Source organism: Pinus tabuliformis, chromosome 2_2 (assembly GCF_031772625.1).
Source record: "Pinus tabuliformis cultivar Carrire ecotype Pingquan chromosome 2_2, CPIR1, whole genome shotgun sequence".
In the NCBI taxonomy this organism is placed as follows: domain Eukaryota; kingdom Viridiplantae; phylum Streptophyta; class Pinopsida; order Pinales; family Pinaceae; genus Pinus; species Pinus tabuliformis.
Window position 1 is genome coordinate 556,704,841 of NC_142300.1, and position 144,179 is coordinate 556,849,019.

Below are 144,179 nucleotides of genomic sequence, written 5' to 3' on the forward strand. Positions count from 1 at the left end.
TCGTGGTATTGATACGGTTCTGAGAAGGTGCCTCACCCATGAGGAGGACGAAAAAGTCCTGAATGAGTGTCATTGAGGCGTGTGTGGGGGGCATCAATCTGGATATGCTACAGCACAAAAAATCTTACGAGCAGGATACTTCTGGCCAACAATGTTCAAAGATTGCATAACCGCAGTCAGAAGTTGCCATGCTTGTCAAATTTTTGATAGCAAAACCAGAAGACCACCCGCACCTATATAGCCAATAGTTGTTGTTGGGCCATTCACCAAATGGGGCATCGATTTCATGACATGTAACCCCACCTCGACCGGGGGGCATGGGTATATCATAGTCGCAGTTGACTATTTTACCAAATGGGCCGAGGCGATGCCTACATTAGATAATACTGGTGAAACAGCTGCCCTTTTCTTTTTCAATCATGTAGTCGCCAGATTCGGCGTACCAAAGGCTATAGTCACAGATCATGGATCGCATTTTCAAAATCACATGATGGTTGAATTAGCTGCCAAACTAGGGTTGTCTCACGACAGCTCTACTCCATATTATCCGCAGGCCAACGGACAAGTTGAAGCGATCAACAAGGTCCTGAAACGCATGCTGCAAAGGATGATCGGAGTTCACAAAAGAAGATGGCATCTAATCCTGTACTCAGCTTTGTGGGCTTACCGAACATCGGTAAGGAATGCAATCGGGTTCACGCCCTTCCAACTGGTATATGGCCTGGAAGCAGTCTTACCAGTCCAGTGTGAAATCTCGTCTCTCAAACTCGCAATTGATCTCCTCCCCGGAACTTCCGAAGAAGAGGCTCGTTTCTTGGAATTAATCCAATTGGATGAAACCCGTCGTGACGCCGCTTTGGCTAACGAAGCCCATAAGAAACGAGTCAAGGCGCAGTTCGACAAAAATGTCAAACCCCGTGTATTCTGAGAAGGTGACTTGGTCTTGCTTTACGACCAAGAATCCGATAAATTGGGAGCAGGTAAATTTAAGTCTTTATGGATAGGCCCCTATATTGCTAAGCGGGTGTTAGCAAAGGGAGCCTACGAGTTAATGGATTATGACGGAGTTCCACCAGCGCAACCTCGCAATGGGTTGTACCTAAAGCGTTACTACGCATAATAGTAACTAGTATGCTTTTGTTATATTTTTGTTTTCGCTAAAGTGTTTGTTTTGGTCGAGTAATCCACCTTTTTACATTTATTGCAGATGTCAAACCCATTGGGGCCATGTGTTGGATATGCCGACGGAGCAAGTCGTAGTTCGCGGAACCTGTCCTCCGCAGCCTGGGCCATTTTTGATCCAAGCGGCGAGTTAGTAAGTTTCAGAGGTGTATGTATTGGTCGATAAACGAATAATATCGCTGAGTATAGCGCGTTGATAGAACTTCTCTCTGATGCCATCACTCATGGTATACGCCGACTAATTGTCAGGCTAGACTCACAGCTCGTAATACTACAACTCAATGGTATATATTCCGTCCGAAACCCAGCTATTTATCGCATGTTCCTAAGGGTTAAGATTATTGGAAAGACAATTTGATCTTATTCAATACCAACATATTTCCAGAAACTTAAACACATTAACCGACTCATTAGCAAACTATGTGTTAGATAGACATTTTCAACAATTATAAAAGGAAACACATCATCAATGTTTTACATGTGGATCATATAACTCAACCAGAATAAAACTCCGAAAATCAAAAATATATATAACTGTTTATGGTTTACATATAATGTTCTGTAACCAAGACAAAATCGGTCACGCGACCCAAAAAATCAAAATGCTAGGGGGCACCCTAGTCTAATGATGCTTGTGATAGCAAGTCACAACCTGTGCGATCATGCGTAGGAGACGAGTCCATCATCTGGGCACACCAATAGTATGCCGCTGTAACTGCAAAGGTAGCTCGTCAGTCCTCACATTTGGTATACCAAGAGTGAGGCCCTCAACATGCTCCTGCAAAGCTGTGAGAGTCTCGGCCACATCGATGATGCGTAGAATAGCCCTTTTGGCGGCCTCTCCTGCTGGGGCAACAACTGGTACTCTCAGGCGAAATACTGGACGAACAGGACCAACATCTGCATGTACACATGAGTTTGATCAGAGTCTTGATAGAATAAAGCACAAAGACATTATAAACAAAAACAGTAAATAGTAATATGGTCAGAGATTTTACCAATAGCACCCCACTGCTCGCCATCCGGTAGCACTAAATCTGGATCACCCCGGAAGTCCATGCCAGCATATGGATACTCGGCATAAACCATCTCCTGACGATCAAACCACCTGAAGAAGGTATCAGAAAATGAAATCTGAGATTGGCCAGCATGCCTAGACATATGGTCAACCCATCTCTGCATAAGTGGTTCAGTAGGAGAAGGTAAGTCGAGTGCAATGTACTGCGGCTACATCAGTGGTATCTTCTCCAAGGCAAAGGCGGTCAAAATAGAACCGTACCCAAAGTTCTTCAACCTCCCGTTCTTTATCTTGGTCAACTGTTCCTTCATCACAAGAAGTACTGCGTCGCACCAGTTGAACACCTTCGGTTGGAGGCTTTCCAAGGCATGCTGCATATAGGATCTGTTGGCCACATGAAGAGACGCACTACCAGCCATCCTACCAAAAGTAAACAGGATAGTCCTAAGAGACCTGTCAGTAACATCACGGATGATGATCTTGCCGTCTTTACTCGGCTGAGATCCTTCTCTGCAATACCGGCAGACATAATCTCTCACAGAATCGCCTCCTCGGGCCGAACCTGACAAAGAGATGGGGGCACCCCGCCTCGACAAGCCAGTCAAGAAATAGATGTCTACTGCAGTCAAGGGGATAGATTTGCCCCTAATCTGGAAAACCTGATTGATAGGATCCCAAGCATCGAGCAAATACTGCAGTAAGTTGATCTGTTGTCTCATGCTAGAAATGCGGAAGAACTTTAGTAAGCCACAATTCCGCAGCACGTTCACTGTAACTAGATCATGTAGGGCAATCATGTCCTCTTCTTCATGCTCACGTTCTCGTCATGTAAGGGTCATCCTGCTCCAAGATCTCTGAAAAACAAACAAGAGAGGAGTTAGATACTAATTTTGATGAGAAACAGGCAAAAATTCCATCAAAAATTGTGCAACAAATTCCCTTTCTGCGCCCCAACGCACCTGCAGCAGTGTTCCAGGTGCATTGAATGTCAAACTGCCTTCATACAAGCCAGCATTCAATGCAGGTTTCGATGCACTGAGGGTGCGTTGATGGCAGAACGAATCCCTCAAACCCCAGGGGCTCAGAAAAGCAGGGAATAAGGCTCAAAATGCAAAATGGAAACCATGAAATGAAAGAGCTCGGGTTTAGCTCCTACCTGGTCCAAACGGCGCCGAGAATCGTCCACAGAATCTCCCGAAATCAACTGACGAAAATCGAGGGGGAAAGCACCTCCAAAGCTCCAACAAACCAAGTTCAAATGAAATGGTAAAATGAGAGGTAAAAAACACTTTTTGTTTACTTTTACGTAGTTCAAAGTAAAATATTAGCATTTTAATCTCTTTTTCAAGAAAATATTGTTCATTTCTAACTAGTTTGATGAAGCAGTTGAAAATACAGTACGATCTTTGGAAGGACAAAGCTATTTATGGTAAAAATCAAAACAAGACCATCTGATCGAGAAGTTTTAGCACATAGTTCAAGCTCGTTAAAAAATAAACATAAGACATGAGCAAATGTTTCCACCCGCGTTTAAGCTCGTTAAAAAATGAACTATTCCCGGTAAATAACCACCGTGAATGAAGCATTTCAGCCATTAAAGCCTTGGTCGTGTTTGCACCGTCACCTCCACTTTTCCATTGGCCGATCATTCACCTCCATTTGATTGTTTACCCATTTTGAGGAACAGCTGCGAAGAGTGATTTCACTAGCCATCCTTGTGACACTGCCGTGATTGGAAAATTCCAAACCTTACCTGGAATCAGCTGCTACCCATTTTATCACTCGTTCCTCAAAAGACGAGTCTTCTTTAAGCTCTTTTCAACTGACTCGTGAAATATGAAAAGATTACCGAGTTTTGGCCTTCCAGCTCGTTAAAGAAACCGGAAGTGCCATCCCTCATCTAGATTTTAATCTTTTTGGACCTGAGGGATTATTGCACAAAAAGATCGAGCACTTGTTTTGTTCGGCTCGTTAAAGCTAATCGAAAATTCATCCCTTCTGTATTGTTTTATACTTTTTCGGACTTAAGGGATTAGATGACGAAAAAGGAATTTTGGAGTTACTTTACGTACCTTTTCAGACTCTCTAAAAATGAAAAGGACCGAGTTATCTTTGTCGTTAGACTCGTTAAAAAGATTAATAGCGACAAACTTGTCTTTAGACGAGAACGAGTTTCACTATCGCTAGGCTCGTTAAAACATAGCGATGGGTTTGCCCGAAGGGAAAATTATAGAACAAGCATATGTTATCCTCCTCAAGCTTGACGAAAATAAAGAGGTATTGGTCAGCAATGACTGGGGAAAAATTGGGAAGAAAACTCAAAGAATCTTTATTGGTAGCAAGTCACTCTTGAACATGACACTTCCACTCCATGCCCGAGTCGGGTTGGGTTGTTTCATTCACCAGTCACATCGCCATGGTCTCGCCATACCATCCACATTTGGGGCTAATTCTATCAATCCATCACATAAGTGTCACCGACATGTTCAAGAGAAGTCATCCAAAAAGGCCACCTGTGTCCCACCCACTACCATACATTATACTCCATTCTTTCATGACCGCCACCCTGAACCATATATCATCAGATCGTTTTCACCTCCATCAAAATCATTTGCTCCGTTCCGTGTCATTGATGTGGGATTCATTAAGGCCCTCCTATGACGGATCACTTCTTGTCGACATCAGCTCATTATCCAAGAATTTGATCTAGGAACACCCCATTCAGTACTTTGAAGCTTGTATGCCTCAATGGCAAGTTTCTCACTTCCGGCGACAGGTATACATCAATGACCTTTGACCAAAAGATTTTGCATGGTGTTCGACGCCAAGTCCTTTATTCACACCACGTGAATTGTACTGCAGTACCTTGAGGGCCATTATCATTATCGATGATTCCTCTCGTGCTTGTTAACAGTTTACATCATTGACTGGTAATCAAGCGATGTCTTTCCATGTTCGACTTCAAAACATTTATCACAAGGAATGACCTGTACTTCGAGTGAATATCGGACGAGATTGAAGACCCCAGATCTAGTTTCATCCATCCGGGTTGCGATATATATTCAGGAAAATAAAGACATTGAAATGTATAGCATTGTAGCATAGATAATCATCCTACCAAAAGGATGATGGCTCTATCAGAATCATCAGTCTACCATTAGACGGTTTTCTATCCTATGTACATGAAAATGAATTTATAAAGCTTAGTATGGGAATGCCTGCCTCAGCTAGATCATGAAAACAGTATGAAGATAATGTATTGTATTGTATCTTATTACAGGTCTCCTCCTAGCATTGAAAGAACTTCGGATCCTCCTAATAAAGCATTTCACCCGATAAACAGCCTCATACTTTAGGGGGCAACTGTTATAGACATTTTTGTGCCTTACAGCTCTAAGCATGAAATGTCCATAAAACAAGGGCTCCTAAGTCCCTAAAAGTGTTTTTCTAAATCCTAAAGGAACAAGGTCAACAAAATACAGCTTCTCCCAGAAGTTCTCCACCAGAAACTGCTCAGAATAAGTCAAATCAGGATCATTTCAGCTGCTCCACTAGCCAAGTGCGTTGCATAGCACCTAAGTCCACTAGCTAGGTGCATTGCAACGCACCTAAATGCACTACCAGGGTGCGTTGAGCGGGAAATGACAAGTGGCAGAGTCATTCCACGAGGTGGAGAGACAATGGAAGCTTCCAGAATCTTCTCCAATGACACTTGCCTCACTGAATTTGACCAAGGATGAGTAAGAGGCTCTCAGTCTCCAAGTGGAAGCAAGAACTGACAGAGAGAAGCCACTAATCAATTCATGAGCTGACTCATCCTCCTTGCATACATCTATATATGGATCCCTCATCGCAGAGATCTAGAGGCTGGAATATTGCACATTGTAAGGAATTGTTGTTGGTTTTGAGATACATATCAGAGAATTGGGTGATCTATGCTTTGTTGGGGTTGAAGAAGGGACTTCTTTGCTGGGGGGTTGATGCTGGGTCAGGAATCATCGGTTGTAACTCCTCCTGGATCTTCTTGTATATTAATAAAACTATTTGAGTTTCTTCTCCATGCTTGTGTTTCATTGATGCTTGTTACATTTGTATGGTTAACTTAAATCTGATCCTAAGTTATTTATGAGTATAAACCCATGTCTTTGTATAGTTTCTTTCTTCTGTGATCTTACAGGAACTTGGTGATGCTGGGCAAGTGAGAGAGCAGGTAGCTGGAAGCTGTCAAGGAGGAGAGAGAGTGGATCAAAGGACTAGCGCAAGACACAGGTTAGTTCATCCTATTTCTCTTTGTTTATAGTTCATAAAGAAGAATACAAAAGTAGTTTTCTCTGTTTGTTTCTAAGGTCGCTGTCACACCTTAGTGGGATAGAGCAGATCTAGATAGACACTTTTCCCGATAACAAACCTCCTCTTCTGCAACACCTTTGGTCCTTCTAGGCTTCTGCAATCTTTCACTATCTCTTGAGAACACTTCAATTGTCCTCTCTATCCAATCTCTTATTGGATTCTTTAGGTTCACTGCCACTTCTCCTTTAGAGTGTTTTCCTTACCCTGCCTTCAAGAACACATCTGGTTCTCCTCTCATAGCTTCTCTTGCTATCCTTTGCTGAGATGTTTCATCTGCAACCACAATCTTCAATTTCAATTTGAAACAAAACACACTATCTATGAATGATCTTATTCTCCCAAGATCTATGTATGATCTTATTTTTACCTCAAGATCTATGTATGATCTTATTCTCCCATTCTTCTGCACTTAAATGGATTGTCCTCTGTTTGGTCTACAAGTCCTCTTCCCTTCAGAACTTGTACTAAGCAATCTTTCTCTCACTTTTCTTCAAGGAATCCTATGTTCCTGTCTACTCCAAGCCTCTACTGGAACTACTACAATCTCCCAAGAACTTCAAAATTTCCCCTATAATCTTATTTTTTAGTCTCTATCATTCATTCACATTTGAGTGAATCTCCATTCTCCTAAAGAAAACAAACATCATTGTGTTTTTTATGCTTATGCAGTCTCTTCTTCTTCTGCAATCACTCTTGTATTATGCACAATTCTGCTTTAATCAAAAGATTTTAAACTCACTCTTATTACAATTCTTCTTTGATACCACAAATGAAGCCAGGGTTATCCCCGCTTACACCCATAGTATGCATGTAAAATGTATAAGCACATTTGTCCCAGGAATTTCAAAACTCTCTAAGAACACATATTTCATTAAATTTGGAAGTTTTTTATTACAAGGCCTTCAACTACATTCATTCTTTTGTAAATTTCCATATTAACTTGATTCAACATTAAAATAATTTTAGTAATCTCAAACCAATTAGAAATCGTGAATGGGTCAAACATGGGGTTGTTATGTGCAATAGTATCAATACACAATAAGAGTGTGAAATCAAAAATAAATTACATTTATAAACTTATATGAATACAAATAACTAAATGAAATTCAATAAATAACTTCCCATTCATGTCCAGTATCAGCAGTGATTTTGTCTTCAAGTCATATTGGATTCTAATAATGAAATTATTTAAACCACAAATAAACTATTTAAGAATTGAAAATGACAAAACGCTAATATGGATTGGAAAATCAATGTCCTATGGTGCAAAAAGTTTAAATACAACCATTTTTTACCCATCTCTTTAATGAGTCTAGATGGTCCACTTAACACATAATTTGTTAATTAATTATTCCATGTTTTATTAAGAAGAGAATTTTGTTTTGCATAGAGTTTTGTTTCAAAACAATATAATATGAGATTAATACAGTCTTAATAAATTATGTGATAGACAAATAAAAGTCAATAAATGGATTCCTTATTAAATTAAATGAGATGAGATGATTGCATATACAAATAGTTGATTTAAGAATATATGAAAAAACAATTATGCGTTAAAAATTGAATACCCTACAACTTAACGAGTAGTATCACTTATGAGCCATCACCCATTAGCCTAAATAGTCAACTTAATACTTATTATCAAGAAATTAAAAGACTTATTTTTCGAAAAAAATGCATCATAATATATGGATATTATAAATCACATTTATATACTCATATTAATGGACATAACTAAGTACAAGTCAATAATATAATTCTAGCTCAAGTGATGATTTCAGTTTATTTAAAATACGAATTTACAAAAAAATGACTTTAAATAATGAAATTAGATGACTTACAATTCAACAAGTTCAATGACATAATTCATCCATGATTGTGTCTAATCAAACCTTGATAATCCACTTATCAATTATTATCATCATATATATGTTTTTTTAAGAAATGCAAAATTATTTAGAATACATTTTTATCTCAAAAATTACATATCACATTTATGCACTCATATTAGTGCATTTTATATGTAAACAATGAATAACTCACTTTGTACATTGTTGATTTTCAATATGATATGATTGCAGTTACAACCATTAATTGATTCAAGCATATAAATTTATGAAAACTATCGATTGAGAAATCACATATCTTATGCTTCAAAAATATCAAATCATTTACCTATGACACATTTCTCATTAGCCTTACTAGTGAATTATGCATTGTGAATAGTGAATATTGCACATAACATTTATCAAGTAAATTATTATAATTTCTTTAGTAAGAATAGCACCTTTGTTTGCAAATATTTTATTACAAGGCCTTCAACAACATTCATTCTTTTGTAGATCATCATATTAACTTGATTCAATATTAAAATAATTTTAGTAATTTCAAACCAATTAGAGATCATGAATAGGTCAAACATGTGGTTGTTATGTACAATAGTATCAATACACAAAAGGAGTGTGAAATCAAATTGTTAGAAGAAATTGATTTAATCTAGATCATATTAATATGGCAACTCTAACCCCCTTTCCCCCAACCTATGGGGTATTTGTTGATTGAATGATGGTGATGTGAAGATCTTATTATAAATGACAATGATAAGTGTCCCTTGCATTTCTTTGAAACTAGTCTACTAAAACCTTAGTAAAATGTTCTTGTGCTCAATTTCCTACGGTCCTTATGTGCCTTTATGAACCACTAATGAGGGGGTCATCATTCATCTTCATAGCATGCAGACATCCACTATAAAAGTTATACATTGTTGATCTAGGTATTTCAAGAAAGTTAGGCACCATTGATCTATCTCCACTCAAATCCAAGTACATCAAATGAGAGTTCTTAAATGGGTATTCAAGTCATTCCATTATGATGGACAATGTCACAAATTGAAGTAAACAATAAACTTTAGTGGTGACTTCTTGTAAGTAGTGGAGGCAAGGGTTTTCAAATATTAGCACAGTTGATGGCAGTGTGGATATTGATCTCTCCTTGTCAACAGTGTCAAAACCAGTAATACTCTCAATGTAATTTTAGTGTCAACCAACTGTATGGAAAACCATGATTGATCATTACTTTCACTAAGAAGAGAAAATGAGAAGCATTTTTAATGGGGAAGAAATATGTGTGAAACATAACTCATGTATTTTAGTTGAAATTTATATAAGTCCCCGTGTTCTTTAATTATTAAATACGTAATGTAAATACAAATAAATTATCATTAAGATATTGATTTTGAATATTAAATATGTATTAAAAGGCATTCATCTATGACACTTGATTTTTCATGTACTCTGAATAAACCACTTAAAGTTTATTATCAATTAATTCTAATTAGTTTTGTATAAGATATATCTTTACTTACATTAATAGCTTTATTTCAAAAATAAATTACAATTATAAACTTATATGAATACATATAACTAAATGAAATTCAATAAATAACTTTTGAGTCTTGTTGGATTCTATGAGATTATTTTAAGTACAAATAGTTTATTTAAGAATTGAAATCTAAAAAATGTTAATATTGATGGGAAAAGCATGTCATATGGTGAAAAAAGTTTAAAGGCATCCATTTATGGCCCATCTCTTGAATGAGCTTAAATAGTCTACTTAATGCTCATGGTGAAGTCATTAATCCATGTTTTATTAGAAAATTCATTTTCTTTACGTGGTTTTTTTATTCTAGAAATAACAATTTCACATTTATACATTCATATTAAACCACATGATAGTTAAATAAAAATCAATTAATGGTTTCTTGACTTATTGACTTATATGACATGATTGCATATAGGAATAATTGATTTAATAATGCATAGTTAGAAAAAATTGTCAATTCAAAATAGAATAAACCAGTTAGAACTCATAAATAATTGATTTTAAATTATTATTATTTTCTAAATATATATATATATATATATATATATATATATATATATATATATATTCACTTACATTGAGATCTTTATTTCAAAAATAAATTCCATTTACACATACATACATACTAAATATAATTTAATACATACTCATCTTGTTGGTTTCTATGAGATTATTTCAATTACAAATAATTTATTTAAGAATTGAAATTTACGAAATGTTAATAAAGGTGGGAAAATCAAATACCATATGTTGCATAAAGTTTAAATACATTTATTTATGACTGTACCTTTAAATAACTTTAACAATCTACTTAATATTCATTACCAATTAATTATTCCATGTGTTGTTGGGAAAAACATTTCATATTACATGGAGTTTTATTTTAAGAAAAAAGTGTCACATTTACACACTTAGACCACTTAAAACTCATTATCAATTAATTATAATTTGTTTTGTAATATATATATATATATATATATATATATATATATATATATATATATATATATATATATATATATATATATATACACATTAAGAGTTACATTTAGAAAATGCATCACATTTATGAAATTCTATTAATGCATATAGCCAAATAGAATTCTTCAACTCATATTCAATTCTATGAAATTATTTAAACCACAAATAAAATATTTAAGAAATGAAAATGAAAAAATGCTAATATGGATTAGAAAATCAATGTCTTATGGTGAAAAAAAGTTTAAATACAACCATATTTTACCCATCTCTTTAATGGGTCTAGATGGTCCACTTAACACATTGTTAATTAATTATTCCATGTTTTATTAAAAAGTGAATTTTGTTTTTCATGGAGTTTTGTTTCAAAACAATATAATATGAGATTAATCAAATCTTAATAAATTCCATGATAGACAAATAAAAGTCAATATATGGATTCCTTATAAAATTAAATGAGATGAGATGATTGCATATAAAAATAGGTGATTTAAGAATATATGAAAAAATATATGGGTTAAAAATTGAATGCCCTACAATTTAACGAGTAGTATTCACTTATGAACCATCACCCATTAAGCCTAAGTAGTCCACTTAATACTTATTATCAAGAAATTAAAAGACGTATTTTTCGAAAAATTGCATCATAGTATACTCATATTGATGGACATAACTAAGTACAAGTCAATAATATAATTCTAACTCAAGTGATATGATTTCAATTTATTTAAAATACTAATTACAAAAAAATGACTTTAAATAATGAAATTAGATGCCTTACAGTTCAAAAAGTTCAATGACATAATTCATTTGTGATAGTGTCTAATCAAACCTTGATAATCCACTTATATATCATTATCATCATGTATATGTTTTTTTAAGAAATGCAAAATTATTTAAAATATATTTTTTATCTCAAAAATTACATGTTACATTTATGCACTTATATTAGTGCATTTTATATGTAAACAATGAATAACTGACTTTGTGCCTTGTTGATTTTCAATATGATATGATTGTAGTTACAACCATTAGTTGATTTAAGCATATACATTTATGAAAACTATCGATTGAAAAATCACATATCTTATGCTTCAAAAAGATCAAATCATTTACCTATGACACATTTATCATTAGCCTTAATAGTGAATAATGCATTGTGAATAGTGAATAATGCACATAACATTTATCAAGTAAATTATTATAATTTCTTTAGTAAGAATAACACCTTTGTTTGCAAGGAGTTCTATTTAAAAACTTATATTTCACATTTATATATTATTATTGATACATATAAGTAAACATAAGTCATTAACAATAACATGCCTTGATGGTTCATGTAAGATAATTTGAATGGCAAACAATTCATTTAAGAACACACGCACGCGTGCACACACATCTTAGAAAAAAATCGATACAAAAAAGTCATTGCAAAAACAATTATAAATAATAAGAAATATACATATTAATATAATTGGCATCCCATATATTTCAAAAAATATAAAATCATACAAATTGATTCAACAAAAACTATGTCCAAAATGTATTGAAAAATTGGAATGTACTTTTCAAAAAAATTATAAAGGAAAATATCTCCATCAACTACAATGAAGTACATGTTCTATTGAACATTCGAATGTACTCATGTTTTTGTTTGATACGATGAAGTGTCTTAAGAAAGGGGAATAAAACTTGTGGAAGCCACATATCTTGCTCTTTTCCTGTATATGATTTTATCAAGATGTGGTTTGATCGATATCCGATGAATTGAGAAGTATGCTTTTTTGTATCTATTAGCAATACAATTGATTCTTCATAACTATCTCCATATTGGGACCACACATCAATCAACTTTTTCTCATAAAATTGTCTTGTTCTCCCTGCTTCCAATTTTGTTTGCAAATGACAATGAGACCTGTCCCATGCAAATTTAAATTCCTCTATATCAATATTTGATTTTTCAAGTACTTTTCGGATGTACTTGTCAGTGGCATTTATTTTCCATATTGCGACATCATAATTTCTTAAGCAATATTTTAATACTTCTGACTAAAAAGGCCTTAAAAAAGGACCTATCACCAAACTGCCAATCTAGTTCTCTTTGGATATGAAAATTTTGTTCATCTTTGGTGTATGATTGGAAGAATACTCCTTCCATTTCAAATATCAACAACATCTTCTGACTTGTAGTAATGCCCATCTGCATCTGCACTGTAACCACATGTATGATATTAACATATCTTCACTTCAACACTTCATTGCTTAAGGACAAAACCTATCATTTTAAAAATGATGTTAATATTTATTATGAATTATTTCCATTTGTATGCTAAGGTAATTTTACAATGAGTTCATAGTATCACAAAATACAAAAACAATTGCCCCATTAAAATGAACAAACAAATAATATGTTTTCTTTATACATACAACCTAATACCTTTATTTAATTTGTATGGAATACAAGTCTTATAAGAATGCATTGAACCACCATTTGAATAAATGATTTTAAGACTTATAATGATTTATTTAATTGCAATTGAAAAATATAATTAAAATGGTCTAGTGCAAGTAAACAAACTAATTATATATTATTTTTCACATACAATATAATACAATTTCTAAATTTCAAACCTAATTATTATATGTTAATTTATAGAGTTTCCACCTTAGTTTCTTTTGGTGCTTCTTTTAGTACAAATTGTATGTTTATTGTTGGTGCTACATACAACTTAATATAGTTTTTCAACTTATATGGAATAAAAAAGGTTATAAGAATGCAATGGGTCATCCTTCACATTACTAATTTATAAGAGGTATAACACTAACTTAAACCATATTTATAGTAAATAATTGTAATGATCTAATTAAAACAAATAGACCAGTGATCTATTAATTTTACATACAATGTAATCCATTGTAAAAAAAAAAATATAGCATGGGAAATTTTGATATGAAAACATTAAATGACCATTCATCTCACCAAAAATAAAGAAAATAAAAATATTTTATTTTTGGTAATGACAAACCAAATCAACAATTCTTTTATTAGTGTTGTGAAATAAAAATAATAATTCATGATGTCATACATATAATAGCATGAAATAGACATCAATAATCTTTAGGTACTTCTTAATGTAATTGAACATCCTTCAAAATAGCTCGCACATCCGTAGCCTTGTTGAGTTTATGCAATATTCTCCATAGCCCATTGATCAACCAATTATCCCCTTGATTTGCTCCAATGAATGGAGGGGCAAGAATCACATTTTCTTTTGGACTCTCTTTAACTCTCTCAATTAAACAATCAACTATAATAGTATTGGTTGCGTCATATTGGGTATGCATTTCCCACAATTTTTTCAATGATTTAGTGTGTATAACTTTCATTGGATTATCAATGACCTTATGTCCCTTTTGTGGATTACAGTCTGAAGCAGTCCACTTAAACAAAAGTTTATCTTGTAATGTTTCTGAAACCAACTTTTTTAGAAATCTTGTTGTGCTTTGTTTCAAAGCTGTCGTCCAAATTGCAATTTCAAGAGATTCATTTTTGAAACACATTTCAAAAAATGATTTTGCATGTGGATGAATCCAAAATAATTTTTTCTCTATTGTGTAATCAGCATCAGCTCCCATTTTCTCAATATGCCCTTTGTTTGTTGCTTCATCATCGATGCTATGATAAAAAATGTCCTTTAGTTCAAAAATAACTAGTTTCTTTTAAGTTATTTTGGCTGCAACACAATGGAAAATAATCTAGTCAAACCATTTTATTCAAGTTACAAAAATTACTAAAAAAATTGTTGAAATGATACACTTACCTTGAGAGGTTTTTGCGCTTTTTATAGATGAAACAGTAATTTCTTTTATCATCTTGATAGAACCTGGAGTAAACATATTAAGCCTTCAATCAAATACCAATTGTACTTCCTATTAAACCTTCAATCAAATACCAATACCAAGAAAAGAATTAGTAATGCAACCTTTAAAAAGAAAAACACACAAACACACCTTTAACATTATTTTGATTATTAATTTTATCTTTTTTATTTGTTCCTATAATAATAATATACAACGTTATGGTAGTTACAAGAATTAGAGTTTGAAGAATAATAAGATAAACAATAAGACAAGTTATAAGTATCTGATATGACATTATCTTCATATTTGTAACATTGCACCTCATCATCATCTTTGTTACCTTTAGCTGTCTCCAAATTAAAGATATAAAATATTTTGAATTGTGAAAATGAATAGAATCATTAAATAATAAGGAAAACAAGTGGACAAATTATAAGTACCTGATGTTATATTTTGTTTTTGGTTAAAGTTTTGTTTAACTTTCATTTGATCAATGTCTTGGTTCTCCTTGCTTGTTGCTATAATAAAAATAAAAAATGTTATAAATTGTGACGATGAACAAAATTCATTAAACAACTATACAAAAAAAGAATCATCTATAATCATCCATAATAATATACTGGTCTTGATTGTAGTTTTGTGGGACAGTCCCCTGGTCATTATATTCATTCTCTTTATTTCCAACTACAATCAACATATGAAATGATATGAATCACCATAATAAAAATAATAATTTAACATAATAATAAAATAAATAAAAATGATAGAGTTATGTTGATTAATACCCATTTCTATCTCCATCGTTCCATGGTCATTGTCTTGGTTAATTCCATTCATCTCATAATTCCCTGTAATAGTCATCCAAAAATGTTATGAATAAGGAAATTAAATAAATTGAAAAATTATCAAGAGCAAAAGCCAAAAAAATTATGTACCTGGTATGATAACTTCTTCCTCTCCTCCTTCTCCTCCTATTTCCATCTCTATACTTTTTTCAACATCATGAGCACTATGTTGACTATTTTTTTGCTTCCCACTTTCATCATTTTCTCTTTTAGAATCTCCATCAATAATTATTTTAGTAAACACTTTGGATGTACCAATCAAACCATTTTATTCATGTTACAAAAATTACTAAAAAAATTGTCGAAACGATACACTTACCTTGAAAGGTTTTCGCGCTATTTATAGATGAAACAATAATTTCTTTTATCATCTTGATAGAACCTGGAGTAAACATATTAAACATTCAATCAAATACCAATTGTACTTCCTATTAAACCTTCAATCAAATACCAATACCAAGAAAAACATTAGTAATGCAACATTTAAAAAGAAAGAAACACACACACACACCTTTAACATTATTTTGATTGTTAATTTTATATTTTATATTTGTTCCTATAATAAAAATATACAACGTTAAGGTAGTTACAAGAATTAGAGTTTGAAGAATAATAAGATAAACAATAAGACAAGTTATAAGTCGCTGATATGACATTATCTTCATATTCGTAACATTGCACGTCATCATCATCTTTGTTACCTTTAGCTGTCTCCAAATTAAACATATAAAATATTTTGAATTGTGAAAATAAATAGAATCATTAAATAATAAGGAAAACAAGTGGACAAATTATAAGTACCTGATGTTATATTTTGTTCTTGATTAAAGTTTTGTTTAACTTTCATTTGGTCAATGTCTTGGTTCTCCTTGCTTGTCGCTATAATAAACATAAAAAAATGTTAAATTGTGACGATGAACAAAATTCATTAAACAACTATGCAAAAAAAGAATCATCTATAATTGTCCATAATAATATTTTGGTCTTGATTGTAGTTTTGTGGGACAGTCCCTGGTCATTATATTCATTCTCTTTACTACAATCAACATATGAGATGATATGAATCACCATAATAAAAATAATAATTTAGCATAATAATAAAATAAATAAAAATGATAGAGTTATGTTGATTAATACCCATTTCTATCTCCATCGTGCCATGGTCATTGTCTTGATTAATTCCATTCATCTCATAATTCCCTGTAATAGTCATCCAAAAATGTTATGAATAATGAAATTAAATAAATTGAAAAATTATCAAGAGCAAAATCCAATAAAATTATGTACCTGGTATGATAACTTCTTCCTCTCCTCCTTGTCCTCCTATTTCCATCTCTATACTTTTTTCAACATCCTGAGCACTATGTTGATTATTTCTTTGCTTCCCACTTTCATCATTCTATGTTTTAGAATCTCCATTATTAATTATTTTAGTAAACACTTTGACAATTAAGAAATATGAACAAAATATTATCCAAAGTATTATAAAAAAAAAAGAATGAATTGTAGTACCTGAATTTTCAAAGAAGTTAATGGATCCTAGATTTGATAGTTGAAAAGATTTGTAAGTATTTAACATCCTTTGTGTCTCTGTTTGCACAACACATGAAATTCTTCTTCCATATGTACAACAGGCCTTGATTAAATTTGTCCCCGCATAAAGAGAAATGACCACTTTTGCATCACTACATTGTTGGTGTTTTTCTAATAAATCCATCCATAAATCATAATCTCTCTCATTTTCATCAAATGTGTCTTCAAATGTGTGAGAGTATTTGATAGCCTCCAAAATTTTTAATTATGAAGTATAGAAATGTATAGTAAGAACTATATCATAACTATAATTGTTTTGGGACTTATATTCATAAATGCCACTAGTCATTTTATAGTTGAACTTGGAGTTCTTTATGGAAATTTCCAAAGACTGGCGTACATCATTACAAAACATAAGTTCTACTAAGAGAACTGTAGTAAAGTCATTCAACTCATTTTTTTCGATAAGAAATCGAAAAAAATCAATATAATATCCCTTGTGGAATTGTTCTTTTTTCAAAGCTGGTGTATCCAAAACAACAAGGTCAGTATGTAAAACTAGTTGCAACTGACATGGAAAAGAGTCCAAAAGTGTTGACAAAAGATCAAGGCCCCCAAAATGACAACCAAATTCAAAATTGTTGTCAACCTATTGAACACTTGTCGATCCATTTATTATTCTGTCAAGGACTCCACATGCTTGCTGAGAAAGGGACTCTATCTTTGTATTACATGTTCCTTTGACATAAGTGGACCCCTCCACCGTGTTGCAAAAATTGGTAAATATGATATCATTAATTTCATAATGCTCAAGAATGTTGAATGTGGTAAGAGTCATCTCATTCAAGTTCTGATCATGACTTGGAAATATGTTACCATTCCATCCAATATTGTTCTGTTGGTTTTCAATTTAGAACAATAATCTTTTAATTTTTTGGCATTTGATGGATGATTATGTGGAATAGAAAACCAAATGGTTCCATCCAATAGCTTATCTGCTACTGAAGCAATTTCTTCCATGATTAATCCCTGAAGGGGCCGAAGAGTAGCTTCTGTCAAACTGTGTAGACTATTTCTCTTGTAGTTCTCAAAATCAGGTTGGCTTGGAGAACACTTTAATGTGCCTAGTTGGTAACAGTTAAAAACAGTGACCCATTTATCCCAAATAGGTTCCTCGAGATATAAGAGAATTTTTTTATCAGAAAAATTTGTAATTGGACAGTCGAAGAATGAGCACAACATTTCATCATCAACCTGATAAAATAAGAAATATAAACTAATAAGAATTCAATGTAAAAGTGAAACTAAATAAGGTGTTACAAACTAATGAGAATTCATTATAAATATGAAAAAAATGACTTATATTATCAACTTTAGTCATTTATCTGCAATAAAAATAGATACAATAATAAAATGTTAAATGTAAAAATAATTAAAATTACATACCTTATCTTCAGCCATCTTAGAACATCCAATCCTTCTTTTCTTTAATTTGTCATTGGCAATTAAGAAATGCCTTGCCGAGCACACACAATCAATAAATGGAGTTTTGAAGAACACCTTATTTGCAGAATTTAATTGACAACAAATGCGTATCACCTCAGTGGGTTCAACTGATGGATGCAAGAATCGAGCATTACGTTTTTTATATTTTTTTTCGCTTCTGCAGATACATTATATTTAGGATTTGTTAAAATTTCTTTCACTGCTTGAATGGTGTGTTGACCATCAACTATCCAAAAATTGATATTCTTGGAATTTAGATCTGTCTCATTTATAATTTTGATAGAGTTTACCAATGGATCAGACTCATTGATGTCAAATGGAATCAGAAAAGCATTAGGTAATGAGGTTTGAAATTTTTCTAAGAATGATTTCACTAATACTTGAACATTTAAATCATATCGTGATCTTAATTTGAACACCTTAGGAGCTTCTATGCATCTTTCAACAACCACTTTTCTACTAAAGGAGTTTGAAAATAGATAGCAATTCTTTAAGGCTTCATGAATCTCATCACATTGATTTGCAAGGTTTGTTGTCTCATATTCAACTTTCCTAGTTTTTTGAAATTCTGTAATAGGCTTGAAATCACTTTCTGTTATGTTCTCCTCCAAATCAGATAAATATACTCTTCTTAAAGCAATTAATTGAGAATCAAGTTTATCATCTGGTATTTTATCAAGAAATTTACCTTTTTGTTGTAAATGAAGAAGTACAGATGATGTTTTCTTACTTCTTACATAGCGATATCTCAGAACGGTGGCAATGTGTTTTAAAAGATCCGCGCAACTAGTTAGTCCAGATTTAGATAAGCTCTCATAGTTATCCAACTTGAACATTGAATTCTTTATCGTATTTGTTGAATCAGTACTTGAAGCTTCAATCAAATCTGGTCTAAAATTTGTATACTCCACTTGACATGAAATTAATTTTACCTCATTTTCTTTAATCATTTCCACTTGAAAGTCAATTTCATTTTCATTGCAAGCATAGAAATTAATTATTATTCCTAATATCTCTGGTTCGTTTCCATCTATTGATCCAAATAGATACATATCAGGAAACATATTCAGGGGAGCTTCTATTTGGATGTACCAGTCTTGCACAAACTCATATTTATTAGTTGTATTGTATTTTTTAATCATTTCAAAAGTAGAAGTAGAAGGTGTTATTGATACTGCCATTTGAGTTGAATAACTTTTCTTTTTCTTAAGTGATAGTTGTAACATTTCATTTTCTTTAGGGCCGACCAATTCTGCAAATAACAACAATTTTTTTTTTGCATGAATCAAAATGAAAATATAATTTCAAATATTGTCACATAATGTTCTTTTAAATATTGAAAAATCACATAATCTAACCATTTCTAAGAGAGTGTACATAAAATATAAAACCACATACTAGTTGAAGGAGGCATCGTTTGTATATCACTTATTTTTTGTTTCTTCTTCACTACTTTAATTCAAATTTCAGGCACACCAGATTCCACAGTTTCTAAAAAAAAAAAAATCATGGAATACATAAAATACCAAATATTATTAAACAACCTTATAATACACGATTTCCATTTACATGCACAATAATAAATGAGTACATATTTTAATGCAAGTTTACTATATGACACCAAAAGTTATCACCTGGGTAAAATTGCTAGGAAAAGAAACCACCTAATCCAACCATTTCTAAAAAAGTACAAAAAATATAAAACCACCATACCAGTTGAAGGAGGCATCGTTTGTCTATCACTTGTTTTTCTTTTTCCCTTCACTACTTTACTTCGAATTTCACGCACACCAGTTTCCACAGTTTCTAGAAAAAAAAAGAATATGGAAGACATGAAATACCAAATATTATTAAAAAACCTTATAATGCATGATTTCCATTTACACGTACAATAATAAATAAGTACATATGTTATGCAAGTTTACTATATGATGCCAATAGTTATCACCTAGCTAAAATTGCTAGGAAAAAAAAATTACCCATGTTGGTATGGGTTGTCCTCATTAAAAAACCACTCCTAAGGCTATTTCCATGGGTTTTATTAATCAACAACCACTTATTAACATAATGTCTAACAATTGTAACAAAGTATAAACTAATTTAAAATTCTCATACCATTTAAAGAGTTTGGTGTTGTGTTTCTTGAACTTCCTTTTTCCTTGGATGCTTCCTTTGAATTCTCACTAGCTTCATAGTCCATGGTTTCTGAAAATAAAGTAAACTATTATTATCACATTCTTGATTTATTGAAGAAAATACGAATTTATAAATACTATAACTACTCGCATCATTGTATGTGTAACAAAATGAACAAGAACAATAACAAGTGTGGAACTCACAATAATAGCTATTCAAATGTAGAACATGTGTTAGATTTCCTCTTAGTGCAAACTCAAGCTCCTAGAAACATTGCAGAATGAGAAATCTAGCAAGCGCTAGATTTATGTCTACCATAAATACAAGTATGTTTCTAACAACAACATTGTAGAGTATAAGAATTCTAGATTGTGTTAAATTTTCTTCCAACACAAAAACAAACACATTTTAATTTGAAAGAAATCTAACACATGTTATATTTCCTTCAAGCATAAACACAAGAACATAACAACATTGTAGGACTAAATAAGTCTAATGTGTGATAGATTAACAACATTGCAATGTAAAATAAAATGCAACATGTGTTAGATTTCCTTTTAGCGCAAACTCAAGCACATAGAAACATTGTAGAGTGAGAAATCTAGTAAGTACTAGATTTATGTCTACCACAAATACAAGTACATTGCCAACAACAACATTGTAGAGTATAAGAAATCTAGCTTGTGTTAAATTTTCTTCCAAGACAAACACAAGCACATTTAAATTTCAAAAAAAACTAACACATGTTATATTTCCTTCTAGCACAAACACAAGAACTTAACAACATTGTAGCACTAAATAAGTCTAATGTGTGCTAGATTAACAACATTGCAATGTAAAAAGAAAATCTAACATGTGTTAGATTTCCTTTTAGCACAAAATCAATCACATAGAAACATTGTAGAGTGAGAAATCTATCAAGTGCTAGATTTATGTCTACCACAGATATAACCACATTGCCAACAACAACATTGTAGAGTATAAGAATTCTAGGTTGTGTTAAATTCTCTTCCAACACAAAGACAAGCAGATTTGAATTTGAAAGAAATCTAACACATGTTATATTTCCTTCGAGCACAAACACAAGAACATAACAACATTGTAGGACTAAATAAGTCTAATGTGTGCTAGATTAACAACATTGCAATGTAAAATAAAATATAACATGTGTTAGATTTCCTTTTTAGCGCAAACATGAGCACATAGAAACATTGAAGAGTGAGAAATCTAGCAAGTGCTAGATTTATGTCTACCACAAATACAAGCATGTTGCCAACAACAACATTGTAGAGTATAAGAAATCTATCTTGTGTTAAATTTTCTTCCAACACAAACACAAGCACATTTAAATTTGAAAGAAATCTAACACATGTTATATTTCCTTCTAGCACAAACACAAGAACATAACAACATTTTAGGACTAAATAAGTCTAATGTGTGCTAGATTAACAACATTGCAATGGTAAAGAAAATCTAACATGTGTTAGATTTCCTCTTAACGCAAACTCAAGCACATAGAAACATTGTAGATTGAGATATCTAGTAAGTGCTAGATTTATGTCTACCACAAATATAAACACATTGCCAACACCAACACAAGCACATTTAAATTGAAAAGAAATCTAACATATGCTATATTTCCTTCTAGCACAAACACAAGAACATAACAACATTGTAGGACTAAATAAGTCTAATGTGTGCTAGATTAACAACATTGAAATGTAAAAGAAAATCTAACATGTGTTAGATTTACTTTTAGTACAAATTGAAGCACATAGAAACATTGTAGAGTGACAAATCTAGCAAGTGCTAAATTTATCTCTACCACAAATACAAGCATGTTGCCAACAAAAACATTGTAGAGTATAAGAAATGTGGCTTGTGTTAAATTTTATTCAACACTAACACAAGCAAATTTAAATTTGAAACAAATCTAACACATGTTATATTTCGAGCACAAACCCAAGAACATAACAACATTGTAGTACTTAATAAGTTTAATGTGTGCTAGATTAACAACATTGCAATGTAAAAGAAAATCTAACATGTGTTAGATTTCCTTTTAGTGCAAACTCAAGGACATAGAAACATTGTAGATTGAGAAATATAGCAAGTGCTAGATTTATGTCTACCACAAATACAAGCACATTTCCAACAACAACGTTGTAGAGTATAAGAAATCTGGCTTGTGTAAAATTTTCTTCCAACACAAACACAAGCACATTTAAATTTGAAAGAAATCTAACACATGTCATATTTCCTTCTAGCACAAACACAAGAACATAACAACATTTTAGGACTAAATAGGTCTAATTTGTGCTCGATTAACAACATTGCAATGTAAAAGAAAATCTAACATGTGTTACATTTCCTTTTGGCACAAACTCAAGCACATAGAAACATTGTAGATTGAGAAATCTAGCAAGTGCTAGATTTATGTCTACCACAAATACAAGCACATTGCCAACAACAACATTGTAGAGTATAAGAAATCTAGCTTGTTTAATTTTTCTTCCAACACAAACACAAGCACATTTAAATTTGAAATAAATCTAACACATGCTATATTTCCTTCTAGCCCAAACAGAAATACATAACAACATTGTAGGACTAAATAAGTCTAGTGTGTGCTAGATTAACAATATTGCAATGTAAAAGAAAATCTAACATGTGTTAGATTTCCTTTTAAAGCAAACTCAAACACATAGAAACATTGTAGAGTGAGAAATTTAGCAAGTGCTAAATTTATGTCTACCACAAATACAAGCACGTTGCTAACAACAACATTGTAGAGTATAATAAATCTAGCTTATGTTAAATTTGTTTCCAACACAAACACAAGCACATTTAAATTTGAAAGAAATCTAACACGTGCTATATTTCCTTCTATCACAACCACAAGTACATAACAACTTTGTCGGACTAAACAAGTCTAATGTGTTCTAGATTAACAACATTGCAATGTAAAAGAAAATCTAACATGTGTTAGATTTCATTTTAGCGCAAACTCAAGCAGATAGAAACATTGTAGAATGAGAAATCTAGCAAGTGTTAGATTTATGTATACCACAAATACAAGCAAATTTCCAACAACAACATTGTAGAGTATAAGAATTATAAATTGTATTAAATTTTCTTCCAACACAAATAAGCACATTCTAATTTGAAAAAAATCTAACACATGTTATATTACCCTCAAGCAAAAACAGAAGAAAATAACAACATTGTAGGACTAAATAAGTCTATTGTGTGCTAAATTAACAACATTGCAATGTAAAATGAAATCTAACATGTGTTAGATTTCTTTTTAGCGCAAACTTGAGCACATAGAAACATTGTAAATTGAGAAATCTAGCAAGTGCTAGATTTATGCCTACCACAAGTACAAGCATGTTGCCAACAACAACATTGTAGAGTATAAGAAATCTAGCTTGTGTTAAATTTTCTTCCAACAGAAACACAAACACATCTAAATTTGAAAGAAATCTAACACATGCTATATTTCCTTCTAGCACAAACACAAGAACATAACAAAATTTTAGGACTAAATAAGTCTAATGTGTGCTAGATTAACAACATTTCAATGTAAAAGAAAACCTAACATGTGTTAGATTTCCTTTTAGCGCAAACTCAAGCACATAGAAACATTGTAGAGTGAGAAATCTAGCAAGTTGTGATGGATTTCTCACACAAAACAATCTCATACTCATCTCCATATCCCTCCACTTACTCATCCCTATAAAGGAGATGCATATACATGTTTATAAACCACATCAAGTAAATTGTCTCTCTTACTCGTGTGAAATCTCGGGTCTTTGTAAGATTTCACAAACTCTGCAAATAGAACAAACTCTAACATTATCATCAAGAAATTAAATCCCCCTCTATGCTCACTAAATCTAGAGTTAAGATGGATGTAAACGAAAAGCATGCACCTTAGAAATTTGATCCCTTTGTAGGCTCAAAATAGTTCAGAAGATTTTAATTTGAGGGCTTATATGATTCTTATCAATAATTTTGATAAAGAGTCTTACTTTTTAGTTAACAATTTTTTTTTCCCGGAAATTTGAATCATGGTTAGACAAAAATTGTAGTATAAGAAATTTAATTCATGTTCAAGACTTTTTTTTTTAAACACAGTCGGTTGCTATATTAATGGCTGAAAAAAAAGAGAGTCAGGACTCCTGAGATACATTAGATACCGATGGCGGCTTGGATCAAATGATTTACAAAATAGAGACCTCTGCTTGATCCTTGTCCTGCTTCTAAAATTACTTGACCTACTGTAGCTTCTTACATATTGAAACAACCAAAATTGACATTTGCAGAACATTATTAATCTATTTCTATGTGACTAATTTGCCTTGCGGTGGATTCCTTCGGCTTTTGATCCACTTCTGCTTGCTTGGCACTTGAGGAGCTTGGGGATTCTTTGTTTCACTTGTCCATCATATATTGCAGGATTGAAATCGTTTCTTACGCATGACTGCACCTATTTGACAAGTGGCTAAACTGCTCATGAAGTGAAGCGACTCCATGCAGGAAGAGGTCAATTTCAGCTCGGTATTTATCATTGATGATGCGGTTCTTGTCTTCAATTCTTGTCTCCAAGATCCTCTGTTGATTCTCCAAGATACGCTGCTGAGCCCTAAATTCTTTTAATTCAACTTGCAGGTCCGCACAATGCAGACAGTCTTCATTGCATGCCATACTTACTGCCGGGGGTGGAAGAAATAAGGAGCGGGTGCACACAAAATATGGAATATAACTCACAACACAGGGGGCAAAGAGATTGAGAGCACCACAGTGCGCAGCTGGGCTCTTGATGGCTTGAAACCGCTTGGAGGTGAGGAAGACAGTCAGACGGATAGAGAAAAAGAGAGTTGTCCAGAGGTTCGGATCGCTACACAGAGGGCAGAGACAATCTCTGAAGCAGAAGCGACGGTTCGATAGACAACACATCACACGAGAAATCACCTGAGGACAACTTCGCTTGGAAGCAATAACAGGGAGCAAGCGATGAAGTGAGGAATACTTAGCGTTGATGAATGAAGGAAGGGGGTGAGATATAGGAAGAAGCTGGAGAGTGGTGAGGCGGGAGAGGGACCAACCAGTCAAGGGATGAAGGAGGGAATCCTGAGGGTAGACTAGAGAGATGTCCTAGAGGATCCATGAATCAGATCCAAGGAGACATCTGCCGGCAGATTTGATGAGATTGTCAAGCTTAATGAGTATTTTGTGGATTTCTTGTCCTTGCAATATCTTGCTGCAGTAAGCAATCCTGTTGAAATCTCGAGGAAGATGATTCCAATCGATTATGTCAGTGCTTTTAGGCTTAACGCTGTTGAGTTTATTTGGAGTCATGGAAAAGGTTGGTAAGTCTCCTTGGAGTTGCAACTTAGGGTGCCAACTGGCCTTCCACACGCACCGTTGGCGCAACACCTATACGCTCAAACTAGTTTACAACTACTTGTTACACTGCCTTCGGATCTCCACCACAACTCAGGAACTTGAAATCTCTGCATGCACTAGTTATTTTAGGCTAATTGACCAATTAACTAGATGATCACCGAGTTAGATTGTTGTCCCACAACACAACTAATCTTACACTAGTTATATCAATAGTTGGAATTAGTTTAACTGAATACAGCTAGAAATAACTGAACTAAATTATTAAACTTTAAAAATCACACATGCTTAACTGAAATCCAAACCCTCTAACTTGAATTTAATGAGCTAACTGAGTGAAAAGAACCATGTCACCTCATTTAACTACATCCAAGTTGTTTGTTGATGTGGAAATTTGAATTTTCTCAGTTTGACCAAGGAAACGTCGAATTGACACTATCTTGCTACACTTCTAAACACCAGGTCTTAGCAAGAAAGGAATTTTCAACCACCACTATCTTACACCTATGGAATTCAAACTTCCCTCTTGAGAAGTCCTTTGTTAATATGTCATAATCTTGTTCTTCTGTCATAATGTATTGTAGAAACATTATCTACATCTGCACTTATTCCTGTCAATGATGATACCAGATATCTATATGCTTGGATTGATCGTGAAATATCATATTCTCATAGAGCTTAATGCAACTATTATTATCACAATAGATCATAGTTGGATCCATCTCTTGACCAAACAATCTCACAAGTATCTTTCTCATCCAAATCACCTCATAATGTTCCCTGACTTGATACATAAGTGATGGATGTTGTGTTCGATGCATAGGTTCCTTATTCCAACTAGGAGATCTCATCCTCCGCAATAGATCTAAAACCTGCACACAAGAACCACCAAACAAGGAGCATAAATGGCCTTCCAGAAAGGACCATCAACATAAACAAATGAACATAAACATGAAAAATAAATTATACATTCAGACCTGATAGGAGGGGAGACTAACTTCTATTATTCATAAAAGGAAATTGATACAAAATATATTCTATCAACAAATTAGATCCTCTCCTCAAGCATGTATCATGGTATTCTCCTCCCAATACAACAAATCTGTCACTCTATAATATGGATACTCCCTCCCCCCATTCCTCTTGGTGAGATTATTTATGTTCATTCTATCCATTGGGAGAATGTATCTAGACACCTAGGGGCTTGCGAAGTTATGAAACTTTTGCAATAATAGACCCCTATCCAACAAATACGCAAGTGGGTTAAGTTGATCTCCTTGGGAATGGCAAAATCTAGAAAATGTTTTCATAATTATGATCTTTTTCTCAATTATCTCAATTATGAAATAATTATTAACTCATAATTGTAAAATTGTGATTAAATGATTATGAGAAGTTACTCAATTATGTAATTCCACCCTTTTAACGTGGAAGAAATATCACATAAATAAAAGCCAAGGTGAAAGGGGATGCGTTCTAGCCAACAATTGAGGTAAGTTGAACTTAGGTTTCTCTCACTATAATGGAGTGAAAATAGAGTTATAACACTCTTAGAATTTTGCATTGTAGATTCATGATCCCGTTGTTTACAAGGGCTATCTTCCTTCTCTTTATTCTTATGGTGACAATCCTTTCCTAGGTGATTTTTTTCACAATACCAATAGGAAAATATTCTATTTTCTTTTCCAGCATCACCGGGTTGGAGTGTGTTGTAGCAACCCTTGAATGTAGGACAAGTGTTTCTTCAACATGGTATTCAACGTTGCTTAATCCTTTTGGATCTTAACAAGCCTCCTATTCTCTTCCTTACATTTTTTAACCTTAACCTTCAAGCTCTTGAAATTGTCCTCCAAATTCCCGATGTTTCTTTTACCATAGGGGGATTTCCCCATTTATTGTTCTTGATGGAATTGGTCCATATCATATTGATCCATGCCCCTATCCATGCTTCCTTTCTTTTTCATTGAGCCTTCCTATGTGTTATTACACAAGATCAGTTGTTAGTGCATTAATAATACACACACACACACACACACTAGCTATCGCCTTGTCATGTGAAGCCAAGCACCTTACCATGCAGTTGTTCACACATCCTCAAAATTTTCACTAGTCACATGTCTCAAACATGACACAATTAGAATATACCTCTTCTTGATTTCAAGATTTGGAATTACATACATATTCCTATCAACAGATTCAAAAATTTTATAAATCAATATTTGATAGAGACTATCAACAATAACTAAAGTCAGTCATCATCATTAATTTTAAATTTTATCTTTCTTGCTAAGGCCAACAATATACATTAATCTCATTCTCTTTACCAAGGCCAAATTTCATGACATCTATAGTCTCATAAGGTTAGTTATATGTTATATATATCTCAATCAAGTTTATGAAACACATCATAAATATGCATGCAATATTTCAATAAAGACATAGTTATTCCCATATGGTATGCCCCATTTATTGTACAAGAAAGGTGTTAACCACTATTGAGAAGAACCCATAAGGAAAATATAGTAACCAAAATAAGAGAATAGTAATAGTTAACCTCCATTGAAACTCCTTTATTTATTCCAATCAGACAAATGGATTCTTATATCCCAATTATTCCTAATATACATATATTTACATTCAATATTGAAACAAGCCATGCTTTGTAGGATACAAGCAACATAGATATTTCCCTACATCCCTCATATCACATGGAAATTGACATGAACACTCAACTACAACAATAAGAGCTAGAGTTCCACCCTAGCTCCAAATATCCATTTTATGTCCAATGCTTGGACTTGCTATTCTATTAATTCTGAAAGAGGGTACCAATTTATTCCCAAAGGTTTAGAGTTGAACGTTTGTCTACATTTTTTTTGCGATAGAGCCTATCTAGTCCAAGTGTTGAACATGAAAGCTATGATACCACTATATAACATAACCCCTACTATCCGTTGCCCATACTAATGGTAAAAGGAGGTAGTTACTATGATGACCTAACCTCCAAAGTCTAGTTACAAAAATGGGGTATAATTTTATTTTTATTTTCAACTTCCTCAAAACTTAAAATGGATAACATCATTGTGTTTTTCTCGTTGAGACCTTTCCAATTATTTAAAATTCTCCTCGATCTAAGGCTTGGATCAAAATATATGGTTCTTCAAATATTAGACTATCAGTTCCTGCCACATCATCTATCCTGCCACATGGTACCCATGTGGTTCCCACATGGTTGTCCAGATCATGTGCCACATCACCCCACATAGTAATTTCCAACCCTCTGATAACTGGTGTCACAACCATAAGTGAATACATATTAGAACTTGCATACCTTGTGTCCCCCTCTATTCCACCTCACCACAGGGACATAATCCTGTAAATTCCCATCGCAGTCCCCTATCGAAACTATTGGGGGAAGAATTGTTAGGGATACATGGAACTACCACCTTCCATACCAACATGTAAATCTACTTGGGAAACACTTAACCAATCATATGGGGCCATGACTACTCCATGGACCCCTCCTTTCACTCACATTATATCATATTTTATCACTACCGCGCATGTAGGCTCCATCGCTACCAAATCACCCCGAGATTAAAATATTAGCAACATTGCATGAGGAAGCACAAGAAATCATCGTGGACAAGGTGTTAAGATGATATCAACAATTTTTTTTGGGGGGGTGATGTCACCCTTCCATTTGGCTCCACTCGAGCATGCCATGTGTCACTCGTTTATAAGCCACTTGGCCACATAAAAACTTTGAATCTAAATGACATGTTTCCCACACCCTAGTTTCCACATGGATCTATGGCCACATTGTCTGACGCATTATCTATGGGTCCCACTAGTCTTCCACTCCTTGCTAAACCCTAATTTTCACATTATAATTAGTTTCAGGGTCCTCCGTCATCTTACTCTTAATGCATTGTAGCTAGCCCCACCACGCCACCTCACCCCAGGAATGAAATCCAAAAAGAATTCTATAATTCCTCTCCTCATAACCTTCAACGTCTGGGACACTAGGGTGACGCCATAAAAATAAAATGTTGGGGTGATGTTAAAGACATCATACCATCCATGTCGTAAGCCAAATCATCTTGGGTCCAAAAAAGTTACTGCCTTGTGTAATTTGAAATTTTCATGTTAAAAAGGGATTTCGGATTTTGCACCTTGTCAAAGTAATGCACTTGCTTATCAACCCCCATGGTGCCACATCATCCCTGGTATTAAATATTGGGAGTCCCAAATAGGCCTCCATTTAAAAGATCCATGATAAATCCTTAGGGTTATCTGATGGAAAAAATGCGCCGTAGCCATCAACCACATAGATCATCCCCTCTTAAGTTCCCGGTCATCATGCTTGTTCACATGACTTAACTTGTCTCACCGCCACTCTACTGAGGTTTTAAGGATTTTTCTAACCCCTCCCATGCTTTACAGGTTGACCATAGCATACAGTTCAGAACCTTACCAAGGCCTCCCACATAGAAATTATCTAAATATGTTTATGAGATCTTCGATCTATCGTTTGTAAATTTGGCACTGTCTCGGTACAAGTCAACCTACAATCCATATGTGTGTTATTTGTGGGCGAATACACCTTTATATGTATCCCACTATCTCACCGGAGCTTATCACTGAACTCTGTCCTGTGCCGGCCATAAAAAAATACATACATACTTATAAGGGAACAAGTTATCCCTCCCAAACTTATAGGTTCTAAAACCAGGGCTAAATAGTTAATTGATTTCTAATTTATGCATTCAATTAATTAATAGAGAGGTGCCCTCTCTCCATGAACAATCCCTTAAGCCAAATTTCAAATCCATAATGCACACAAGAATATATAGACCCCTAGAAAGATGACCCAAACACCTATAATACATATCCATGCCAGATTCACAACCCCAGACACTAATTTAAGAAAATTAATAGCTCCATGCCAACATATAATAATCAATACATGAAAACATACAAAAATGTAGATATATAATTTTTTTAGGAATTAATCAATCCTATACCATAACACAGTTAACGTTACACAAAAAATTATAGTCCTCAACATTTCACAAGCATGAAAGTGGTACATTGAACTAGTGTCGACACAAGCATTAAAACCAACACAATAAACATATGCATAGCATTCGAAGTCTAAGAGCTTGAGTAACACTTATCTTATAATAGGAATTTGGCAGGTTAGATCAAATGCAAGCTTAAAAAGAAACAAGAATATATTCTTTCCTAAAGTAGTATTCAGGGAACTGACATCTCACTTTCATACAATAAATAAAAAAACTTATCAACGTTGTGGCTATTGTGGATAATATTCACTTTAGAGGAGTATAAATGAGTATTAATATATCAAATCTATTATCAAGCTCCATTTTCAGTATTAAAAAATCATTGTTGACTAGCAAATAACTAAGTATAAATCCCTCATAGATAATAAGGGAGTATTGATCAAGCTACTTAGCAGTATTCATTTAAGTGATCCAAACCCAAGTTTGGGATCAGGAAAGGAATGAAAAATCAACTCATGCTTCATATATACATACAAAGAAAACAACAAGCCCATTCTTTTACAGGAATTCCAAAATTTAAAACATGCATTAAAATATTATTTAGGAATACTCATGCAAATCAACTGCTTTTGATCACGAGAAAGAGAACACTTATCTAGCAATGAGAATTTGGAAACTGAGATTGGGACTCTAACTCTCCACCCAACCTTACACACACTGTAGCTAAGCCTTACTTGTAGTAGTCACCCATAAGCCACATTCTATAGCTTGAGGAGGAGTGCTTTGCAATATTTTCCCCTACTCTTTGTTTCTTCTAGCATTACAATGCTTCCTCTCATCAATCTCCTATGATTGGATTCCTCCTCCTCCTTTTCTCTAGGGTTTTTGACTCCAACCTTTTTCTTTTATCTGTAGAGGGTCTTGTTTTATCACAAGATGAATCTCTGTGTTTTCTTCTTGCTCCCTCTAACAATGCCAACCCTCGTAGATAATTCCTTCTCTCTCTCTCTCTCTCTCTCTCTCTCTCTCTCTCTCTCTCTCTCTCTCTCTCTCTCTTGCTCTCTCTCTCTCTCTCTCTACACACACACACACACACACACACACACACACACACACACACACACACACTCACACACACACTCTCATACACACACACACACACACACTCACACTCACACAAAGAGTCATATTCCTTCCCTACTCCTCCCACTAATGTCGTTGTCACCACCTCTGAGTTGCATGGAATACACTCTTCATCTTGGCCCTTTCCATTTCAGTCATAGTGGATCTATTTTCATGTCATCATGTGAATAGTGCTATGGAAGTTCCCTTCGTTACTTCTCAACTTACTATGCCATTCTATCGGTTCTTTCATACTTTTCAATTAATTTTTGTTCTCTCTATTGCATATCTTTTTTCTAAAGAGTAGTATTGTTTGCATCAATTCCTTTATTTTTCACATTTAATGTGTAGCTAGTTGATTTAAAGTACAAAGTCGGTTCACCATACTAGAATTAATAGGAACTAGACCTCCTTAAGCAAATATCCTTACCCAAACTCTTGAATATGTATCCCAATAATTGAGCAAGGCTCATCCTAATAGGCTAGTTACACTATTTACAATATGGGGGTATTGACCAGTGGTTGTCACAACCACTCATCACAAAGGTCCCTCTAGGAAGGATAGTCACACCTAGAAAAGGTCAACGATCATGCTAAGGGTGATGTGTTTGCAATGATGAAAATGTGACCAAGGAAAATTAACATGCATAAGAGTCATCACAAGGTAGAAAGTAATGATGGAATCCTTCGAGGGAATAACCAAAAGATGATAAAAATGATGGCATGAGGCTCAAGTTCAAATTCATGGCAAGTTAAAAGGAGGGATTATGGAGCGATAAAAAGATGTAGCATGGGCACCAGCACGACAAAAGGGTGTTAAACTAGGGTATCCATATGAAGGAAGTGTATACCACACAAGTTATGATGTGTAAATATAAAGTGGTAAATGTTGAAACCTGAGGAGATCATACCTAATTCACAATGAATATTGTAATAGTAGTTAATGATGCAACAAAAATGGTAGGCAAAGACCTACCCCTCCATGCGAGGTTCAATAAAAATAAACCTAGGGCCCAATGTGTTAGGTCCCTATAATACTAGTGTAACCCCTTATTTTTATTAGTGAAACACCCTTATTATATTGTTGTGCCCATGTAGTCCCCACATTGTTGTTATTGTGTTCCATAGAAGCCCACTATTGTTATTGTTGTGCCCTTACAATATTATTGTTATGTCAACTCTGATTATATTATGACCCCTTAGACTCCTATATATAGAAAGGACGTCTTGTTGTTTGTATCATCCAAGAATTATTCATTTGCATTATGTAAAGGAGTTTCCCCCCATCGAAGAGGCTGATTTTGAAGTCGTTGATCTATCTTTTCTATCTCTTTTGTGAGCTGGTTAATAACATTTGGTATCAGAGCTTTAGATTTCATGGAAAACAAAGATGTATTTCAATTAGTTGAAACACTTGAACCAACATGTCCTCAACGTAGAAAACAAAATTTAAAAAAGACATGAGAAGACATTGGCCTTGTTCATGCATGCTTAATATAAATATATATTAAGAATTTTTCGAAACACTGGATCATAACTATCTTGAAGATTATTGATATATTTAGAGAACATATATGTGTGTGCACTAGAAGGAACTTATCTGTTTCACTTTTTAGCAATTGGGGAATATGAATTGGTTCAATACTATAGGCATAAATTGTAGATTTGATATATAGAATGGGAACTCTTGATTTTCTCTAGCATCAATTTTTTTCTTATATTACTAGTCCAATAATATTACTTGCATATGTAAACTATTACTATGTTATTTAACCTATAACCTGTAGAATGGGAACTCTTGATTTTCTCTAGCATCAATATTTTTTCTAATATTACTAGTCCAATAATATTACTTGCATATGTAAACTATAACTATGTTATTTAACTTATAACCTATAGACTCAAGATTAGGAAATGTCAAGATTTAAATTTGTTATAAGAGGGCGGGGAAGTCATACATGAAGAGTGGGTGAATCATAAAACAACTTGAAGCATGATACAAAATGCATGAAATAACCAAAACCATCAGAAACGAAACAAATCTATAATGTGAAATATTTAGGGAGGGAACTCATCACACAAAGGAACCTATGTTGAAAAATCAAAAAGGTTTACCTAATGTAATGTACAACAAACTACTTTTTATGGGAAAATGTTGGACAAAGACACCCTACCAAAACCTTAAAAACATATAAATATTGAACTTTTTCTAATACCCTATCATGACTTGTTAAACATTCACTCTCCTTCCCCTTCCATAGTTTTTTTATTAGCACAATTGATGGGATGCTTTTGATATGTCTATGATGGATGCGCATTCAGCCATCACAATAATATATATAAATATCATTAAAAAAATAGAAAGAAGAATTGTGAAATCCCTAGATGTCATCAAATAATATATGTGTTGTACTTTGCATCTAGTGATGTGAGTTTCTTTATTGAAAATCTAAACTATATGTTAAATCAAATAGAAAATCTGGGGTAGTAGTGATGTATATCTTTGATAGTTACTTGGGACATAATACACCCAAAATTTATTATCCATTTTGATATCTAGTTGAGTAACAAAAGCAACACAATGCACTATTGGAGAGTGAGGTAAGCCTCTCATGCTTATCATTTCCACATCAACAACAATTGTAAACAAATAATTAATATAAAAAGTTAGAAATATGTCAATTTCAAGGAGACATCAACTAATATAAAATTGTTAATAGAGATCTGAATTGACATCAAACCTAAATGTGTTTGAATGTGTTAACAATGGACACTTTATGACAATGATTGGATAACATAGGATAGCACTTTCACTTATACATGGAGTTGTGAGGTATAACTTATTATGATTTCTTGTTTGAAGAAATAAAAACAGTCAAATTGCAAATGAAAAATCATTTGCCACTTGGATAAATACACTTGTAATAGTCTAATTAAGAAAATACTTTATGTTAAGGAATTATCCTTGCTCAAAATCAAAATAACAAAATACTACTCCATTTAAATAATATTTTATATTTTCCTTGCATTTTATTGGTCCCATATTAAAATGAGGAATCCATAATCCAATTTGAAAGATTAAAAACATTTATGGAAATTCACAGTTTGCCTGCAAATACGAATTTAATACAATGACTTTTTTGTCATAATAGTCCTTAACATCAAAATTTATTTCTATTCCATTTTTCTTTTATCTAATTACTTTGTATTTTAATTTTTTTCACAATATAAATTGCCACATTTTTTCTACTATCCAAGCCTCTTTAGAAAGCCACATTTTTAAGATCCTCATACTTTGTATATGATCTACATGATCATATAGAAAACATGTGCATATTTTTCTTGCAAAAATTAGTTGTGACCTAAAAAATGCCAACTAAAGTCAATCAAAGAAGAGACTCCTCAAACATGGCCACATTTATGTTGGGAGCTTCCTTAGTTTTGTTGCTAAGAAATTATAGATTTGGTTCCATGGTAGCATTGATTTTTCTTCCATTTAGCTAATAGAGAAAAATGCTTCCAATTTAATTCCTATAACCACCCAAATGTCCCAAGTGTTCAATAAATAAGACTTTTTATTTTTCTATAATGCTAAATTGGCATTTCAGACCCCTTGTCCCTACTCATAGACCCTTGTTTCCTGGTAAATACAACCTCATGATATTATCACATAATCCACACATGGTGTTATCGGGAAATCTAGTGTCTATGCGGAGCTGCTAGTCCCACTAAGGCTGGTAGCTACCTTAGAAACAAACAAACTAAAACCACTTTCGTTTTCCTTTATGAGAAGTAGATAAGAGGGGAACAAAGGAGACCAACCTCTATCTTGCGCTTGGTTCCTTGCTTGATTCCTCTCCCTTCTAATAGATCTTTTCCACTCGCTTCCTTGTCTACCCAGCTTCAAAGAGCACCTGTAGAATCAAAGCAGCATAACACTATCCAAGAACAGAAATCTACTATCGTAAACAATATAGGACCATATATATATTGACCACACAAATGCATATATCATCAATCATACAAGAATGTGGAGGAAAACTTGAATAGGTTTATTAATAATCAAGAATAGCAAAGAGGATTACAACCAATTGTTTTGACCCAGCGTCATCCTCTCAGTAAGAAAGCCCTTCTTCACCTCATGAAAAGCTTAGATCACCCAACACTATGATGTTACACCAAGAAACGAGCAGCACTTCCTTACAAGATATAAAATTCTAGCCTCTGGATCTCTGGGATGAGGGATCCATATATAGATGTTTGCAAGGGGGATGAGTCAGCTTCTGAGATTTGATTAGTGTCCTCTCTCTGATATTTCTTGATTCCATTTGGAGATTGATGATCTCTTACTCATCCCTGGGCGAATGCAGAGAGGCAAGTGTCACAGGAGAAGTTTCTGGAAGATTCCATGATCTTCCACCTCGAAAATTGACTCTGCCATTTGTCCACTCTCACCCATCGCACCCCATAGAAGGGTTTTTCAGTATGCATCGCAATTCCCGTGTGCATTTAGGTGGGATGCAGCACACTTTTACCATGGAGCAGGTGAGATGGTCCAGTTTTGACCAGTGCTGAGTAGTTTTTCATGTAGAATTTCTGGGAGATGATGTAATGAGTTGACCTTGTTCTTTTAGGGGTCAGAACAACACTTTTAGGGACTTAAGAGCCCTTGGTTTATGGACATTTATGATTGGGGTTGCAGTGCCAAAAAATGTCTATAACATATGGGAATTGATCATTCTAGTGAATTATGTGAAAGGTTTAAGAAGGTTTGGTTTAGTAGATCACATATCTCATATGGCATTCAATAATTTCATTTCTAGAGGTCTCCACATACATCAATTTCACAAGCCTACCCAACTTTGAAGGTATCTTGTGGGCCCAATTTATTTTTATGCGAGTCCAAGTAGTTCAACTATGAAATATTCCCGAGGGATGTTGAAATTCCTACATTGAAAATTTTGAGCTCAAATTTAGCATTTGAACTCTCCATGGAGAGCCCTCTCAAAACGACCCATCAATGTTGCTAGAAAGCTTATTTTTTTTCACATACAGGCCAACAATATCTACCATGTTTGACTAAAAGGGTGAAAAGCTATGTGAAATCTCATTGTTATCACATAAAGACTCCATCATTTAAATTTCTAGGAGATATAGGAATTACACCAATAAGTTTATTGCCAATAATTTTTAGCTCCACCTAGGGCTACTAATACCAATAGGTAAGAATTATGCCTATAAATTGATTGAATTCCAAGGAGAAACCTTGAAGCTTGAGAAAATCTCAAAGCCCTATCCGAATCTCAGAGGTAGTCATGGGAGAGGTCTAATGTATGAAAATTTTTAAACCATGACTACCCCACTAAGATTCCTGAGGTTGGGTCATAAAGGCAGTCCTAATAAAAGGTTCTATGGGAAGCCCCACCCCGTAGTCGAACGAGTAAGTGTGGGGACTAAGTGGGGGTTAAGGAGTAACTAGAGGTTGATAGTAAAAGTAAAGATAAGCAGGCAACAGTGGCGTAGCGGGTTAATAGTTAAGGTTCTAAGTGCCAACCCAAGCAAGCATGTCTAATAAGAAAGTAGGGTAAGGCACGGAGTGGTAAAGGAAACATGACAAGTTAGGTCGTTAATTTAAGTAATCAAGTGGGCGGGCTTGAAACCAGGATCAAACCCCCAAATTTGATTCACTATATAGAGAAATTAACAGAGATGATATGCACAATAGTGGTTATATTGAAAAAAACCATTTCAAGTTCAGCCTCTTCGCTTATATCTCTAACCTCCACCAAAGTTACCATGTGCTCCATTGATTTTGAAAGATTAACCACCTCTCATCTTCCACGGTTTTCTCGGACAATAAATTTTTATTGAAGAGAAAATCAGCCTCTAGTTGAAATGACCCAGAGGAGCCCTTTCCATAATAAGATCTGTTTAGAATTAACATAAATGAACAGAAACGTTAACGAAGAGGCGGCCAATATGACCTCAATGATGAGGAATTGATAATACCTCTAATGTGCAGAAAAGGATTTGAGTTTCTCCTTTACGCCACATCAACCCTCTTCAAATTTATCAAATGACTGAGAATAATATCAAATCCAAAAAACCAACACCCAAAACTAAATCATTGAAAACAAAACCATATTTCAATTAGTTGAAACACGTAAGCCGACGTGAGCCGATATGTCCTCAACGGAACTGACATTGGCCTTCTTCATGCATGCTTAATATACATATATATTAAGCATATTTCATGAGCCTCGATAATATATTTCAAGAATCTATAAATTGAAGATATATTTCATAAGACTCGATAATAATCTTCTGTGAGATTCTTGATTTATTTCATCTTGGAGATTCTTTCTGCAACAAAGTTGTGATCACATGGAACCCTTTCATTTCGACAATGTGAAAGATAATGACCACGAATCGGAAGAGATTTTTGATCTGCTGCCTCTGAGATTTAGAGAAATCAGTGGCGGTTCAACAGCCATGGAAAGTTTCAATTTTATGAATGACGATCTTATAAGCCATCGAATTATTCCATCTCTTCACAGTCGTCTACGTTCCTTGATTCCCAACGCCAAGTCCGGGCTTATTGCAAACAGACTTCCACATTTGGTTGATTCAGCGCCGCTGTCGTCAGGACAATGCAGCCTTCTGTTCCGTGTGATAGACTTCAGCTACCACGCAACTGAAATGAAATTTATCGAGTGTGCTATCCGAGACAAGAGGTTGTCACCCTTCCCTCATCATGAATTCACGGTGTCGACTGTTCCGCACATATCGCCCATAGAACCAGAATTCTCCGTCGGACAATCCTTCGTGGAAGCGATCGGAAATAAAGTTATTTTCTGGAATGAATTTGATCTGCAACAACCTTTTTGTTACATAATGAATGCAGAGCATAACTCCGGTCGGATTTTCCGTGCTTTGGATACTTCGTCAATAGCTCGAGAACTCCAAGTAGAGCCTTTTGGTATGAATTTGAACGCAGTTGTTGGGGATCGGCTGAGAGTGTTGTTGTTAGGTATGACTTTAAACTCCCTAAGCTCCCACCACATAATGGTGTACATAATAGAATCAACTGTTGGGAAATAAATGAGCACGATATACTCTTAGTTGTAATACAAACTTTCAAATTGCCAAAGCATAAGGAAGCAAGATGTGCCTGGTGGACATTCAATAAGGATGACGGTGTTAAAAATTATGGTTGGGAGGAGTTTGCTTTAGAAAATGGTGTGGATATTTCAGTTCTCAAAATTGATTGTTAAGTTAGTGGATTTTTATATATTTTAATTCACTAATTAAATTTTTAGATGTCAATTTCTATTACTATTTTGTTGTTTAAGTCATATATTAAATATTAATAACAATAATATATAATAAAATTTAATATATGCATTGACTATAATATGTAATAAATATCTATGTTTATTAGCATTTTAGTGATAGTAAGATAAATAAAGCATTACATTAAAAATAACAATTTCTTTTGAAGTGATGTATATTGCATGATGCTTTAGTTGTGAAGATGACATTATTTTTTAAACAACATCTTACTTGTTAGTAATAACATGTGGAGTGAGGCTAATCATTGTTGCAATTACCATTAAATATAAGTACTCCCTAGCTCATTTAGGATTATTGTAAGAATCTTTAAGTGCATGAATTTTTAATTTTTTCTTTATCCTAGTTATCCCTACCTATATCAAGCATATTTTGAATAATTTGTTTAGGTTAATTAACAAATAAGGTGGACGTACTTTGGTTAACAATTCCTTTATTATTATAGTCTCAAGAGGGGTACATAGGGCTCTTGGAATTGTATTTTCTTGGTCTTATATTTGTTTGTGATCATGATTTTTCTTATATTGTATAAATGAACATTTGGATACCTTGAATCTATATTATGAAAATCCTTGTGATGTTTGGGCTACATGTGGACAAAAGGAGTGATTTTCTACGTCCATTCTATTTAAATTTTAATATTCATGATGTCATGTTATACACTTGTATGTTTGCTTTTAGAGCTTCATACAACCTAATGCCAAAGGTTGCAATGGAGGAGTTGGGTCTATAGATTACTAATACCTTATCATGATTTGTACTTCTTTGGTTCCACGATGGTCAATTCCATTGGGCTAATTAAAGATTTGGTAGTATGTTTATCATAGATCAATGTAAGATGTTTAGTGATGGATATAGTATTGGTTCATGTCCTTGCAATATTTAACATGCTACTATCCAGATCACTGGGTATAAAGTTGGAAGGCACACTCCACTTGGACATGTATTGTGTTACAATGCCTATTTTTGTTGGGGAGCTAAGGAGACTGTAAAGGGAAATGAAGTTCTCTAGTTATTAGTGAGATTAAATCTCCTAGTAATTCACCTTTGTATATTTTAGATTATGATTCTTGTTGTTATATATTAGTTTTAGATAGTAGTGTTGAAGATAATATTTTATTTCATAAATTACCCCCTAAGGTAGTTACTGTAGAGGATTCAAGTTTGATGATGTGTTTTGATGGAGCTTCTTTAAAGGAAGGGTCTAGAGTAGGTATGGTGCATATATCTCATAAAATCAAAAGATTCCATTATCCCTAAAAGTGGAGTTCAATACAAAAGATAATGTAACCGAATGTGAAGCACCAATCATAAGCTTGGAAATGGCAAAAATTATGAAATTTTGAATATCTTTGTATTGGGATATTGAGAGTTTGTTGTAAATTAAAAAATAAGATTGTTTTAGACAAAGAACCCCAAGTTAAGGGCTTATTGTAATGAAGTGTGAGACCTTATTGAAAATATCTTCTTGGCCTTTAATGTTTGATAAGTTACCTTAGAAGCATTTAGTGGATTTATTGGAAACTAAAATAAGTACATTCAACCCCCGTGATAGTAAACATCTCAGATATGAAAGTGAACTTTATTATAGGACATCGATTCCTAACAGAGGCGAGCAAGAAATTTTGAATATCTTTAGTTAGCTGTAAATTAAATGAGAAGCCTGTTTCATGAAAAGAACCTTAGGCTAAAGGTTAATTGTTATGAAGTGTGGGATCTCAATGCAAATTGCTAACAAACATTTAATGTTTGACAAGGTTCCTTAGAACCATTTAGTGGATTTATTGGAAATTGCAATAAGTACAATCAAACCCCCGATAGTAATCATATCATATGAAAGCAAGAAAATAATTAGGGAAAATGGTGCAAGGTAATTAAGTAGAGAAGTAGAGGAAAAGGGGGAAATCCTTAGCTAAGGAATGAAATGGAGAAATTTAGGAAAACCCCACAATTTGGTGAAAACACCAAATTTTGTACCACATGGAGTATCCCAAAAATCCAACATTTTATGATCCAACAATCAATTAATGAACAAACGTTTCTATGGTAGTTGATGGTATCAACAATAAAAGTTCCACTATAGGGTTACACCCATTAGGACGCTAGAAAATTGGGTTTGTCGGCAGTTTATTAATGAAAAATCTCATGGGAATACTCAAAATCTCGATGCTTGGGACTCTAGATTGATAGAAAAGTAATGATGTGGAATTACAGGTGGAGATTAACTATTAGAGTAGGTGATTTGGTAGTATCAAGTGAAGGAAACATGCCAACTAGGTTTGGAGTTTTCATCTTTCCATCCTTGTAAAGGTTAGTGACACATGGCATATGTCATTAGTGCCTTGTGGTAGAGGACACTTCAACATTGGCCACATGTTAGAATATCATTGGGTATCAGTTCTATGTGTTAGGATATCATTAGTAGGATGATGTAGAAATATGGTGATAGAATTTCAATTGCTCAAGAAATTTAATCTAAAATCAAGAGACATAATTCTACTCTAATGATCTATGGAATTTGATTCACAATTTAGAATGACAATCACAAACATCCGATAATAAAAACCACACATGCACAATATTTTTCTAGCGGAACCTAACTGGGAAAAACCCTCAATCCTCTTTGCATTAATTAGATGAATAGAGAATGCATTACAATTGCTTGCTTGCTCTGAGCTCAACCTGCAAGTGAATAACCTTTCTCTCTGCTCAATGAGAAGCTCTGACCCAGACTTAGTCAATTTATGCCTCCACATGAGCTCTTATTTTATTGCATAATTCCTGAAGAATTAACCCCTATTTTTTAGGAATTTTCCTCCAATTGATTGTGCAATTCCCAATGATTGATCATTTGACTACATGCAACACCTATACGCTCAAACTAGTTTATAACTACTTGTTACACTACCTTGGGATCTCCATGATCCAGGTGGATGTTGGTGGCCACCCACCTATCCCATTTGGACCCCTACAACTATCTCTTTCAGCTTTTTCAGTTTCCTAAATTGTAGCACAGTTTACTATTTTTAGCAGTTTTTTGGGTCCTGAACTTCCATAGCCGTTTTGAGGCATTAAATGACGTTTTTTTGCGAATCTGGGGCAACATCGGTCCCTTGCTTCCCAAAGTGGTAGTACTCGGATAGATCTTTCTAACGAGCTATTATACGCGTCAAACGGAGATCGTATTCCAAAGTTACGACCCCGGGAAATTTATGTACCAATTTACCCAAACGGGGCCCACAATTTGGCGTTTCATCTTCTAGGGTTAGATTTCGGAATGTTAAGGGTTTTCCACTGTTTCTCAACAATAAATAGGCCTTCGAGCCTCATTGTAAGATAGTTCAGAGGCATGTAGCCGCACATCTCTTCTCAAAGATAAGCTACCATCGCCTTAGCTGGTTTATTTCCATTTCTGGTTGTAAGCATATTTCAGTCTTTTACAGTAATGAAATGAAGTATTATTTCCGCTGCATCTTTGTGTTTATGGTTATCTCTGTATTTTATTGCATTCCTGTTTAAATCTGGATCAGTGGTATCAGAGCGGTCTGCTTTTTCTCTGTTTTTCTTTGCATGTCCCCAACGAGGTCGGGATATAAGGAGTTAGGGCTTGAATTGGTCGAACCTTTGCAAGACCAGCCTCGAAAATCTCGACGGCCTCCCATGGCAGATGAGAAGAAAGACGAGGGGGCAGGAGATCCTATCAAAATCTTGCTCGAAGAAGCGCTCGAGCAGCAAAGGAATGTGATGATGGATAGCTTTGCGCAGATCCTTCAGCGGCTACCCAGAGGCGACGCATCGGCTTCCAACAGCTACTCTGGAAATGCCACACCATTTAAGGTACAAGTTAATTTTGAAATCCCCTTCTTTGAGGGTCAAATAGACACAGATGCTGTAGATAAATGGTTAAATCTGCTAGATGGGTATTTTTCTATTCATGAATTTTCAAGTTGGGAAAAGATTGTTTTCGCTCTTCTCAAAGCAGCCCCCCACGTCAAGGACTAGTGGGAAACCTACTGCGAGCAGAAGGATGAAAGTACAGGCTCACTATTTTCAGCCACACCCACCTGGAATGACTTTCGGGATGTCATCAAGGAGCAGTACTACCCTGTCGGAAGCTATGAGGAAAAATATATCAAATGGACCACACTGCGGCACGGACGAGACCAAGATGTGCCGGAGTTCACAAACATTTTCCATACCCTTCGCACACAGTTGGGTATCAATGATTCTGAGCTGCATCTGGTACTCAAATACCGTGGTTGCTTGCACAGATACATCCAGGAAGAAATGGTGTTCTTGAACATCTCCTGGCTCGGCACGACGTAGCGATATGCTGTCAAAATCGAGCAAAAGTTCAAACAGAAGAAGTGAGACTTTGGATCTGCAAATCTGAAGCCCAAAGGAAAAAGCGAAGGCGGGGTGACCCAAGACAACCCATCAAAGCCACAAGAAAAGAAAAACACCACGAAGCCGAAGAAGGACACAGGAAAGTGGTGTGAGTTCCACAAGAGTCCCACTCATAACACAAGTGAGTGTTGAAGGCTTCTGAATCAGATGCATGTTCTGACCCTCAGCTAGAACTTGACAAGGGGAATGGAAAAGGGAAGCAGATCATTGATGCGGATCCCAATGCCACTGTTGCCACTGCCAAGATCCAGAAGAATGAACCTACAGATCCAGAAGTGGGGGAGCACCTTTTCCACTCACAGATTTGGGTGAAGGGTTCGCCACTACAATTCATTGTCGACAGTGGCAGCCAAAAGAAGCTCATTTCAACAGAGGTCGTGGAGCGGTTGGGCCTACCGACTACACCGCAACCGCAGCCGTACAGAATCGGGTGGCTTCACGAAGGACGAGATCTGAAAGTTCGCCAACAGTGTCGCCTTCCCTACAGCATCAAACCCTTCACAGACGAGGTATTGTGTGATGCTACACCTCTGGATGTTTGTGATGTATTATTAGGCCAACCATACTTGTGGAGGCGACATGTTGTGTATGAGTCAAGGCCTCGTGCTGTCATTATTTCTTTGAATAATTCATTATACAGGATACCGGAGGTAGCCCCACCTACGGCCACATCTTTGATCACCACTAAGAAAGGCAGCAAGCTCATCTCCCAGACCAGGAAATTCATCTGTCTGGTTCACTCCCAAAGTAAGGGGAAGATTGCCATCACATCCATGACCCCCACGAAGGGTTCCTCCATGCAGCAGCAGCAGCAAATGGATACGGTCATAGAACACAGGAACAACTTCTCCTCACCCACAGGGGTACCACACAAGTTTCAAGTCAGCGACAAAGTTCGGTTACATCTGCAGAGAGAACGCCTTACCTGAACCCATCAGAAATTCAGACCACTTCGACATGGTCCTTACACCAATACTAAGGCTATGGGAAACAATGCTTTGAAGCACAACATTCCACCATTCCTTTACTTGCACCGAGTGTTCAATGTGGACCGTCGTCGACCATGCTTCCCACCATTTCTGGAAACATCAGAGATTGTAGAACAACTCACCAGAGACCCAGATCAGCAGAAGCTTCCTCATCTCAGGGATGAACTCAACGCAATGGGGACCATTGCTTCCTAAGGGGGGAGGAATGATCCAGGTGGATGTTGGTGGCCACCCACCTATCCCAATTGGACCCCTACAACTGTCTCTTTCAGCTTTTTCAGTTTCCTAAATTGTAGCACAGTTTACTATTTTTAGCCGTTTTTCGGGTCCTGAACTTCCGGAGCTCTTTTGAGGCCCTAAATGACATTTTTTTGGGAATATGGGGAAACATCGGTCAATAGACCGATGTTGCCTCCCAAAGTGGTAGTACTCGGATAGATCTTTCTAACGAGCTATTGTATGCATCAAACGGAGATCGTATGCCAAAGTTACGACCCCGGGAAATTGATGTACCAATTTACCCAAACGGGGCCCACAATTTGGCGTTTCATCTTCTAGGGTTAGATTTCGGAATGTTAAGGGTTTTTCACTATTTCTCAACAATAAATAGGCCTTCGAGCCTCATTGTAGGACAGTTTAGAGGCATGTAGCCACACATCTCTTCTCAGAGATAAGCTACCATCGCCTTAGCTGGTTTATCTCCATTTCTGGTTGTAAGCATATTTCAGTCTTTTACAGTAATGAAATGAAGTATTATTTCCGTTGCATCTTTGTGTTTATGGTTATCTCTGTATTTTATTGCATTCGTGTTTAAATCTGGATCAGTGGTATCAGAGCGGTCTGCTTTTTCTCTGTTTTTCTTTGCATGTCCCCAACGAGGTCGGGATATAAGGAGTTAGGGCTTGAACTGGTCGAACCTTTGCAAGACCAGCCTCGCAAATCTCGACGGCCTCCCATGGCGGATGAGAAGAAAGACAAGGGGGCAGGAGATCCTATCAAAATCTTGCTCGAAGAAGCACTCGAGCAGCAAAGGAACGCGATGATGGATAGCTTTGCGCAGATCCTTCAGCGGCTACCCAGAGGCAACACATCGGCTTCCAACAGCTACTCTGGAAACGCCACACCGTTTAAGGTACAAGTTAATTTGAAATCCCCATCTTAGAGGGTCAAATAGACGCAAATGTTGTAGATAAATGGTTAAATCTGCTAGATGGGTATTTTTTTGTTCATGAATTTTCAAGTCGGGAAAAGATTGTTTTCACTCTTCTCAAAGTAGCCCCACACGTCAAGGATTGGTGGGAAACCTACTGCGAGCAGAAGGATGAAAGTACAGGCTCACTATTTTCAGCCGCACCTACTTGGAATGACTTTCAGGATGCCATCAAGGAGCAGTACTACCCTGTCAGAAGCTATGAGGACAAATATATCAAATGGACCACACTGCGGTAGGGACGAGACCAAGATGTGCCGGAGTTCACAAACATTTTTCACACCCTTCACACACAGTTGGGTATCAAAGATTCTAAGCTACATATGGTACTCAAATACCGTGGCTGCCTACACAGATACATCCAGGAAGAGATGGTGTTCTTGAACATCTCCTCGCTCGGCACGGTGTACCGATAAACTGTCAAAATTGAGCAAAATTTCAAACAGAAGAAGCGAGACTTTGGATCTGCAGATCCGAAGCCCAAATGACAAAGCCAAGGCAGGGTGACCCAAGACAACCCGTCGAAGCCGCAAGAAAAGAACAACACCACGAAGCTGAAGAAGGACACAGGAAAGTGGTGTGAGTTCCACAAGAGTCCCACTCATAACACAAGTGAGTGTCGGACCAAGCAGTCGCTAGTGGCCGAGTTGAAGGCTTCTGAATCAGATGCATGTTCTGACCCTCAGCCAGAACTTGACAAGGGGAATGGCAAAGGGAAGCAGATCATTGATGCAGATCCCAGCACCACTGTTGCCACTGCCAAGATCCAGAAGAATGAACCTACAGATCCAGAAGAGGGGGAGCATCTTTTCCACTCATAGATGTGGGTGAAGGGTGCGCGCTACAATTCAATGTCGACAGTGGCAGCCAAAAGAAACTCATTTCAGCAGAGGTCGTGAAGCGGTTGGGCCTACCGACTACACCGCACCCGCAGTCGTACAATATCGGGTGGCTTCACGAAGGACGAGATCTGAAAGTTCGCTAGCAGTGCCGCCTTCCCTACAGCATCAAACCCTTCACAGACGAGGTATTGTATGATGTTACACCTCTAGATGTTTGTGATGTATTATTAGGCCAACCATACTTGTGGAGGCGACATGCTGTGTATGAGTCAAGGCCTCGTGCTGTCATTATTTCTTTGAATAATTCATTATACAGGATACCAGAGGTAGCCCCACCTACCGCGACATCTTTGATCACCGCTAAGAAAGGCAGCAATCACATCTCCCAGACCAGGAAATTCATCTGTCTGGCTCACTCCCAAAGTAAGGGGAAGATTGCCATCACATCCATGACCCCCGCGAAGGGTTCCTCCATGCAGCAGCAGCAGCAAATGGATACGGTCATCGAACACAGGAACAACTTCTCCTCACCCATAGGGGTACCACAAGTTTCAAGTGAGCGACAAAGTTCGGTTACATCTGTAGAGAGAATGCCTTACAAGAACCCATCAGAAATTCAGACCACTCCGACATGGTCCTCACACCAATACCAAGCCTATGGGAAACAATGCTTTGAAGCACAGCATTCCCCCATTCCTTTGCTTGCACCGAGTGTTCAATGTGGACCATCGTCGTCCATGCTTCCCACCATTTCTGGACACATCAGAGATTGCAGAACAACTCACCAGAGACCCAAATCAGTAGAAGCTTCCTCATCTGAGGGATGAACTCAACGCAATGGGGACCATTTCTTCCTAATGGGGGAGGAATGATCGAGGTGGATGTTGGTGGCCACCCACCTATCCCATTTGGACCCCTACAACTGTCTCTTTCAGCTTTTTCAGTTTCCTAAATTGTAGCACAGTTTACTATTTTTAGCAGTTTTTCTGGTCCTGAACTTCCGGAGCCATTTCGAGGCCCTAAACGATGTTTTTCTGGGAATCTGGGGCAACATGGGTACATGGACCGATGTTGCCTCCCAAAGTGGTAGTACTCGAATAGATCTTTCTAACGAGCTACTGTACGCGTCAAACGAAGATCGTATGCCAAAGTTACGACCCTGGGAAATTGGTGTACCAATTTACCCAAACGAGGCCCACAATTTGGCGTTTCATCTTCTAGGGTTAGATTTCGGAATGTTAAGGGTTTTCCACTGTTTCTCAACAATAAATAGGCCTTCGAGCCTCATTGTAAGGCAGTTCAGAGGCATGTAGCCGCACATCTCTTCTAAGAGATAAGCTACCATCGCCCTAGCTGGTTTATTTCTATTTCTGGTTGTAAGCATATTTTAGTATTTTACAGTAATGAAATGAAGTATTATTTCTGCTGCATCTTTGTGTTTATGGTTATCTCTGTATTTTATTGCATTCTTGTTTAAATCCGGATCAGTGGTATCAAAGCGGTATGCTTTTTCTCTGTTTTTCTTTGCATGTCTCCAACGAGGTCGGGATATAAGGAGTTAGGGCTTGAACTGGTAGAACCTTTGCAAGACCAGCCTCGCAAATCTTGACGGCCTCCCATGGTGGATGAGAAGAAAGACGAGGGGGCAGGAGATCCTATCAAAATCTTGCTCGAAGAAGTGCTCGAGCGGCAAAGGAACGCGATGATGGATAGCTCTGCGCAGATCCTTCAGCGGCTACCCAGAGGCAACGCATCCGCTTCCAATAGCTACTCTGGAAACGCCACACCGTTTAAGGTACAAGTTAATTTTGAAATCCCCATCTTCGAGGGTCAAATAGACACAGATGTTGTAGATAAATGGTTAAATCTGCTAGATGGGTATTTTTCTGTTCATGAATTTTCAAGTTGGGAAAAGATTGTTTTCGCTCTTCTCAAAGCAGCCCCCCACGTCAAGGACTGGTGGGAAACCTACTGCGAGTAGAAGGATGAAAGTACAGGCTCACTATTTTCAGCCGCACCCACTTGGAATGACTTTCGGGATGCCATCAAGGAGCAGTACTACCATGTCGGAAGCTATGAGGACAAATACATCAAATGGACCACACTGTGGCAGGGACGAGACCAAGATGTGCCGGAGTTCTCAAACATTTTTCATACCCTTCGCACACAGTTGGGTATCAAAGATTCTGAGCTGCATCTGGTACTCAAATACCGTGGTTGCTTACACAGATACATCCAGGAAGAGATGGTGTTCTTGAACATCTCCTCGCTCGGCACGACGTACCGATACGCTGTCAAAATCGAGCAAAAGTTCAAACAGAAGAAGCGAGACTTTGGATCTGCAAATCCGAAGCCCAAAGGACAAAGCCAATGCGGGGTGACCCAAGACAACCCGTCGAAGCCGCAAGAAAAGAACAACACCACGAAGCCGAAGAAGGACACAGGAAAGTGGTGTGAGTTCCACAAGAGTCCCACTCATAACACAAGTGACTGTTAGACCAAGCAGTCGCTGGTCGCCAAGTTGAAGGCTTCTGAATCAGATGCATGTTCTGACCCTGAGCCAGAACTTGACAAGGGGAATGGCAAAGGGAAGCAGATCATTGATGCGGATCCCAGCGCCACTGTTGCCACTGCCAGGATCCAGAAGAATGAACCTACAGATCCAGAAGAGGGGCAACGTCTTTTCCACTAACATATGTGGGTGAAGGGTTCGCCGCTACAATTCATTGTCGACAGTGGCAGCCAAAAGAACCTCATTTCAGCAGAGGTCGTGAAGCCGTTCGGCCTACCGACTACACCGCACCCGCAGCCATACAGTATTGGGTGGCTTCACGAAGGACGAGATCTGAAAGTTCGCCAGCAGTGTCACCTTCCCTACAGCATCAAACCCTTCACAGACGAGGTATTGTGTGATGTTACACCTCTGGATGTTTCTGATGTATTATTAGGCCAACCATACTTGTGGAGGCGACATGTTGTGTATGAGTCAAGGCCTTGTGCTGTTATTATTTCTTTGAATAATTCATTATACAGGATACCGGAGGTAGCCCCACCTACCACCACATCTTTGATCACCGCTAAGAAAGGCAGCAAGCTCATCTCCCAGACTAGGAAATTCATCTGGCTGGTTCACTCCCAAAGGGGAAGATTGCCATCACATCCATGACCCCCGCGAAGGGTTCCTCCATGCAGCAGCAGCAGCAAATGGATACGGTCATAGAACACAGGAACAACTTCTCCTCACCCACAGGGGTACCACACAAGTTTCAGGTGAGCGACAAAGTTCAGTTACATCTGCAGAGAGAACGCCTTACCAGAACCCATCAGAAATTCAGACCACTCCGACATGGTCCTTACACCAATACCAAGCCTATGGGCAACAATGCTTTGAAGCACAACATTCCCCCATTCCTTTGCTTGCACCGAGTGTTCAATGTGGACCTTCGTCGACCATGCTTCCCACCATTTCTAGACACATCATAGATTGCAGAACAACTCACCAGAGACCCAGATCAGCAAAAGCTTCCTCATCTTAGGGATGAACTCAACGCAATGGGGACCATTGCTTCCTAAGGGGGGAGGAATGATCCAGGTGGATGTTGGTGCCCACCCACCTATCCCATTTGGACCCCTACAACTGTCTCTTTTAGCTTTTTCAGTTTCCTAAATTGTAGCACAGTTTACTATTTTTAGCAGTTTTACGGGTCCTGAACTTCCGGAGCCGTGTTGAGGCCCTAAACGATGTTTTTTTGGGAATCTGGGGCAACATGGGTCCATGGACCGATGTTGCCTCCCAAAGTGGTAGTACTCAGATACAAGCAACATAGATATTTCCCTACATCCCTCATATCACATGGAAATTGACATGAACACTAAACTACAACAATAAGAGCTAGAGTTCCACCCCAGCTCCAAATATCCAATTTATGTCCAATGCTTGGACTTGCTATTATGTTAATTCTGAAAGAGGGTACCAATTTATTCCCAAAGGTTTAGGGTTGAACCTTTGTCTACATTTTTTTTGCGATAGAGCCTATCCAGTCCAAGTGTTGAACATGAAAGCTATGATACCACTCTATAACATAACCCCAACTATCTGTTTCCCATACTAAGGGTAAAAGGAGGTAGTTACTATGATGACCTAAGCTCCAAAGTCCAATTACAGAAATGGGGTATAATTTTGTTTTTATTTTCAACTTCCTCAAAACTTAAAATGGATAACATCATTGTGTTTTTCTCGTTGAGACCTTTCCAAAGATTTAAAATTCTCCTCGATCTAAGTCTTGGATCAAAATATATGGTTCTTCAAAGATTAGACTATCAGTTCCTGCCACATCACCTATCCTGCCACATGGTACCCATGTGGTGCCCACATGGTTGTCCAAATCATGTGCCACATCACCCCACATAGTAATTTCCAACCCTATGATAATTGGTGTCACAACCATAAGTGAATACATATTGGAACTTGCATACCTTGTGTCCCCCCCTATTCCACCTCACCACAAGGACATAATCCTGTAAATTCCCATCGCAGTCCCCTATCGAAACTATCGGGGAAAGAATTGTTAGGGATACATGGAACTTCCACCTTCCATACCAACATGTAAATCTACTTAGGAAACACTTAACCAATCATATGGGGCCATGACTACTCCATGGAACCCTCCTTTCACTCACATTATATCACATTTTATCACTACCGCGCATGTAGGCTCGATTGCTACCACATCACCCCGGGATTAAAATATTAGCAACATTGCACCAGGAAGCATAAGAAATCATCGTGGAAAAGGTGTCAAGATGATATCAACACCTATTTTTTTGGGGTGATGTCACCCTTCCATGTGGCTCCACTCGAGCATGCCATGTGTCACTCGTTTATAAGCCACTTGGCCACATAAAAACTTTGAATCTAAATGACATGTTTTCCACACCCTAGTTTCCACATGGATCTGTGGCCACATTTTCTGACGCATTATCTATGGGTCCCACTAGTCTTCCACTCCTTGCTAAACTTTAATTTTCACATTATAATTAGTTTCAGGGTCCTCCATCATATTACTCTTAATGCATTGTAGCTAGCCCCACCACGCCACCTCACCGCAGGAATGAAATCTCAAAAGAAATCTACAATTCCTCTCCTCATAACCTTCAACGTCCGGGACACTAGGGTGACACCATAAAAATAAAATGTTGGGTTAGAAGACATCATACCATCCATGTCGTAAGCCAAATCATCTTGGGTCCAAAAAGGTTACTGCCTTGTGTAATCTGAAATTTTCATGTTAAAAAGGGATTTCGGATTTTACACCTTGTCAAAGTAATGCACTTGCTTATCAACTCCCATGGTGCTACATCATCCCTAGGATTAAATATTGGGAGTCCCAAATAGGCCTCCATTTAAAAGATCCATGATAAATCCTTAGGGTTATCTGATGGAAAAAATGCACTGTAGCCATCAACCACATAGATCATCCCCTCTTAAGTTCCCGGTCATCATGCTTGTTGACATGACTTAACTTGTCTCACCATCACTCTACTAAGGTTTTAAGGATTTTCTAACCCCTCCCATGCTTTACAAGTTGAACATAGCATACGGTTCAGACCCTTACCAAGGCCTCCCACATAGAACTTATCTAAAGATGTATATGAGCTCTTCGATTTATCGTTTGTAAATTTGGCACTGTCTCGGTTCAAGTCAACCTACGATCCATATGTGTGTTATTTGTGGGTGAATAAGCCTTTATATGTATCCCACTATCTCACCGGAGCTTATCACTGAACTCTGTCCTGTGCCGGCCATAAAAAAATACATACATACTTATAAGGGAACAAGTTATCCCTCCCAAACTTATAGGTTCTAAAACCAGGGCTAAATAGTTAATTCATTTCTAATTTATGCATTCAATTAATTAATAGAAAGGTGCCCTCTCTCCATGAACAATCCCTTAAGCCAAATTTCAAACCCATAATGCACACAAGAATATATAGACCCTTGGAAAGATGACCCAAACACCTATAATACATATCCATGTCAGATTCACAACCCTAGACACTAATTTAAGGAAATTAATAGCTCCATGCCAACATATAATAATGAATACATGAAAACATACACAAATGTAGATATATAATTTTTTTAGGAATTAATCATTCCTATACCATAACATAGTTAACATTACACAAAAAATTATATTCCTCAACATTTCACAAGCATGAAACTGGTACATTGAACTAGTGTCGACACAAGCATTAAAACCAACACACTAAACATATGCATAGCATTCAAAGTCTAAGAGCTTGAGTAACACTTATCTTATAATAGGAATTTGGCATCTTAGATCAAATGCAAAATTAAAAAGAAACAAGAATATATTCTTTCATAAAGTAGTATTCAGGGAATTGACATCTCACTTTCATACAATAAATAAAAAACTTATCAAAGTTGTGGCTATTGTGGATAATATTCACTTTAGAGGGGTATAAATGAGTATTAATATGTCAACTCTATTATCAAGATCCATTTTCAGAATTAACAAATCATTGTTGACTAGCAGATAAATAAGTATAAATCCATCATAGATAATAAGGGAGTATTGATCAAGCTACTTAGTAGTATTCATTTAAGTGATCCAAACCCAAGTTTGGGATCAGGAAAGGAATGAAAAATCAACTAATGCTTCATATTTACATACAGAGAAAACAACAAGCCCATTCTCTTACAGGAAATCCAACATTTAAAACATGCATTAAAATATTATTTAGGAATACTCATCGAAATCAACTGCTTTTGATCACGAGAAAGAGAACACTTATCTAGCAATGAGAATTTGGAAATTGAGATTGGGACTCTAACTCTCCACCCAACCTTAGACACACTGTAGCTAAGCCTTACTTGTAGTAGTCACCCATAAGCCACATTCTATAGCTTGAGGAGGAGTGCTTTGCAATATTTTCCCCTACTCTTTGTTTCTTCTAGCATTACAATGCTTCCTCTCATCAATCTCCTATGATTGGATTCCTCCTCCTCCTTTTGTCTAGGATTTTTGACTCCAACCTTTTTCTTTTATCTGTAGAGGGTCTTGTTTTATCACAAGATGAATCTCTGTGTTTTCTTCTTGCTCCCTCTAACAATGCCAACCCCCATAGATACTTCCTTCTCTCTCTCTCTCTTGCTCTCTCTCTCTCTACACAGACACACACACACACACACACACACACACACACACACACACACACACACACACACTCACTCACACACACACACACACTCACACACACACACAAAGAGTCATCTTCCTTCCCTACTCCTCCCACTAATGTCGTTGTCACCGCCTCTGAGTTGCATGGCATACACTCTTCATCTTTGCCCTTTCCATCTCAGTCATAGTGGATCTATTTTCATTTCATCATGTGAATAGTGCTATGGAAGTTCCCTTCGTTACTTCTCAACCTACTATGCCATTCTATCGGTTCTTTCATACTTTTCAATTAATTTTTGTTCTCTCTATTGCATATTTGTTTTCTAAAGAGTAGTATTGTTTGCATCAATTCCTTTCTTTTTCATATTTAATGTGTAGCTGGTTGATTTAAAGTAAAAAGTCGGTTCACCATACTAGAATTAATAGTAACTGGACTTCCTTAAGAAAATATCCTTACCCAAACTCTTGAATATGTATCCCAATAATTGAGCAAGGCTCATCGTACTAGGCTAGTTACACTATTTACAATAAGGGGTTATTGACCAGTGGTTGTCACAACCACTCATCACAAAGGTCCCTCTAGTAAGGATAAACACACCTAGAAAAGGTCAACGATCATGCTAAGGGTGATGTGTTTGCAATGATGAAAATGTGACCAAGGAAAATTAACATGCATAAGAGTCATCACAAGGTAGAAAGTAATGATGGAATCCTTCGAGGGTATAACCAAATGATGATAAAAATGATGGAATGAGGCTCAGGTTCAAATTCATGGCAAGTTAAAAGGAGGGATTATGGAATGATAAAAAGATGTAGCATGGGCACCAACACGACAAAAGGGTGTTAAACTAGGGTATCCATATGAAGGAAGGGTATACCACACAAGTTATGATGTGTAAATATAAAGTGGTAAATGTTGAAACTTGAGGAGATCATACCTAATTCACAATGAATATTGTAATAACAGTTAATGATGCAACAAAAATGGTAGGGAAAGACCTACCCCTCCATGCGAGGTTCAATAAAAATAAACCTAGGGCCCAATGTGTTAGGTCCCTATAATACTAGTGTATCCTCTTATTTTTATTAGTGAAACACCCTTATTATATTGTTGTGCCCATGTAGTCCCCACATTGTTATTATTGTGTTCCATAGAAGCCCACTATTTTTATTGTTGTGCCCTTACAATATTATCGTTATGTCGACTCTGATTATATTATGACCCGTTAGACTCCTATATATAGAAAGGAGGTCTTGTCATTTGCATCATACAAGAATTATTCATTTGTGTTATGTAAAGGAGTTTCCCCCCATCGAAGAGGCTAATTTTGAAGTCGTTAATCTATATTTTCTATCTCTTTTTTGAGCTGGTTCATAACGTTTAGTATCAGAGCTTTAGATTTCATGGAAAACAAAACTCTATTTCAATTAGTTGAAACACTTGAACCAACATGTCCTCAACGTAGAAAACAAAATTTAAAAAGACGTGAGAAGACATTGGCCTTGTTCATGCATGCTTAATATAAATATATATTAAGAATTTTTCGAAACACTGGATCATAACTATCTTGGAGATTATTGATATATTTAAAGAACATATATGTGTGTGCACTAGAAGGAACTTATCTGTTTCACTTTTTAGCAATTGGGGAATATGAATTGGTTTAATACTATAGGAATAAATTGTAGATTTGATATATAGAATGGGAACTCTTGATTTTCTCTAGCATCAATATTTTTTCTTATATTACTAGTCCAATAATATTACTTGCATATGTAAACTATTACTATGTTATTTAACTTATAACCTGTAGACTCAAGATTAGGAAATGTCAAGATTTAAATTTGTTATAAGAGGGTGGGGAAGTCATACATGAAGAGTGGGTGAATCATAAAACAACTTGAAGCATGATACAAAATGTATGAAATAACCAAAACCATCAGAAACAAAACAAATCTATAATGTGAAATATTTAGGGAGGGAACTCATCACACAAAGAAACCTATGTTGAAAAATAAAAAATGTTTACCTAATGTAATGGACAACAAACTACTTTTTATGGGAAAATGTTGGACAAAGGCACCCTACCAAAACCTTAAAAAACATATAAATATTGAACTTTTTCTAATACCCTATCATGACTTGCTAAACATTCACTCTCCTTCCCCTTCCATAGTTTTTTTATTAGCACAATTGATGGGATGTTTTTGATATGTCTATGATGGATGTGCATTCAACCATCACAATAATATCTATAAATATCATTAAAAAAAATAGAAAGAAGAATTATGAAATCCCTAGATGTCATCAAATAATATATGTGTTGTACTTTACATCTAGTGATGTGAGTTTCTTTATTGAAAATCTAAACTATATGTTCAATCAAATAGAAAATTTGGGGCAGTAGTGATGTATATCTTTGATAGTTACTTGGGACATAATACACCCAAAATTTATTATCCATTTTGATATCTAGTTGAGTAACAAAAGCAACACAACACACTATTGGAGAGCGAGGTAAGCCTCTCATGTTTATCATTTCCACATCAACAACAGTTGTAAACAAATAATTAATATAAAAAGTGAGAAATATGTCAATTTCAAGGAGACATCAACTAACATAAAATTGTCAATAGAGATCTGAATTGATATCTAACCTAAATGTGTTTGAATGTGTTAACAATGGACACTTTATGACAATGATTGGATAACATAGGATATCATTTTCACTTATACATGGAGTTGTGAGGTATAACTTATTATGATTTCTTGTTTGAAAAAATAAAAACAGTCAAATTGCAAATGAAAAATCATTTTCCACTCAAATAAATACAATTGTAATAGTCTAATTAAGAAAATACTTTATGTTAAGGAATTATCCTTGCTCAAAATCAAAATAAAAAAATACTACTCCAGCTAAATAATATTTTATATTTTCCTTGCATTTTATTGGTCCCATATTAAAATGAGGAATCCATAATCCAGTTTGAAAGATTAAATTTTTTTATGGTAATTCATAGTTTGCCTACAAATATGAATTTAATACAGTGACTTTTTTGTCATAATAGTCCTTAACATCAACATTTATTTCTATTCCATTTTCTTTTATCTAATTACTTTGGATTTTAATTTTTTTCACAATATAAATTGCCACATTTTTTCTACTATCCAAGCCTCTTTAGAAAGCCATATTTTTAAGATCCTCATACTTTGTATATGATCTACATGATCATATAGAAAACATGTGCATATTGTTCTTGCAAAAATTAGTTGTGACCTAAAAAATGTCAACTAAAGTCAATCAAAGGAGAGAGTCCTCAAACATGGCCACACTTATGTTGGGAGCTTCCTGTTAGGATATTCCGACACATAGGAAATTGTTAAGTACAACTTGGTCTAGTGTAGAGTTAGGTAAAGTGTGTTTCTTTACCGTTGTACATTTTGTAACTTACAATCCGACGGTCACGATATGTAGTGATCCGACGGTTCATTCTCTCCTCGGTATTACTGACACTTGATCCGTGGCTTGACACCCGATTGGTCCATGAATTCTATTTAAAGCGCATGGAGGGTCATTTGTAGGGTAATCCGTGCATGAGAGAAGCTTATGTAAATTTTAATTCTTTGATTAATAAATTGCCTGAAGTGGCCGCGTTGGCTCAGGCCTTGGACTATTTCCCTCTTTGAGGGTTTTAACCACGTCAAAAATACCAGTGTATTGATCTGTGATCTGGTTGTGAGTGGTGTCCTTTTGGTGTTCTTTCTGAGGAACTTACCCTATAAATTCCTACATGGTATGAGAGCTATTTGAGGGCCGCGTCCGTTGGTGATCCAAATCTGAAGCCGGTAGAACTGCATCCGACTGCCGTTTCCTAGATCTGTTGTTTCTGACTGCTTTCGGGCCGAGAGGACTGCTCTGTTGTGTTCGGAGCATTTGTTCCAGTGAGGAACCCCTTTCGTTTCACGCGAAAAGGTTTCCGGTAGCCCTAGCTGCGTCATTTTTAAGATCTGGAGGTATACAGTGTTTATTTGCAATTTACTATTATTTTCTCTCTGCTTATTTCGGTTTCGGTTTATTTAGCTTTTTTTTAACCAGATCTATACCTTGCATTTCTACGTATACTCTTTTCCCTGCGACTCTGTGCGATCTGGGCAAATCAGAAACAGAAAGGAAGGATTTTTCTCATGCGTATGCTCTTTTCCGTGCACCTTAGTGTGATCTCGGAAAATCAGAAACATTGAGAAAAATATTTAGTTTTTCGGCTAAAGCTAACTTTGAGCCGCAAGGTTCAATTTTTGAAAATATTTAGTTTTTTGGGTAAAGCTAACTTCGAGACGCAAGGTTCATTTTCTTTGCATGTCCGTGTTGGGTTTTGTGTTTTTTGTTTTGTAGGGAAAAAGAGCTTTCTCAAAGCAAGCACGCAACCCAAAGCCCCCCCCCACCCCTCTCTCTCTCTCTCTCTCAAATTTTTTGTATAGATCAATTGGTTCAAAGCTATTTTAAGAGAGTAGAGGTCTTGGGTTCAAGTCTCCATTTTGTGGGGGCGGACTTTTTCATTTCCGCACATTCTCGCACTTCGTCGGCAACTTCAACAACTTTTTTTCATAAAGCCATAACTTCTTCATCCGGAAGCCTTTTTCAGAGCCGTTTTTTAAAACCAGCCTAATTTTTCGAGATCTATCCATTGGAACACTTACTTTCAGCATCTTCAGCTTCAGTTTCTGTTGAAATGGAAAGTCAATACCAAGTTACCCTTGACAGCACCAACTACTTCCAATGGTTGTCCTACATGGAGGATTTACTTAGAAGTAAAGGTCTCTACCGAATAGCCACAGGCCAAGAAAAGAAACCGAAAGATGAAGACAAGGCTGCTAAATGGGAAAATAGACAAGATCAAGCACGTGGTTTGATAGGGATGTCTATTTCTCCTGATCTTAGATTCCATATTGCAGAACTTGATACTCCTCATGAAGCAATGGAACAAATCAATAAAGTTTTTGGGATTAAAAATGAAATTAGAGCCCATCAACTTGAAAATGAGTTGCTTACATTGGACCCTAATAATTTTTCTTGCATTGAAGATTTCTTGTCTAAGTTCAAGACCCTTAGATATCTTTTGGAAGGTGTTAAGGTTAAGAAAGAAGATAGTAACCTTATTTATTCCATCCTTACTAAGTTGGGACCAGCCTACTCTGTATTTGTTTCCACCTTCCATTCTACAAGAGAAGCCTTCATTTCTCAAGGAAAAGACTACAAGCCCCCTTCCTTTGACTCTTTTTGTGATTCTTTAATAAGAGAACAAGAAAAACTCTTACACCTTGGTCTTCTTAATCTTGGAAACTCTTCCAAGAAAGCGTTAGCCGCCCAGCAGCAACCAAATTCAAAGAATCCTAAAAAGTCATATCCTAAAAAGAATGGTCCTAAACCAAACAAGGGTCCTAAGCAATTTCAGCCCCAAAATGAAAGATCATTTCAGCAAAATGATAAGACCAATAAAAACAAATGGAAGAAGACTGATAGACATTGCAATTTTTGTAATCGAGATGGCCACTTAGAATCAAAATGCTTTAAAAAGATGGAAGCCTTGGAAGCAGCAATGAAGAAGCATAACATCCATTTGGGGAAATCTTCAACTTCAACTTCATCTTCAGGAATGGCACTTTCTGCATGTCATTGTCAATCATCTCGGTCTGGTTATGCATTAAATGTATCTTCTTCTTCTCATTCTCATGAGTGGCTCATTGATTCTGGAGCTTCTTATCACATGGCCAAAAACAAAGCCATGTTTTCTTCTTTAAATGATTGTAACACCAAAAATATATATGTTGGTGATGATAGATCTCTTAATGTTGTAGGGACTGGAACTGTTCATCTAGATAATGGTCAGTTTAATGATGTATTATGTGTTCCAACCTTATCCTGCAACCTTCTATTTGTATATCAGATAACTCATTCAGGTGAAGGTAAAATCGTTGAATTTTCACCTCATGATGTTGTAATCAAGGACTTAAAAGATCCTAAACAGATTTTGGCTACTGGCATTGTTGATGATTCTACAAGGTTGTATAAGTTTCACAACTTTGGGTCATCAAATCTTCCCTCAGTATTTGTTGCTCATAACGATGAAGTGAGAAAACTTTGGCATGAGCGATTTGGTCACTTAAACTATCGCTCCCTTCAGCATCTATGTAAAGAAAATATGGTGACAGGTCTTCCTATGGTATCTTGCAGAGATGGTGTTTGTTCCGGATGTGTACTCGGAAAACATCATCGGGACAGTTTTGAAAAACGTGCCTCTTGGCACGCCTCATCCCCTTTACAGCTTGTGCATAGTGATTTATGTGGTCCACTTCCAGTTGTGTCATTCTCTGGTTGCAAGTATTTCTTAACTTTCATTGATGATTTCTCCAGACGCACTTGGGTATACTTCTTAAAACTCAAGAGTGAAGTATTTAACACTTTTTTGGCCTTCAAGGCCTTTGTTGAAAAACAATCTGGACATCAAATTCTTAAGTTAAGATCTGATAATGGCGGAGAATATGTTAAAAACACATTCATCAACTATTGCACTGAGAATGGAATTCAAATGCAACATACTGTTCCATATACTCCACAACAAAATGGTGTAGCTGAAAGGAAGAATCGCACCTTAAAGGAAATGGCTAATTGTATGCTACAATCTAAAGGACTTGGTCTTAGTTTTTGGGCAGAAGCAATTAACTGTGCAAATTACATAATAAATCGCACTCCTACTAAGGCTTTAAAGAATATCACTCCAGAAGAAGCATGGAGCTCAATCAAACCAGATGTAAGTCACTTTCGTGTTTTTGGAAGTGAAGCGTGGGCCCATATTCCAGATGAAAAGCATAAAGCTTTAGAACCAAAGAGTGAAAAATGTACTTTTGTTGGATATTCTGAAGATGTAAAAGGCTATAGACTTATTCCATTTAAGTTCAAAAATGTTATCATTAGAAGAGATGTAAAATTTGATGAAAATATATCGGCCTGCAAGCCTAGTCCGGCGGATGTGCCACCTCTCCCTATCTCTTCTACCTTTGAAAACATTTCTTCTTCAGATGATGAAAGTGAGGATGACAATCCTCCCCCACCATCTCAGGATCCTCCTTCAGCTCCTGAGCTTCCAAAATGGGTTCGTGCTACTCGAGATGCAGCAGGTGATCTTGCCGGTGATCCTACAGATCAGCGACGCACACGTTCTCAGTTCGAGAGAGCCTCTTCTTTACTGGCTCAAGCTCCAGTAAATTATGATCCTGACACCTTTGCAGAAGCTTCAGGCCATCCAGATTGGGAAGCCGCTATGAATGAAGAATATCATTCATTATTGGCAAATGATACATGGGATCTTGTTCCTTTACCAAAGGGACGAAAACTTGTTAGATGCAAATGGGTTTACAGAACCAAGTATGGACCAGATGGGAAAGTTGATAAACATAAAGCTCGTCTTGTTGCTAAGGGCTTTTCACAGGTTGAAGGCATTGACTACACTGAAACCTTCTCCCCTGTTGCCAAAATGAACTCTATCCGCCTTGTTCTTTCCCTTGCTGCCTCTTTCAAATGGGAAGTCCATCAGATGGATGTTAAATCTGCCTTCTTGCATGAAGAAATCTATATGGAACAACCCATTGGCTTCATACAAACAGACTCCAGCCTTGTTTCTCGACTTAAGAAATCCCTTTATGGTCTCAAGCAAGCTCCTCGGGCTTGGTATGCCAAAATGGATATCTTTCTTTTAGAATCTGGCTTCTCTAGGTGTCATTCTCACAATACTGTCTACACCAAGAAAGTGGGCAACTCTCTTATCATCCTTGTTCTTTATGTTGATGATCTTATCCTTACTGGTAGTGATCCCAACCTTATAAACCATGTGAAGTCTAGCCTCAAAAGGAAATTTGAAATGACAGACTTAGGACACTTACACTATTTTCTCGGTCTTCAAGTCTTGCAATCCAAGGAGGGTATTTCCCTTTCCCAGTCCAAGTATGCTTGTGATACTCTACGTCATTTTCACATGGAAGACTGTAAGCCAGCCCCTTCTCCCTTCCAGTCTGGAGTCAAACTCTCAGTCACTTGTACTTCTCCTGAAGTTGATGCTACCTTATACCGTCAACTTGTAGGAAAACTTTTGTATCTAACCCATACTCGTCCTGACCTTTCCTTTGCTGTTGGCCTTGTTGCTCGGTTCATGCAAAACCCCCGTGAAAGTCATGGGAAAGCAGCTAAAAGAATACTTCGTTATGTTTGAGGTACAGTTCAGTTTGGGATTCATTACAGTGCCAAAGCATCTCCTCTATTGGTTGGTTTCACTGATTCCGATTGGGCTGGTGACCCTGATGATCGGAAGTCTACTGCCGGTTATGTGTTCACTCTTGGTTCAGGACCTATTACATGGGCTTGCAAGAAACAGGGTGCCATTTCTCTTTCATCAGCAGAAGCAGAGTATCGTGGTGCCGTAGAAGCTAGTAAGGAAGCCTTGTGGCTTCGTCAGATCCTGTCAGAGTTTGGCTTTGAGCAGCAACATCCGACTACACTTTGGTGTGATAATCAAAGTGCCATTCAGCTATGCAAAGATCCAGTCCAACATCAGCGTAGCAAACACATTGAAATGCACATGCACTTCATCAGAAAGCTCATTCACGACCATGTTCTTGAAGTGCAATATTGTTCAACAGATGATCAAGTTGCAGACATCTTCACAAAGGCTCTCACAGAGGCGAAGTTCACTAAACTTCGATTTATGGTTGGAGTTCAGGAAGTTGTCACTAAGGGGGGATAGGCTCTAGTGCCTCCTTCCTTCTCCTATTGTGTCATATTTGTAAATCCTTCAATCCTATACCAAGTTGTTCTTAAGGGGGGATGTTAGGATATTCCGACACATAGGAAATAGTTAAGTACAACTTGGTCTAGTGTAGAGTTAGGTAAAGTGTGTTTCTTTACCGTTGTACATTTTGTAACTTAAAATCCGACGGTCACGATATGTAGTGATCCGATGGTTCATTCTCTCCTCGGTATTACCGACACTTGATCCGTGGCTTGACACTCGATTGGTCCATGAATTCTATTTAAAGCGCATGGAGGGTCGTTTGTAGGGTAATCCGTGCATGAGAGAAGCTTATGTAAATTTTCATTCTTTGATTAATAAATTGCCTGAAGTGGCCGCGTTGGCTCAGGCCGTGGACTGTTTCCCTCTTTGAGGGTTTTAACCACGTCAAAAATACTGGTGTATTGATATGTGATCTGGTTGTGAGCGGTGTCCGTTTGGTGTTCTTTCTGAGGAACTTACCCTGTAAATTCCTACACTTCCTTGGTTTTGTTGCTAAGAAATGATAGATTTGGTTCCAGGGTAGCATTGATTTTTCTTCCATTTAGCTAATAGAGAAAAATGCTTCCAATTTAAATTCCTATAACCATCCAAATGTCCCAAGTGTTCAATAAATAAGACTTTTTATTTTTCTATAATGCTAAATTGGCATTTCAGACCCCTTGTCCCTACTCATAGACCCTTGTTTCCTGGTAAATACAACCTCATGATATTATCACATAATCCACATTATGGGAATTGATCATTCTAGTGAATTATGTGAAAGGTTTAAGAAGGTTTGGTTTAGTAGATCACATAGTTCATATGGCATTCAATAATTTCATTTCTAGAGGTATCCAAATACATGAATTTCACAAGCCTACCCAACTTTGAAGGTATCTTGTGGGCCCAATTTATTTTTATGCAAGTCCAAGTAGTTCAACTATGAAATATTCCCGAGGGATGTTGAAATTCCTACATTGAAAAGGTTTGAGCTCAAATTTAGCATTTGAACTCTTCATGGAGAGCCCTCTCAAAACGAACCATCAATGCTGCTAGAAAGCTTATTTTTTTGCACATACAGGCCAATAATATCTACCATGTTTGACTAAAAGGGTGAAAATTTATATGAAAGCTCATTGTTATCACATAAAGACTCCATCATTTAAATTTCTAGGAGATATAGGAATTACACCAGTAAGTTCATTGCCAATAATGTTTAGCTCCACCTAGGGCTACTAATACCAATAGGTAAGAATTATGCCTATAAATTGATTGAATTCCAAGGAGAAACCTTGAAGCTTGAGACAATGTCAAAGCCCTATCCAAATCTTAGAGGTAGTCATGGGAGAGGTCTAATGTATGAAAAATTTTAAACCATGATAAGTATGCAGGCTCTCTCCTTATAAGCCCTCTATAACCATAACGCAATTGCCAATTTCTTCTAGAATGTGTCTTGAAACTTATTCTGGGACCAATCAAAGGCACCATGATGACACACAAATCTCAATTTTGGGATGGAAATCTACTAGAAATATGAAGATATTTTAGTCGAGATAAAGCCTAATAGCGAATTGCGAGAGAGAACCAAACACTACAATTGGTCAAGGTCTCGAGAATTGGTCCACATTGAGACATTATTTCCCAAATCAAGAGTGGTGAGACTAATGTACTCACAATTTTTTTAAGGAAAGTCTCTTAGTAAACAATTCCCATCCAGATTGTAATGAGAGACTAGATAGTCTACCAATTTCCCTAAGGTTCTCCACTTTTGTATTGTGACCACTAAGAATCTATATGGGAAAATAGATTTCAATTAGGAAAATTATTTGTTGCACTAAACTCCATATGGTGTTAGAATTCCATATTTTCCAAGGATTGATCTTGTTAGTATCCAAATCAATCATTAAGAGGAAGCTCCCCTACATAACGAGGAATTTTACCACTTATCATATCATTTGTCAATGTTAAATGAGCAAGGTTTATGCAATTGATGAAGGTGTTTCCAATGCCCTCTAAAGTTGTTGGCAGTGTGAAGTTGTTCATGCAATTGATGAAATTGTTTCCAATGCTCTCTAAAGTGGCTGGCATTCCAAAGCTATTGAAGAATGTATCATGTTAGTTGATTCCAAGAAGTTGTTGAGGCACAAAATTCTATAGAGACTTGTAGTTAATAGAAAAAAAAGTTAATCCAGAAGTGAGTCGAGACAATATGAAGATTTGTCTCATAAACGAGAACATGCACAAAGACCATCAACATAGATAGTTTTTGTTCAAATCAAAAGATGACCATGTATTGATAGATTCAATGAATTTTAGTGTAGTCCAAACTTATGGATTTGTGAACTAAATCTGATCCAACTCTTTCTTCCATTTAAAATTACAACTAAAAATATTTATTGATGTTGTGAGTTGTTCCATAAATAATAAACACATTGAATATAGCAATTTGGGATTATTAAAATTGTGGGTTGTTCCCTAAATAATAACACCCTTGAATACAATAATTTGTGCTCTCCCAAGATCATCATAGAAAAAACAAAGATCATAATAAAAAAAAAGAGACCACTAGTAAAACTTATAGACATCTCTTTTCTCATAAAACCCTCTTGGACATCCCTTTTCTCATAAAACCCTCTTGCACTAATATTCATTAATATTAGTTAATCCATAGCTGGGGGCTGGGGTTTGTGCGAATATGGTGTTGTGTGAATGATCAATCATCGTATCTAGCTGACCGGGTGAAGCTCGTCCCTCGACAAGAGCTCGATAGTGCTACTCTACTCTACATTATTACCCATCTCGCTGACCAGGTGAAGCTCGTTCCCCCGACAAGAGCTCGAAAGTGCTACTGTACTCTACATTACTACCCCACTAAGATTCCTGAGGTTGGGTCCTAAAGGCGGTCCTACCAAAAGGTTCTATGGGAAGCCCCGCCCCGTAGTCGAACGAGTAAGTGTGGGGACTAAGTGGGGAGTAAGGAGTAACTAGAGGTTGATAGTAAAAGTAAAGATAAGCAGGCAGTAGGCGGGTTAATAGTTAAGGATCTAAGTGCTAACCCAAGCAAGCGTGTCTAATAAGAAAGTATGGTGAGGCACGGAATGGTAAAGGAAACATGACAGGTTAGGTAGTTAATTTAAGTGGCTTGAAACCAGGATCAAACCCCCAAATTTGATTCACTGTATAGAGAAATTATCAGAGATGATATGCACAATAGTGATTATATTGAAACAAACCATTTCAATTTCAGCCTCTTCGCTTATATCTCTAACCTCCATCAAACTTACCATGGGCTCCATTGAGTTTGAAAGATTAGCAACCTCCCCTCTTCCAAGGTTGTCTCTGACAATAAATTTTTATTGAAGAGAAAATCAGCCTCTAGTTGAAATGACCAAGAGGAGCCCTTTCCATAATAAGGTCTGTTTAGATTAACATAAATGAACAGAAACGTTAACCAACCCTCTTCAAATTTATCAGATGACTGAGAATAATATCAAATCCAAAAAACCAACACCCAAAACTAAATCATTGAAAACAAAACCATATTTCAATTAGTTGAAACACGTAAGCCGACGTGAGCCGACATGTCCTCAACGGAACTGACATTGGCCTTCTTCATGCATGCTTAATATACATATATATTAAGCATATTTCATGAGGCTCGATACTATATTTCAAGAATCTATAAATTGAAGATATATTTCATAAGACTCGATAATAATCTTCCGTGAGATTCTTGATTTATTTCATCTTGGAGATTCTTTCTGCAACAAAATTGTGATCACATGGAACCCTTTCATGTCGACAACGTGAAAGATAATGACCACGAATCGGAAGAGATTTTTGATCTGCTGCCTCTGAGATTTAGAGAAATCAGTGGCAGTTCAACAGCCATGGAAAGTTTCAATTTTATGAACGACGATCTTATAAGCCATCGAATTATTCCATCTCTTCACAGTCGTCTACGTTCCTTGATTCCCAACGCCAAGTCCGGGCTTATTGCGAACAGACTTCGACATTTGGTTGATTCAGCGCCGCCGTCGTCAGGAAAATGCAGCCTTCTGTTCCGTGTGATAGACTTCAGCTACCACGCAACTGAAATGAAATTTATCGAGTGTGCTATCCGAGACAAGAGGTTGTCACCCTTCCCTCATCATGAATTCACGGTGTCGACTGTTCCGCACATATCCCAGAATTCTCTGTCGGACAATCCTTCGTGGAAGCGATCGGAAATAAAGTTATTTTCTGGAATGAATTTGATCTGCAGCAACCTTTTTGTTACATAATGAATGCAGAGCATAACTCCGGTCGGATTTTCCGTGCTTTGGATACTTCGTCAATAGCTCGAGAACTCCAAGTAGAGCCTTTTGGTATGACTTTGAACGCAGTTGTTGGGGATCGGCTGATAGTATTATTGTTGGATATCAATAGGGATGGAGCACCGATGTTGTCCCTAGACGTAAACACTGAAAGGTGGTCAGTCCTTCCAGAGTGTCCTGGCCCCTTCTATGAATATTATACACTTATCCCTTGGAAAGGAAAGCTTTATTTAGTGGATATTAATAGCTGGGTATTTAGAGGCACCAATGATCCTACCAAAGTCGTTCCCATGCATTTTGACTTTCAGAGCAACGTGTGGGTCGTGGGGGAAGAAGAGAACACAATGTTTGCCCGGAGTTTGATGAGGTTTTCTAGATATTGTCATTCTGCCCGTCAATTTCTGGTTAATAGTGATTCAGGGAGATGTATAATATCTTCTAAGTCAGGAATACTCTATGCCATATCTCATTCCATGATGTATTTTGATGAGTATCCCATTGGGAATATTTGCGCTATGGATGACTTAGCAGAAGGATGGACGCTAATCCAGACCCGGAAAAGTGAGCACACTCGCCAAGTAGATCCGTTTAAACTCCCTAAGCTCCCACCACATAATGGTGTACATAATAGAATCAACTGTTGGGAAATAAATGAGCACGATATACTCTTAGTTGTAATACAAACTTTCAAATTGCCAAAGCATAAGGAAGCAAGATGTGCCTGGTGGACATTCAATAAGGATGACGGTGTTAAAAATTATGGTTGGGAGGAGTTTGCTTTAGAAAATGGTGTGGATATTTCAGTTCTCAAAATTGATTGTTAAGTTAGTGCATTTTTATATATTTTGATTCACTAATTAAATTTGTAGATGTCAATTTCTATTACTATTTTGTTGTTTAAGTCATATATTTAATATTAATAACAATAATAATATAATAAAATTTAATATATGCATTGATTATAATATTTATATTTATTAGCGTTTTAGTGATCTTTTTGTTAGTAAGAAAAGTTTAATGATCATTTTGTTAGTAAGAAAAGTAGAGGGTTTAATCAAGACACACTTAATTATTAGTTTTACTATGAGTTATATTATTTATGTTTTGAGCATAAATCAACTTTCGGATAGATTTTAAAAGTGCTATTAATATGTTGAAGTATTATATAGTAAGATAACAAAGCATTACATTAAAAATAACATTTTTTTTAAGTGATGTATATTGCATGATGCCTTGGTTGTGAAGATGACATTATTTTTTAAACATCTTACTTGTTAGTAATAACATGTGGAGTGAGACTAATCGTTGTTGCAATTACCACTAAATATAAGTACTCCCTAGCTCATTTAGGATTATTGTAAGAATCTTTAAGTGCATGAATTTTTAATTTTTTCTTTATCCTAGTTATCCCCACCTATATCAAGCATATTTTGAATAATTTGTTTAGGTTAAAATTAACTACTAAGGTGGATGTACTTTGGTTAACAATTTCTTTATTATTATAGTCTCAAGAGGGGTAGATAGGGCTCTTGGAATTGTATTTTCTTGGTCCTATATTTGTTTGTGATCATGAATCTATATTATGAAAATCCCTATGATGTTTGGGCTACATATGGAGGAGAGGAGTGATTTTGTGCCTCCATTCTATGTAACTTTTAATATTCGTGATGTCATGTTATACACTTGTATGTTTGCTTTCAGAGCTTCATACAACCTAATGCCAAAGGTTGTAATGGATGAGTTGGGTCTATAGATTACTAATACCTTATCATGATTTGTACTTCTTTGATTCCACAAGAGTCAAGTGCATTGGGATGATTAAAGATTTGGTAGTTTCTTTATCATAGATCGGTGTAAGATGTTTGGTTATGGATATAATATTGGTTATGTCCTTGCAATATTTAACATGCTACTATCTAGATCACTGGGTATGAAGTTGGAAGGCACACTCCACTTGGACATGTATTATGTTACAATGCTTATTTTTGTTGGGGAGCTAAGGAGACTATAAAGGTAAATGAAGTTTGCTCTAGTTATCAGTGAGAGTAAATCTCCCACTAATTCACCTCTATACATTGTAGATTATGATTATGGTTATTATATATTAGTTTTATATAGTAGTGTTGGAGATAATACTGTATTTCATAAATTACCCCCTAAGGTAGCTACTGTAGAGGATTCAATTTTGATGATGTGTTTTCATGGAGCTTCTTTAAAGGAGGGGTCTAGAGTAGGTATGGTGCATATATCTCATAAAATCAGAAGATTCCATTATCCTTAATTGGAGTTTGATACAAAAGATGATGTAACCGAATGTGGAGCACCAATCATAAGCTTGGAAATGGCAAAAAATATGAGCTTTTGAATATCTTTTTATTGGAATATTTAGAGTTTGTTGTAAATTAAAAAAGAAGCTTGTTTCAAACAAAGAACCCCAAGTTAAGGACTTATTGTAATGAAGTGTGGGACCTTATTGAAAAATATCTTCCAAGCATTTAATGTTTGATAAGTTATCTTAGAAGCATTTAGTGGATTTATTGGAAACTGCAATAAGTACATTCAACCCCCGTAATAGTAAACATCTCATATATGAAATTGAATTTTATTATAGGCCATTGATTCCTAATAGAGGCAAGCAAGAAATTTTGAATATCTTTAGTTAGCTATAAATTAAATAAGAAGCTTGTTTCATAAAAAGAACCCTAGGCTAACGGTTAATTGTTATGAAGTGTGGGATCTTATTGCAAATTTCTTCCAAGCATTTAGTGTTTGAAAACGCGACTTAGAAGCATTTAGTGGATTTATTGGAAATTGCAATAAGTACATTCAACCCCCCTGATAGTAATCATATCAGAGGAAAGCAAGCAAATAAATAGAGAGAACGGGGCAAGGTAATCAAGTAGAGAAGTAGAGGAAAAGGGGGAAATCCTTAGCTAAGTAACGAAATGGAGAAATTTAGGAAAACCCCACAATCTGGTGAAAACACCAAATTTTGTACCACATGGACTAGCCCAAAAATCCAACATTTTATGATCCAACAATCAATTAATGAACAAACTTTTCTATGGTAGTTGATGGTGTCAACAGTCAAATTTCCACTATAGGGTTACACCCATTAGGACCCTAGAAAATTGGGTTTGTCGACAATTTATCAATGAAAAATCTCATGGGAACAATCAACATCTCGATGCTTGGGACTCTAGATCGATAGAAAAGTAATGATGTGGAATTACAAGTGGAGGATAACTATTAGAGTAGGTGATTTGGTAGTATCAAGTGAAGGAAACATGCCAAAAATGTTTGTAGTTTTTGGCTTTCCATCCTTGTAAAGGTTAGTGACACCTGACATATGTCATTAGTGCCCTGTGGTAGAGGACACTTCAACATTGGCAACATGTCAGAATATAATTGGATATCAGTTCTATGTGTTAGAATATCATTAGTAGGATGACGTAGAAATATGGTGATAGAATTGCAATTGGTCAAGAAATTTAATCTAAAATCAAGAGACATAATTCTACTCTAATGATCTCTAGAATTTGATTCAAAATTAAAAACAAGAGTCACAAACATCCAATAATAAAAACCACACATGCACAATATTTTTCTAGGGGAGCCCAACTGGGAAAAGCCATCAAGCCTCTTTGCATTAATCAGATGAATAGAGAATGAATTACAATTGCTTGTTGGCTCTGAGCTCAACTTGCAAGTCAATTTATGCCTCCACCTGAGCTCTTATTTCCTTGCATAATTCCTAAAGAATTAACCCCTATTTTTTTGGAATCTTCCTCCAATTGATTGTGCAATTCCCAAGAATTGATCATTTGACTACATGCAACACCTATACGCTCAAACTAGTTTACAACTACTTGTTACACTGCCTTCGGATCTCCACCACAACTCAGGAACTTGAAATCTCTGCATGCACTAGTTATTTTAGGCTAATTGACCAATTAACTAGATGATCAACGAGTTAGATTGTTGTCCCACAGCACAACTAATCTTACACTAGTTATATCAATAGTTGGAATTAGTTTAACTGAATACAGCTGGAAATAACTGAACTAAATTATTAAACTTTAAAAATCACACATGCTTAACTGAAATCCAAACCCTCTAACTTGAATTTAATGAGCTAACTGAGTGAAAAGAGCCATGTCACCTCATTTAACTACATCCAAGTTGTTTGTTGATGTGGAAATTGAGACTATCTTGCTACACTTCTAAACACCCGGTCTTAGCAAGAAAGGAATTTTCAACCACCACTATCTTACACCTATGGAATTCGAACTTCCCTCTTGAGAAGTCCTTTGTTAATATGTCATAATCTTGTTCTTCTGTCATAATGTATTGTAGAAACATTATCTACATCTGCACTTAGTCCTGTCAATGATGATACCAGATATCTATATGCTTGGATCGATCGTGAAATATCATATTCTCATAGAGCTTAATGCAACTATTATTATCACAATAGATCATAGTTGGATCCATCTCTTGACCAAACAATCTCACAAGTATCTTTCTCATCCAAATCACCTCATAATGTTCCTTGACTTGATACATAGGTGATGGATGTTGCGTTCGATGCATAGGTTCCTTATTCCAACTAGGATATCTCATCCTCCGCAATAGATCTAAAACCTACACACGAGAACCACAAAACAAGGAGCATAAATGGCCTTCCAGAAAGGACCATCAACATAAACAAATGAACATAAACATGAAAAATAAATTATACATTCATACCTGATAGGAGGGGAGACTAACTTCTATTATTCATAGAAGGAAATTGATACAAAATATATTCTATCAACAAATTAGATCCTCTCCTCAAGCATGTATCATGCTATTCTCCTCCCAATACAACAAATCTGTCACTCTATAATATGGATACTCCCTCCCCCCATTCCTCTTGGTGAGATTATATACGTTCATTCTATCCATTGGGAGAATGTATCTAGACACCTAGGGGCTTGAGAAGTTATGAAACTTTTGCAATAATGGACCCCTATCCAACTAATACGCAAGTGGGTTAAGTTGATCTCCTTGTGAATGGCAAACTCTAGAAAACTTTTTCATAATTATGATCTTTTTCTCAATTATCTCAATTATGAAATAATTATTAACTCATAATTGTAAAATTGTGATGAAATGCTTATGAGAAGTTACTCAATTATGTAATTCCACCCTTTTAACGTGGAATAAATATCACATAAGTAAAAGTCAAGGTGAAAGGGGATGCGTTCTAGCCAAAAATTGAGGTAAGTTGAACTTAGGTTTCTCTCACTATAATGGACTGAAAATAGAGTTATAACACTCTTAGAATTTTGCATTGTAGATTCATGATCCCGTTGTTTGCAGGGGCTATCTTCCTTCTCTTTATTCTTATGGTGACAATCCTTTCCTAGGTGATTTTTTTCACAATACCAATAGGAAAATATTCTATTTTCTTTTTCAGCATCACCAGGTTGGAGTGTGTTGTAGCAACCCTTGAATGTAGGACAAGTGTTTCTTCAACATGGTATTCAACGTTGCTTAATCCTTTTGGATCTTAACAAGCCTCCTATTCTCTTCCTTACATTTTTTAACCTTAACCTTCAAGCTCTTGAAATTGTCCTCCAAATTCCCGATGTTTCTTTTACCATAGGGGGATTTCCCCATTTATTGTTCTTAATGGAATTGGTCCATATCATATTGCTCCATGCCCCTATCCATGCTTCCTTTCTTTTTCATTGAGCCTTCCTATGTGTTATTACACAAGATCAATTGTTAGTGCATTAATAATACACACACACACACACACACACACACACACACACACTAGCTATCGCCTTGTCATGCGAAGCCAAGCACCTTACCATGCAGTTGTTCACACAACCTCAAAATTTTTACTAGTCCCATGTCTCAAACATGACACAATTAGAATATACCTCTTCTTGATTTCAAGATTTGGAATTACATACATATTCCTATCAACAGATTCAAAATTTTTATAAATCAATATTTGATAGAGACTATCAACAATAATTAAAGTCAGTCATCATCATTAATTTTAAATTTTATCTTTCTTGCTAAGGCCAACAATATACATTAATCTCATTCTCTTTACCAAGGCCAAATTTCATGACATCTATAGTCTCATAAGGTTAGTTATATGTTATATATATCTCAATCAAGTTTATGGAACACATCATAAATATCCATGCAATATTTCAATAAAGACATAGTTATTCCCATATGGTATGCCCCATTTATTGTACAAGAAAGGTGTTAACCACTATTGAGAAGAACCCATAAGGAAAATATAGTAACCAAAATAAGAGAATAGTAATAGTTAACCTCCATTGAGACTCCTTTATTTATTCCAATCAGACAAATGGATTCTTATATCCCAATTAGTCCTAATATACATATATTTACATTCAATATTGAAACAAGCCATGCTTTGTAGGATACAATCAACATAGATATTTCCCTACATCCCTCATATCATATGGAAATTGAAATGAACACTCAACTACAACAATAAGAGCTAGAGTTCCACCCTAGCTCCAAATATCCATTTTGTGTCCAATGCTTGGACTTGCTATTTTGTTAATTCTGAAAGAGGGTACCAATTTATTCCCAAAGGTTTAGAGTTGAACCTTTGTCTACATTTTTTTTGCGATAGAGCCTATCTAGTCCAAGTGTTGAACATGAAAGCTATGATACCACTCTATAACATAACCCCTGCTATCCATTGCCCATACTAACGGTAAAAGGAGGTAGTTACTATGATGACCTAACCTCCAAAGTCTAGTTACAGAAATGGGGTATAATTTTATTTTTATTTTCAACTTCCTCAAAACTTAAAATGGATAACATCATTGTGTTTTTCTCGTTGAGACCTTTCCAGTTATTTAAAATTCTCCTCGATCTAAGGCTTGGATCAAAATATATGGTTCTTCAAATATTAGACTATCAGTTCCTGCCACATCATCTATCCTGCCACATGGTACCCATGTGGTGCCCACATGGTTGTCCAGATCATGTGCCACATCACCCCACATAGTAATTTCCAACCCTCTGATAACTGGTGTCACAACCATAAGTGAATACATATTAGAACTTGCATACCTTGTGTCCCCCTCTATTCCACCTCACCACAGGGACATAATCCTGTAAATTCCCATCGCAGTCCCCTATCGAAACTATTGGGGGAAGAATTGTTAGGGATACATGGAACTACCACCTTCCATACCAACATGTAAATCTACTTGGGAAACACTTAACCAATCATATGGGTCCATGACTACTCCATGGACCCCTCCTTTCACTCACATTATATAACATTTTATCACTATCGCGCATGTAGGCTCCATCGCTACCAAATCACCCCGAGATTAAAATATTAGCAACTTTGCACCAGGAAGCACAGGAAATCATCGTGGACAAGGTGTTAAGATGATATCAACAATTTTTTTTGGGGGGGTGATGTCACCCTTCCATGTGGCTGCACTCGAGCATGGCATGTGTCACTCGTTTATATATTGCATGATGCCTTGGTTGTGAAGATGACATAATTTTTTAAACAACATCTTACTTGTTAGTAATAACATGTGGAGTGAGGCTAATCGTTGTTGCAATTACCACTAAATATAAGTATTCCCTAGCTCATTTAGGATTATTGTAAGAATCTTTAAGTGCATGAATTTTTAATTTTTTCTTTATCCTAGATATCCCGACCTATATTAAGCATATTTTGAATAATTTGTTTAGGTGAAAATTAACAACTAAGGTGGACGTACTTTGGTTAACAATTTCTTTATTATTATAGTCTCAAGAGGGGTACATAGGGCTCTTGGAATTGTATTTTCTTGGTCCTATATTTGTTTGTGATCATGATTTTTATTATATTGTATAAATGAACATTTGGATACCTTGAATCTATATTATGAAAATCCCTGTGATGGATATAGTATTGGTTGATGTCCTTGCAATATTTAACATGCTACTATGTGGATCACTGGGTATGAAGTTGGAAGGCACACTAATTCTACTCTAATTATCTCTAGAATTTGATTCAAAATTCAAAACAAGAGTCACAAACATCCAATAATAAAAACCACACATGCACAATATTTTTCTAGGGGAGCCCAACTGGGAAAAACCATCAAGCCTCTTTGCATTAATCAGATGAATAGAGAATGCATTACAATTGCTTGTTGGCTCTGAGCTCAACCTGCAAGTCAATTTATGCCTCCACATGAGCTCTTATTTCCTTGCATAATTCCTAATTAATTAACCCCTATTTTTTTAGGAATCTTCCTCCAATTGATTGTGCAATTCCCAAGAATTGTTCATTTGACTACATGCAACACCTATACTCTCAAACTAGTTTACAGCTACTTGTTACACAGCCATGTCACCTCATTTAACTACATCCAAGTTGTTTGTTGATGTGGAAATTTGAATTTTCTCAGTTTGACCAAGAAAATGCCAAATTGAGACTATCTTGCTACACTTCTAAACACCCCGTCTTAGCAAGAAAGGCATTTTCAACCACCACTATCTTACACCTATGGAATTTGAACTTCCCTCTTGATAAGTCCTTTGTTAATATGTCATAATCTTGTTCTTCTATCATAATGTATTGTAGAAACATTATCTACATCTGCACTTAGTCCTGTGAATGATGATACCAGATATCTATATGCTTGGATCGATCGTGAAATATCATATTCTCATAGAGCTTAATGCAACTATTATTATCACAATAGATCAAGTTGGATCAATCTCCTGACCAAACAATCTCACAAGTATCTTTCTCATCCAGATTAGCTCACAATGTTCCTTGACTTGCAACCATGTGTTCAACTTCTACTGAGATGAGCACCACAAACCTCTGCTTCCTATTATGCTAGGAAACCGTTGCAAACCCAACACTGAGAATTCCACTTGATGTACTTTTTTGGTTGGATGGACTCCATACACAATATACATCTATGAAGCCACACAATTTCACTCCCTTTGTCCATCTGTACCATAATCCATGCTGAGTAGTGCCTCTAAGGTACCGTAAAACATGCTTAGCTGCCTTCCAATACAATTTGGTTGGCCAAACCATAGCTTGGCTTAGCTGGTTGATTGTGTAACACATATATGGTCATGTGTTCACAAGGGACATCATTGAACCCACTAGCTACAGGTAAATGGTAGTAACAACCTATTTACCTAAAGTGGCATTCTCCTTCCTCTAGTTGGTCAATAGAGGTGTCTCCATGTGCTTACAACTCTCCATGTGAAATATATGCAGTATATCGGTGGCATACTTTCCTTGAGACAAAAATAGTTCCCCATCATCTTGCCATACTTCTAGCCCAAGAAAGTATTGCATGAGAGGAAGTTATCAAACAACTATAGAGGAAGAAGACATATCCTTGAGCCAGTGCATTTTGACTGAGGAAAGTATCCACTAACTATGTTGTGGCTTGGGTTGTGTGCATCTGTTTGATAGGATAGTATGAGGCTTAGTGGAGATTTTAATCACTTAGTACTTATTGAGTAATTTGATAAAACATGACATTCTTATTGGACAAACTAAAAGACCACTTAGTGCTTGTTGAATGGGTTGATAAACCAATTGTGTGCTTGTTGGAAGGCTGAGCAATCACTAGGTAGGTAAGCTAGGCCATTTGAACTATGGATGATGAAAATTTCTAATTTGTAATTTTTGAAATTATGGTTCATCACTGCCCAAGGAAGGTTGCTAATATTACTAAATGTTCATGGTGAATGAATTTCCTTATATGGCTTTATGATTATGATGAATTTACAAGACTATGTGAATGTTATTATCTTCAAAATTGTTGAGTTATCTACATGACTATGAATGGTGTCCATAAGTCCCTCGGTTAGCCTATTATTTCAAGTGTTTTTTATTTATCTAATATGTTTATGAATTTAATCAGTCTCCTTACATTGATTAATACTATTGACTACTTCACATAATAAGGAGATAATCCATGTGTTGTATGCTAGATAAAGATTATGTTAGAAATGACAGTCACTTATTTTAAGAGAAATGTGAGAATTACAAGGCTCTGTACACTTGTACATTGTTGTAATGCCTTAAGCTTCACAGAGTAAGCATGGTTTGTGCGTTTCCCTAAGAAATCTAGCCTTTGGAGCTATTTATCCCTTTTCTCAAGATCTGATGTAAGTCAAGTTCATTGGTTCCAATAAACCATTATGGTCATGGAATAATACATTTGAATGTCAATTTTTACAACTTTGATCTTACCCATGAAATTTGGTGTTTTGGGAAGATGTTTTGTTGTAAGGAATTCTGATAAAATTCCTTGAATTATACTTCTTACAAGTTTTGGTTGAAACTTGTATCACGGACAAGATGGTCTCTTCGTAGACATGTATCTAGATAAGATATATTTTTCCATCTCCCAAGAGTAGTTGCATATTGATACATGAGAGGTAGATTTTAGATTAACATCATGGGTGCATTTGGTAGTTTGGAGCATCTAGCAGGACAGGCCATGTACACTTCTGAAATGAACCATATATGGATCAAGCCATATTTCCTCGAGAAACATATTTTATGACCAAATATCTAAGGAGGGATTTAATTGGGCGGAACTTATGCATAAGACCATATTTCTCCACAAGCAAATGTTTCATTCAGAATTTAGAGCATTTGGTGGTGGCAAAGTTTAATACATATGTGATCTAGGTGGATGTTGGTGGCCACCCACCTATCCCACTTGGACCCCCACAACTGTCTCTTTTAGTTTTTCAGTTTCCTTAATTGTAGCACAATTTACTATTTTGAGCAGTTTTTCGGGTCCTAAACAACATTTTTCGGGAAAACTAAGAGAAACATCGGTCCATGGACGGATTTTGCTCTTTCCAAAGTTGTAGCCCTTGGATAGATCTTTTTAACGAAGTATTGTGCACATCAAACGGAGATCATATGCCAAAGTTACGATGTCGGGAAGTTGATGTACCAATTTACCCAAAACAGGGCCCATAGCTTGGTGCTTCATCTCTTAGGATTAGGTTTTTGGATGTTTAGGGTTTTACATTATTTCTCAATAATAAATAGGCCTTCAAGCCTCATTGTAACATAGTTCAAAGGCATGTATCCACCACATCTCTTCTCAGAGATAAGCTACCATCACCCTAGCTGGTTTATTTCCATTTCTGTTTGTAAGCACATTTCAGTATTTTACATTAATGAAATGAAGTATTATTTCTATTGCATCTCCATATTTATGGTTATTTTTGTAATTTGTTGTGTTCCTATATAAATCCGGATCAATGGTATCAGAGGTCATGAAGCAGCTAGGTCTACTGACCACACCACACTTGCAGCCGTATAGTATCGTGTGGCTTCACCAACAACGAGATCTCCGAGTCTGCCAGCAGTGCCGCCTTCCCCACAACATCAAGCCCTTCAAAGATGAGGTATTGTGTGATGTTGCACCTCTTGATGTTTTTGATGTACTATTAGGCCAACCATACTTATGGAGGCAACATGTTGTGTATGAGTCAAGGCCTCGCATTGTTATTATTTCTTTGGGTAATTCATTGTACAGGATACCGAAGGTAGCCCCGCCTACTGCCACCTCTTTGATCACTACTAAGAAATTTTGCAAGCTCATCTCCTATACTAGGAAATTCATATTCTGTCTGGTTCACTCCCAAAGTAAGGGGAAGATCGTTGCCACATCCATGACCCCCACGAAGGGATCATACATGCAGCAGCAACAACAGATGGATATGGTCATGAAAGAAGATAAGAACATCTTCTCCTCACCCACAAGGACACCATTGCACTATTAGGTCAAGCATTCATTTGATATGACTCCCAGAGCACCTTTACCCAATTGGTCGATATATAGCTGCTCCATTCTAGAAAATTCCAAGTACAAGAAGCGACATGCTTAGCGTCAGGTACCACACAAGTTTCAAGTGGGCAACAAAGTCTTGTTTCATCTGCATAAAGAACGCCTTACAAGAGCCCCTCAGAAACTCAGACCAATCTGATATGGTCCTTACACCAGTACCAAGGTTGTGGGAAACAATGCTTTGGAGAACAACATTCCCCCATTCCTTCGCTTGCACTGAGTGTTCAATGTGGACTGCCCTCGACCAAGCTTCCCACCATTACTGGACACATTAGAGGTTGCAGAACAACTCACGAGGGACCAAGTTCAGCAGTAGTTTCCTCATCTCATGGAGGAACTCATCGCAATTGGGGCCATTGCTTCCTAAGGGGGGAGGAATGATCCAAGTGGATGTTGGTGGCTACCCACCTATCCCACTTGGACCCCCACAACTGTCTCTTTCATTTTTTTAGTTTCCTTAATTGTAGCAAAATTTACTAATTTTAACAGTTTTTCTGGTCCTGAATTTCTGGAGCCATTTTGAGGCCCTAAATGACATTTTTTAGGAAAACTGGGAGCAACATGGGATGGGAAATATCTTACAAACATTTAATGTTTGATAAGTTACTTGAGAAGCATTTATTGGAAACTACAATAAGTACATTAAACCCCTTATTAGTAACATCTCAGATATGAAATAGAATTTTATTATAGGCCATCGATTCCTAATTGAGGCAAGCAAGAAATTTTGAATATCTTTAGTTAGCTATAAATTAAATAAGAAGCTTGTTTCATAAAAAAAACCCCTAGGCTAATAGTTAATTGTTATGAAGTGTGGGATCTTATTGAAAATTTCTTCCAAGCATTTAATGTTTGAAAACGCGACTTAGAAGCATTTAGTGGATTTATTGGAAATTGCAATAAGTACATTCAACCCCCCTGATAGTAATCATATCAGAGGAAAGCAAGCAAATAAATAGAGAAAACAAGGTAAGGTAATCAAGTAGAGAAGTAGAGGAAAAGGGGGAAATCCTTAACTAAAGAATGAAATGGAGAAATTTAAGAAAACCCCACAATTTGGTGAAAACACCAAATTTTGTACCACGTGGACTAGCCCAAAAGTCCAACATATTATGATCCAACAATCAATTAATGAACAAACTTTTCTGTGGTAGTTGATGGTATCAATAGTCAAATTTCCACTATAGGGTTACACCCATTAGGACCCTAGAAAATTGGGTTTGTCGGCAGTTTATCAATGAAAATTCTTATGGGAATACTCAACATATCGATGCTTGGGACTCTAGATCGATAGAAAAGTAATGATGTGGAATTATAGATGGAGGATAACTATTATAGTAGGTGATTTGGTAGTATCAAGTGAAGGAAACATGCCAACTAGATTTGGAGATTTTGGCTTTCAATGCTTGTAAAGGTTAGTGACACATGGCATATGTCATTAGTGCCCTGTGGTAGAGGACACTTCAACACTGGCCACATGTTAGAATATCATTGGATATCAGTTCTATGTGTTAGAATATCATTAGTAGGATGACGTAGAAATATGGTGACATAATTTCAATTTCTCAAGAAATTTAATCCAAAATCAAGAGACATAATTCTACTCTAATGATCTATGGAATTTGATTCACAGTTCAGAACAATAATCAGAAAAATCCAATAATAAAAGCCACACATGCACAATATTTTTCCAGGGGAACCCAACTGGGAAAAAACCTCAAGCCTCTTTGCATTAATGAGATGAATAGAGAATGCATTAGAATTTCTTGCTTTCTCTGAGCTCAACCTGCAAGTGAATAACCTTCCTCTCTGCTCAATGAGAAGCTCTGACCTAGACTTAGTCAATTTATGCCTCCACCTGAGCTCTTATTTCCTTGCATAATTCCTGAAGAATTAACCCCTATTTTTTTTAGGAATTTTCCTCCAATTGATTGTGCAATTCCCAAGGATTGATCATTTAATTGCATGCAACACCTATATAATCAAACTAGTTTATAACTGCTTGTTACACTGCCTTGGGATCTCCACCACAACTCAAGAACTTGAAATCACTGCATGCACTAGTGATTTTAGGCTAATTGACCAATTAACTAGATGATCACCGCGTTATACTATTGTCCCACTATGTTATAGACATTTTTGTGCCTTACAACATTGAGCATGAAATGTCCATAATCCAAGGGATCCAAAGTCCCTAAAAGAGTTGTTCCTGCCCCTAAAGGAACAAGGTCAACCAATGACAGCTTCTCCCAGAAGTTCTCCACCAAAAACCACTCAGAATTAGTCAATTCAGGATCAATTCAGATGCTCTACTAGCTGCCTGCGTTGCGATGCTCCCCAGTACACTAGCTAGGTGCGTTGCAACGCACCTAAATGCACTACCAGGGTGCGCTGAGCGAGAAATGCCAAATGGCAGTGTCATTCCGCGAGGTGTACAGATACTTGAAGCTTCCAGAATCTTCCTCAATGACACTTTCCTCAATGAATTCGACCAGTGATGAGTAAGAGGCTCTCAGCCTCCAAGTGGAAGAAAGAACTGACAAAGAGAAGCCACAAGTCAAAACATAAGCTGACTCATCCTCTCTGCTTACATCTATATATGGATCCCTCATCCAAGAGATCCAGAGGCTGGAATTTTGTACTTTGCAGAGAATTGCTGTTGGTTTGAGATTGAGATTAGTGCATTGGGTGATTTATGCTTTGTTGAAGGAGAGGAAGGGATTCCTTTGCTGGGAGGTAGATGCTGGATCGGGACTCATTTGGTTGTATCTCCTCTTGGACTTTCTTATCATATCAATAAAACTATTTGAGTTTCTCCTATATGCTTGTATATCAATGATGCTTTGTCATATTTGCATGTTTAGTTTAAATCTGATCCTAAACTAGTTATGAATGTAAATCTATGTCTTTTGTGTAGTTTCTCTCTTCTGTGATCTTGCAGAAACTTGGTGAAGCTAGACCAGTGAGCGATTGTGCAGACACAACCAACCTCCCTAGGAGCCTAAGACTCTCTAGTGACAAACAAGACAAACAAGAGCAATCCTTCTCTAAACATGCATTTACTATATAAGAAATCAAGTGTTTAGATCCTACCTGTAGTCCCACGTTGTTGTAGCAGTCCAGCTCCGCTGATCCGGATGAGCTCCTCCTTCGCTTTGAAACCTGCATCCACTAACAATCAAACGATTAAATAGCACTTGATAATCTCATAGAATAAAACATATTTAACACATAGACCATGGAGTACATGAAACAACTCATAAATAACAAGTTATTGAGAAGAATGGACTCATTTGCATTAATAGGTAACAAAAGGAACAAATACAACCTGAGCCTTGGTGTTGTGCAAGTCCTTCCCAGGGTCCATCAAGAGTTCTCCTTTACTTTGACAAAGCTCACCCACTTCCAAATAGAACAAGCAAAGATGGCAATCTCTCCTCACAAGCTTCTAAATGGGAGTCCTAATTCCTGCAGTATCTACCCTTAGAAATGTATAGCTTCCAACCTCCTCTCCTTCTGGCCCAATGCCTGTATTTATAGTGCTCAAGAGGAAGTTGATCAGGTCCACCATCAATGGGATAATCCCCTCTTGGGATGGGATAGCTCCCTTATTGATGGGATAAGTTCCTCTTTGGTAGGGGTGCATGAACCATCTGGAGGCGCTCAATACACGTCGAACAACCTTCTAGAATGCTCTAGAAATGACCACAAGTAACTTTTTAAAGATGAAACTTGCACATTTTAACCTTTACAGGGGGACGCACCTGCCCCTTTACATACAGAGCGTCCAAAGACGCAGCTTTTGTGAACATTGGGTGCGTACCCGCAGGTAAGGTTGAGAGAACCTGCGTACCCAGAGATAAATACATTTGTAAAGACTTTCTCTCTTTTTGGAGTTTGACATGGAGAGCAGAGGCATAAGACTTATCTAAGAGGATAGCATGACTGTTGATAGAGCCATACTAACTGTAAATAGCCATGGTGACATTTTTTAGTGTAACAGATTGCCCCCTAAAGTGCGAAGCCTGTAATAGATTAGGGTTTTGTATTATCTAGGAAGGGTGAAGCACTTTATAATTTCAAGGATTATCTCATGGAGAGCCTGGTCAGAACCTGCAATTTTCAACATAAAATACATGTATAAGATTATATCATCACTAAGGTAGGCATTCCCATACTCAGATCAAAACTTTAACTAACAGACTAACTATTCTGATACAGGAATGATCTTGCAGTACATTATAATCATAGACTTTTGTAGACACAGTATGGGCGCAGCCATCTGTTTATGATTAGTCTACTTAGATAATGAATACAAAACTCCTCGCAGCCTGGATGGTGGAAACTAGATCCAGGGTCTTCATTTCTACTTCCCGAATTGGTACGATTCTAACCATGCGAATAAATTAGTTGATGTCGAGCATGGTAGAAACCACTTGATTACTAGTCGATGATGAAAACTATTAACAAGCGTGAGAGAGACCACCAGTAATGTCAATGGTTCTCAAAGTACCCAGTACAATCCATGAGATGTGAATAAATGAGTTGATGTCGAACATTTCACGGAATCCTTCGATCGAAAGTCGATGATGTAAACTGACGTCAAAGGCGAGAAACCTGTCATTGATGCATGCAGACTTCAAGGTACTGACGATTTCTAAGTCATCTCTCTAGATAATGTGTTCATGTCGATAGAAAGCGACCCGTTGCAGGCAAGCCTACAACACGAAATCATTGTTCAAGTTGAAGAAATGTTGCTGTAAGGACTGACTCAGGGATGGTCAAATGGATGACAAGTATTCTGCATATGAAAGTTTTGCTTGCAGACCTCTTGAACACATAACGACACGACAGATGGCTTGGTGATAAACGACTCAAATTTAATCCCCGGAACCTGGCTGAAGACTTTCAAAGTGGTTTGATCAACTGTGAGGTAAAAGATTTCCCAACCCAGGTAAATGAAAAGTGTCGTGTTCAAGAGAGGTAATAAAGTTTCTTCTGAGACAAAAGATAACAAACAAGTTCATTCTTCTCTCTTTTCCCCCACCATTTCTGGCAAGTACCTCTTTATTTTTAACAAGCTTGAGGAGGATAACATATGCTTGATTATAAGCTCATCCTTCGGATGAGTCCAACCTAGTTTTGATTCGAACCCTAGGAAGGAGTGGTTCGTTCCTGTTTGTAATTGAACAGGTCCTTTACTGTAAAATGTTTAACGAGCCCAGTATAGGAGAAACTCGGCATTTTTCAATTTTAGAGAGTCTGAAAAACTTAAGAAGACTCCAAGTTGAACTTTTTCGTAGATTTGTGTCCCTCAAGCCCGAAAAAGTATAAAATAATACCTAGGGGAACCGCTTGATCTTGCGACCAAGGAGTACTTTCATAATTAGTGCCACTGACCTGAAAAGTAAAAAGTGATCAAGGACACGTCGTTTTATTTCCGTATCGAGTTTGAAACGACAAAAACCCGGCAATCTTTTCCTGATTTTATGGTCAGAAAAGAGCTATAAGGGGACCGTCTTTTAATTCCGTTTTAACGAGTGTAAAAGAAACGCTCGGCAATCTTTTCATATTTTAGGAGTCAGAAAAGGGCTTAAAAGATGACTCTGATATTTTGGTTCGTGAAAAATGATAATTTTCCCTCTAAATCCCTTTGTCCTGCACAAAAACGACCCATTACGCATACCTGTTTAAGATAGGCAAAAATACATCGAAAAATATCCTTCCATGGTGAAAAATGAACAAACCTAGCATTCATTCATCCAAAAAACCTATAAAAAGACTTTTTACCATGTCATTTTTACCATTTTACTGTTGAGGTTGAAAAAAGGGCTTTTGGCAAGAAACTTCCCGTGGTCACTGCGGAGAATCCGACCGTCAGAATCGAACGTCGTTTCTTCCAGGTATTTCACAACATCCTCCTCTTCAATTTCATCCAATTAAAATTGTGTTTTAGGTTTTAGTTTTGATTTTTGGGGGGTTTTGGGTTTCAAAAAACGCTCCGCGGGGTACGCAGGTGCCCTTAGGGTGACCTGCGTCCCCCGACTTTTTCCTGTACAGGAAAAAGGTCGGGGGACGCAGCCCACCTTCAGGCAAACTACGTCCCGACGCTCTATGTTATAAATGCGGGGTGCGTCCCCCGCGAAAGGTGGAATTTGAAACCCCAAACTCCACAAACAACCATTTAAATTTCCCAAATCAATTCTAATCTCTGTTTCTTGGTGTGTAGGGCACTCACCATGTTGGATTGGAGAGAAAGAGAGCACGAGGACGTTGATTTAGCCGCAATTGAACATCAACCTTCCATTGATGCCCTAAAATCATGCGGGCTATATAAATACTGGGCCATACCTGGCATGAGGGCTCAGGTGAGATTCTTGGAGTGGCTGGTTGAGAGATGGAACATTCATGAGCAATGCTTTTACATCGGAGGGCACCAGCTCGAGATAGATCCCTCTAACATATACTTTCTCACTGGTTTGCCAAATAGAGGCGAGCAACTCAATCTAGCCGGAACTAGGCCGGGTGGCCAATCCCTTGCTAGTCTCCGGGCAGATTGGTGCACACCCAATGCACACCATGCGAAAGGCGTGGAAATCAAACACATCTCTCTGCGTGAACTCAAGGTTATAGCTTTCACGGTTACCAGAATTTGTGGTGCAGCCGCTTTACATATTGCCACCGGGTCCCAAATGCGGATGGCGATTGACTGTTTCCAAGGCACAATTTTCAACTGGTGTGATGTTGTGTCGGCTAATATGAAGAGCCAACTGACTAGGGCAAAGAACGGACAACTGAAGACCTTTGGATATGGGCCTCTAGTTGTGAGCTTCGCCTTAGAGAGAGTTCCGATGCTGATCCCTCAGCAACTCTCTGTTGATATCTTGGGTCCTCTGGAGCCAAAGCTGATACGATGGGTTACGGTGATGGCCCGGCATCCTGACGAGGGCACGACGATTGTTCGATTCTCTGATAGTTATTTTCACTGGTTAGAGGACCAGGTTTTTTCGATCCAGGACTTTCCGTATGCCGGAGTAGATTTTCGAGGTGATCCGGACATGGTTCTTCCACAGGGAGAACAATGGGATGACAGAGGTACTTTATTTTTCACAAGTTTTCAAATTATGTTTTTTTTTTTTTTTTTTTTTTTTTTTTTTTTTTTATATATCGTCTCAAAACTGACAGTAAAAATTTTCAAAATGCAGATGTTGGTCCACAGCGCCCAGCCAACCTCCGGCCTTTTGAGAGGAGACATCCAGTTGCACCGGTACCGGCCCCACAGGACGCGGCTGCAGAGTCACTAGCTGAGTTGGAGCAGGATCTAGAGCGTCTGACGGTGGATATACCTGAGACTACCATAGATGATATTCCTATCAGACTTCAGCGCTATGTAGTCGCAGTCCCTGGGCCGTTTAGGAGATTTTTGTGTAAGGTAGCCCGTGCAGTGGTGTCGTATAGGGAGCACCACCAGTGATTGGCTAGTCACTTTGTAGACACATGTGACATTTTTGACTTTTTGTACTTATCATTTTGCCGATCATAAGGTGTTTTTCAACCTATGATCAAAGACGATGTATATTTTTTGACACACTCCATCTATATATATATCACTATTACCGGCTTATCTTGTTTAACATATGTGATGAAATGTTTTTAAATTTACTTGCATGGTTATCGTAAATGTCTGTCCAACATTCAAGAAGCAATTGCATCTGCTAATGTATTTAAAGACCTTGGAATATGCTGATATTCAATGTAATCAAATTCACGTTCCAAGAGACGCACTCTCAAAAACAACCTTAATAACACAAGATTTCTAATGGCATATACTCTATTAAGCTGTAATACAACAAGTTCAGAATCTAACCTCACTATCAAACGTCGAATTCCAAATGAAATAGATTCGGATAATAATTCAATCACTGCACTGTATTCTGCAATGTTGTTCGTTGTTTGACCGAGGCTTACCCCATGCATAGAAACTAACTCGTCAGAGGGCGAATAGATAACCCAAGCTGCGGAAGAGATATTCCGTGTACTACGACAAGCACCATCAGCAAATCCGATGTATGTTTGGAGAGGCGTCGACATCTGCAATATCAAGAGTAAAACCAAGATAAGCCAGAATAACGACAAAAAACACACTCTCTAAGCTAAGCACACTAACTAAACTAACAAACACGCTAGCTAGAAAGAAAATCTAACCTAACTAAAAATTCTCCATACCCACCATTTAAGCATAATACCTCTTTAGGTAAAGTCCATTTCTGGGTTTACCCAAAGAGTCCCCATCAAAATCTACCAGCTCATAAGCCCCTTTTGCTAGCTTTCGCTTTACAATGTAGGGTCCATGCCACATAGGAACGAATTTTCCAGCACCTAGCTTATCGTTAGCTTGATCATATAATAGCACTAGGTCTCCCTCCGAAAAAATTTGAGGGGTCACATTTCTATCATACTAAGCTTTCATTCGCTTCGCGTGAGTCTCGATTGCCACTGTAGCGTCACGTCGAGTCTCATCTAATTTAGCTAAGTACAATAAACGTTTCTCCTCTTCGGAAGTAGCTGGAAGTAATTCGACAGCCATTTGAAGTGATGGGATTTCGCATTCAATGGGTAACACATCTTCCAAGCCATAAACTAGCTGGAAAGGAGTGAACCCTGTTGAAGTTTTCACTGAGGTTCGGTATGCCCATAGCACTGAAAATAACATGTTGTGCCAATTCGACCGATGAATACCAATGGTTCGTCGGATCATGATAACCAGAACTTTGTTGATAGACTCAACCAAACCGTTGGCTTGCAGATAATAAGGAGTAGAGCTATCGTGGCGCAAACCAAGCTGGCTTGTAAGCTCAGTCATCATGATGTTTCGAAAATGGCTCCCATGGTCAGTAATGATTGCTTGTGGGACACCAAACCTAGTTATAATATGATTGAATACGAAAACTGCAGTTGTTTTTGCCACTTGCGTCGAATGTAGGCATCGCCTCGGCCCATTTAGTAAAATAATCAACCGCGAGGATGATATACGCATGCCCCCCGGCCGAGTGAGGGTTACAAGTAATAAAATCGATACCCCATTTGGCGAATGGACCAACGGAAATTATAGGGTGGAGAGGAGCAGGTGGTGCGCACATCTTGCGATCAAACACTTGACAGTTGTGGCACTTCCGGACTGCAATGATACAATCTTTAAACATAGACGGCCAGAAATAGCCAGCGCGCAACACCTTCTGAGCTGTGGCATACCCAGACATATGACCGCCACATGCTCGAGAGTGAAAATCATTCAAAACCCTCTCAGCCTCTTCGTGAGTTAAACAATGTCGAAAAACTAAGTCTGCCCCCCGGCGATAAAGTGTATCTCCAATAATTTTGTATTGCTGGGATTGAAACCGAATTTTTCGACGTTCCGACTTTGAAGCTTCAGGCCAAAAGGTTTGGGTTTGGAGATAGATGATTATATCCCCGTACCACGGATCTAAATTACTGATAAGAAACAAAGATTCGTCCGCAATAGACTCCTCTGCCACAGTCTCTGTGTCAGCACGCGGGAAATCACACATCAATTCTGCAAAAACTAAAGATTTCTTAGACTTGGACTTCTCGAACTCCAAATCGAACTCTTGCAGGATAATGATCCATTTAGAGTACTTGCCCCCTAGCAGTTGTTTTGTCAAAATATAAATCATAGGGTTGCAATCCGAAATAACTGTAGTTTTACGGAGAAGAATGTAGTGACGAAAACGCTGGACAGCTTGAACGGCTGCCAGGGCCAATTTCTCCACATGCGAATATTTTAGCTCAGTGGGATTTAGGGTCCTACTAAGATAATATATCACATGTTCCGCTCCGAATTCATCTTCTTGAACTAACACCATTCCAATGGTGGAATGCGAAGCTGCGAGGTATAAGAAGTAGTCCTGGTTGTAGTTGGGAGGATGCAACAACGGTGCATGGGTCAACGCGTGTTTAAGTGCATCAAAAGATTGTTGGGCAATTTTGTCCCAAAAGAATTTAGCGTTCTGTTTCAACAACCGTGTAAAACCTTTAGTGACCTCGGCGTAGTTTGGAATGAATCGGCGTAAAAAGTTCGCTTTCCCTTGCAAACTTTGGAGTTGGCGCAAACTCGAAGGAGAAGGCAATTTGATGATAGCTTCGACCTTCCAGGGATCGACGCGAAAGCCGGCTTTTGAAACAACAAATCCCAGCAATCGACCCGTCTCTATACAGAAAACACACTTGTGGGGATTCAACCGAATTTGACAATGCCTACACCTCATAAAGATTGCTCGTAAGTGGACAAGGTGATCAGCTCGATGTAAAGAATGAGCAGGCAAATCATCGAGGTACGGTTGCACAATGTGCTTGATGTCATGAAATGCATAAGACATCGCCCGTTGAAAAGTGGCCCCGACATTCTTAAGCCCAAAAGGTAATTTGCAATAAGCAAATGTCCCCCATGGACAAATGAATGCCGTTTTTGGCTGGTCGGCAGGTAGAATATTGATTTGATTATAGCCCGAAAAACCATCCATAAAGGAAAACATTTCACTTCCGGCACAATCGTCAATAATTTGATCGATATAAGGCGTAGGATAGTTGTCTTTTGGACAAGCTCGATTTATATCCCTATAATCGATAAAGATTCTTATTGTTCCTGGTTTCTTGTTGACCGGAACAATATTCGATACCCAATCCATTAACGGGATCGAATAAATGAAACCTGCTTTCAACAACGTTTCGACTTCTGCTTTAATCGCAGCCGCTTTCCGAGGGTGAATCTGACGCAACCGTTGCTGGACGGGTTTAGCATCCGGGTAGGTCTCTATTTCATGAACAACAATGGCAGGATCGATTCCCGGCATTTCCTCGTAAGACCAGGCAAACACATCGCGAAATTCTTGGAATAGGGCCTTGTAAGTTTGGATTTCATCTTCTGTACATGCGGCACCTATATGAATGTTCTCCTCAATTCCGGGCTTTACTGAAATATCAATGGGAATAGTACGAGAAATATTCCCTAAATTCAACTCTGAATCAGAATGTTTCGTTGGATCCTGAGCGTCTTTGACATATTCAGCGGTAAAGGTAGATGAAAAATCATTTTCAAAAGCATCATCCTTAGGTAAAAACGAAGATCTGTGATGGAGATCTTCCCACGGTAGATCATCTACACTTAGGATTTCGCGAAGTTGCTCGTCAGATGACACGACTTCGGGAAATGTTATCCGTTCTAAGGTTGAGGTGAAAAGTGATTCTTCACTGACTACATTCATTTGGTCGATCTCGGTTGAACGCGAGTCGGTAAAAGACATGACAGCTTCATAAGCAATTTCATATGGACTCAAAGGCATAGCATCACCGAATGAGTCTATCTCAGATTCAGATGGGACAATCCAAGGATCATCATAAATAATGTTTTCTGATGTAATCATATGAATTGATGCAAATGAAGAATCTACGTTGATTGGAGGGAGAGGAAAAGTTCCCAGTAAACCGGAATCTTTAACTAAACCTACGCCAACGTCCCTATAAGGGATTGTCGTCTTACCGACATGCTGGATACTCTCTGAAGAGGCTGGGTCGGATGAAAAGTATGTCAGCTGATCAATAGTCACGATCTTACCATTATATGGAAACTTAATTACGCTGAAGACCGATGAAACGACCGCTGTCATAGCATATGACCAACTTCGACCCAAAAGAAGGTTGTAGTCTAGAGGGGCATCAACCACCTCCACATCCAGACTAACGGTTTTGCCTTCTATCCCTATAGGTAATTCCTGTAGAATACCAAACGGACGGAACCCATGGCCATCAAAGGCCTTAAGGATGGTCGGGGATTGGTTCAACGAAGGAGAACCAAGCGATCTCCAACATTGAATCGACATAATACACGTAGAAGCTCCCTCATCAATCACAGTCCGATGAATAGGCCTGTTTTTGACTATCACTGGAATTTGGAAAGCCATTTGATGGGGTAGACGCGGTGTACTATTTTCTAGATCGAAGATTATCAGGTTCGGGTCCTGAACATCAACAGCTTCGATAGCCGACAAAAGTAATTTTCGTTGTGCTGGGCATGATTGCAGCACTTCTAACGCCGACATTGCTGAGGGTGAAACAGCTAAGTCCTCAACAATGTTGTAATTCTGGGCTGCTCTCGCATGTGGATTGAAAGCAGACCTTCGAAGTACACCCTTGGCGGGCGGTTTAATTACTAAGTCCGGGTTAGGTTTCTCGATCTGTAGTGGATCGGAACCAGGAGCTGAGGTTGATGGGTTAGAGTGAGAAGATTCTGCTTCCTTACCATCAACAGGCTTCTTACTACCATAATCTTGCGATCGAGTCGCAATCCTCACATGAGACATCATCAAAATGGGTTCTTCACTGGCATTCGAGGAAGAACCTATCATCTTATTCTCCTGCTCCGGAAATGGATTTTTTAACACAACAGGAGTGGGAGAACCTTTGACTATTTTCACAACCTCGGCCCAATGAGGGCAATCTCTCGTAAAATGATCCTCTTCACAAATAAGACAAGGATATCGAGGTTTGCGCTTTTCGTCATTAGGTCCGACTTTTTCGTTTTCTCCTTCAAAGCCTTGTCTGCTTTAGCCTTCTTCTTTCCTTTCTTCTTTCCACCGTTTTTTGATTTGGCCGTAGATGACTCTACAGCGTGAATATCGGCGGTAAGTTCAAGAGAAGACTCTCCTGTCAGGGAATCAGGCAAAGTGATTATAGGAGTAGTTGAAGCCTTGGAAGACTTCTTCTTGCTCTTTGTATTCACGATACCAATCATACCATCAGCGGCATGAGATCCCGAAGGAGCAGCAGCGATTTGATTCGACTTTGGAAGATCCGGAATCTTCTCGTGTAACGTACCCGACTGAGTGTAAACTAAGTCAAGGTATTGCGCTTGAGCAATGACCTGCTCCTCAGTAACTACTCCGGCCTTAGCTACATCTTCAGTAATCTTCGGTAATAATGATTTTACAAACCATTCAGCTAAGATTTGGTCCGGGATAAAAACTTTCGCTAGCCTTCTTCGACGTCTCCACTCATGAATGTGATCAGAAATATACGTGGACGTCGATTGTTTTAGTGAAGTTAATAACTCCGTGTCGTTATCGTATTTGACCGGCAACTGAAAGTGAGTTAGGAACGAGGTAGCTAACTGGCTAAAATTGTAAAAAGAGGCCCGTGGTAACTCAATGTACCACTTGGCCGCGAGACCAATAAGTGTACGCTGGAATAGACGTAAGCGGATCGAATCATCCGAGATAGAATTTGAAGCACACCAGAGGTGGTAAGTCATCACATGATTGGACGGATCCTCTCCAGACTTACCTTCGAACTTGGGTATATCACTGGGCAACTTATTGGGCATTGGCGGCCAGAACTGAAGGTATTGAATTGGATCATTCGTCAGGCGCGTCAAGTCTGGTAAATCCAAAGTTGCGATAAACGGTAACTGCCGGTTAGGATCTCTAAAACTCTGGGTCACAAGACCAGTCCCAGGAGGAGGATATCTAGGATAACTAGGAACAGGAGTCGCATTTGGGATATTATAACCTCCTGGAAAACCAGGATTAACCGGACCGTACTGGGGTTGTTGAGGTTGTTGATAAGTGTACCCAGGATACGGTTGATACTGGTAAACCGGTTGTTGGACAGCTTGCCCAGGTTGGTACTGTCCCTGGTACGGTTGGTGAACAAATTGAGGTTGAGTAGTGACAACCGTACTTATACCAAGCTGACCTGTAGGCATCTGGACCGTGGTTTGGATCGTAGATCCAGACAACGGTAAAGATGTCTGAGGAGTGGTTACAGAGACAGTAGAAACCGGAGCCGTCGATACTCCAGAAGTAAGTATGGTAGATGTGGCGGTAGTTGCAGCAGCCGTTTGAGATGGAGTACTAGGTGAAATTGGCGGCTGAGTAACTACCGAAGTTACAGAAGTTTGAACATTTGACTGGACAGGTTGCGGTTAATAACCTACACCCAATGGTATATTACCACTGTTTCCAATTAATAACCCATGAACAGAAGGACCGCCATGTAAGAAAGATTCAGGACTTTGAGTAAACACGGACGACTGACCAGACATATTTATAGGAGTATAAATACCTCCAGGTGGAAAAGGAGTACGAGGTGTAGAAAAACCTACCCCTGAGTTGTCTAAATAATTGGTTAACGAAAGGTACCAAGTAGTACTTCTAGGAGGACTGTAAAAGATGGATTCACGCTCCCTTAGATCAATAGTAAGTTGACCTTCAAGGTTAGAGATGCCTATTTCTTCCTCTGGAGCAAGTTCTTCGATAGCAATCAAACCAGTAGGAAGATTTTCGGTGATAACTCTTTCTATTCTTGGTGAATCTGGAACACTAGAAGTCGGAGTAACAGGTTCAGATATTTCAGGTTCTTCGCCTGTATCACTAGCAGACGAAAAACTACCAACAAGCTCAGAAACTGTAACAGCTTCGGGATTATAACCTGTCTCTAGACTTTGGTAATCTGGATGGACTACCAAGGAAGATTCTCCTTCTTCAGGTGAACCTACTCTACTACCACTAGGAGGAGTTACAAGGACCTTTAACCCTTCGTACTGACCCGGAACGTCTTCAGGAGATCCACCCCGCGATCTACGGAGTTTCCTCAACAAATCTATTCCGGTAACAATCTCAGGTGACTTGCCCCGAAGTCTACGGGACTGTCTCGGTAATTCCGCCACAGCTAAAAACTTTTAACTACTACACATGAAAACAAAGTAAAATCTCAAATCAAACCACCTAAAGTCTCTAAAGAACCAAACAAATTTGAATCACATGCCTAAAGAATCTAGGGCGTCAAACCAAGCACAAACAGTAGCCTTCCAGATCGAAAGTGCTAGTTGGTGATGAAACCCAACATCGCCGGATTCAGTACAGAAGTGGCGGGTGGAACAGTTACCCCGGCAACCTGCTTAATGAATAGACCGGCACAAGTTCCTCCACTTTAACCGTCTCGAGTGAAGTGAACCCCTCGGAAAATCCAAGTGAGTCTAGCCGACATCTGCTCCAGGTACAGTGGGATCTTCCCTCCACCGTCACCTCGGTAGAATCCTAAAGATAATGGTCACTAAGGTTACCAACCGCAACAAATGCACCTGGGGGAACAATCTACACTCCGACAGCACGCAAGGGCAGAGTATCAAGCTCAATCCCCTTGCCGGTTCCTTGACAATAATCCAAGGTTTACCGACAAGTGACCCCTGGCTCCTCGACAATGGTTAATCCGAGGTTTACCGTTTGTAATACGTGCGTGTCTGGCGTCGTTCCCAACGAGGGGGGATTGATCCCCTCACTGGTTCGGACACGAGCTCGTGCTTCTCCTTTAAGAGGAGCTTTCCTAGAGTACAAATGAGACAATTGGATTTATTCTATCACAAGATAAGCTACTTGTTTGGTTTTGTTGTCTTGGAGAGTTAATTACTCACCTACTCCAAGACACTAGCTTGATCTAAATTGGTGTTTCAGAGCCTTAGTAAATAAAAGTTACTACGTCGATTTTACTTTAAGCGTTAATTTTATGGTTTTTCTTTAAAGACAAAAGGTAGCGGAAGTGAAACCAATGGTGTGTAGACTCGACTCAAACCACTACAAAGATGCACCTAAGATGATTTACGCTACTTTCCTTTTTTCAATGAAATTCTTAACTAAGAGAGTTGAGAGATGCAAATTTTATAGAAAACAACTTTCTTAGTAAAGACAATCAAAGAAACAATTCTCTTTATCTTTCCAAGCATACAAACATGACCACTCCTTACGTGCACGAAAAACTCTTTTTCTTTCAAAACTCTTCAAAGCTACTTGAAACAAAACTTTTCAAAGGAGATGTTTTTGTATTTTCTCTTTTTTAATAAAGCATATAAATCTATTTTAACAAAAATCAAACTTAAAAGCTATAAAATCTATGAAACTTGACTCACAAGCAAATCAAAAAGGAAATTACTCTAAGCAAACCTAACGAGGAAAAAGCCTACAAAGATGATTCTAGGTTGTTTTACTTGATCAAAATCAAATCAAGGACCAGCTAATTCAGAATCAAAAGACTAGTCAAAACAAAACTCAAATCTTTTTGTTCTTTTTGTAAAATGGAATTCAGGACTCAATCAACAAGCACTTCAAAATTTGCCAAAGAGACAACTCAATGGTAAGTTGCTCTCACAGGTAGACTTTATGACAGGTATGACTTCTAAGAATGCTGACAAATCCAGAGAGATCTAAGGCTTGACAACTTCTACCGCCAAAGTCACTACAAGACCTACTCAAAAATCAAACCCTAGGGCTTAAACTTCTATGAAATCCACTAAAACACTCAATGCTATCGAAACAAGTTCAGGTGAAGATCTTTGACAAGAGACTAATGAATCTGGGCAATAAAAACTAAGAAAAAGCAAAATCTAAGAGAAAAAATGCAAAAAATGGAATTTTCTCAAATTTTAGCAGGGGACGCAGGCAACCCGTTGAGACAGGTGCGGGCCCGCTCTGTGCACACAGCGACAGTGCGTCCAGGGACGCACTGTGCAATGCTCAGAGGGTGCATCCTACTGGAAAATTCAATAAAAGATAAAATGAATCTAACCCTAAGCTAACCCACCCAAAAACAAAGTCACAGAGCCAAAAACCAGAAAAATAAATCAATTTTCTCAGAGCAAAGTTCATACAAAGGAAAAGACTTTCACATCAATGGAGTCCCCAGTATGGTCACCAATTTGTCAGGCAGAAAGAGTCGATTGTGCGGACACAACCAACCTCCCTAGGAGCCTAAGACTCTCTAGTGACAAACAAGACAAACAAGATCAATCCTTCTCTAAACATGCATTTACTATATAAGAAATCAAGTGTTTAGATCCTACCTGTAGTCCCACGTTGTTGTAGCAGTCCAGCTCCGCTGATCCGGATGAGCTCCTCCTTCACTTTGAAACCTGCATCCACTAACAATCAAACGATTAAATAGCACTTGATAATCTCATAGAATAAAACATATTTAACACATAGACCAAGGAGTACATGAAACAACTCATAAATAACAAGTTATTGAGAAGAATGGACTCATTTGCATTAATAGGTAACAAAAGGAACAAATACAACCTGAGCCTTGGTGTTGTGCAAGTCCTTCCCAGGGTCCATCAAGAGTTCTCCTTTACTTTGACAAAGCTCACCCACTTCCAAATAGAACAAGCAAAGATGGCAATCTCTCCTCACAAGCTTCTAAATGGGAGTCCTAATTCCTGCAGCATCTACCCTTAGAAATGTATAGCTTCCAACCTCCTCTCCTTCTGGTCCAATGCCTGTATTTATAGTGCTCAAGAGGAATTTGATCAGGTCCACCATCAATGGGATAATCCCCTCTTGGGATGGGATAGCTCCCTTATTGATGGGATAAGTTCCTCTTTGGTAGGGGTGCATGAACCATCTGGAGGCGCTCAATACACGTCGAACAACCTTCTAGAATGCTCTAGAAATGACCACAAGTAACTTTTTAAAGATGAAACTTGCGCATTTTAACCTTTACAGGGGGACGCACCTGCCCCTTTACATACAGAGCGTCCAAAGACGCAGCTTTTGTGAACATTGGGTGCGTACCCGCAGGTAAGGTTGAGAGAACCTGCGTACCCAGAGATAAATACATTTGTAAAGACTTTCTCTCTCTTTGGAGTTTGACATGAAGAGCAGAGGCATAAGACTTGCCTAAGAGGATAGCATGACTGTTGATAGAGCCATACTAACTGTAAATAGCCATGGTGACATTTTTTAGTGTAACAGGTAGATGTTGGATCGGGACTCACTTGGTTGTATCTCCTCTTGGACTTTCTTATCATATCAATAAAACTATTTGAGTTTCTCCTATATGCTTGTATATCAATGATGCTTTGTTATATTTGCATGTTTAGTTTAAATCTGATCCTAAACTAGTTATGAATGTAAATATATGTCTTTTGTGTAGTTTCTCTCTTCTGTGATCTTGCAGAAACTTGGTGAAGCTAGACCAATGAGGGAGCAGGCGGTGGGAAGCGAGCAAAGAGGAGAACGAGTGGATCAACAAACTAGAGAAAGCCACAGGTTAGTTACATCCTTCTTCTCCATTTACATTTCATAAAGAAGAATACGAAGATAGTTTTCCTTGTTTGTTGCTAAGGCACTATCACACCTTAGAGTGGGATAGGGGCATTCTGAATGGATACTTTTCCCAACAAAAAATTGGCGACTCCACTGGGGATCGTATCTAGTTAGTTTATTTGTGTTTCTATTGTTCTTCATCTCATAAACCCAGGAGTGCCGAATCGAACTGCATTTGCCATTTACAAATGCAAAGTAGAGATATGCTACTCTAGTCCATTCGCTGGGCCTGTTTATGATCTGAACAGCTGATCCACAAATGCTCTAATAGCCCTTTGTGATAGCTCTTAGTCCTCCTTTAAATCATCCCTCTAATTGTACCTTATTGATAGCTTTCATCCGGCCAAAAACCATAGGTTAAACTGCAAACCGTGACCTAGAACCCAGAGACAATTCTCGTTTCTGCTTCAGGGCAGGCTCTGTGAAGAGGTTTTGCATTTCAACGCAGGTCTCGAGAGGGCTACCTGCACTGCAATTCAATTTCTCTGTGCAACAGGTGCGTTGATCAGCCTTTGCCCTGTGCACCTGTGGTTCTCTGCTTCTTTTTGCTCAGTTTTGTCTCTGATTTTTACAGCCTGTTATCAGTGTGTGTACCTATCTGAAAGCCTCTTTTCTCTGCCTCAATTCTGCCTCAGTTGTATAAAGAAACTGTATTTGTTTTTGTGTATTTGTTACATCATTTGCAGTTTCCCATTACAAAAGTAAACTAGTCATACTGTCATCCTTAGATCTAGACCTGTCGTAAGTGTCGTTTTGATCTTAGGAGTTAGTTTGTTTGCTGTTGACAGTTGATTACGCTTTTACTTTTGTCTTTTGGTTTGAATTTATGAATTTCTAGTGTCGAAAAAAGTATTTAATTCAAAATCATAAAGTGTCGTAATCTTCTTTTTTGATTTCGAAAGAAGCTTGTTTGTGTTTTCCACTTGAAATCGAATTCAAATTTGTACAACAACTTTCTTTTTAGGCATCAATATTAAGAAAGTGAAAACAAATACATGCATATGTGCATTTGCATCTTGACAGTTTGTATGGATTGATTTAGGAAAAGTGCATTTACATTGTGCTCTATGCTCTTTGAGAAAAGATTGTGTCTTTCTTTTCCCCTTGTAGCTAGGATTTTCATTGTTGAAAAGATATAAAAGCTTGCTTATCATCTTTAGACTGCATTTGGGAATTGTATCTACATCTCGTGGTGATCCAAAAGGCAAACTTCTAAGAAAGATCAACCTAAAATAAATTGAATGAACTTAACAACGCTTTGTAACTTAATGTACAACATAGAGGTCTAGGCTAGAGACGTGTTCCGGCGTCGTAAAACCTGGTCACTGGTCGCATCACTGATGGTTGGGTGATTCCTCCTGAGAGACGACAAGTGCCAGTACGGATTGTGCTCCCACGTACCGTCGAGTATATATTGGGAGACCCCTATAGGCATAAAAACTTTATCCATAGGAAGCTGTGTCGGCCGCCCTACTGATCGCAATGCACTGAACACAGCATTCGGGAAGATTGACCGCCCGTACCCTAAAAAGTATTCTGCGGTTTTGCGATTGGTTTGGCACACCCTCTACCTAGATTTCCAGAGCAGTCCCTTTTGTTCCTTTTCAGACTCCTTAACGGAAAAGGTCCATCTGAGCACTTGTCACTTCAGGCTCATTAAAAATCGAAGGAGACTAGAGTCATCTTTTGCTTTTTCTCGACTCTTTAAAATTGAAAAATCAAGTTGTGTCAAAGCGTCTAAAATTTATTTTTAAACGGAATAATCATCACCTTTCCCTTGTTGATCTTCGAAGTTAGTCTCCCTTCATCACAAATTCTTCTAGAATCGCTAAGAAATCTTTTGGATAGACTAGATATGTCTGAACAACCATCAACATCTAGGACTGTGTCATCCGACACAGCAGCAGCAGAACCTCCTGCTGCTACTCCAACAATGTTCGCCGGTATACCATCTGTCCCGGCAAGTTATCAACAACAAGCCGGAGTCCAATCAGGGACGACGACATGGTTAGTTCCTATTTCTTCATCCGGATTATCATCTGGTATTTCTTATGTTGAAACTCAACAAATTGATCCAATGTGTCTTCAAAGGCCAATCTACCCTTTAAGTACTGGATTTCCACCATATGGAGGGCAGTATGCCTTTTCATTGTTCCCGCCCAGGGAAAAACCATATGAGAGTTTACAACAAAGTTCAGGTCAAACTGGAATTACATCCAGCGGTTGGGTACCAATACTGCCTCAGCAACCAAGCGTTGTATATTCAATGCAACCAGTCCACTCTGTGTCGAATATTCCCACTATACCTGCCATGGTGAATGCATCGCAAGTACAAGCTCTACCTGCTGTATGTCAACCCCAAGTTTCTCAGGTTGCAATAAAATAGCCTCTTGTCTCAACGACTCAATCACACCCTCAGGTTAGTGCCTCCTTATCTGGAGTGACTCAGGCTCAAACAAGTACTATGACTCCTCATCTTGGTCAATCATCCAGTATTGGGCATCAGCAAATGGTCCAACAACCATGGCTGGTTCAATCTCAACAACCGCCATTCCAGCAATCATATCAAGGACCTGAGCAACAAGTCTTTGTAAGTAATGGAAAACCATACTATAATGGTTATGCCCATCAATCTTGTCAAAGTTTCCATCATTATGCTGGTATGCAAAGACCCACTGCTCAGGCGATTCCATCTTATCCTGGGTATGCTTCGCCTAACCTGAATCAACAGTTGCCCTTTGCAGCAACTCTAGAATTACCAGATCTAAATCGGCTGATGAATGATCCAATTGCTTATGCCCCTTGGTGGCCAACGATTCCACATAAACTTCCATCAGATATTCCTAAATTTAATGGAAATCCGGGTGAAGATCCATCGAATCACGTGATGACATTTCATCTATGGTGTTCATCAAACACCCTGAATGATGATTCGATAAGACTTCGCCTCTTTCAGAGGACGTTAATGGGTCCAGCGGAAAAATGGTACATTAAATTGCCTAGAGCTTCGTTCAACAACTTCAGTACCTTAGCCACAACCTTTTTAACCCATTTTCAATTACCGATAAGGTATGAAACGGGAACAGAACTCCTTACCAACTTCAAACAAACGACGGCCACCCACATATCTGATCATATACATGAGTGGCAACGTCGTCGTAGGATGGTAAAAACGTACGTCCCCGATCAGCTATTAGCTGAATGGTTTATCAAGTCATTACTACCTTCCATCACGGAAGATGTGGCAAAGGGGGGAGTCTTAACAGAAGAGAAAGTTATCGCTCGTGCACAATATCTGGACTTGATCTATACTCAGTCCGGCATGCTCTACGACAAAATACCTGACGCCCCTAGACCGGAATTCTCAATTCCTCCTCCTCCTAAATCAAACAATGACTCTCATGCCGGCGATGGCGTGATTGGCACAACAGACACGAAATCGACAAAGGCTACATCTAAAAAGGCCCGTAAGATTTCTAGTCAAAATGCAAATGAGGAACTTCTTGCCTCGGAAGTAAATGCCGTGTCGAATGACAAGGGCAAACAATTGAAGCAACCAGGGGGCAAGAAGAAAAAGAAAGGGAGAAAAAGGAAGCAGGATGAGTCATCTCCTGGAAAACCTTCTGCAAACCCTTCTGGGCAAAGGAAACCCCCTACGGGGTGTCATATATGCGATGAGGATCATCAGACGAGAGATTGTCCACATAAAGCTGAAGTTAAGAAACTCTTTAAGAGTTCAAAACCCTCAACAATATTGACTGACCCGTTTCCAAACCGGGAACCAAACTAGTTGCTAATCAAAATGCTTCCCGATCCTAAGTGCTAATGTTGTCGATTTCGAAGCAGCAAAATGATGCTTTGATTTCGACAAGGAACAAAGATTACGGGAATCCGCAGCTGTCGAACGACAAGGATAAAGATCAACCAAGTAGTTCGATAACAACTTCGACAGAAGTTGTACCACCCATCATTCCTGAATTAACAATAAAACCACCAAAGGGAGTAGTACGCAAGTCGACGCTTAATCCTCACGCTAGAGCGGCGCAGCATTATAACATAGTGGAAGATTTGGCCCAATCGCCATCCTCTATGTTGACTCTTGAAGTACTACAAAATTTCCCATCCCAAAGGCAGGCTTTGTTATCAGCCATTGGTGGGGTTGATCCAAGGGATTCCAATCTTGTATCCTTTGACCACAAAGGATACGATCCTCAGTTACCAGCTCAACTAGCTTTCCTTATTCAAGTGAAAGCCCTCAGCAAAACTGTTCATCGAACAATTATTGATGAGGGGGCATCTACATGTATTATGTCGATGAGTTGTTGGAAAAATTTAGGCTCACCACCCTTGTCGAGATCGTCAACGACGTTAAAAGCATTTGATGGATGATCATACACTCCATACGGGATTTTAAGTAACTTGCAAGTTGAACTAGGTGGCAAAACAATAAGAATTGATGTTGAATTAATTGATGGAAACCTCGATTACAACATCCTACTGGGAAGGCCCTGGATATATGCCATGGCCGCAGTTGTGTCGACCTACTTCAGGAAGATTGCATTTCCCTTTCAAGGAGGAATTACAGTCGTCGACCAACAAACTTTCCTCCCCGACAGTTCACAAGTTACGGGAAGCATTCCAATGATCCATGGAAGCAATCATTCGCTTCAAAATATTGGAGTAGGTCTTCTAAAATACCATGCCTTAATGGGTACTTTTGCCCTACCGCCTCCGAGTAATCTGGCGGAAGTGGCCACAGTGGAAACCTACAATATGAAATCTTCTATATCTAATGGATTCCAAAGATTCCTGAACATTTTGTCAACATGGATCATCGCCATTTTAGAAATATTGTAGCAATCAATTTTCTTGGCCTGGGGGGCAACCCCAAATCAACGCTCATCAAGCATTTGGATAGATAGGTCTAGAGAATATGGTACCCCTTCAGATCCTTGGTCGCGAGTGCATGGAACCGACGAAGGAATTGTCCAATCAATGGTAATTGACGGGGCACCATGGAATGATTCCCACCATCATTCCCTTCTCCCGGATTGTGGAGAAGATACTCAAGATGACCTTTATCATCCTTTAGTTTTCTATTTTCTATCAAATACTGTAAATACAGTGAGCTCCGAGGACTGTTCTTATCTCGTGTCAACCTCGTTAAAAAATGAAACAAGGACTCATGAGGATAGTTCTTTTATTGTGTCAACCTCATTAAAAAATGAAACAAATCCCCTTTTCAAATATCAAAGGTAAACCTTCATTCCAACCACCGAGTTGAATGCAATGAAGCTTGGGGGGCATGCACCTCGATTTGCGTTATTATGCTGGGGGCATGCAAACTTATCATCGAGGAGTTTTAACACATAGTTCATGCTCGTTAAAAAATAAACATAAGATCGAGCAGTTTTAGCACATAGTTCATGCTCGTTCAAAAATAAACATAAGACCGAGAAAGTGTTTCAGTCCGCGTTTAAGCTCGTTAAAAAATGAACTATCCTCCAGTAAATAACCACCGTGAATGTAACATTATCAGCCATTAAAGCCTTGGTCATGTTTGCACCGTCACCTCCACTTTTCCATTGGCCGATCATTCACCTCCATTTGATTGTTTACCCATTTTGAGGAACAGTTGCGAAGAGTGATTTCACTAGCCATCCTTGTGACACTGCCGTGCTTGGAAAATTCCAACCCTTACCTGGAATCAGCTGCTACCCATCTTATCACTCGTTCCTCAAAAGACGAGTCTTCTTTAAGCTCTTTTCATCTGACTCGTAAAATATGAAAAGATTACCGAGTTTTGGCCTTCCAGCTCGTTAAAGCGACCGGAAGTGCTATCCCTCCTCTAGATTTTAATCTTTTTGGACCTGAGGGATTATTGCACAAAAAGATCGAGCGCTTGTATTGTTCGGCTCGTTAAAACTATCGAAAATTCATCCCTTCTGTATTGTTTTATACTTTTTTGGACTTAAGGGATTAGATGACGAAAAAGGACTTCTGGAGTTACCTTTACGTTCCTTTTCAGACTCTCTAAAAATGAAAAGGACCGAGTTATCTTTGTCGTTAAACTCGTTAAAAACATTAATAGCGACAAACTTATCTTTAGACGAGAACGAGTTTCACTATCGCTAGGCTCGTTAAAACATAGCGATGGGTTTTCCCGAAGGGCAAATTATAGAACAAGCATATGTTATCCTCCTCAAGCTTGACAAAAATAAAGAGGTACTCGTCAGCAATGACTGGGGAAAATTTGGAAGAAACTCAAAGAACCTTTATTGGTAGCAAGTCGCTCTTGAACATGACACTTCCACTCCGTGCCTGAGTCGGGTTGGGTTGTTTCATTCACCGGTCACATCACCATGATCTCGCCATACCATCCACCTTTGGGGTAAATGCTACCAATCCATCATATAAGTGTCGCCGATATGTTCAAGAGAAGTCATCCAGAGAAGTCACCCGTGTCCCATCCACTACCATACATTATACTTCATCCTTTCATGACCGCCACCCTGAACCATATATCATCAGATCGTTTTCACCTCCATCAAAATCATTTGCTCCGTTCCATGTCACTGATGTGGGATACATCAAGGCCCTCCTTTGATGGATCGCTTCTTGTCGACATCAGCTCATTATCCAAGAAGTTGATCTAGGAACACCCCTTCAGTACTTTGAAGCTTGCATGCCTCAATGGCAAGTTTCTCACTTCCGGCGACAGGTATACATCAATGACCTTCGACCGAAATATTTTGCGTGGTGTTTGACGCTAAGTCCTTTATTCACACCACGTGAATTGTACTGTAGTACCTTGAGGGTCATTATCATTATCAGTGATTCCTCTCGCGCTTGTTAACAGTTTACATCATTGACTGGTAATCAAGCGATGTCTTTCCATGTTCGACTTCAAAGCATTTCTCACATGGATCGACTTGTACTTCGAGTGAAGATCAGACGAGATTGAAGACCCCGGATCTAGTTTCATCCATCCGATCTGCGATATATATTCAGGAAATAAAGGCATTGACGTGTACAACATTGCAGCAAAGATAATCATCCTACCAAAAGGATGGTGATTTCATCAAAATCATCAGTCTACCATCAGACGATTGTCTGTCCTATGTACAGAAAAATGAATTTATAAAGCTGAGCATGGGAATGCCTGCCTCAGCTAGATCATGAAAACAATATGAAAAATAATGTATTGTATTGTATCTTATTACAGGTCTCCTCCCAACATTGAAAGAACTTCGGATCCTCCTAATAAAGCATTTCACCCGATAAACGGCCTCATACTTTAGGGGGCAACTGTTATAGACATTTTTGTGCCTTACAGCATTGAGCATGAAATGTCCATAATCCAAGGGATCCAAAGTCCCTAAAAGAGTTGTTCCTGCCCCTAAAGGAACAAGGTCAACCAATGACAGCTTCTCCCAGAAGTTCTCCACCAAAAACCACTCAGAATCAGTCAATTCAGGATCAATTCAGATGCTCTACTAGCTGCCTGCGTTGCAATGCACCCCAGTACACTAGCTAGGTGCATTGCAACGCACCTAAATGCACTACCAGGGTGCGCTGAGCAAGAAATGCCAAATGGAAGTGTCATTCCGGGAGGTGTACAGACACTTGAAGCTTCCAGAATCTTCCTCAATGACACTTGCCTCAATGAATTCGACCAATGATGAGTAAGAGGATCTTAGCCTCCAAGTGGAAGCAAGAACTGACAGAGAGAAGCCACAAGTCAAAACATAAGCTGACTCATCCTCTCTGCTTACATCTATATATGGATCCCTCATCCGAGAGATCCAGAGGCTGGAATTTTGTACTTTGCAGAGAATTGCTGTTGGTTTGAGATTGAGATTAGTGCATTGGGTGATTTATGCTTTGTTGGAGGAGAGGAAGGGATTCCTTTGCTGGGAGGTAGATGTTGGATCGGGACTCACTTGGCTGTATATCCTCTTGGACTTTCTTATCATATCAATAAAACTATTTGAGTTTCTCCTATATGCTTGTATATCAATGATGCTTTGTTATATTTGCATGTTTAGTTTAAATCTGATCCTAAACTAGTTATGAATGTAAATCTATGTCTTTTGTGTAGTTTCTCTCTTCTGTGATCTTGCAGAAACTTGGTGAAGCTGGACCAGTGAGGGAGCAGGCAGTGGGAAGCGAGCAAAGAGGAGAACGAGTGGATCAACAAACTAGCGAAAGACACAGGTTAGTTACATCCTTCTTCTCCATTTACATTTCATAAAGAAGAATACGAAGATAGTTTTCCTTGTTTGTTGCTAAGGCACTATCACACCTTAGAGTGGGATAGGGGCATTCTGAATGGATACTTTTCCCAACAACACACTGCACAACTGACCTTCCACTAGTTCTATCAACAGTTGGAACTAGTTTAACTGAATAAAACTGGAAATAACTAAACTATATTATTAAACTTTAGAAATCACATGATTAATTGAAATCCAAGCCCTCTAACCTGAATTTAATGAGCTAACTGAGTGAAAAGAGCCATGTCACCTCATTTAACTACATCCAAGTTGTCTGTTGATGTGGAAATTTGAATTTTCTCAGTTTGACCAAGGAAAAGTCAAATTGAGACTATCTTGCTACACTTCTGAACACTCCATCTTAGCAAGAAAGGCATTTTCAACCACCGCTATCTTGCAATTGAGGAATTCAAACATCCCTCTTGACAAGGCCTTTGTCGATATGTCAACATCTTGTTTTTCTGGCAGAATGTATTGTAGAAACATTATCTACATCTGCACTTAGTCTTGTAAATGGTGATAATAGATATCTATATCCTTGGATCGATCATGAAATATCATATTCTCATAGAGCTTAATGCAACTATGATTATCACAATAGATCACTGTTGGATACATATCTTGACCAAACGATCCCAAAAGTATCTTTCTCATCCATATCACCTCACATGTTGCTTAACTTGCAACCATGTATTCAACTTCTACTGAGATGAGCACCACAAACCTCTGCTTCTTGTTGTGCCAGGAAACCATTGCAGACCCAACAATGAGAATTCCACTAGATGTACTCTTTCAGTTGGATGGACTCCTTACCCAATATGCATCTATGAAGCTGCACAACTTCACTCCCTTTGTCCATCTGTACCATAATCGATACTGAGTAGTGCCCTAAGGTACCGTAAAACATGCTTAGCTGCCTTCAATTATATTTGGTTGGCCAAACCATAGCTTGGCTTAGCTAGTTGATTTTTTAACACATATCTAGTCATGTATGGACAAGAGACATCATTGAACCCACTAGCTTCAGGTAAATGGTAGTGACAACCTATTTACCTCAAGTGGCATTCCCCTTCCTCAAGTTGGTCAATAAAGGTGTCTCCATGGGCTTACAACTCTCCATTAGAAATATATGCAGTATATCAGTGGCATACTTTCCTTGAGACAAAATTAATTCCCCATCATCTTGCTATACTTCCGGCCCAAGGATGTAGTGCATGAGACCCATGTCTTTCATCTCAAATTCCCTTGCAAGATCATCCTTGCAAGAGCTGATCAACTGATCATTACTTGTCAATATTAAATCATCAACATTAAAAATAATGATAAGTAAATTAAATTCTACCAAAATATGATATAGGTTCACATCCGCTTCACTTTTCATGTAGGTTAGGAAAGTGAGATCGCTGTCGAGCCTGGAGTACCAAGCAGGGGGTGATTGCTTTAGATTGTACAATACTCACTTGAGTTTGCACACATGAGACTCATGAGAAAATGTCTCAAAACATTTTGGTTACTCTATTTACACTTCCTCCTCAATAACACCATTGAGAAATAATGTTTTTACATCCACTTAGTGGATCTTCCACCCCATCTTTGCAACCAGTACAGGAATTGATCTAATAGAAGAATACCTTGCTATGGGAGTAAATGTTTCCTCTTTGTCAATTCCCTCAACTTAAGAGAATCCTTTGGTCACAAATATGGTCGTATACTTCTCTATGATTTTGTCTGCTGCATCCTTAACCTTTAAGATCCATCTCAAACCCACAACTAATTTATTTGCTAATATTGGGACCACTTCCCAAACTTTTTTTTTCATGATGAATTCGTATTCTTCTACAATTTCATCAACCCAAACTGGTTTCTCAAGCTCTTCCTCGAAAAAGGATGGATCAGTCTCGACAAGCTTGGTCGGTAGAGTCATGTAGCCATTGTACTTCTTAGTGACCTCCTTTTCCTGTGAAAATTTGAAGGAGCTCCCACATTCTCCCTCACATCCTACACTAATATATCAACTAACCTGGCTATTTTTATACCTTATTTGGATGTTTATGCTTTAGTGGATGTCTCCACTCTACCTCCTCTATGTTCCTCCATTTGTGGCTACTCCAAAACTTTTTGAGGCTCCTCCTTTGGACCTAAGAGATCCTCTTCTGGTGGGATCTGAAGATCCCTCTGAAGAGAGCACCGCATCACTTTCTCCTCATCAAAATTTATATCCCTTTGTACAACTGTCATTATGAGGGAAGGTAAATACACACAATAATTTTGTGGAGTTGCAATGTAACCCACAAAAGCACACAACTCTGTTGTCAGCTAAAGTTTATTCCTTGAATCTTTAAAGACATTATAGTAAATAGAGACTACAAAAATCCTGAAATGAAACACATGAATTTCTCCCCGAGAAATCCTCCTCATGTGTAATCATACTAATAATCCAATGAGGACAATGATTCTGCAAGTAGACTACTATGTTACATGCCTCTTCCCACAAATGCAGTGGTAGGCCTTGGTCACGTAGCATAGCTCTAGAAGCTCCAACAATGATCTAGTTCTTTCTCTCAGTTGTAACCCCATTCTGTTGTGGTTTATCTGGTCTTGTCATCTCCCTTTGAATGCCTTCTTTGGCACAAAAATCCTTGAAGGCGTTTGAAACATACTAACCTCCATTGTGTTAGAAAATTATATATTACAAAGAAATGGAACACATAAAATATATTTCAAAAATATAGACACAGAGAACTCATAAAACAAGAGAGACACAGATATACATGGTTCAACCAATTTGGACTACATCCATGGAGAAACAACCTGTCCTTCCTTTTATATTATCCAACAAAATGAAGAGATAAAACCTACAACAGATCTGTTGTAATTTCCTCTTCGCTCTCACACAATCTCCTCTCTCTTTCTCATTCAGAATACAAATCTACATAGATGCAATACAATTCCCTCATATATAGCGAGGGGTTGCCTTATAGGGAAAAAATGACTATGAAATCACAACATTTTACAAGGAAATTTTACATCTATTTTACAAGGAAATTCAGATTTTTTCAATTTGACCAAGGAAAAGTCAAATTGAGACTTTCTTGCTACACTTCTCAATAGATGAGTGCCTTTGAACTGTTGAAGTCTCCAATTATTGTCATTACATAAAAAAGCACAAATTTTCCAAGGTGAAGTTGAAATTTTGGTGTTAAATAGTTTCAGTAGCCTAAGGTTCTAAGGTCCCATTATGATACAACATATGGACATATGAAAAGGGGCCAAATCACATGTATGGTATATGTAAGGTGCTTGAGTACTATGTTCAATAAGGTTGGATGAAAGGGATATATATATTTAAAAGAACTATATAGATTATAACATATATGTCGACTCCAAAACCACTATTCTAGATATCAAAGAAAACTAAAGGTAGCACTAGCATAAATATGACATGCACTATTAAATTGGGAGTGTTATGCAGTGCAAGGGAGGTGTTCTGGTTAAGAAGGAAAACAATTGATAGTTTCACATGTAAGATATGAAAAGGGCTCTATCTAGTGAATAGGGTGAAGCAATTGGTTCAAAGCAAATGTAATAGCCCTTTTCGTTGCACCACATGTAAATTTCATTATATGATTTTTTATGAAATTTATGTAAAAATTCAATTGGTGACTAAGGAGAAGGAGAGGTCACAAATTCAGAGATCTGAGAAGAGGATTCTTGTGATGTGCTAGACCTACGAAACACCCACGTCATTAAATTATATTACCTATCACCCAAACAAATTAAATGTCTTTTACAAACAGCCAGTAAAGTTTTGGTGTGGGAAACCTGAGTGGAGGATGGTGCCCATACTATTCCCTTCCTTGTGGGGTGTGATGGAAAGAGGATTATCATCTAGAAGAGAGGAATTAAACATGTAAAACAACAGAAGGAATACTATATTATGAAAAATGAAAGAAAATAATGTAAGTGGGACGTGAAGAGAAGATACATAAAAAGAAGAAACATGCATGAGAGAAAGTGATCAAGCAATTATAGAGGAAGAAGACATATCCTTGAGCCAATGCAGTTTGATTGGGAAAAGTGTCCACTAGGAATGTGTTGAGGCTTGGGTCGTGTGCATGTGTTTGATAGGCCAGTGTGAGGCTTATTAGATTTTAATCACTTAGTACTTATTGAGTAATTTGATAAACCATGAAATTCTTCTTGGAAAAGCTAAAATACCACTTAGTGCTTGTTAAATGGGTTGACAAACCACTTGTGTGCATGTTGGAAGCTTGAGAAATCACTAGGTAGGTGAGCTAAGCCATTTGAATTATGGATGATGAAATTTTCTAATTGTGATTTTTGAAATTATGGTTCATCACTACCCAAGGAAGGTTGCTAATATTACTGAATGTTCACGGTGAATGAATTTCCTTATATGGCTTTATAATTATGATGAATTTATTAAACTATGTGAATGTTATTATCTTCAAAATTGCTGAGTTATCTACATGACTATGAATGGTGTCAATAAGTCCCTTAGTTAGACTATTATTTCAAGTGTTTTTTATTTATCTAATGTTTTGTGAATTTAATCGGTCTCTTTACATTGATTAATACTATAGACTACCTCACATAATAAGGAGATAATCCATGTGTTGTATGCTAGATAAAGATTATGTTTGAAATGATAGTCACTTATTTTAAGAGAAATGTGAGGATTACAAGGCTATGTAGACTTGTACATTATTGTAATGCCTTGAGCTTCACAGAGTAGGCATGGTTTGTGGTTTTCCTTGAGAAATATAGCCTTTGGAGCTATTTCTCCCTTTTCTCAAGATTTGATGTAAGTAAGGTTCATTGGCTCCATTAAATCATTATGGTTATGGAATAATACCTTTGAAGGTCAATTTTTACAACTTTGATCTTACCCATGAAATTTGGTGTTCTCGGAAGATATTTTGTTGTAAGGAATTCTAATACAATTCCTTGAATTATCCTTCTTAGAAGTTTTGGTTGAAACTTTGACTTTGTATCCCGGACAGGATGGTCTCTTCTTAGACGTGTATTTAGATAAGATATATTTTTCCATCTCCCAAGAGTAGTTGCATATTGATACATGAGAGGTAGATTCTAGCTTAACATCATGTATGCATTTGGTAGTTTGGAGCATCTAGCAGGATAGGCCATGTACACTTCTGAAATGAACCATATATAGATGAAGCCATATTTCCTCGAGAAACATATTTTATGACCAAAGATCTAAGGTGGGATTTAATTGGGTGGAACTTATGCGTATGACCATATTTCTCCACAAGCAAATGTTTCATTTATAATCTGGAGCATTTGGTGGTGGAAAAGTTTAATACATATGCACAAAATTCTTAAATAGGACTAGGACTAGATTTTCCATAAAGTTTGTGTGTGATCTGTGGAATCTAATATTTGGGGTGGTAAGAGGTGCACATAATTGTGGAGCCTTGGATGTCTACTAAGCCATATTTTCGACAACATAACTAATTAATCTACAGATCTAGGGGGCTAGGGGTATGTCAACAAGGAATAATGTTGGACAACACAAATTTCCTTGGAACAAGATACAAAGCATAATTTCCACCTAACACGAAGAATCTGAGAGATTTAGGAAAGGGCCCATACAATGTTGGACATGTGGAGAAAACCGCTTGTGGAAAGATTGTCCTCAACAATGATTGAAGTAATGATGGTGAATGATGTGGCTCAAAATGTGCCATGAATCTATGCAGCACCAGATAATGGGAAAGTCAAACATCAAGCTTCAATGTTTGAGATGGAATTTATCGTCCTTAACCAACCTATTTCAATTTCGATTGACTGAGGTTCTAATATTAGCTATATCAGCTTGAAGGTCATAGAGAACTGTGCTTTGTAGAAAAAAACCCATGAGAAATCGTGGTTGGTTCAATTCGACATGGGAACCAAAAGGTGAGTGTAATACTACATGTTCAAATCATGCATAGCCATATTAAGTAGCATATCCTCATTTTCTAATCTCAATCAGTTATTTTTGGGCTCATATGATGGACTAGTCAACATGGACTGGTTAGTATACCATAAAAGAAATAGTTTCCAAATCAAGTTGCTAGAATGTCTCAACCATGATGGAGAGAAATTTACATTGTAGCAATAAAGAAGTCTGTCAACATCAGGAAAATATCATTGCTACGAGTTAAAATTTGTTGTAGGAAAGGGTGTGCCTTGTATGTTGTCAAAGTAACCAAAAAATCATAAAATAATAGGGACAGAATGGAAGGGCACCAAATGTTAAGACAATTTAGTGATGTATTTCCAAAGGAAATACTAGGATTACCACCAGGGAGAGAATTTATTTACCTTTGGGATTAGTATTAGTTTCCAAATCCCCATATCACATGAGTACACTAGATCTAGTGGAGCTAAAGCTACAACTAAATGAAATGTTGAAAAAAGGGTATATCAGACCCACTATGTCACCCTAGGGAGCCCCAATGTTATTTTTGAAGAAGGATGAGACATTTTACATTAACTACAGGCAGTAAAATAAAGCCATAGTAAAGAGCAAGTACCATCTTCCTAGAATTGAGGAATTTTTTGATTAGTGTAGAGGGGTTGTAATATTCTAAAAAATAGATTTGGGGTCTCATTACCATAAATTTTGGATTGAATATGAAGACATCCAAAAGACAACCTTCATAAATACATATGGAAACTATGAGTTTGTGGTGGTGCCATTTGGGCTCGCAAATGCTCCAACAACATTTATGTGTATAGTCAACAATGTACTCAACCCATATTTAACCAAGTCTCTGTTGGTATTCATAGATGATATCTTGGTATACTAAAATACCAGAGAAGAGCATGAAGAGCATTTGAAATTTTTATTGCAATTGTTGAGAGAGAACAAGCTTTATGCCAAGCTTAGAAAATTATTTTTCTTCTAATCACAAGCTTAGTACTTGGGAAATATTGTTTACAAGGAAGGAGTGGTAATGGATCATGAGAAGATCAAGGCCATCATGGAGTAGACTATCCTTGAAATTTTACAAAAGTTAGATCTTTCATGGGATTGTTAGGATATTACTAAAGGTTCATTTGAGATTTTTCAAAGATTGGGCATCCAATCACAACACTATATAGGAAAGGATTTAAATTATAATGGACATCAGAGTTCAGAACTAGCTTTGAAAAATTGAAACAACTACTCACGCATGAACCTATTTTGAGAATAGTTGATTCATAAAATTATTTAGTGCTTTGAACAGATGCTTGCAAGGAAATTCTAGGTGGATTCCTGACTCCTCATGCAAGAATGACATGTGACTTATTATGAAACAAGAAAAATAAATGAGCATGAGAGTAGTTGTGTCACTCATGAATTGGAGCTTGTAGAAATAGCACATGCATTAAAAATGTGGAGACATTACTTGCCTAGAAGAAAGTTTTTTTAATGTCAAGCCGTGGAGGGATAAGAATTTTTTTTGACTAGCCCATATTAATTGTTATGAAACCAGCTCACAAAAAGATAGAAAAGAGAGATAAATGCCTTAGAATTCAGCCTCTTCGATGGGGAAACCTCCTTTACATTACACAAATGAACAATTCTTGGATGATACAAATGACCAAACCTCCTTTATATATAGGAGTCTAAGGGGACATATTATAATCAGAGCCGACATAACAATAAGAATGTAAGGGCACAATAATAACAATAGTGGGCTTTTATAGGGCACAATAATAACAATATGGGGACTACATGGGTACAACAATATAATAAGGGAGTTGTACTAATAACAATAAGGGGTTAAACTAGTAGTATAGGGACCTAACATGCCCCTCTCCTTCAAAAAGTGTTGTCCTCAATGCTTGAGTAGTTCTGGATGCTTCCATATAAAATTATCATCCTCCCATATGGAATCTTCAGCAGGTAAGTTCTTTCACTTGATTAGATACTCTCAAATTGATTTATTTCGTAGTTTTCGATTTCTTGGTTTTGTGACTGCTTTAGGTTCCAATATGATTTTTCCTTCCTTGTGAAGTTCTCGCAATACTATTTGAACTGGGACCTTATAAAACTTTTGAATGAGTTCCCACCCTACTTCATCATTCCTCAATTCATCCCTTGCTTCATTTATTGAATTTGGTTAGATAATTATACCAACCTCTAGCATTTCGACAACCATGCATTCAATTTCACTCCTTTGGCCATATGGATATCTGTAAGGCCTGATGTTTGGAGGAACACTTTCTAGAATCAAATGAATAGCATGATCATGATCACGAATAGGTGGGAGGCCTTTGGGAGTCTCAAATACCTTGGAATGATTGTCGAAAACTTTTTGGAGATCTGGAGAAATAGATGATTTCGATGTGGGAACCTCTACCGAACATAATTGTGCAATTACCCTCTTTGTTCTTTCTTTGGAAGCTTTGTCATGCCGTTATAGATGATTATATTTCCCGGTTTCCCCGTGATACCCCTTAATACAACTTCATTTCCTTTCGAAGAAAATTTCATGAAAATTTCTTGAAAATTTAAAGCTATTGTACCCAAGGATTGTAGCCATTGGACTCCTAGTACAACATCAACACCACCCATTGGAATGGAAAGAATTGGGCTATTCAATACATATTCTACCATGGATGGCTTGATATTATGGCACTTTCCAGAGAAATTTATGGTTCCTCCACTTGTAACCATCACTTGACACTCTAGTGCTGAATATAGGAAGCAATTCAATTCCTTGGCTATCTTACAATGAATAAAATTATGGGTACTGCCCAAATCAATCAACACTATTACCTTTTTCTTCTTGATATGTCCTTCTATATTGATAGTTTGAGGAGTGGTAATTTTGGCCAATGCATTACAAGATATTTTTGGATTCATTTCTTGATGCTCGATGTGATCTTTCACTTCTTGAACCTTTTCTTCTTGATATGTCCTTCTATATTGAGAGTTTGAGGAGTGGTAATTCTTACCAATGCTTTACAAGATATTATCGGATTCATTTCTTCTTTCTATGGGGTTGGTTCCTGGTGTTTATTATCTTCTTTTAACATTTCTTGATCCTTTTCTTACTCCTCTTCACAATATATGTAAAATAATTTCTTCTCAGCACAATTATGATCTTTAGTGTATTTGCTATCACAACTGTAACAAAGCCCTTTTTATCTTTTTTCTTCGAATTGTTGTCGTGTAAACCTTGTAGGTTATGAAAGGCTAGGAGAAGAAACACTTCCATATTTATAATTGTGAGTGGTAGGATTGCTTGTTTCCATAATTCCACTTTCAGTTTTTCTTGCCAACCTGAATGCCTTCTCCAATGAATCAGGTTTCTAAAGACGAACCTCATGTTGAATGTTATCCTTTAAAATCCCTATGAAGACATCAATCATTTTCTTCTCTAGAATATCATTTACCCTTATATTCAATTTTTGAAAGTCCTCAATGTGTTCTGCCATTGAACGCTTTTGTTTGAGATTTATCAATTGGCTAAAGAAGGTGTTACTCTTTGTATCCTCATAATGTGCTATCATTTTTTCCATGAAAATTGGCTAAGTGACAAGTGATTTACGAGAACAAAGCCCTTTATACCATAAAAATTGATTCGTTTCTAAATATAAAGATGCAATATGTACCTTTTGTAATAGTTTCACCTCATGTAGATCAAAATATTGCACCATCTGTAATATCCAATTTACCGGATCCTTTCCATCAAGGTTCCTCATATCGCGTTTTCTTGATTTTAGGATATCAATCTGGAAACTACTATAACTCTGCAATTTCAGATCTTTAAGTTCTAAAATTTTGGCTTGTTATAGCTGTCTGAGTCCTCTTTCTAACCCTGTAACTCTCATCACAATTTTATTCCTAAAGAAAGCGTTATACCCAATCTCCCATGATGACCTAATTTTAGAATAGTTCGGTAGAGAAAACTTGTACGAAGTGCCACGTGTCATTGTTTCAACCTTAGGTTCTGACAATGATACCCAACAAACTGTAGTCCATCTATGTTCTATCACTTTTTATGAAATTTCAATCTGATACTCAGAGAGAATGTTATGACGATGTTCCCATGGACACCTATTTGGGATGTAATTCTGGAGCCTATAGAAACCCTAAATGTCTTTGATTGTATCTATGAAAATATAGAGAAGCAAGATCTTAAAGTTGAGACTGAGATTCACCAACATTTTGGCTCAAGGTATTTTAATTTCAGAGTCTGAAACTTCATATAAAAACAATTATAGCGAAACTTCCACGATGACCTATTTGAGATGGAATTCTGGAGCTTGCACAAACCCTAACTTCCTCAGATCAGATCTCCGAAAATATAGTGATACAAGCTCTGAAATTAGTACCCAAGGTTCAGCGCGATTTCTTCTCAAATGGGTTTGTGTTTTAGCTTCTGAAAAGTCGCGGAACAAATTTTGTAGCGAAAATGCAAGGATGACCTGTTTGGAGCAGCAAAACCCTAGAATCCAAAGCTCTAGTACCAAATGTTATGAAACCAAATCACAGAAAGATAGAAAAGAGAGATAAATGCCTTAGAATTTAGCCTCTTCAAGGTGGAAACATCCTTTAAATTACACAAATGAACAATTCTTGCATGATACAAATGACAAGACGTCCTTTCTATATATAGGAGTCTAAGGGGACATAATATAATCAAAGCCAAAATAATAATAATAATGTAAGGGAAAAATAATAACAATAGTGGACTTCTATGGGGCACAATAATAACAATATGGGGACTACATGTGCACAACAATATAATAAGGGGGTTGTACTAATAACAACAAGGGGTTAAACTAGTAGTATAGGGACCTAACATTAAGTGCAAGGCAATCTAGGTGGCTTGCCTTGATTGGTCAGTTCGACTTTGAAATGAAATACATTAATGGAAAGGAGAAATATGTAGTAGATGCACTTAGTAGAAGTCTTCAAGTGACTCATTTCGCAACCATAAGCACTTGTGGAGTTGATATCAAAGAAAGGATCAAAGAGGCATATTGATCCTCAAACTTGCACTGTCTTAAGATTTTTTACTTAGCCAAATTCATGTGTACAGAAGGAAGCTCACATTCATTTCTCCATACACGTTTCCCATTACACATGTTCTTTCCTCCACGCACAATTCCTTCCACACCCCTCCTTCCAGCACAACACTTCCACCATAGACACTTCACTCCATACAAGATTTACATGCACTTGTATTTCCTCGCACGTTTTCCCACTCAACATTATTAATTTCTTGTATGCCAACTATCATGATCACACAGATTTCATATTTATTTCATTTCCTAAATCTTATTGTCATTTATGGTACATGTAACAAGTATATTAAAAGATGACTAAGATCTGAATAAAATGGATGAGATGGTTTTATAATTTCGATATTTATCTCCACTATCTCCCATAGGTTGAGGATTATATGCAGTAAGTTTATATCTATTTTTCCTATTATACCTAATGGAGCTCACACACAAGGCAGTAACAACTAGTGATTATATACAAAAATTAGGAATTTACAACTAAGTGGCATTGGTACTGTCAGTGATTAACCACATTCTTCTAAGTAAAAATGTGAGATGGTTGACAGGAGAAGGAAAGAATATATTTGTGGTAACACTATTGATCTGCTTTGCTTTTGGTGAAGCCAAGTCCTCGTATAAATGTATCAAATTTCTAATACCACATCCTTGGTGACTTTTTTAACCCATATATAGACTTTTTTAACTTACATACCAGTTCTTTCTTACCCTTCACCACAAAGCCTTCAGGTTGCTTCAAGTAGATCTTCTCTTACAGATCCCCGTGAAGAAATGTTGTCTTCACATCCATTTGTTCTACCTCAAAATCAAAAGAAACAACAATAGATAAAAGTAATCTAATACAAGTTACCTTGGCAACAGGAGAAAAAATATCACCAAAATCAATTCCTGGCACCTGGGAATAGCTTTTTGCAACCAATCGAGCTTTGTATTTCTCCACTTTTCCTTCTGAATTTGTCTTCTTTTTGAACACCCATTTGCTGCCAATGGGTTTCCTTCTAGCTGGCAACTCCACTAGATCTCAAGCCTCATTTTTGTGCAAAGATGCCATTTCATCAACCATGGCCTCTTTCTAGAGTTTTCCATCCTTTGAATCCACTGCTTCCTTCATAGTTTTGGGATCATCATCAGTAATAGACAAAGAAAAATTTGAACAGAAAGCAGATGGACTATACCTTTCTAACTGCCTTCTTTCTCGAACTGATCTTCTCATAGCCGGAGTTTGTGGCTCTTCATCTTCTGATTCCTCCTCTGCTGTAGAGTTTGATTCTTCCTCCTTTAGCTCAAACTCTATCTTCTCAGGTTCCTTTGGTTGGACTTCATGTTTAATAACATCTTTCACCTCTCTGAACACCACATCTCGGTTGTACATAACCTTCCTTGTTACTAGGTTCCAAAGCTTATAACCCTTTAAACCATCCTTATACCCAATAAAGATGCACTTTTCAGATTTACTATCCAACTTTGTTGTTTTCTCCTTCAGAACATGTACATATGCATCACACCCAAATACCCTCAGATGTGGAAGAGAAGGTTTCTTACCAATCCATACCTCTTGTGGAGTCTTATCCTCCAACGCTGATGAAGGTGACTTGTTGACCAGGTAACATGCAGCATCCACCGCCTCTGCCCAGAATTCCTCTCCTAACCTAGCACCACTGAGCATGCTTCTTGCCCTTTCCATCAATGTCTTGGTCATTCTTTCTGTAACTCCATTTTACTGAGGTGTATATGGAGTAGTATTTTGTCATGCTATACCACACTTCTTGCAGAATTCTTCAAATTTCTTACTGCAAAACTCTCCGCCATTATCTGTCCTCAGCACCTTTATCTTATTCTCTGTCTAGTTTTCCACTAGAGCCTTAAATTATTTAAACCTATCAAAGACTTTAGATTTATTCTTAAGGAAATACAATGATTCTAGCCTTCCTATTATCCCCCAAGAAGACATCACCACCATCATATTTCTCATACTCACGGAACCACTCTCTATGGCGAGTGAAGTGAAAGGATGCACCTGAGTCAATCAACCATGCCTCATGACCTACATGTGTACTTGAAGAAGCCAAGTACACATCCCCACCTTCATCTGAGGTGGTTTTCGCCTCTGCAGAAGGAGCCTCATCAGATCCCTTTCCTTTGTCAAGAGCTTTAGATTTACAATCCCTTTTGAAGTGGCCTTCCTTTCTACATTTCTATCACACCACCTTTACAAGTTTTCCTGGAGATTTAGATCTCCCTCTAGATTTAGATCTCCCACTCGATGACTTATTTTTTTTTCTGTTCTGGGACCATCCTCGTACAGAAAAGGCATCACCATTTTGGCTCTCCATATTTTTCCGTCTCATCTCCTCCGTCAACAAGGCTGAGACTATTTCATCAAACTGCAAGGCAGTTGCATTGCTACCTATTGCAATAACCATACTATCCCATGAATCTGGAAGAGAACACAACAAACCAATGCACTTGTCTTCATCTGAAATTTTAATATCAACAAATGCTAACTGACTTACCACAGTATTAAATGCATTCAGATGCTCTGTCACCGAGTCTCCGTCTTTCATCCTCAGGTTATACAGTTTTTTCCACAGGAACAGTTTATTCACCAGAGACTTAGATTGGTACAAAGTCCCTAACTTATCCCACAAAGCCTCTTCTGTAGCTTCCCCTGATACATTCAACAATACTAAATCTGAGACACACAATCGTATTGTGCTCTTTGCCTTCCGATCCAACTTCTTCCATTCTTCATTGGACACTCCTGTTGGTTTAGTATCCAGATCTACCATGATCCACTGACCTTTATCCACCAACAGATCCTCCATATTGAGTTTCCACAAATCAAAACTCTGACCATTAAATTTCACGATCTCTATCTTTCCACTGCTCGCCATCTTATTTCACCACTAGAATCGATCGCACAAATCTCCCACTGAACAGGGTCTACCACAGGCTCGAGCAAAACCCCTCAGGAACAAAGGCATCCCCTTGAAGCCAAATCTCCTCTGATACCAAATGTAGGTTTTAACCCCATAAAAAAATTACCTGCATACAAATTCTAAAACACAAAAAATAAATAATGCGGGAGAAGAACACATAAAACACATATAGACAGAGATTTTCCCCTGGATCTCAAAACCGGGACTACCAGCTTGATTTTTCATTATGTTCCTTTCAATGTTATAATACATATTTATACATGTCGAAGCATCCAATACCATGGACCAAAAACCATTGCGTCCAAAAAACATGTACGAAAATAATGCACAAAACCATAGATGGGTCCGCCCAACCTAACATAGGGTCCAAAACCAAAAATTTTCGGGGTGCTGCCCTGGACCCCATAAAGTGGGGTTACAGGTGCCCCTCAAACCCCCTATTAACTACGTGGACAGAATATAAAACAACCCAACATCTAGAGGACAAAAATCCAATGTAATATTGATTCCCAAAAACCATGAGATCAGTTTCCATTAACCTCAACCTGCTATTCTAAAAATGTAGATAAACAAGGGTAAAAAGGGTTGTTTCTCCCAAAAAAAATTCAATTACCAAGGAGGGTCATCAGTGATAAAATAACCTAAAGTTCACCGGTGACCACTTTGTTTGGTTTAGGGTGTATTGAATTAATTTGGTTCTCTCTAAACAGTAAATCTCAAAATCTTGTAATGTACAGGGTATGAAACAAATATAGGTTGGGGAAAATAAAATGACAGTAGACCTTTTGATCTTATTAATTGTTGAATTCCTTGCCATTGGTCTTGTGTAGGATCTACACAAGTGGGATTATGTGAACATGCATGAAGGCGAATTGTAGATCCAATAGGAGTTGTTTGTAAATCTTCAAGCATACATGTTCAAAGTACAGAAAGAAAGATAAAATGTTTTCTACCAGAAAAATCTGTGTAATCATTTGATGGATAGACATAAGATATTTCAAAATTTCAAACCAAACACTACTTTTTCCTCTCTTTTTTTGATTCCATATTTAAATGGTGTATTGGTAATCCAAGTGGAAGAATTGGTTAGGGCATTGAAGTAGAAAGTTTAGCTTAATAGAAACATAGTGGAGAACATACCATTCTATAGTGTTAAATTCTCTTCAGCTATCCTAGAGTTTAACACAGAAATTAACAAAAACAGAAAGCCTTGATAGAAAGCAAAACATAGAGATCACCCAAATTTTCACCAAATGTAAAACGAAGCACAAATGTAATCTAAACCCATATCATTATATATTTTCCAATAAGTTACATATGTTGAACATTGGAAAAGCTTGAAATTGAAACCGAGACTTGACCCAGCTCAATTGAAAAAAAACTAACAAACAATTTTTTCACAATAACGAAATCTTTTGAACTAGTTAGGGGATTTCCCCAAAGCCAGTTAGTAAATGCATTGTTATATTTCAATGTATATGTACACTGTTTAAATCATATGGAGTTATCCCCATGTTAAAATGAGTTACTCCATTGAGATTCAAAGCTCCCTACAAATCAAACAAAATCCATTACCTTTCTTAACAAAAATAATTACATCAACTAATTTCACAACTCAAAAGCAAGGGCTAAAAAATAATTTCAATGACATTTATTAAAAAAATAACAATTACATAAACTACTTTAACAACTCAAGGGCTAAAATTAATTCCAGTGACGTATCTATTAAAAAAATGGAACATTCTCCAAAGAAAAATCAAAGCAGACTACTACCTCAAGAATGTCCTTGAAGAGGAAGGGATCTTTATTGATAGTCAAATTTTAAATTTGAAATCATGCACCAATATATAGAATGCACACAACAATTGGCGATGAATAAGAAGTCGATGAGGATCAATTCGATGCCCTTTTCAAGAAAACATCGGGGTTTCAAGTTTTACAAATACATGAAATACCCAAGGAAAATCATGGAAACCAATGTTCACTCATGATCTGATACCAAATAGTTGATCGTGCATCATCAAAGTGAATGAATAGAGTAAAATTTTGTCGATAGATACCCCACGGAGAAAGGAAATGAAACATGAGGGACTAAATGCGATGAGTTCCTCTATTTACGCAGATTGTGTGGTGATGGGATCTTCATAAAGGACATATGTCATTCTCAGACAAAGAGACTAATGTTAGCCTAATAGCAAAAGGGTAGGCAAAGGTGGGCCTAACCATTTTCTAGAGGAGACTCATATTGGCATAAAAATGATTGAATGTGGTTATTTGTTGGCTACTGAATGGGGATTTGGCTACCGAAAACTATGAATAAATCCAACCATTAGGGTTTCAGTCCATTATGATGTACATTTTAAAATTATTTACTATTTGTCTCAAACAATAGTTGATATTAAAACAATGTTAAAATTATATACTATATTATTAATATGGTTTTATCATTTTAGTTTAATCATTAATTATTACTAGGTGGTTGATCATAATTTATTTTTTCCTTTAAAAGTTTAATTATTAATAATTGGGTAAATATTATATATAATATTTTAATTTATTTATTTTAATCAATTGAAATATTAATTAAACCATTAATTTATTAATAAAAAGTATATTAATACAATACTTACTTATGGCATAATCAACATATTAATATTTAATATTTAATATATTATTCATATTTAATTATGACCTTAATAATATATATAACACTAATGACACATTAAGAGTATATTAATATACACATTTATAATGTGTTAGCTATAAATTATCACATGTTAATTATAGTTGACTATTATTGATGTGGTCAACCTGATCCAGAGTTACGAAGGAATACAACGAAATAAAGAAATACACATAAACAAAAAGATGTCGTAGGAATAAATCTTCATTTCATGAATATCGAAGAACTGAAATATGCTTACATACAAAAATTGAAATAGACTAGCTTGAGTGATGGTAGGTTATCTTTGAGAAGAGATGTGGCGGCTACATGCCTCTGAACTGTATTAAAATGAGGCTCAAGTGCGGTTCTATTATTGAACTACAAGGGAAAACCATAAACAACCAAAACCCTTACCCTAGGAGATGGAACGACAAGTGTTTGTGGGCCCTGTTGGGGTTAGTTGGGCAGCCAACTTCCCAGGGTCATGACCTGGTCATATTATCTCTGTTTGGTGCATACGATACCTTGTTGGAAATATTTCTCCAATTAATACATGATTTTCTGCAGACCACTACCGATAGCTCTAGGCTTGTTGCATACCTCCAAAAAATGTCATTTAGGGGGTCAAAAATTCTCCATAAGTTTAGGAACTGAAAAATACTACAAATAATACATGCTACTATAAATAAGGAAACTAATAAAACTGACTGGAGGTCTAGGTTGAATAGGCGGGAAGCCACAAATATCCACCTGGACTAGTCCTCCTTCCTTTGTAAGTAATGGTCCCCATTGCGTGCAGAGCCTCCATGAGGTGAGGAATATTTTGTTGAACCTGATCCGTGGTGAACCACTTGCCCTGGTGAAGGAGTTGACTTGCTTTAACACCCGTTATAGCTAGATCCTATATTGGAGAGTGTTCTTGATCTACCTTTCCATGATCCGATCAGTTGTAAAATGTTCCATGCAGTTTGGGTTTAACTCTGTTGGTGTGAGTTACTCTACAATGTCAGATGTGTCCAAAACTGGTTGAAAGTATCACCAGAGGCGGTCGACACTGAATACTGCGTGTAGGCCAAGGAACAATGGAATGTTGATCTCAAAGGAATTGTTCCCTACAACCTTGGTGATGGTGTATGACCCATATTGTAGTGGTTGAAGCTTGTAGTGGGACCCAATGAGTCATTCCTTTTGTAGATGTAACCAAACTTTGTCACTCACCTAGAAGTTGTGTTGCACTCGATGTTGATCATGTCGCTACTTGTACTTAACATTTTCTCTGTCTAATATTTCATGGACCTGCTAGCGGATGTGCTGAATGTGCTCAATGAAGCTATTGTCCCTGTTAGCTTTGGGCTGGACATGAGTTGAATATGCTTGAGTAGCTACAAATGGCATGACCACATTAATGGGACATAGTGGTTGGAATCCCAATCCAACCTAAAAAGGGTTGTGGCTAGTTGAAATATGGAGAGCTATGTTATAGTTGCGTTGTCCATAGGGGAGGCTTTCATCCCATGTGCGTGAATGATTAGAGTTTTACATATGAAGAATGTGTATGGTCATCCTATTGACGACCTCTTTTTGGCCATCAGTTTGGGGGTGGAAAGTCATGGACTTAGTGAGCTTGGTATCCAACATTCACCAGAGACTTGACCAAAATGTACTTAGGAACCTAATGTGCCAATCTGAGATAATGGAATTTTGGATCCCAAAGTGTACCCACACTCATTCAAAGAATATCTTAGCATTGGATTCTTCTATGCTACTCTTCTTGCAGGTCGCCAAAATGGCCATCTTAGAGAATATGTCGACGACCACGAAAACACAATCATTGCCATGCTTAGCAGATGGAAGGCCCAACATGTAATCCATGGAGATGGATTCCCAAGGTTGACCATGAGTAGGCATAGGAGTATATATGCCGTACTTCTTGATGGTCAGTTTGGCTATGGCACATGCAGTGGAAGATCTGATGTACTTCCCAGCATCATGTCGAAGGTTCGGCTAATAAAAATACTTCTGCAACAATACCATTATTTTCTCTACCCTGAAATGTATAAAAACCTGACTGTTGTTCACCTCCCAAATCATATTGCCACACTCACTTGAAGGAGCACAAAGGTGTCATAGGTGGCATAACAATATATCCTAGAGGTGAAAATTTGGAACTTGCTTGCCTCCGAGGCGTCTGGTTTCTGTTGCTAAATTCTAGATCACTCCTGTTATCACAAAATCATGCACTGAAGGGCCGCTTATCAGTAGACTCTGTGAAACTGTTTCAGACCAATATTTTGACTAAGGCTTAGCCTCCTTAGCCTGAGAGGGCTCTCTCTAAAGGTTATTGATTTTAACTATTGATAAGATGGCTAACTCTTGCAAGGTGAATTTAACAAACATGATGGCTGGACAGACATTACAAAGACTTCCATTGGGCTTATGGAGTTTAATCAAACTTCAGTAAACTATAACACTACTCATACATAGAAGTCAGGGCATGTGATGTTTAAATACTCAAAACACATCTCATAGAAAACCTCAGCTTACAAATACACACAGGAAATCAGAGCAACAAAGTGAATTCTGAGTGATTGTGTATTTATACAACTGTAAAAAACATTAAAGATAAAGCAAAACCAGATATCTTGAGCATTGAAACACTGTATGAATCCTGAGAAGACAAGCAGCCAATTGTATTACTTAAACTGTTCTTTACACAAGCCAAAATAGCACTCTGTTTTCATAAAATATCCAACCCTACTTACATTCATCATTCAGCTATATATAGAAACATAAGTATAACTACTTGGAGCTTCCTCCTCCAGCATGAGGGGAGCTCGATGACTGCCACTAATGACACTTATCTGCTTTGCAACAAACTATTTAATACAATAACCACTAACTGAAGTTCTAAAGAGTTCTAATTTAATTATAATTCTAACTCTATCTCCTTCGTAGAATGATTCCTCCTTGCAGCTTTGACACCTAGTTTCCTTTTCGTTTGGCTGAGATGGCATGAGATGAGCAGTTAATGCCCCATGTTGGCTTTGGATAATGAAGGCTTTAATCTGCTCCGTGTTGGCTGAGAATATCCCTTACTTTTCGGTTTTGGTCCCCCATTACTTCGAATATGCAGCAGCATGTACTTTAAGTCTCTTTAATAACCCAAAAACAATAGAACACCACCATGTTTCCTGATGAGTTGGATGCTCCATCGATGGCCAGGTGCGCAAGCCAAAATTCCATGTATGCAATTCATTCAACACCCTATAACCGGCAATAAAGTGGCTTCATAACCGAAAATTTACACTTAGGTTAAAACATTTCACCCTTTTGAAGGCACACCTGTCTTGATCAGAATGGCTGGGATGTCTTTATTTGATCTTTCACATAACCTTTAGGTGTTCCCTTTTGAAAATTCCCGCACATATATTCAAACTATTCATTTTCTTTGAAAACGCCAACTACAGCAGTTTCGTAGCGCGCTACGAAACTGCTGAATTTGATAAAACAACTTGTATTTGCCCTGAGGTATTTACTGCTTATACCTTTAATTGCTAAAACTCCTTTACATATGGCAGGGATCTAGATGTCTTCAAAATAATGAAACTAAGCAAAATTTGACAAAACTTAGAACAACACCTTTCTTTGGACAGCAACTTCATTTATCAGCTAATTGTTCTAGCTGGGCCTTTAAGTCTTCAACCTTCTTCCACTGACCTAGCTGTGATTCCAAGTCTTCAATCCTCTTCTTATAGCTTTGTTTTCGGCTCTTAAACACATGTTTATCTTTCTGATGAATTTGGCCTGTTTGAGAGCTGGAACTTTCCATGTATAGACATCAGCTACTGAATCCACCTGGCTTACTAGGTTTTTACTTCCTTTCAATACAGCTTTTCGATAATTTGCATACCTGACTGCAAACTCCCTAGTGGCATTCTTCACCTTATCAATTTCAATTTTAGCTGCCTCCAACTGGTTCTTTATGGCTATAATATTACCTCCTTGGGAAATGATGACTGTTCTATTTGTGTCTTTTTGCTTGACTTTCTCTGCCTCCTCTGTTCTGGGCAATTTCTCAGCTACCTCTGTTCTAGGCAGCTTCTCAGCTTCCCTTACTTGCTTTCTCGTAACAGGTCTTCTGGGCTTGAGTATGAATTCATCACCTGGTTCATCAAACCTCAGTCTTTTTGAAGCTCTAGACTTCTTGGTGCTTTCTGGTGATGATTGTGTCAAATCAACATGCACTGGTTCAATGTGCACCGGTTCAATTTGCTCAAACTCAATGGCCTCCAACAAATCACTCAAGCTTGCCTTAGATACCGGGCTTTCTTCAACAGCTAATGCTTTGCCTTTTTCTTTGCTTATTTGGCTCCTTGTCCTAACTCTTGACACTGTTTCAGATCCACTTGGTCCAGGTACAGTTTTCTTATGCTGAGCTTCTTCTTTTGCTGATGGCTGAGGTTGCTCTTTAATGATCAGTGGCTTCCCTGACTTTTTCAACTGTGACTTGGTTTTCTTTTTATCTTTTGCCTCCTTTTGCAGCTCAGCTAGCGTGAGTTCTTTGACTAATTGTTCTTTTTCTCTAACTGGCTGTGGAGTAAGACCTGTTTTACTTTGGAAACCAGCCATGAAAATGAAATAATTCCAATCTCTACCTATTTTCTAAAGACCATCCAAAACTAACAATTTAACCAAACCATGGTGAAATAAAGACGTTTCACAGTCATCCTTTCTTAATTGCACTTTGTCACACATTTTGCTCAGACTACGAAACAAATAGAAGGGAATATCTATGGATGCTTTACCAGTGAAATGTAACAACAACTTGAAGTGATAAGAGTAGACCTTATTATATCTTCCCTCACAGGTCAAGTACTTCTGAATACAGGTGAGAAGAAGGCCATAGTGCTCCTTAACATAGTTTCTAGGCACTGCTTTTGTTAGGTCTTCATTCACATATGCCTCTTTTAAAAATTCTTTGCAGGGGTTCATATCAAACTTAAAATTCTTGAACCATTCTTGCCCCCCTCTTGGGATCTCAGTTACAACAGCTATTGCCTCCGGAGACACTTGAAGCTCTAACATAGCTATTTTAGAATTCAAGCTGGTGAAGTTTAAAGAAAAATCCTTTGTTACCTGAGCATGGCCACCTTGCAGCTTCTTACAAAAATTCCAACAGCCGGCATCCTTGAAGGCTTTCTTCACGCCTTCATCTCTTAATGCTAGGTCTAAACCTTCAGGCTCTGTTCTCTGACATTTTCCAGACCTATGTTCTTTCCTCTCCATTTTGCTTTTGAAATTTTCGCGCAGACAACGACCAACAGCTTCAACTAAAATGGTGATTCAATTCTTTTTTAACTCGGCCTCGCTTGTAATCGGGCTCACTTGAAAACAACTTCACTTGCAAACTCAAATATATCATCACACAGGCTGGTCACTTATGCATCATTTACGATCATCATAAAGATCCATGCATGGTAAAACCCATTTGAAAAAATATTTATGAGCATGTCTACAAATCTATTGGTGGAGTGATGGTTAATGAGCGTTTGGGAGGTACGCAAACTGACATGAGAGGACAGAAGTGGTGACTCATCAACAGACTTGACCCTTTGAGAAATATTCGCTGCAAAACGCACGAATCTGCGATTTCGCAGCGCGGCTAGTTTTGAATTGTCATAATGTGCTGCGAAACGGCTTGATGGTGACGCGCTGCAGAATGGCTAAACAATGATTATGCTGCGAAACTGACCAATAAGAGACTGCGCTGCGAAATTACGGAAATACGCTGCGAAGCTGACCAATAAGAGACTGCGCTGTGAAATTACGGAAAGGATCGGTGACATGGATAAGACAAGACATGGCTTATGAAACCATGATGGTGGAGGATGACCAATAGGATTAGAGTACGATTTACATCAAACACCTTTAAAGCTCCAACCCTAAGTAAGAAACATAGAACAAAAACAATTTGACACGAACTTTTGACATTAAACTTGGACAAAGGATTATATACAAATGTTTATAGTTCTAAGTGATAACAACTCCTGTAAAGATGCATCCACTAAATAGTATCATGCCCATAAGAGTCGAGCACAGTGGTCATCGCCATGACCGTCGGTGGGTTGAGGTAGTATGCAACATTGTTGGTGCTTCCCTTCTTGTACTTAATGTTCAAATGGAATTGTTGCAGGTATGTGGACAATTTCTTATGGTGATCGTTTTGCAACTTCCATTGTGTCTGTATGAAATGCATGGGTTAGTGGTTTATGTGGATGACCATTTCCTTCCCTAGAATGTAATGTTTCCTTTGTCTACAGGCCCGCACAATGGAATACATCTATTTTTCATTGGTGGGATACTTTTGAACTATGTCTGAAAGTGACTCACAGTGATATACCACTAGATGCACCTCCTGAGTAAGAACTGAACCAATAACATAGTTGGAAGCATCTATCTCGATCTAAAATGGTTATTGTAGGTCTGGTAATGTGAGCACTCGTGTGGAGAAAAGGCGATGCTTCAAATTGAAAAACGCCTTCTATTGGGATTCAGACCAAAAGAAATTTTCTTTCGCTCCTCCCTTAGTGACTTGACTCAAAGGTCAAGTGATATAAGAGAACACCAACACGAACCTGCGATAGAAGTTGGAAAGACCAAGAAATATGCAAAGAACTATTAGAGTGGTTGGGTTTGGCCAATCCTGAATGACTTGTATCTTTCCTAGGTCCACATACACGCCCTACTCATCAATGATGTACCCTAGATATTGATACCAAAAGTGAATTTCTCCAAATTGGCGCACAATTTTTTTTATCGCAGGGTGGTGACGTCCTCTCAAATATGGTGTATGTGATCTTCCCAACTCTAGTTGAAGATCATAATGTCATCCAAATAAAACACCACAAATGAGTTGGTAAAGGGTCGCAAGATGTTGTCCATCAACCTCATGAAGGTTGTGGGGGCATTCGTCAACCCGAAGGCATGACCAGCCATTCAAAAAGGCCCTCCTTGGATTTCAAGGAAGTCTTCCACACATCAGAGGGTTCGATGGGTACCTAGTGATAACAAGACTTCAAGTCAATCTTGCTAAACTATTTAGCCTCCTTGAGCTGGTCCAGAATGTCATCAATCCGTGGGATTAGATACCTGTTCCATACAATGATCTTTTTCAGCACCTGATAGTCAATACAAAGTCTCCAGGTACTGTCCTTCTTCTTTACCAACACGATCATGCTCCCATAGGGTGATGAAATTGGCCTGATGTGCCCTTTCTACAACAACTCCATAATCTTCCTCTTGATTTCATTGTTCTCCAAAATAGAGTGTCAATAGATCAGTACATTGGGTAACAGTGCGCCCAGGGTCATATCGATGGAGTGCTTGACCTGATAGTGTAGAGGTACCCCTATGGGTGAGGTGAAGATGTCCCTTTACTCCTCTACAACATTGTCCATCCGTTGTTGTCGTGCATAGGAGCTATGTTTGGAGGTTTTGGCCATAATATTCTTCTTTCCCTGAGGGCGAATCATAAGGAAGACAAATTTCCTAGTCTAGGAAATGATCTTACTGCATTCCTTCACAGTGATCAAATAAATGGTGGTAATCAGTGCTACCTCTAGTATCATGTACAAGTTATTTCCTAAAGCAATAATAATAGTGTGAGGCCTAGACTCATACAAAGCATGTCACTTCCACAAGTATGGTTGGCATAATAATACATCTAAAACTTCAAGAGAGGCAACATCACACAGTACCTCAACCATGAAGGGCTTGATGTTGTAGGGAAGGTGACATTGTTAGATAACAAGGAGATATTTCCCTTGGTGAAGCTACCTGATGTTGTACAATTTTAGGTGTGGTGTGTTCTATAGGCACAAGCACTTCACAACCTCTACTTAAATGAGGTTCTTTTGGCTCTCGCTATTGACAATGTACTGTAGCGAAAAAATATTCACCCACATCTATGAGTGGAAGAGCTACTCCCCCTCCTCGGGATCTTCAGGCTCATCCTTCTAGATCTTAGTGGTGGCAATGGTGGCACTAGGCTCCACATCAATAATCTACTTGCTTTTTTCATTCCCCTTGTCTATTTCTGACATAGAGTCAGAACATGCATCTGATTTAGAAGCCTTCAACTCGGTAACCAATGACTTCTTCGCTCAACACTCACTTGTGTTTGGCGTGGGGCTCTTATGGAATTCACATCATTTCCATGTGTCCTTATTTTTCTTCGTGGTGTTTTTCTTTGCTTGTGGCTATGTAGGTTTTACTGAGTCACCCCACCTTAGCTTTTTCCTTTTTTCTATGATTTGGGGGCGCCTTTCTCTTGCTTTGGATTCGCATTTCCAAAGTTTTGCTTCTTTTGTTTAAATTTATCCTCAATCTTGAGATTGTATCAATAGGCGGTGCCAAGAGAGGAGACGTCCAGGAGCTCCGTCTCATCTTGGACGTACTTGTGTAGACAACCATGATACTTGAGTACCAAATTACACTTAGATTTTATGGAATACATACATGAACTCCAACACATCTTGGTCCCTTCCCTGCCACAGCATGGTCCACTTTATGTACTTACTTCATAGCTACCGAGAGGGTAATATTGTTCATTGATGGCATCTCGAAAATTATTCCAAGTTCGCGCGACTAAAAATAGTGAGGATTCTCTCTCATCCTTTTGTTCACATTAGGTTTCCCACTAATCCTTGACATGTGGGGTGGCTTTGAGGAGTGCAAAAGTAATATTTTCTCAATTGGAAAAATCATGAACTGAAAAATATCCTTGCAGAAGATTTAACCATATATATATGATGTCTACATCTATCTATCCTTCAAATATGGGAATGTCAAAGTTAACTTGTACCTCAAAAGGAGCGACACCTCCAAAGTGGCTGTTGGATGAAGATGCGTTGCCTGTTGGTAGTCATTGAAGGATCTAGGAAAAGTTATCCATCATCGTGTTCCTCTGTCGCTTGAGGACTTCCTCAAGAAATATTTTGAAAGGATTTCTTGACCCCTCATCTTTATTCTCGTCCACCATGAGAGGTTGTCGTGGTTTTTGAGGCTGTTCTTGTAAAGGTTCAACCAGTTAGAGCCCTAATCCCTTATACCTTGACCTTGTTGGGGACATCCAAAGAAAAACAAATAACGAACAAACCGCTCTGATACCACTTATCTGAACTTATGCAAGAACACAAGAAAATACATAAATACACATAAACATAGAGATGCAGTAAGAATAAAACTTCATTTCATTAATATCAAATAACTGAAATATGCTTACATACAAAAAAGGAAATAGACTAGCTCGAGCAATGGTTGCTTATCTTTGAGAAGAAATGTGGCAACTACATGTCTCTGAAATGTGTTACAATGAGGCTCAAGGGCATTTTTATTATTGGAAAACAAGGGAAAACTCTAAAAAACCAAAACCCTAAGCCGAGGAGATGGAACGCCAAGAGTTTGTGGGCCCTGTTTGGGTTAGTTGCACAACCAACTTCCTGGGGTTGTAACTTGGTCATATTATCTCTGTTTGGCCCATAGGATACCGCATTGGAAATATCTCTCTGAGTATTACACGATTTGTGACATGCCATTACTTATGATCATGGGGCTACTACAGACGTTAAAAAAATGTCTTTTAGGGGGTCAAAATTTCTCTGGAAGTTCAAGACCTGAAAAACTGCAAAAGATAGTAAATGCTGCTATAAAGAAGGAAAATGATGAAACCAACTCTAGGTCTAGGTGGAATGGGTGGGTGACCACTAATATCCACCTAGATCACAACCATAGTCAACAATAGCCAACATAACTACCATGTTGAACCATAGTTACCATGGGTGTCATGGTCTATCTATAGGTGACCTATAATGAACCATATTGAATTACGTTGAACCATAGTGGATGGCCATGGTTGACCATTGTAACAACCCTCGTGAAAATTCCATGTAATAAAAGTTAATAAAGGAAAAATAATAACCACAGTTGACGGGACACTTATTCCAAACTAAATTTTGGGAAAAACGCCCTAGTGGGTGGTCATTTGGTTTGTTATGGCTAAGGAAGTTGGTAACAGAAATGACTAAGGATTTGGAAAGGAAAAATGTTATTTTTGGCACATTTATTTATGAAGATAATGGAAATTAGGAGAAAAGGAAGCTGAAATGTCACAAGTTTCATGTGAGGAGGAAAATGAAGGAAAATGATGGAAAATGAAGAAAATAGAGGCCTAATTGATAAAAATGCTTCAAGGGATTAGTTGGTACCTTTTGTCAGTTCAGTGTTGGAGCCCTCTAATTATTCTCTCTCTCGCTCACTCTTGGATACTTAGAGTTTTCCTGGATCACTTTGGCATTGGATCAATAAAGGAAAATAAGGCAAGAGGAAGGAAGGAGAAAGAAAGGAAGAGTAGGATCAAGTAGATATAACAAGATTTTTTTCAAGTATCAATTTTCATGTGTGTTTTCCTTGCTAGATTTGGTATGCATGGTATTGCATGTGGTTTCTTGTTGTTATGGCATGGTTTTTTCCATGTGTGACAGTGTTTTTCAACCTAACCTTTCCATTTCCGAATAGTCATGGTATGATGGGGTTCTCATGTTTTGGTTGAGCTAGATTGTCAGATGGATTCGAAGTTGAGTGAGGTGGATCTCTGAATAATAGAACACATGGCCTAGTAACCCCTGAACCGAACTGTGGGTTGTGGTAAAGCCAAATTTTGTGTTGCCTCTATGGCCTAGGAATCCTCGACTAGTGAATGGTGGGATATATGGTAAAGCCTAGGGGTGGGTGCTATCCATTATGCCTAGTAATCGAAGGATGGGATATGAGGTAAAACTTGGAGAGTGGGTCTTAGTTTAGGGCCTAGTGATTGAGTGTGGATTGTAGTAAAGCCTGAGAGACTAGGAGATATGAAAATTCTCACAGTGTAGGTGGAGAAATCTGGTGGCATCCATGATTGTTTAGCCTATTTATTTGGCGGTGATCATGGTAAATCATGTTATTACATGTTTATTGTTTGGCCTAATGATCCAGGATGGATTATGGTAAAGCCTAGTTTATATTGATTAGGGTGAGGTGGTGTAGCCTCGGTATTCCCTTGGTTTGAGTCCCATATTCATGCTTGGAATATGGCACAAGGGTGAATGGATGATGAGAGAATTGGCTAAGCCATTCCATGGTCAGGTGGAATGTGGTAGTCCCATCTCGAGTTGGATTTTGCATTCATAAATAAGAGGTTATTTCTTTGGTATCTTATGTGTGAATGTACTTGTTTATATATAGATTCTATGGTTGATGTATCCTTGATATTGATTTTGTTATTATGTTGGTTATAAGCATGTATTATGATAGTGATGATGTATGGCTCTCCTTATGTTTTGATTTGTAGATGAATGGATAATGTATCTATGACCTAATAGTTGATAATGTAGCTAATGATATAACAAAGAAATGCCTCATAGCGCTTCTGAAATAAGTATGAGACCCCTATGCTCAAATCTATTGTTTACACATGTAGATTACATATTTGTGACATGTTTAACAAAATGCCTGTCATGGCTAGTAGGGGCCCAGTCTATACCTTGTCCTTGTTTTTTGCAAATGTATCATTGTTATGTTGTGTAAATTCATTTCTGAATGTGTCATTGAGTTATGGGCAGTGACCTGGGCTCTAGGCCTAAAAACGTGGCTCAAATCCCAGATATGCAGGCACAACACTAGGCAGAAAATTCCTTGGACACATGCATACCCATGTTGTGGGAGCATCCAAAGCGTCCTAGATGCATGTTTTTCCATATCAAGGGAGCGTCTGAGGGTCTAATGGCTAACACTTCAGTTGGTCTCAAGGGATGGTTACCTAAGTGGTTGTTTTAGCTCTTGGGAGTTATATTGTTGATGTAGAAGGTCTGTATGGTGTGTTTCCATCAATTCCACTTCCTTAAGGTCACCTAGGAGGTTGAATCCCATCATAGTAGCCTCTCATCACACGTTTACCCCGATTAGTAAGTTAATTGGGTAGATGTGGGAGGAGGGTGTTATAGAGTGGTATCAGAGCATGGTAGACCCCTTGGACTAGATGGGCAGTGTGTGTTGGTCATACATTCATGTCAGTTTCACGCATGTTAATCATAGTTGTGGTCTATATTCTTGTTGTATATGCATGGTGGTGGTCATGGTTGTAATGATGTCACCATGTGAAAGAGGATTTTGTTGTTGTGAAGTGTGTCATCATGAGTGTATGATTGGTTACATGTTGTTTATGCTTGCATATTGTCAGTGTACATTAGTATGGTTGTTGTTGTCATGCATGAGGTCATGGTATCTGTAGTTGATATGGTCATGCATTGATGACAGGACTCTATTTAGAATGATGGTTACATGGTTATATGATTATTTATTTTATGTATATATGATGTTATGATTATGTTATACATGTACTACCTTGATTGATTGATATTGCAGATGAGATATCCTCCCTAAAATTTGCTAAGGTACATTGGTTATTGTGATTTGGTTTAGTTGACATAGTATGCCTTGCAGGAAATATATCAAAATTACTAGGAAGATGGTATAATATCAAGATTGTCCCTGTGAATCAGATGAGAAGCATGGTGTTGGGCACTCTTCTAATTTAGCAAACACAGTGAGAAGCTTGAAGGAATAAATAAGGTGTTTTAAGGCAAACAATGAAAAAATCATGTAGTCAAAAGAGAAACAAGTAGAGGTTAATGCAACACTCCTTCAGAATTTGTCATAATTGTAGTGATGGGGGCCACTTTTGATCAGCCATGGGCAGGAGGATAGAACTAATGGGGCATATGGTAGTAGGTCTCATGGTTTTCACAGTTCGGATAGAGATGGAATAGTTAGAGATCGTAGGTTGTTGGATACTCTGGATAGGAGATCTCATGGACATAGGTACTAATCTAGTTCTGGTTCTGATAGGAATTATGATCATCGTTGTTATCATCTTGACATTACGAGTGATAGGGGATACTTTCCAGATGAATTTAAGAAATAAATGACACCTACTTTTGATGGAGATGCGAAGAAGATGAAAGATGTAGAGGCTTGGATACTTGGGATGAAGAAGTTCTTTGAGTTACAAAATTACACAGATAATATGAAGGCTAGAGTAGCTAGCTTCAGCTTGAGAGGTAAAGGAAACATTTGGTGGGAAGATGTGAATCGGGTTAGATACATTGGGATAGAGGACTTGAGTTAGCATGAGTTAAATAAGATTTTCAAGAAGAAATATTTGTCAGAAAGGTACTACTACAGTAAGGCCAAAGAATTCTATGAGCTAAAGATGGGATCGATGACAAATGAGGAGTATATGACCAAGTTTCAGGATCTATTGAGGTATGCATCGTATATTAAATATGATAAGGCTAAATTTTAGCGATTTTTCAGTGGTTTTGCATTAGCATTTAGAGATCAGATTGAGTATGATGAGCCTCAGTCACTTGAGGAATTTATTGAGAAATTGAAGCATTTATATGAGTTGTCAAAGTGTAAGAATGAATCTCAGAAAGGACGGAAAGGGAAGGATAAAGGTAGGGATAAATTGTATCTGAAAAGAGAAAGGCCTCAAAATGTAGAAGAGAAAGAAAATGTGGCACCAGAAAAGAAGTTTAATGCGTCTAGACAGGGACATGGATCAGAGCAGCAACACAAAGGTGATGGTATTGGATGATTGGAGTGTTCAAAATGTTGTAATGAGCACCGTAAGAGATATTTTCCATAGAATTATGGTTGCGGGCCTCAGATTTATAGTTCACATGAGGCACAAACTGTTGGGGATATTAGTTAGAGTGTTCGTCACATATATGTAGCAATGGAAAGCAAACAGGAAGACCATCAAGCATCTATCATTGAGATGGACAATAAGCTTTGTGATCAAGTTGTTTCTATTCTGATTGAACCTAGATCTAATTATAGTTATGTTAGTCTTGACTTGGTGGATAAGTGTGGTTTGAATAAAGAAGTGCATGCATAATGTTGCTTAGTATAGTTGGATATAGGTACAAAGAAGAGAGTTCGTCATTGGGTAAGAGCTTGTGCATTCGAGCTGAATGGAATATCTACAACAACACATTTGAATGTATTTTTGTTGGGATTATATAATATGCTATTGGATATGTACTAGCTATAACTTCATAGGAATAAGGTGGATTGTTATGAAAAAACCATTGAGTGATTGGATGTCAATGGGGAACTAAGAGTCTTGAGGGAAAGAACAAGGCCACATCAGGTGGATGTTTTCAGTAGGTACCCATTTCTATAGCAGTTTCAATATGTGTTTCCCGTAGAGATTTCATAGTTGCCACCTCACAGGGAAGTAGACTTTTCTATTGAGTTAGTGCCATGGGAAGCTCCAAAATCAAAATCACCTTACAAGATTAACACACCTGAGTTGGTAGAGTGAAATTTTCTTGAAAAAGGATACATTTGGTCAAGTGTATCACCATGGGGTGCACCAGCAGAGTTGCCACCTCCCAGGGAAGTAGACGTTTCTATTGAGTTGGTTCCATGGGAAGCTCCAATGTCAAAAATACCTTACAAGATTAACACACCTGAGTTGGTAGAGCTAAAGTTTCCACTGAAAGAGATTCTTGAAAAAGGATACATTAGGTCAAGTGTATCACCATGTGGTGCACCGGTATTGTTTGTGAAGAAGAAGGATGGTACTCGCAAATTATGCATTGACTACAAGTAGTTGAAAAAAGTGACCATCAAGAACAGGTATTTGTTTCCGAGGATTGATGACTTGTTTGATCAGCTGAAGGGAGAAGCAATGTTCTCAAAGATTAATTTGAGATTATGATACCATCAATTATGCATCGAAGAGAAGGAAATTTACAAGACAACTTTCCAGACTAGGTATGGGCATTATGAGTTTATTGTAGTTCAATTCAGTTTGGCTAATCCTCTAGCTACCTTTATCTTCTTGATGAATAGCATGTTTCACTCGTATTTGGATAAGTTTTTTATTATGTTCATTGATGACATATTGGTATATTATAAAAATGAAGAAGAGCATGTCAATTATTTAGCAGCAACATTGAGATCGCTGAGAGAGCATCAATTGTATGCCAATCTCAACATGTGAAATTTCTTTCAAACTGAGGTACATTACTTGGGACATGTTGTCTCCAAGGAGGGCATCATAGTGGATCTAGAAAAGGTAAGATCTATTATGGAGTGGGAAGATCCTAGAAATGTAGATGAGGTGAGATCCTTCATGGGATTAGCAGGTTATTACAGGAGGTTCATCAAAATCTTCTCACATATTTCTTATCATATTACATCATTAAAGAGGAAAGTAGGAGGTTTGAATAGGAAAAGGAGTGTGGGGCTATGTTTTGGAGAATTTGGTATCTATAGATAAATACTAATTCTGTAGATAAGTAGCCATATCTAGAACAATAGTTTAAAGCACTTTAGCATTTTCCTATATGCAATAGATAAGAAAAAGAGAATGCAAATACCTACTTGTAGTTCCTCTTTCCTCTTGTCTGCTTTGTATCAATCCTTTCAGTCCTTCCCATTCTTTACATGCTTGATAAGTACCTATAAACATCAACAGAAGACAAAGAATCAATCAAAGAAAAATATCTATTGAATACAAGTAAATGGAATCAGATACATTCACACATATAAGCATCATATAACAAGTAAGCATATGGGAAAAAGGTTCAAATACTTTATTGAATAGAAGAAGGAATTACAACCATCAAGTCTGATTCAAAGTCACTCCTCTAGCTTTGATCCCATCCACATCACATCAAAAGCATGACAAACTTGTAGCATAACAATACTTGTCTCAAAGTCAATTCTCATAGCAACATTATCTCCTTAGAATTCAACATAGTCTAGCTCTTGGTCACTTAGATGAGTGCTCAATTTATAGGAAAATGGAGGAGCTTTTGTCATAAATTATGGTATTGAATGGCCTTCCAAACTTAGAGTTAGTTTCCATGGAGGAAGGGATGAGAGGATAGGAGGTTACTTAACTCATTCCTCACCCATTTTCGAGCTCATAGGAGATGATGTTGGAATTATGATACAGGTATGACTCAAGTGTTGTCCTTGATGGCAACTCACTCAGATGACAGATCACAGTTCAGACTCACAGAATGAAGAAAGAAAGGTATACACACGTTCACTATATACCAAGTCGCTTATATATGCAGGTTCACCATATACCAAGTCGTGTACACACGCAGGTCCACTATATACCAATTCGCGTATATACGCAGGTTCACTATATACCAAGTAGTGTATACACACAAGTTCACTATATACAAGGGTGTGTATAACATACACACGCACTTTCACAGAAGGAAAGGCGCATACATGTCGAAAAACTAAGTTTTGGTCTGTGGTATTTGTTCCATGGTATTTGGTCCAAGGTATTGAGCCCAGGTATTGGGTCCGAGGTATTGGTCGTACGTGATTTTGGACCATGGTATTGAGAGAAGCCTAAACCTATATAAGGAGAAGAAGATCATTAGGCCAAAGTGCAAAGGTGCAAGGATTGAATATCTGATGAAGTGCGAGATCTAGTATGCTGGTTATGGGTTTGTGATGCTTTGCTTGATCTGAACCAAGGATGCACCTATGCGGTTGATGATGGATTATGGATCGGGATCATAAGGCTTGGAATGCATTTCGATTATGTGGTTTGATCATGGATATACTAGATCTGAATTATTGATGCATGTTTTATTGTATAAATGTTATGATCTGGGTATGATTGATGTTTGTAATAGCTGCAAAGTTATAAGTAAATATTTGCAGATCTATACGTGGGTTGGCTTTGGTAAAAGCGCATACACACACTGGTTTGGTTCATCATAGTAGCGTATACACAATGAAATATGATATTTGAAGTTGTAGTTGGATCTGGTTGTTTTGTAGAGTTCTGGGTTTTTCTCTATGTTCTAGTGACTGTGTTTGATGATAGGGTTTCAGTGATTCAGTTGTTGGGTGATTCAAAGATTGATGATGTAGATGTGGTTGATCGTTGTATTACAATGGTGATTGATTTTGTGCCTTGATGTTATTGATGGATCTAGTTTGAAAATTTATGAAACGTGGTCCCTGGAAGAAAAGAGAAGGTCGTAGCCTTCTGTAGCCCTGCACCTATGTACTAGTAAATATATCGGCTAGTACAAGAGCTAGGGGGTTGTAGCTCCCTTCCAGTAGAAGCTGGGGAACGAGAGAAGGTTGTAGCCTTCTGCAGGTGGGTGCATGCATACTGGTATGAGTCTGCACCAGTACAAGATTGTAAACAAGTTTTTCTTATGTTAAAGAAAACAGCAGCAGGTGGTTTTTGTCCCGCATTGGGTTTCCACCGTATATCATGATGTTCATGTGTGCCTCTTATGTGTGATGATCTGTTCTGTTTTACTGCACCTGTTTACTGTTCATATGGTTAATGAAGTTTTGATGCACTGATTGAATATCAACATATAATGGATTAACCGAATCATAAGTTTACTGGATATATGCTAGTTGCATTAAACACAGTTGCGTGTACACATGGGTTCCTTTAACTGAAGTATCATATATGAATCTAAGTATGGAAATGAAAAAGTTAGTGATTTGCTAATACTGATTCACCCCCCCCTCTCAGTATTATTTCCAACAATTGGTATCAGAGCAGGTCCTTTGTAGAAGCTTGATCGCTTGAAGGAGATCCGCAGAACAATGGGAAAGAAAGTGCGTCAGAAGAAGAAGATAGATCAAAGGAACAATGACAGCCTGTCATTGAGTGTAAACAAGTATTTAGATTCTGAATCACCTTAGATTGAAGATGAGCAAGAAAATGAAGCATCAGATAAACTCATAGATCAACAAGATCTATTTAACAAAAGGGAGAGTGCCCTCAAAGAAGAAGTTATCAGCTTAAAAGCTCAGCTGGAGTGTGCCTTCAGAGTACGTCAAATGCTACAGGAGCAGAATGAAGAAAAAGAAAATGAGATTCTCAAACTAAGGCAACAAGTGGAAGAAGGAAGAAAGTATAAAGAAATCTTGAAGAAGCAATATCTGGAAAAGGAAGAACAACCACAGGTTGAGGTAAATATCTTGAAAGGTAAATTGGAAGAAAAAGATATACTATTACGATTTCAAGACAGTACTAAGATTTTGGATGATATTCTTAGTAGTCAAAGGTCACCTGCTATCAAAATTGGTCTTGTTTTTTATGAATTTGATGAAGGTGAATCTAGCTCACAAGGTGGGGCAAGGAACTCTAATGCAAAATCTGAAATGCTCAACAAGGAGATGAGAGGTCAAACCCATCGACAACCAAGGAAAGATAATATTCAAAGAAAATATCTTAATCCTAAATATGGAAGTGATAGATGGTTATTTCCTCCGATGAATAATGTTGATTTTTAAGTATGTCATAATTTTGGACATGTTGCAGCTAGATGCAGAAGTAGAATGGTTCAAGACCATCACACAGAAAGATCATCACGTTCCAGGTACTTTAAGGGATATTTTTTTTCTTGCAATATGTTTGGTCACAAAGCTGTTGATTGCTACAGAAGGAATATGAAACATGTAAGATGTTATGCATATAACAAGCTTGGACATATAGCAAAGGAATGCGGGAACAAAGTACGGGCACCATACCAAAAGGAGAAAACATCATCACAGTCGAAGATTTGGAAGAAAAAGGAAGTACAATCAGAAAGATGTGGCATAGCAGAGTATACAAACATGAAAGCTTCAGAGGGAGATGAAAGTGTGGAACCTCAATGTTCTAAATCTCATACGGAAGTTTCATGAAGACAAGTCGCGTGTATACGCAAGTTCGAAGCTGAACAGTCGCGTATATGTTGGTTTGAGGAAAAGTAGTGGGACAGACTCAGGAAAAAGGGTCTGATATGATTTAGTCCATTATTTGCTCTGTTTGATAATGGTTACAATCTGCTGATGATGTGTGGAAATGTGTTGGTACTCATAAGATGATGTTTAGAAGTGCTTTTCATCCTAACTTGATGATGATGATGCCTTGATACTTCTTACTTATTTATGCATGATCAGATCTGACAGTGAACAGATGGCACAGGTTCAGGGGGAGCATATGATTCGAATAATGCATTGTTGACATTATGGTTAGAAGTCTTTGGTGATAATGCTTATGTGGCTAAATGATACATCTTGCTACTTATTGTTGGTTGGTCAAAAGAATGGTATTGCAGGTTACAGGTTATTGATGTTGATGAGAGATGCTTATAGTGCAGATCATATGGTGTATGTTAGTTGCTGATGACTATCATGGTCTTGTTTAGGTCATTGGTCTTTGTTAAAAATTTCATGTATTTCTTTTAAAGACCCATGAGTCATATGATGTAATTTTTAACCCCAGTTTTCATGGGAAGGATGATGTAATAATGTCTATTTCAGTCATGTATAAACATTTGGTATATCCCCACTTGGTTGGGTGGATGAGTCAAAATGGTGTATCCCCACTTGGTTGGGAGATTGATGTATGTATGAGTCATTGGTGATAGGAAGGTCATACTCACTTAGTTGAGTTGTAGAGTCATGTTATTCTTTTGAAAAATATCTTTGCAAACTCTGCATGTGCTCAGGGGAGCATGAACGGATTGGTACATCTTGGCATGTACAAAGGGGGAGTTCGATCAAAATGTGCTCAGAGGAAGCATGGATGGATTGGTACATCTCAGCATGTACAAAGAGCTCAATTAGAGATTTCAGCATGTACTTAGGGGGAGTATGGACAACAGAATGTATATCAAGGGAGAGAATATCTTGGTCCACCCTTTGCCCTTGATGTCAAAGGGGGAGAGTGACTTGGTGTGGTTGTTGCCATCAAGTCCACGGGGGGAGATTGTTGGAATTATGATAAAAGTATTACTCAAGTGTTGTCCTTGATGGCAACTCACTCAAATGACAGATCACAGTTCAGACTCACTATATACCAAGTCGTGTACACATGCAGGTTCACTACATACCAAGTCACGTATATACGCAGGTACATTATATACCACGTAGTGTATACACGTAGGTTCACTATATACAAGGGCGCGTATAATGTACACACGCACTTTCACAGAAGGAAAGGCACGTACATGTCGAAAAACTATGTTTTGGTCCGTGGTATTTGGTCCATGGTATTTGGTCCGAGGTATTGACCCCAGGTATTGGGTCCAAGGTATTGGTACTATGTGGTTTTGGACCATGGTATTGAGAGAAGCCTAAACCTATATAAGGAGAAGAAGATCATTAGGCCAAAGTGCAAGGGTGCAAGGATTGAATATCTAATGAAGTGCGAGATCTAGTATGCTGGTTATGGGTTTGTGATGCTTTGCTTGATCTGAGCCAAGGATGCACCTATGTGGTTGATGATGGATGATGGATCGGGATCATAAGGCTTGGAATGCATTATCATTATGTGGTTTGATCATGGACATACTAGATCTGAATTATTGATGCATGTTTTATTGTATAAATGTTATGATCTGCGTATGACTGATGTTTGGAATAGCTGCAAAGTTATAAGTAAATATTTGCGGATCTATACACCAATTGTCTTTGGTAAAAGTGTGTATACACGCTAGTTTGGTTCATCATTATAGCGTATACACAATGAAATATGATATTTGAAGTTGCAGTTGGATCTGGTTATTGTTGCAGAGTTCTAGGTTTTGCTCTATGTTCTGGTAACTATGTTTGATGACAGGGTTTCAGTGATTCAGTTGTTGGGTGATTCAAAGATTGATGATGTAGATGTGGTTGATGGTTGTATTGCAGTGGTGATTGATTTTGTGCCTTGATTTTATTGATGGATCTAGTATGAAAATTTATGAAACGTGGTCCCTGGAAGAAAAGAGAAGGTCGTAGCCTTCTGTAGGTCTGTGCGTAAGTACAAGTAAATATATCAAGTAGTACAAGAGCTAGGGGGTTGTAGCTCCCTTCCAGTAGAAGTTGCAGAACGAGAGAAAGTTGTAGCCTTCTGCAGGTAGTTGCATGCTTACTGGTATGAGTTTGTGCTAGTACAAGATTGTAAACAAGTTTTTCTTATATTAAAGAAAACAACAGCAGGTGGTTTTTGTCTTGCATTGGGTTTCCACCTTATATCATGGTGTTCACGTGTGCTTCTTATTTGTGATGATCTATTCTGTTTTACTGCACCTGTTTACTGTTCATATGGTTAATGAAGTTCTAATGCACTGATTAAAGATCAACATATAATGGATTAACTGAATCATAAGTTTACTGGATATATGCTAGTTGCATTAAACACAGTTGCGTGTACACGCGGGTTCCCTTAACTGAAGTAGCGTATATGAATATAAGTATGGAAATGAAAAATTTAGTGATTTGCTAATACTGATTCACCCCCCCTCTCAGTATTATTTCCAACAGATGATAAGTGTGGGAATCTTCTAGAAGGCTCTAGAAGATGAGAATATTCCGAGAACCCTATTCGAAGTGGGCCTAAGAGCTCTACAGAGCACCCTTGCATTGGCCTACATGCACTGGTCCTTCTAGGAGTCATTTCAGGATGTCTTCAAGCCATCAAACTATCAGGGAAGGAGGCATTCAAAGTGTTGACTTGTCTAGGGCATGTAGTAACTGAATTAGGGTTTGATGAGCCCTAATGGTATTGATCTGGATGATGGGAGTGATGTGCCCAAA